This window comes from Paramormyrops kingsleyae, chromosome 17, assembly GCF_048594095.1.
Source record: "Paramormyrops kingsleyae isolate MSU_618 chromosome 17, PKINGS_0.4, whole genome shotgun sequence".
NCBI classification, from domain to species: Eukaryota; Metazoa; Chordata; class Actinopteri; order Osteoglossiformes; family Mormyridae; genus Paramormyrops; species Paramormyrops kingsleyae.
Genome location: NC_132813.1, coordinates 15,510,205 through 15,632,100, shown reverse-complemented (window position 1 = coordinate 15,632,100; position 121,896 = coordinate 15,510,205). Strand labels below are relative to the sequence as shown.

The following is a 121,896-nucleotide window of genomic DNA, read 5'->3' as shown; positions in this document are numbered from 1 at the left end:
CCTTGAGGCTCACTTGTTGCTTCACAGTTGCTAATATAAAGTTTCTCAAAATAAATTGAAACAGACATGCTCATGTGTTTCGAGTTTTCACCTTTGATCATAAGGCCGAGGGAGAGTCTCCATCCTTTCCCCATGGGCAGCCCCATAGGGAGCCTCGAACCTGTCCTGAGACAGTATGGCAGTCCTAAGTAGGCTCAAGGCGGGCCAACACCCCCCTGGAGATGCAGGGCAGCCATGCCACCCGCTGCCGGCCTTGGGGGGGCGCCCCTGAGTCCTGGAGAGGTGCTGAGAGGCCCGTGGGACATGCAGTGCAGCAGAGATCCCTCTACAGCTGCTTGGTTCACGGTTACAGTTTTGCCGGAAGAGGAGTCTTCATAAATATTTGAACATAGCCGTTACGCAAAAACAGCTTTAGTGTTACCGTTGTGGTTTCCACATACGCATCAGTTAAAAGTCTACTCACGACGCTTCTGCAACATTTCTTGGAAAGGGAATATAAAAGGGCATGTATGAGGGAAACCCTAGAAAGTAAGCTTTGACAGAGGTCTAAAATAATTAGGGAACATTAATTTTAGAAGCGGTTCCAATAAACTTGCTTTTCTTCTCCGTTTCAGGGTCAGGAGTTGTGTGAGGACGTTGCCTTTACAGCCGGAGCCCTGCACATTATTGGGTTTCCCCTCATTCAACACACCTGATTCAACTCCTTGTGCTAATTACCACGTCACTCTTGAGCTGAATCATTTGTGGTAGAACAGGAAAAGAGCTAAGCTACACAGGGCTCCGGCCCCCCAGGACTGCAGTTTGACACCCCTGCTTTACAGCGTAAGGTCAGTTTGGTTTCTTAATTGCAGGAGGTGCTCCTCTCTTGATGGGATGAGGGATGCATTTGACTTCTGATGCTCTTCTGAGAATCATGCAGTGAGTCTTTTGGCCAAAAAAAATGTAAAGTCCACAGCAGCCTAGCAACCGCAGCCATTAAAAAATCATTTTCGCCTCCCCTGTTATTGGCTCAAATCCGGGGAAGATCTGGCGTCCTGGGATGACTTGGATGTGATCGTCACGCATGAATTTTGAAGCTAACAAAGGATGGCCTGTGCATCTCGGACCTCTGTGGCCATTCCTGTGTGCCCTCCAGCCACGTCGAAGGCCATAAACAGGAAACAGCTACGGTACACAGTCCGAACCCTGCCGAAGCCAAACCAATGACACCCGGCGATGGGCCGGAATGGAGAGCAGTCATGACTGTGTAGATACCTGCAAGAGCTTCACGGAGAAGCAGACAGAGGCCCTGCAGATGGCTGTAGCGGTTGTACAGATGTGTGAGAGGATCTATCAGAAGTGCTGGAATTTCTGGTGTGTCTGTGGTTTCTCTCTGTGGACTCATCTGAGGACGGAGACGATCAGCTTAATCCGCCCTCCGCCTTTAAACCCTCCCCTCTCGGTGGAAGCGTAACGTGAGTCTCACTCTGTCTCACTCTGTCTCACTCTGCCCCAGGGTCTTCAGTGGAGCTGGACTCACTTTCCCAAGTCAGGCAGCCGTCCTGTTGCTCCCAGGGAGCAGACAGACAGGCTCGGGGCTCACTTGGGAAGGACACGACCAGGACTCCATCAGCTGTGTTCTGGGCTCCACCAGCCATTACATGCCGGATGGGGAGGTATGGGAATGGCGGGGGGGCAATGGGACCCACTTCAAAATTTAACAAGGAGACCCCCCCCCCCCCAGCAGGAAAATTTTACCAAGTGTCCCTTTTGATTTCAGACAATCATGCAGAATTTGCAACAATTTACCAAGAACTGTCAAGTTTTACCGAGCCCTGCCCTCTGCCTGGTGGGGGGGGGGGGGGGTGGTTTCACACTCCTATGCCAGGGTTACGCTGACCCCTCCTGGTGTGTAAGGAAGCGACAGCGACAAGGGTCCCCTGAGCTCGTGAATTCATCCGGAAGCCATGCCGCTTCTTTGGTGCTGTGGGACAGCCAGAGGTGTTTCTGCCTGAGCCTGTCACACCCCTGTCAGTAATGCGGGTCCCTCGGGTATATGGTACCCCCAAAATTGCCCCCCCCCCTCAGCTTCCTACCATCCTACCAGCAGGAAAAGGACAACTGGTTATAAAGTGTTAATCAGCTCAACTGACAGCATTGCTTTCCCATTACCTAAAGAGATAAGCCCCCCTAACATACAGTGCAGCTCCTTACGGGTGGGGAGGCCAGGTTCTCTCCCTCTCTCTCTCTCCTTCTTTCCCTCTCTCTCCTTCTTTCCCTCTACCTCGCTCCCTCTGTCTCTGGCAGCAAACTTTGTTGGCAGGAAAGACTAGAACAAAAACAGCAACAGCAGACATAGGGCAGAAAAAAAGCAAAATCATCCAGTGAGCGGAGACCTCGCTCTCTCCTAATTACGTCGCGTCCAGCATCCATTCGTCCTCTTTTTTTCAGTCCCTGAAGTCCTGGGTAAGTGGTAATTAGCTGGTGGGGGATAAAACCAGCTGGTCGGGGGAGGGCCGCCGCATTTTGGAGCGAGATGGCTAGCAGGAAGGTCGTTCTTCTGCTTCACGGATTCCTCTTCCTCGCTTTGTATCGACCTTCACTCCAAGGAGGTAGGAGATCTTACCGCAGACCGTGCACTCAGCCGCGCCTCCCACCTGGCCTCCCGCTCGGCCGCCCCACACCGCTCCGCACTCCTCTTCCTCCCTCGCCGGTCCGCCGTCCCGCTCGCCTCCCATCCGCGCGACACTTTCAGCCCGGTTTCAGACTCTTTTCTGGCTCTCAGTTACTCACATATTTTTCTGTTCCCTGTGCGTCCCCCCCCTCCCCAAATCAGTTTCTGTTGTGCAATTTTAAAGGAGGTTCTGCAGTTTTATTGCGTTCTGCCTAAGTGACCCCGTCACATGCCTTTTACTCTTCAAGAAATGCACTTTACGCGCATGCACTCGGGAATACAAGCAGGCAGGATTTATTCATAAAAAGGCATATATATCACGCTCTACGTTTCCTGTACCTACCATCTCTGAACACGCGACCATGTATATCCCAAAAGCTGGATGCAATCATCTAGAACATGGACCTTTGCTGCTTTTGGCATGACGTAGGTGCTTATTAATAAAAAGAATCTGTAAGACAGTTTCTCTCTCAATTCTGCCAGTTCTTAAACTCCACTCCCATTTCTTGTGGCTGCTCTCGTCTTTTTTCCCTTTCAGATTCCAGATATCCTCCTCACGGCCCCTTTCGTGGCTTTATAATCGAAACCACACTTCTGATGCGTTCTTAATGCAGTCCTGGCCAATGCTGACCAGGTCCCACCCCCCGTTGAGCCGATCGCTGCGCGCGGGGGGCTCTGGATCTTTCCGAGCCTCTGGGGCACCGCGTCAGTCGCACGCTGGGTACCTGCAGCCCTCTGGCATGCACCTTTGGATCTGCGTCTGGTCAGATGTGCTTATGCGCGTCATGCGCACCATCGCAGAGAAGCGCCGTGTGCATGGTGCATGCAGATCCTCTCCTCGAAGCCCTCAGCTGGCATTTGCCATTTTCCTGCTGAACATTCATTTTTCAGTATTTCCCGTGAGGTGTAAGTCATGCTGTCACATCACACTGGCTGCACTGATTTTGGGTACCTTTGTAATTGCTACTGATTAATTAAGAGGTGAAATCGTCGGTGGGTGTCATTAATACTTAAAATGAGTATGGAGAGGGAATAAAGAGCCTTCCTCCGCAGGGACATGTACGTGGTTTCGGAAATGCAGACCACGGGAGCTCCTAGCTGACTTATACTGGGTATCCATGGCCACAGCTGCCCCATAGTGCTGCCCCCCCTAATACTGTCCCAGGTGGGTGTTGGACATCTGGGGGGGGGGGGGTGGCATTAAAGGACTGGTCTGATGTGAAAGAATGTCGTCTTTAAAAGCAGCCCAGCGAAGGCCAGTTTCAGTTTCTTCTTTATCAGTTTCATGCACTATCCCCCCGCCCCCCTCCCCGATGTTCTCCGGACTTGCGGGGCGCCGCTGTTTAAACCCAACTGGAAAGCATGTACTGTATGGGTTTGGCTGGGACTCTGCAGACAGGCCGGTGGATTTCATGGTGATTTATTTATTTGCTCAAATGATTTCTTCTGAATGCCTGCCCTCATTGTTGTATCTGCTTCCCAGCTGTCTGTGTCCTTGCATTCCTTCTAATTGTGCCAAGCAGACTTATGGTAGCTGTATGGGCTGGGGTGGCCCCGCTCTGCTCGGCTCTGTGACTTGCAGATATTTTCCCTTTTATAGCTGGAGACTCACCTGACCCTCTCCTCCTGCCGCTCGTTCTGCAGAACCTGCCTCATTCTTCCCAGACACATTTCTGTCCTGCCTGTCCATTTTACCGTGGATAGTTTTTGCTTTTTGCTAAATTCTGCTGCAGCTGTTTTGTCAGCAGTGTACAGCTGTGCATGTTCAGAGTGTCCCCTCAGGGCAGTCACGGAGTGTCCCCTCAGGGCAGTCACGGAGTGTCCTCTAAGGGCAGTCACGGATTGTCCCCTAAGGGCAGTCACGGAGTGTCCCCTAAGGGCAGTCACGGATTGTCCCCTAAGGGCAGTCACGGAGTGTCCTCTAAGGGCAGTCACGGATTGTCCCCTAAGGGCAGTCACGGAGTGTCCTCTAAGGGCAGTCACGGATTGTCCCCTAAGGGCAGTCACGGATTGTCCCCTAAGGGCAGTCACGGAGTGTCCCCTAAGGGCAGTCATGGAGTGTCCTCTAAGGGCAGTCACGGAGTGTCCCCTCAGGGCAGTCACGGAGTGTCCTCTAAGGGCAGTCACGGAGTGTCCTCTAAGGGCAGTCAAGGAGTGTCCCCTAAGGGCAGTCAAGGAGTGTCCCCTCAGGGCAGTCCCTTAGTGTCCCCTCAGGGCAGTCATAGTGCGGCTCTGGCTTTCATTGCAGTCCAGCACGCTGGCAGACCTGACCGTCTGGTCCTCACTCCCTGTACCATTCCCTCCCCAGTAACTCACGGCAGGTGCTCCCACCCTGTAAACCTCACTCTTCTGTTAGTCGGTGTAACCTTTGCAGATGAAATCAGACCATTTTCTATTTCCAAACCTACATTATTGTGCATTTTTCATGTTTAGGTTCCCCGCAGCTGTGACAATACACCAAGAATCAGCCTTTGGCCGAGCAAATAGATGGGAGAGGTCTTAGGGGAGACTGCATGTTCATTGTCCAGCTCCATTTAATCTTTTAATTTGTGTTTTAGTTGTATTTATGTCATAATTTACAGTATTATCTAACACAGTTGGACAGTTACCAAAGAATTTCATTCAGACAGCACCTTTAGCATTTGAACCTGAACCAAACCCAGCCGTTTGTCTAATGGTTACTGGACCCTGTTCATAATCCGGCTTTCCCTGCAATTACATCCATTATTTTAAAATGAAAACCTGATCCTTAGTGCTCAGTTTCAGCTCCTTTAAGGTCACGCTCACGTAAAATTGTGGACGTTGCACCTTTTGGCCTATTTTATTAGTGAGATACCGTAGAGAAGAGGCTCTGTGTTTTTCCTGGGCTCATAATAGAATATAATACCTCAGTCTAGTTGTGCAATGTGAGGATGGTACTGTTCCAATTATGCTGGCCCCAGAGTCAGTAAGGCACTTGTTTTCTGACAACAGGCGCCTGTTAAGCGAACTTGACAAGTAAAAGACAGTAACATAAAAGGAGATGTGGCTTCCCGAGTGGGTGGGTGTGCTGGGAGCTGGCACCCCCTTCAGGCATGGCTTGGCTGCCCATGTTACTGGCGTCTGAGCGATTTCAGCCGTTAATCCTGCTCACCGCTGACTTGCATATGGCCAGAGTTGAAGGCAGTTGCAGTAGATTAAGTGGCACACCTCTGCTGTCAAGCAGGATTTTGATTAATTTTTCCCTGCCTTTTATGGGATTGTGGTGCATTTCTTGACCAGTCCATTTTCAACATGGTTAGCTCAACACATGTGCCATTCATGACGACCTAGCTCTGAAGCCCTGGTACTGGAGATGGCTTTGTCGTTTCACCATTAAGGCAGCAACCGTTTCATGGCATGTCTGGTTGCTGGAGTGGGTAGAACCTCATGATCCCCCCCTCCCCCCCCCACTGGGTTTCCAGGCCAACCTGAACACCAATTGCTCAGCAGCAATCTTTCACATATGCACTTATAAAACTCAGAGATTTAGCACCTGTTTCCGTGACATCGGGACAAGCATGTCTCTCTTTAAATCTGTTGAAAGACCATAAAAATCAGCACCTTGATTCCACAGATCACGAGCCGACACTCGTCCCGGTCTGTGCCGTCGGCCTGACGCCCAGTCATAGCTGCAGCGAAGGGTCCTTAAAGGATGGGCTATATCGTGTGGTGTCGTGTTTAAGCCTCCTGGAGCGTGCCAGGGAGTGAGTCTCAATCATGTGTGCAACAACTGTATGAATGGTTTGAGCACCCTACAGATGTGCCGTGTCTCATTTTTAGGGTTGCATATGGTTAGAGTTTCAAAGGATTTCGTTAGATTACTGGCTTTTAGAATGACACTTTCACCGTACATTTTAGAAAGATGGATTTGGAAAAACCTACAATAGGCACTCATTCCAAGTTAATCAATGGCTGCTGGCAAATACATACCTCATTAATTCTTTAAGTGAGACAACCATAATGATCTAACGCTTAAATAAGAAGGAAATTTATAGGTGTGATGAAGGGTCGGTAATAGAACGGCTCGCGCTGTTTTCATTTTGGCAGCCGACTGAGGGGTGGGTGCCCGTCTAAGGCACGGCTTTTTATGCGTGCCTTCGCTAAAATATTAGGCCCTCATCAAGTCTGCCAAATATGAAGCACAGTGGAACATTTAAAGCAGGCAGCTTATTTGGAGCCAAGCGGGCAACCAAGGAGTGAGCAGCCTAGATGGGCCTGATATCCCATCTCTGTCTAAGCACCAGGGGTGGAATCTGACCCCGATGGGACAGCGTGCTGACTCCGGTCCCCTGCCCTGGTGTGTCGGGCCACCCTGATTAGCAAGCCACTTAGGCTGTTTCCTGCATCTTTGGAATGATCAGAGAAGGCAAATCAGGTGGGGAATGTTTGGGAATGTTTGATCTGAGCCAATGTCCACATGTTCAGAATAAAAATGCAGTTATTTCTCTAGCATCAGGTTCTTATTTGTATTTTCTCCCAATGGCAGGATCCATCTAATGGGTTAAACAAGAACCAACCTCCAACCTGCTGGAAGGTTCAGGGTCAGAAGGTTCTGTGGGTGTGGTGCAGTGTGGCCATTGGCTTAAGGCAGTGGGTCATAGACCAAGTGTGGCTTAGCTTTACATATAGACACCTGCCCATAAGTCCAGGTCAGGGCATGGAAGATGGGCCATGTGATGCACAGCTGATGGCAGCTTCCCAGCATGTCCTTCCATGCATTAATTATGTTTGATGTTTGTGCTAATAGAATTTCCTGACGTCCACGTGAAACTGAAGTGAACTGAGGCCATGCAACTCCAGGGAGACCTCAGCCTTACATCCCCGTTCAGAGTTTGTTTTGCTGAGCCGAGAGACCACCCTGTAGCCTTGTTTATGTTTCAAAGTGGGCTCTGTTAATTTTCACTGTTCCAGCCTGCCTTATTTCTTGTATGTATGCAACAGCTAAAAACCACTTGTCTTAGTAATTTCCTATTACTGCCCTTTGCCTTATTATCACAGTGATAGAAATCAAATGAAGGCTGCTTAGATATGAGTTTGATGTACTTAACTCTCTGAGCACCTGCCAGGGTCATGGGAGGGGCGGGGCGGGGGAGGGGGGGGTCGGGTGGGGGTCCATGTCCTGTGGTTTACGTCTCCAGTCCTGCTCTGTTTAATCCTGCCAGTAATTCTTGGCTTAAGTCTCATGACCTAGTGAATCACATCAAGACATTTCTCTGTCTTATGAAGTAGGACGGTCTAAATAACCTAAACCCAAAATGGGGGGGGGGGGGGCAAGTTTAATTCAGCCCAACAAAAATAAGGCCGGAAATGGAGATTATGGCACAATGGCGCTTTCTGTAGGTCCCTCCAGACATCAGCTTTCAGCCCCGCTTGCTTGGACGGGACTGTCTCCTTGACGACAGAATAATCCTGCTTTGTTTGTCTGGTTCTCTCCAGAATCAGAGAAATGCGTTTGTCCATCTCCTCATTCACAGTGACTGTTGTGAAATAGATATCAGGACCCCCATGACAAAACATTCTCATCCCGAAAGCATGCGGCTCCCATGTCACCCCGACAGCGTCCCGCAGATATTATCCAGAAGGATCCAGAGCTTGAGTAAGACTCACCTTCTGAAGCCGTATTAAAATGAATCCCCCCCATTTACAGTTTCTGAGAAGAGCCAGCAGGTTGGACAGTCAGCCTGCACACTGGCGATAGGGGTCTGCTTTGCAGACGGCGCTTGCTTCCTTCGCTAAGCTGTCACTGTGATTGTGTGCAATTCCTCAAGGAGTAAATGTGCTGTGATTTAAAGTGTCGCGCACGAGGGCCCACAGGGTGACCCAAGCAGGCAGCCTTTCTCTCCTGCGTTCCTTTCATCTCAGACGTCTCACTTTGTTTAAACCCAACTGCAGAGTCCGGAAACCTGAGCCGTTCAGCCTCGGGTCAGCAGCCACACTCAGGCACTGGCGCGGTGTGGCGTGACGCCCCCTTTCTGCAGACGGCACACCGCCCTCCCCGCCTCCTCTCTTTGTGGCTGCCGTGTGCTGCATTCACACTTCCCCAGCTGCAGCTGTGCCAGGCTAGCTCTGGGTTCTGCTGCACTTTCCTCCTGATTGCTGTGTGTTGCACCCTCTTGGTGTAAAACGCCCTATCTGGGTACATGGCACTGGGCTCCAGCTGAGACTCTCGCCTTAGGAAAGTCTCCCCAGCTGTGAAGTGTCTGTATATTCAGAGAAGCTTCATGTCCATCAAAAGCATCGTTCACATCGTTTTACCTTCAACAGTCAGTTAATCTCTCCTCCAGATGCTAGCTTTAAGTTACTTTAAACAACTGGTTAATTTCTCCTTCAGATGCTAGTCATATGTTATTTTTAACATCTGGTTAATCTTTCCCCCAGATGCTAGCTTCAGGTTACCTTAAACAGCTGGTTAATCTTTCCCCCAGATGCTAGCTTGAGGTTACCTTAAACAGCTGGTTAATCTTTCCCCCAGATCCTAGCTTCAGGTTACCTTAAACAGCTGGTTAATCTTTCCCCCAGATCCTAGCTTCAGGTTACCTTAAACAGCTGGTTAATCTTTCCCCCAGATGCTAGCTTCAGGTTACCTTAAACAGCTGGTTAATCTTTCCCCCAGATGCTAGCTTGAGGTTACCTTAAACAGCTGGTTAATCTTTCCCCCAGATCCTAGCTTCAGGTTACCTTAAACAGCTGGTTAATCTTTCCCCCAGATGCTAGCTTCAGGTTACCTTAAACAGCTGGTTAATCTTTCCCCCAGATGCTAGCTTCAGGTTACCTTAAACAGCTGGTTAATCCTTCCCCCAGATGCTAGCTTGAGGTTACCTTAAACAGCCAGTTAACCTCTCCTTCAGATGCTGGCTTTGGACTGCTGTTAGCAGCCACTCCAAATTACCAGATTGCATAGCCTCCTTGCTCGACGCTTTGAGTGCGGGGAGCGATCTTGGAAATTACCCTTTGGTGGTGTTCGCTTGGCATGTGGCATTTAATAACGTTCACTTGCCCCTGCCTGTGCAATTACCGCATATTGGGAACAGATCTGACTTTATGACCTGCCAACATGTAGAGAGCCATGACTGCGAGGCCAGCTGGTTAGACTGGAGGCTTGTCCAGTCCGTGTACTGTGCCCTCTCTGTGATTCAGGAGGTAATACCGCTAAATGGGCGATGCTGATGAGTTTGTGATGTTTCATGGTGAGGGAGAGCAACCATGTCAGAATGCCCAGGCCTTTTCCGACTGATTCACCCCGTTGGGCTTTCAAGTGGGCAACAGCACGAGCGTGCATGCCCTTCACTTCAAAACGTGCTTGAATGAAATATGACACCCCCCCCCATTTAAACGGGTTTATGAATAATAAATCTGCTAAATTATTAGCTTGCGGCCAGTAAACGTATCAGTGTTTGTCCACCTTAATGCCAAGGCTTGTAAACAGATCGCTGCGGCATCCATCTCCACATGTGTTTATCAAACTATAAATAAGACGCATGTGCTTGTTTATTCTCACAACAATGGAGGATTGTTATGGGGTAACGGGACAAAAGCCTGGTTTGATGAAGCAGACTGCAGGGCTTCTGTGTGAGAAAGGAGGCACGCAAAGACCACCTCCAGGTAAAGTTCACTCCGGGGCTTAACTGACCCCATGTGACTTTCACTAACACAGCAAAGTAGTTTTTATTTATATTTTATTTTAATTTAGTTTAGTAACTTAGTCATAATAATTGTTGCTACACCCTCATCTACAGACTCATCTTCTGATTAAAGATAATACAGGAATCTTGAAAGGCTAGCAGGCTCTAATTAAATACTGCCCAGGACCTGGCTAACTATGCTCTGTGGAGTACATCAGCCCCCTGAAAGACCCGTGTGGGTGTGTGTGTGGTGGGGGGGTGGGGGGCAAGCAGAGGGTGGGAGTGAACCTGCTCTCTGTGCTGTGACTGACTCAGAGACATGAAATCCACCTTTTCATTCCAAGCTCAGCTGAGATAGACTTGGTTGGAGTGCCCCCCCCCCCCCAGCATAATTGTCATGAAGAGGGCAGCAGAGGCAGCAGGGCAGAGGGAGCGATCCCCAGCAGTAGGGAGGGTACAGTTCCTGACAAAGAGCTTCAGTCTGTTCGAGACCCGGGGATGACTTCCTGACTGGCTGTCCGAACAAGCAAAGAACACTTCCTGTGACTTTCAAAAGCTCCTCTTTAGGCAAGTGAATTCTGTTTACCATGGTAACCAGATGTGCGCAGTGTAAAGACCGCATGTTTGCAGTGTGGTGGTCACTTTCACTGGAGTCCTGTTGAGAGTCTGGTCTTCATGCTCATTCTGTATTAACTGCACCAGAGAAATTAACTTGGATAAACAGGAATACAGCTCATTGTCAGGCAAACACACGTTAATATAAGTAGTTCAATGTTTTTTGGAATTCACAAATATGATGTAGAAATCATCTTCTGCACGATTGTTAAAATAACAGATCTTCTTTTTTTTTTGTTAGAGCTGTGTTGCAGTCCTGTGTGCTGTGCTGTGCTTTTCAGCCTAACCTTATGTGTGGTTTTGATCCGAAAGCCGGGAGTTCATATCTTCAGCCTGTGCGGCATGAAACCAGATAGCACCTCAGTCACAGTCCAAGGCCCACCACTGTTCCAATTAAAACTGGTTCGGGAACATCCTCCTTTAAGGGTTCAGTGGTGAAGTCATTTGCTACCCAGGGATGCGTCCAGAAATGTACTGTAAACTCACCCACTGTCTGAAGCAGTGAAGCCCTTCTGCTCTTAAAAAGGCTCGTTTACATTTTATCAAGTATTTTACACAACAATCCCGAGGACGCTTCTCTTCTGCTGACTGGCTACAGTGCAGGGGATAAAAATAGATTAACCACAGAGGGAAAACAGAAAAGATAGACTAAATATTTGACTCTTTTCTAATCAGATTGGGGTCTATTCATACAGCCCTTTTATGTCCATGTGTCTGTCTGATCTCTGTCATCTCCAAAACGGTGCTCCCCCCACTGGCCAGCGCGCAGGTTGACGCTGTTTAAACCTTGCTCCCATTTCCAAGCGAAAAGCTACTTCTGTCCACTCCAGGCCTGACCACCCCGCATCCGCACCAGAACTTCTGCCGACTGCCTCCAGCTGTTCTTAATCTCAGACGTGCTCCCTGGATGTCGTGTTTCTGTTTAACCTTGTTGTATATAACAAACAAAACATGACCGTAGATACCCTAGATCCCGTGTACCAGCCCACCCAGATGAGGCCCAGATCTTCTCTAATCTGGCAGTCTATGACCCAACACATCTATGGCTCCTGATGAAAAGGTCACTTTCCATATGCAGCAGCGGACAGACCATGGCTCTGGGCCAGTTCCACCGGGGCTGGGGCCCAGCCTTGTGTGTACTCGTGTCCACCAAGCCTGCCGCCCCAGCTATAAATGCTGTGAGCCATAGATTAGGATTCTACTCCTATGGCAACCCTGACACTGACATGTCTCCCTGCACCCAGCACAATGTGCTTCCAGCAAAGCCGATATGGTTTTTATTCATATTCATCTGCAAGTTTTTGACATGTGGCTCAGATGAATCAGTCTTCACATGGACATGGAGAACATATTACAAACAATCTCAATCACCATTTTCTGTTATATAAACTAGGTTTCATCTTAATATTGTCCTGTAATTGATGCCTTAACTCAAACGAAGTAGTTAGACAATAGAACTTGTTTTTGTCCCTGTCTGGCTGCCATTGCAGTTAGCCATGATGTGGTCATGTTGACCATTCTGAGACTGGCCTTACATGGAAGTAAGTGTTTTGGGGATTAGTGTAGAATACTTACAGCCCAGTTATTTTCCTGAAAAGTGGGGTATTAGCTAATCACAGTCTTTAAGATAAGAGTGTGAGAGTTTGTTTTTTTTTCCAACTGACCCTTATTTTCAGCTGCTTAACAAAAACAAAAATACATTATTTTGTTGTTGACCTTTACTGAAGCAGACCAGCATACCATTCAGGGTGTTCCCCTGCCTGCGATCAGCTCCAGGCCCCCTGCCCCCATCACCCTAAAATTCATGATCTTTTAGAAGATGAGTGGGTAGATGGATAGATGGATGGATGGATGGATGGATGGATGGCAGGTAATTGGGAGAGCATCCAGCATCATAACTGCCGCTCCACCTGTTCCAGGAGTGTACGTCCCCCCCGGAGGTGGAGTTGGTCCGGGTGGTGTCGCCGGTGGTGGAGCTGGTGTCGGGCCATTCCCAGGTAACCTGTGACCCCTCGGTGACCCCTCCATCCTCACACCACATCTGAAGATATCTCCATGGAAGGAGTAGCTGACTGCCTACATTTCCACCCACGGGTGCCCGAACCCATGCAGAACACTCAGAGCACGCCCTGCAGTCCTTCTCTGTAATATTTAACTTTCTGTAATAATTTCCTTCCGTAACACAGCCATATTTGATGGGCACTTTTCTACCTATTGGTCCTGTGGGACCACCAGACGCAACTCACACAGTAAGATGGAGGAAACCAGACACTACTTACACAGTAAGATGGAGGAAACCAGACACTACTTACACAGTAAGATGGAGGAAACCAGACACTACATGCACAGTAAGATGGAGGAAACCAGACACTACTCAGACAGTAAGATGGAGGAAACCAGGCACTACACACACAGTAAGATGGAGGAAACCAGACACTACATGCACAGTAAGATGGAGGAAACCACACGCTACTCACACAGTAAGATGGAGGAAACCAGACACTACATGCACAGTAAGATGGAGGAAACCAGACACTACTCACATAGTAAGATGGAGGAAACCAGACACTACACAAAGATGGAGGAAACCAGACACTATACACACAGATGGAGGAAACCAGACACTATACACACAGATGGAGGAAACCAGACACTATACACACAGATGGAGGAAACCAGACACTACACACACAGTAAGATGGAAGAAACCAGACACTATACACACACAGTGAGATGGAGGAAACCGGGTACTACACACACAGTATTATGGAGGAAACCAGACACTACATGCACAGTAAGATGGAGGAAACCAGACACTACTCAGACAGTAAGATGGAGGAAACCAGGCACTACACACAGTAAGATGGAGGAAACCAGACACTACATGCACAGTAAGATGGGGGAAACCAGACGCTACTCACGCAGTAAGATGGAGGAAACCAGACACTACACGCACAGTAAGATGGAGGAAACCAGACACTACTCACATAGTAAGATGGAGGAAACCAGACACTATACACACAGATGGAGGAAACCAGACACTACACACACAGATGGAGGAAACCATACACTACACACACAGTAAGATGGAAGAAACCAGACACTATACACACACAGTGAGATGGAGGAAACCAGATACTACACACACAGTATTATGGAGGAAACCAGACACTACATGCACATTAAGATGGAGGAAACCAGACACTACTCAGACAGTAAGATGGAGGAAACCAGGCACTACACACACAGTAAGATGGAGGAAACCAGACACTACATGCACAGTAAGATGGAGGAAACCAGACGCTACTCACACAGTTAGATGGAGGAAACCAGACACTATACGCACATAGTAAAATGGAGGAAACCAGATACTACACACACAGTTAGATGGAGAAAACCAGACACTATACGCACATAGTAAAATGGAGGAAACCAGATACTACACGCACAGTAAGATGGAGGAAACCAGACTCTGGAGCAAGGAGAATCTCAGGAAGGGTTGACTGAAACATGTTGTCGTCTGTTCAGGGCCACTGTCCCCATCTTCTCCCCCACTTTCTGTTTCGCCAGGTGCTGGAGTGATTCCAGGATACAAACAGGCAAAGGCTGGGGGTGAGTTTGCATCTGTAACATTTTTCACAAGCTCTAGAGCAGTGAGTGTGGTGAAGTTCTCCTGACTCGTGCAGGCTCCACCCAGAGCTGGCTCTGCAGGGTTCCCCACAGCCTTGGCCTCGTATATCACCAGTAGCAGAGGTGCTCAGGGTTACAAGAAGTTCACCAGGCTCTGCTGTACCTGTGTTACACCACACAAAACAACAAAGTTACCATAAATAAATGTGTTTATCAGTAATGGTGATATTTCCTACTCCAGTCTAATACAAGGCTCTCCAGGTCTTATTTGGCTGGCCGCAGGGCTGACTTGAATGCTGTAAGCAAAGAGCAGTCAGGTGAAACCTCACAGTAACAACTAGATATCAGTGTAGTGTGAAATACTACAACTCGTCATCCTCCCTAGAGGGACTGGCTGTTTGGTCAGGCAGTGATGTTACTTCACAAACATGCGATTTACGGAGGAAATGTAGGCGCTGACTTGAAGGGGCGAATGATGCAAGGAAGTGAGCCAAGCTGGCATGTTCCCGTGCAGGTGGCATTGGTGGCCGTGGCCTGGGTGGTTTTGGAGGCGCTGGGATCGGGCCAGGTAAGAGCAAGGTCTCAGAGAGATGGCCTACACAACTTCTCAAAAAGCCCCAACATGACCAGAATATATATATCGGGGCAGGACGCATTGTTTGGATACATTTATTTTGGATACATTTATTTTCTTACTTTAAAAATTACTGTTTTGATAAATGTGCTTAGATGTGTTTAGTACAGTATATGCTCTTCTTGTTTTATCCGGTTCATTTTGTGTTTGAATGCCAAAAAAAACATATTTTGGTGTAATTTTCTGAGGCCTGGAACCAATTAATTGGTTTTCCATTATTTCTTATGGGGAAAATTCGATCAGAACTCGAACTTTTTAGGATTCGATCCGGAGTTCTGTACGGATTAAGTTCAAGTACTGAGGTACCACTGTGTATGTGTGTGTGTGTATATATATATATATATATATATATAGCAAAAACTAATAAAGATAACTGTTATAATCCATTCATCCATTCACCGATCCCATTTCCAAGCACTTGCCCTGGATAGGGTTGACGGGTACGATAATTTGTCTAAATTTATCTATGTCTTGTTTGAAAAGCATCCACTGTCAGTAATTTTTGACACTGGCTCTCTTACAGGTGCTGGTGCAAAGCCTCCTAAACCAGGTGAGCATTCTTGAGGAGGTCCTCCTCCTCACACATAACCAACGACACTATTCTTTTACTGACCAGCTGTTGCAAGGCCATATGTAACGATTTACAGCAATTCTGCCAAGGGTACTTGAAAAAACAACAAAATTGCAATGGGAAAATGCTGAAATGCTTCCCTGACCCCTTTAAAAGGAGATGGGGGAGAAACAGCATTTATAAAACAGCATTTCTAAAAGTACAAATGGCGAACACGGTTATTGATAATGTATGAATGACGTGTATGACAGCGACTGGGCAGGAGTGCCGATGATGTGGGGATTCAGCCGCAGGAGGCGGGGGCCTGAAAACGGATCGACACAAACAGCTGTATCAGAATGCAGGATTTGAGAGAGCGATGACAGATGAGACGGTAATGATCTCAGGAGGGAAATTAGGAGGTTACAGCGGATCAGATGAAGATTACGACAGTCGGAGTTTAAGGCGAGTTGGGCCCTTGGTGCGATCGATTTTTCATGCGGCCTCTTTTTGGGGCAAGTTTTATGCCGATACCCCAAAGTAACCCAAAGAGGAAGTGTCCTCTGAGCACAAGCTGCTTGCCAATGGGGGTCTGCCAAGGCCGCGCCTCCGTGCGGTCAGACATCCTGTCAGCGGCTCCTTTCCGTAACGGCTGCGGCTTTTACATGTTTTATCGCAGCACAGGACATTCTTTTGGGGCATGAGCTCAGCCGCCGACGGCCCGAAAGAGGACCTCGTGGCCTTATCAAGGGATGCCCTGCTGAGCACTGAGGAGGGGTGGTGGGGGGGGGCGTCTTCTCACAACATTAACCACACAATAACTGGAAGCCAGGCTTTCGAAGCTTGCCACAGACCTCGGCTATCACGTCCCCCGGTAAGCACTGTTTTCCTACTGCCCAGTGCTGCACATATCGCAGAACAGGGGCCATTTGGACATTATTAAATTTCCTAAAGCACAGGAGATTTCATCAGGGCTGCCATTGTGTTTGCCGAGAGATTAGGAGCAGAATGAACGCGCCTAATGCCGATAAGACTTGGAGGGGCCTGTTAACCATGTGACCCATGTGACCTCTCTCCTTTCTTTTACATTAGTCACTCAGCTCCATAAACTCCATCTGAAGGGCCCATTGGCAGGTCTCAGCAGGTCGCTAGGAGCAGCTTTCGGCGTTACGTGTGTCCAGCAAATGATTCCCTGGTCTATAAGCCCCAGAATATAGGATAGGCAGACAGAAACCAGCATCATCTCCCAGTGCCACTTGTGACTGTTATGGCTGCCCTGTTTCTAAAAGTGGAGGATGATTCGTCACCTCTAGATGGCCCACCCTGCCTTAGTTATACTCCTAGTAAGATCCTGGGACATAAAACTGCCTCACAGATGAGCTGTTGTTTTGTCGCTGTGCAGGAGAGCATGGGGGGGGTGCGTTACTGCGAGCACTGAGGACGACACCCAGGTAAACAAACCAGCCTCAGTGAAACAAAGAACTCTTAGAATAAACAGTTACAGGACCTAGACACAGGGCCAGTGCCAAAAGCACTGGGAAACTGGGAAACTTTATATATACTAACACGTGACACTTACAGCGTAGCACCATGACGGCGTGTTACAGTGCACAGTAGTCTGACTGAGGCCTGGATAACACTGTTGGCTTCCTGGACCACTAGGCTGCAAGAGTGATATCTGTCTGTGAGTCTGTCTCTCCATCTGCCTCTCTCTGTTTCTATTTTTCTCCCTCTTTTTCCTCCCTTTTTGTCTGTCCATCTACCATGTCTGCCTGCCTCTCTCCATTTCCATTTTTCTCCCTCTTTTTCCTCCCTTTTTGTCTCTCCATCCACCATCTCTGCCTGCCTCTCTGTTTCAGCCTCACTCTGCCTCAAATTGCCTTGCTCACTCACAACTCTGATTTCGCACTCCAATCCAGCTCCATACCAGAGCAGTATTGCAAACCTATGGAACATGCTGGATCGCTCAGAGCATCCAAGGCTGTTTTTCTAGGATTTGAGGTGAAGGACCCTCCAAAATGGGGGCGGGGGGGGTGGGGTGGTTTCGCAATGGGGCCAGAACGAAGGCCAGGGAGACAAGCCGGGGGCGAACGGAGCGTGAGAGGGTGCGTCTCCGGCAGAACATGTGCTTCTCGTTACCAGGCACCGACCCCTCCATTTTGGTGGGTGGGGGTACGAGAAGGGGGCACACGATGGCCCATCCGGATTCTTGGATCCTGTCACTCATCCACAGCCGGTTCCACATGACCCAACCAATGGATAGATGACCTCACTTCTGCCGTCTTGGGCACCCCACCTTCCCACCAGGTCCCATGAACCCTTCTGCTCTGGTGGGAGTCCCCTCAGATGGTGGAGCATCTCACATGGACTGTCTATGACCTGCCCAGCCCCCCCCTGCTGCCCCCTGCAGGGAGTCACAGTCCAGCGCTCTGGGAAATGGCAGAGACGGAAACCCTGTGCTTTGAATGGGATTCATGCGGAGAGCTGCATTGTGTTCATGAATGTGAAGATGAGGCTGACAGCTTGAGGGCACACTCACACCCTAGGTGCTCTGTGGCTGAACAGATGATCCCAGATGATAGTGGAAAGGTGTGGGGAGGTGAAACTAACTCCTTCCTGTCTGGCCCTGAGGAAGAGACAGAAACTTTGTGCACTGGGGGCCGCTTACAAAAGCTATCAATGATTCACGTCAGGAGAAAGCAGAGTGAAGTCAGTCGGCCCAGGGGAGAGCGGGAGAGTGAAAAGCGCCGCGCCGAGCTCCCAGAGCAGACGCGGCCAGCTGGCTGGGCACGGAGAGCGAGGCAGACAGGTCTCCTTCCACGGAGACACACGGCCTTAGATGAGCAGGATAGGAACCAGCTGAGACGGGACAACGAGGCAAGGAGCTTGGCTCTGTGCCCACATCAGCCTCAAGGATGATGCCATGATTGTGGGTGAAAAATCCTTCATCCAGCAGTCTGTGCTCTTCCTGCCATGGCAGGGTCATGAGCACAGCCACAGTGATGGCTTATGGCTGCCCAATGGGACTGTGCTAGCATGCTACAGAATATCTCTGGGTTGTACCCCACCTTTGGATTCTGAAGCTTGTGGTTGGTTTGCCATGGATGCTGTCAGACAGCTGGCAGGCAGCCCTGGAATCCTCCTCTCTCTTAAATTAAATCCGTCACCAGCCCCAGCACATCCAACAGGAAAATGGAGAAAAGTAATGGTCCAAGCCTCATGCTTGGTTCCTCTGTAGCTCTTAAGATTTCAGGTCTGATTGGCTGAACCTTGTCACAGGCTTGGGGGGGGGGGGGGGGGGACAGAAAGTCTGTCTGATTAATGCCTGTAGTAATCCTTCAGGCTGGAGAGCAGCATCTGAGCGTGTGGGTGCCTCATTGAACGTGGCTGTACTCTGGGGCTCAGGGAGATCATGGAGACCAGGCCACGGTTTACTCAGCATGGCGGAGAGCTGCCCACAGAGTGTTTGGCAAGTGAGTGGTGGGCCACCTCTACCCAAGGTCCATTCTGGGTATGACAGCTTCCTTCACACGGCTCGTATTAAATGGCCACACCTGTCTTCCTGATGGAGAAACGTGGGTATTCAGTGTGAGGTTTCAGTGCAATGCAACACACAGACAGCATGGAGTCTACAGAACCTTCTGACTCTGCTGTTCTATTTGTTGCACGTGCCGCATCAGCTTGAGTCGTCCTCGATGACCTATAATGCGCTGTAAGGTTTCTCAAGTCATTAATCAACCATCATCGCTTGTTTAATGCTGGATCCCACTTTTCTGCATCAAGAAATCTGAGAAAAAACTGCCAGAGTGTCACGATCACCCGTTCAGCCCTCGTGTGGACCACGCCTACCTCATTCCGTTTACCTGCTGTTTTCCATTTCCTGCTTGTTATTCTGTGTATTTAGTCCGCGTTTTCGTCCATCACCTTAGATCAGTCATTAACGTTTGTCCCGTGTGCTCCCCATTTGCCTTCCTTCCCGGCTGGATCGCTTGTTTGTCCGCTCGCCTGCTCGCACAGAACGCAACACACAGCAGTTTTAATTTCACCAAAAAAAATTTAAAAGCTGGTATATATTATAGGGAACAGGCTGCTTTCCCAGGCTCAAGTCTGTCTGTCTCTTTGTACTGTACTGTTATGTCTCTTGGCCATGTTATTCTACATCACTCATTGCTTTTGTCTCAAATTTGTCAGGCTTCCAGTGGACTCAGACCAGCCAATCAGGTCGCTTTATTTAAGACGTCATCATCTTCACTACGCCCCGTGTCCATGAATATATTGGTCCGCTGGCTGTAGCAGCAGACCATAGAAGTCCGTGGTTAAAGCTGTCGCAGCCAATCAGATGGTCGACTGGCAAAACCTTGGCATCTCTGACACGGAGAAACTGAAGAGTCTGCATCTTATGTTTCATATTTCACATCGATTCAAATGATAGGCGAGTTATTTTGATATAATGGCCGTTGCAATCACCAACATCTGTTCCAAAAACCAGCAACGGCTCCCATACTCTGGATCATAAGCTGCTCTTGGATTTGGATGGGCTGCAAGGTGTGATAATTCTCCTTCGTTCCACAGGGCTGAACAAGCTACTTGCAATGCCTTGCCTTGCTTGGCCCACCTTCCACTGTGTTTTATGGGGCCCTTGTCTGTTGCTTCCACACACTTGCACTCCATCATGGCACACAGTTCATCAGGGTCTCTGGTTTTTGGTGGACAGATGCTGTCCTGATGGTTTACCACACCTGGTGAACCAGTGCTACACTGGAACATCTCTTATATCAGTCCTTTTAGGTCAAAATCCCTTCAGACATACGTCTTATGCCAATTTATCTGCACAAGCCACTGGGCCAGTATGAGATACGACTGCCAAAAGTGAGACTCATTACATTTAGAAAGAGACGTACATTTGAGAAGTATTTGAGCAGTATGTCAAACTCGTGATTTAGAGCCATATTATAATTACATTTTGCCCCTTGCATTGCTGCCCACAAACCAGTGATCATCCCTGTGAGCTTTTTAATCTTATACCAGGCAGTTTCAGATTCTCAGTTCCAGACTCCATGCACTAATGGGACATCCAGACTAATTCTTCAGAAAAGCAGAGTATGTTCCTTTGCGCATCTCCCTGTGCCATGTGAGGTTCCAGCTCTTGAGAACCAATGCTGCAGCACTGAACAGAAAAAATGCTCGACTAACATCGGCTTGGTACTTTTCCAGGAAGCCGATGAGTCCCAAATTGGTTTAAATTCTCAGCTGCGGTAGAAGGCCCCTTCCAGAAGAATCCTTGGCAGAAACTTGTGAGGATGGGGGTCTGTGGCTACGTATGATGTTACTTCACCTCCCCCATCCCCAGAAAAGTTGTACCTCCTTATCTCCTCGATTAAAGCAGGAGGCCACAACACATTCTTTCCCATTTGGAAGTGTCTGTAAAAGCTTCACCCCATGTCCCCTGAAGGGTTCGAAATCCGCTGGTGGTTCAGTGCCAAGGAGATGCTTGCAGTTGAGATGCAAGCCCCCACAGCATTTCCTGGGGGGTCCATTTTGTGTTTACGCTACAGCAAAACATCTCAAGCTACTGGCATGGTGAAAGTGTGAATCAGAGAACAGGCCAGTGCTCCTTTAGTATTGGAGATGATTATGTATTGTAACTCCCTTCATCATCTTCATCCTCCTCATTCTTCCATGTTCCAGGTTATGGAAGTTTAGGAGCTGCTGGCCTCGGACCTGGGGGCCTGGGCACTGGATATAAGCCAGGAGGTAAACAACTGGGCAGCAACAGAAACCCAGACAAGCCACCTCTCTAAGCTCAGACCCCCGAATCATTTGCCATTTCCTCATCCCCCCTAGGTGGCTACGGTGGATATGGAGGAGGATACTTCCCCGGAGCTGGGGTGGCAGGACTGAAACCTGGGAAAACAGGTATGGCATGGATGGTGAAGGGTGATACTGGTCTTTACAGGGGTGGACACCAGGGTAGGGAGGTACAGCAAGGGGCAGGTGGTACTTCTTTCACATGGAAGTGTATGCTGGGCGGAACCTTTGTGAGTTACACCAATCAGGTCCACAGGATTGAATGTTTGAGTGCATCCCCCAGCTTTGTGTACTTAACTACAAAGGCCCCTGTCATTGAGCTGACAACAGGATCTGTACTGTAACTGTTGCTGTACAACTGGAAAAGGAAGCTTCTTTCAAGTGAGGAAACAGCGTGGATGTTAGTCAGGTCCAAAATGAGTTACCCCCTGTACTAAAGGGCGGTGGTTTATAATCTGCTTGTTCCAGGTCCGGGTGGAAAGGCCGCTAAGCCTCCAAAAGGTAGGACCTGGCTTCCAGGGTCTTGCTGAGAAGCTAATGGGAGAAGCCCTAATGATGCCTAGACTATGGACCCTCCTGTCAAGGGGGCTGCTGACCTGTGCTTCTGCAGGCCTCATCCCTGGCCTTCAAACTTAGCTTTGATTAGCTTTGATTCCCCTTGGTGTTTTTTACCTCTCAGCTTTGTTACCAAGACAGCTGGACTCTTTCAAGCATCTTTCAACCAAGCCAAGTCTTGATGTGACTAATATTTTCTGAATGTGTCTTCCAACCTAGTCGGCATGCATGGCCTATGTTTGAGAAAATCAGGCCAAATTCTTGCTCTTCTCCCCTGAATGATGAAGCCTTGGCTGATTTGTGTGGTTTTGGATCATCCTTTAGGTTTTCCAGTTCCTCACATGTTCTACAGCCCAGCAAACCAGCTAAAGTAAATCCTTTCTGAATATTTAGTGGATGGCATTTCAATAAGACGTAAGAAAAGGCCGGTGCTTGAATGCATATCTTATATATTCACATTATTTGCTGTATTATTATTATCATTAAGACGAAGTCTTCACTGAAAATCATGGCACAACTGGTTTGGGCTGAAAAGCAGGAAGATAAAATTACATTTATGAATAAATGACCTTCTTTTACAATGCCAGCCATCTCATAGCCTTATCACGCTTTGAATTTCACTACAAACTCCAAAAGACATTGTGGCACATCTTATGTTCGGTTAGGGCCCGGAGCAGGGGGAACAGCGATCGGAGGACCAGGATTACCAGGATTGCCAGGGGGACCTGGAGGCCCTGCCCTTCCTGCTGGCGGTAAGGATCACGCAAGACTCAGGGTTATTGATCCAGCATGCTGGGCCCTTGAAGTCTTTATTAAGTCTTGTGCTCAGAGTGGGATGAGTGATGGCTTGCATGTTATTCTCACCCTATGTCCCCTCTCATTGCCTTCCTGCTAGGACCCGTCATACCTCAAACTGGTCTTCCAGGAGTCGGTCCAGGAGGGAAGGCTGCAAAGCCACCAGGAAAAGTGCCAGGTGAGTACTAGCATCACGTAGCTATCAGGCGGCTCCGCGGTGGTGTGTACTTGCTGGGTAATACACACTGTTTGAGCGACAGCTGACTTGCTTTGACTGTATAGGTATAGACATGATGGTAGCTGTAGATGCTTCTGTCTACCTTTTCCTGTTTTTCGCATTTAGGTGTGGGAGTACCTGGGCTTTACCAAGGCGGTATTGTACCTGGACAAGGTGGGTCATTTTTGCTAAATAATAAATGCGTTTCAGAGTATTTCGACACAATTAGCCATACTAACAATGTGACAGTGATCACGGTGCTTCCTGTGTTTTGTAGGATTTGGCGGGCGGGGGGTCCTTCCTGGTGTAGCTACGGGGGATGGACTGAAACCCAAATCACGTAAGGGGACTGAGCTGACCTGCCCCAGGCACACGAAACTGTACACGCTGTTTTGTACTGCAGTTCACTGGCAGATGAAAAAGCCACCACACACAATTGTACATTGTGGAGGATGGATTGACTGGACATTCCTGCTGTGTGTTCTGTTTGGTGTAATTCAATTGAAACCGGCATTATGAACCAGACAAATTTAATCATCGCAGTCATCGCTGAATCTCTTACAAACATGAAAATCAATTTTAAATAAAGGAGAAAATATCAACCAAGCACAGTTGGGCTTTGTGCTGGCCTTTGGTCGATTGCCCCTGTGAGTGAGTTTCAATGCCTTCTGACAAAAGTTAGACAGTTTATCCTCGTGAGGAAAGGAAATGTAGAAAAGAAAACTCATTGTGTTGACTCTGCCTAACTTTTTATGGCTTTACTCCCCTTCAGTTCCTGGGACAGGGCTGCAGGGACCTGCGGGATATGGACTTAATGGTAAATACCTTGATTTGCAGGAAGCATTGTAGGTCATAGACAGGCAGTCTTGAGCACTTATCAGAGACAGTGTGGACGTGTGTTTCTCTGCAGGAGGTCGTGGATATGGAGGCCCACGGCAGCCGGGAGTCTTCTATGGATACCCCATCAAATCACCCAAAGCCCAAGGTGCTGTATCTGGCGGGAAATTCCGTAAATGCGTCAAGTCTGGCGGACAACTGATTGATTGCCTTATCTCATAAAACAGAACATAGAGAGTGGGAAACAGCATCAGTAGGAACAGAGAAATGGAAAATGAGTGTGTTTGTGGGTTTTTGGTGACAGTTTCAAATGTCATTCAGTAGTAGAGTTAACTTTAAAAAGTTTGTGGGTTTCTACTCTGGATGTATTATTACAAATAAAATTGGTCAGGTCTTTATAATCCAGGTTGTGTTTCAGTACTAACCCTGACTAATGCCAACATGTGATCAAAGTCTTTAATCCGGTCAGCTGTAGTTTCCTTCCCCCTTTGCAGACAGTCTGAGGCCTGTTATGGATATTGGAATGAGGGGTATTTTGGGTACCACCCTGAGGATATGTGTGTTGGGTTTATGGTGCTGAAAAGGATGGTGGCTCTCTTTTTTTGAAGTCAGTAAAGTGTTTCCTTTGAAACATATGAAACTGACTGTCAGTCTTACAAGTGATGGTCCTGAACACCAGAATGCTACCTTCCTTTTCTCTCTGAACATTGTTCAGAACAGAGACCGGACACCACACAAATGCTAGTCTGTGGCTGTGTTGGTGTTAATCGCTCTTGCAGTCGTGTCCTTCGTCCCGAGAGACTACCACTGCACCAGTTGATGGACACACACAGGACACTTTTGTAGTGACTTACCCTATTGATAGAGCATAAGTTTCAATAAATTATCGCTGATAAGTGTGAGGTACTAATTCAAAAAGTCTGGCTAGAGTGAGCTCCCTCTTCCAGGATTATCGCTGATTATTCGGTATATAGATTCCTTGCTAGGAAGAGCTCCCTCTTCAGGGATTATCACTGTTTGGTCTGGAATGAATTATCTGTCAAGCATTTATTGAGGCCTTGCAGATGATTTCAGTTGAATGCCCTGGCCAAGCAGACGCATCTCGTTGGGACGAGTTGTTAAAGGGGGTCATTTGAATGGACACCTGACTCCATATGGGCCTCCACTCAAGACTAATGTATCAACAGTGCATATCTGACTGGACTGACAAATCACACTGATTGCTTTTCAGAAGTTTCCAACACTACTCTGTAATGTCTCTGAAATTATTTGCTGAGTGATTAGGTTTAATTATGCAAAATAATCTTCAAAGTATCTGTTACACAGAAAATTAACTTGACTAACTTAAAGTTGTTTAATGTGACACCAACAACTGGTTGCTGTAGACTCTTGAATAATTTGGGGCAAATTCCAGTTTGTGGTGATTTACAGCTGCATAAACCCTAACTATGCAGTAGAATTTCAAGGCTTATCTTAATCACAGGATTTAAGCTTGCTTGGACTCAATGATATCCATGATACTTGGACCCCTGCAGTGATAGTTACCTTGGAGTTTAGTGACTGGATCACTCCAGACTGTGCCATTCTGTGAAACCACAGCTGCTGGTCTGGAAACAGATTAGCCCTTTCTATGTTTTCTGATTTGCCCTAAAAGCCTGCTGAGTGATTTTTCCACACACCTCAAGGGCTGTGTAAAATTATTAACCCTCCAGATCACCATAAATATGCATTGGTTACACGTGTCAAAATAAAGAAGGACTCAAGCACTCAACTATAGTAACACGTCATTGGTGAACAGTGAATCATAGGAAGCAACTTTCTAGCTGCTTGTACGGTAGAGAATTGCTGCTGCTTGTTGTACATTGTGACAAAGGTCACATTAACAGGAAGCTGTACATAGATTTACAGACTGACTACGTTCTGGATTGTTCCTCGCAGGTGGTTTAGGAGCACAGTTTGGCGGGGGCAAGCTCCCCTATGGTATGTAGCCTTCATTGTCTCCAGTGCCTAAAAACTTTTAGATATACAGCATCCACAATGGATGGAGCTAACCACGGTCATTCGGACATTGTGTGTGTACATCATAGGTTATGGGGGCTTTGGAGGTGCGGCAGGAGCCAAGCCTGGGTATCCCACTGGAACTGGTAATGTATCTCTGTGAGAACATTTGCAGTGTTGTGCAGCAAAAGAATTTCCATTAGCACTGATGATCCAGTGACCTGTCTCTCATTAGGAAAACCTAATGTAGTTCTCCTTAGCTATGGGATGTTAAAGGAAGTGGTGTTATCATTCTCTATCTCTCCAGGTATGGGAGCTCAAGGGGTGGCTGCAGCTCTGGCCAAAGCTGCTAAATATGGTAACGATTCATCCAGCAATGAGTGTAATATGACGGGAAAACAGTAACTTGACTTCTGATTGAAAAAGACATTCTGCAGGCTAGTGGATAATTAGATAATTGAATTGAGTCAACCATCTTTCATCAGCTCTAGTAGCTAATTATGAAACGCTGGCTGATTAGTGTATATAATCATCTTTCGTTGTCTTCCCACTTTATTTCACTCTTTGATGTTTTCCCAGGTGCTGGCGCTGGCATAGCCGGGGCAGGAGGGCTGGCCGGAGCAGGAGGGCTGGCCGGGGCAGGAGGGCTGGCTGGGGCAGGAGGGCTGGCCGGGGCAGGAGGGCTGGCTGGGGCAGGATTTCTCCCTGGAGGTGAGCTGTGGGGGCAGATTACCGAGTATAATACTTCCAATTTACAGAGCAATTAAGACCAGAATAACCCAACATACTAATTAATACATGTAGAGTATGTGTAATGCAAGCATACATCGATATTGGTGTCAAGTTAAATATCACGTCTCTTTCCTCCGTCTTCTGTTACAGGGCAGGTGGCTGGCGCCAAGCCTCCAAAATATGGTAATAACTTGTAACTGAAAGCTTTGTCCCTAAACACAGCACTGAACACAGAGTTTTTTCATTTTATTTTTTATGAGTATTTAAAGATGCCATAGAATGCATTGATTCATTTTTTCCCCAAATTGTTCTCTGGTGTCTACATAAAAGATATTTGAACTTGGTTTGGTTGAAAAGTGTCCTGAAGTGGTTTTACAGGCCCATTTACAAACCAGTAATTTGGCCCAAGAATGAAACAGGCTGTTTTACCTTATTTGGTGGGCTCATTAATATTTTCATAAGTTCTGCTGTGATTGGCTGGGTTACAGAGAGGCACTGCAATGGCTCACACTGAACCAACATAGATCACTACAGATGAGGTGAAATATGAAGCGTTTAGGCATCCAACCATATATGTTTGAGCCTGTATCAGAGAAATAATCAGATGTTGAGGAACAGCTAGTTGCTCGCAGATTGCAAATGAATGATCCTGAGTGGTAAGTTTTGTAATTTAATGTTTCCTGGAACAATTTGGTGTCAGTAACTGTAATAGTCCCACTTCAGCCAAGGCACAACCTCAGCATAGTCAGAATTTTGTTTTCAGCATTGTACTGTAACAAGAGCATTGAAATTATTTTTCATCTTACGCAACAGATGCTTTTACAATACTAGCTTCGTCATGCCCGTTTCATCAAGAACTCCATACAGCAACTGAGCAGCTTGTAAATGTGTTTGTAATGAATCTGGAGTTCTGCTTTCATTTCTTTACTGTAATATCAATTAGACATTTGTTTAGTTAACAAGATGTAGGCTACAGGAAGTACAGAAGGCTCACATTACTGTCAGTATCATAGGCTTTGTGATGTTGTTTTACGACTCCCTTGCTAAACTGGGGCACGTTTTCCCAAGAATAGCTGTTAGCAACATAATTAGCATTCAGATTTATGCATCTGAATGGTTCCAGCTATGTAAGCTGCTATGGAGAGCCTTTGGAAAACAGACCCCTGACCTAAAGATTAAAGATGAGCATCAGCCCTGCCTATTGACAGCTGGGTTCCTTGGGAAGGGAATGAAAAGTGCCGACATCCCCATCACAGCCTTGAACGGCACACTATGCATACAGCCTGCCATTTTCACTTTCATCCTCCGCTTCATCCTTCACAGTACCTGTGCAACTGTTGTAGTCTGAATGCGCGTGTCTATTGAGCTTCTAAAGTGGCCTGGCATGTGTTATGTTTGGGGGTATGATTAAGACTGTTACGTAACAATCTAGGAATTTCGAAACGGCCTTCTTCTATAAATTCTGGAATTATATGTGAAAGATGGAACAACAGTGTTTGAGATTCATAGTACATCATTTCCATGTACCGGGCTCTCCTATGCCAAGGTAAAATCAGATTTTCATTCTATGGCACCTTTAACTCTCTTCAGATAAAATCAAATGCATGTTCCACTGTGGCATTTGCCCCCCCATACAGGCGTGCCAGGGGGGATCGGGGGGTTGCCGAGCACTGGAGTTGCGGGCCTGGGGGTTGTCCCAGGGCTATTACCGGGAACTGGAATCGGCACTGCAGGTACAACAAGGAGAGGGGTATTTTGGTCTGGCAGCTTGCTTTTCTTTGGGGTGGTCCACAGTTTCCTGATCTCTACTTTTTCCTGTCATAACACTGTATCTGAAGTACAGATAAGCAGACATCATAGATAACAGAAATTCTTTGCTGCAAAGCATGTTGACCACCAGTGCTATAGAGGTGCTTTTTTTCATTATTCTAATGTCTTCTTGACCAGGGTTTGGAGCTAGAGTTAAGCCTCCTAAATATGGTGAGAACCTGTGACCACCACTTATTTCTCTATTCATGTGTGAATGACCAGTGGTCTTTAAGTTTGACTGAAAGTGCGTGTTATTTCAATATATTTGTGTTAATCTCTATAGGAGTACCAGGAGGAGTACCAGGGGGAGTCCCAGGGGGATTTCCAGGTGGAATCCCAGGAGGAGTACCAGGGGGAATCCCAGGAGGAGTACCAGGAGTAATACCAGGTGAAGTACCAGGGGGATTGCCAGGTGGAATCCCAGGAGGAGTACCAGGGGGAGTATCAGGAGGAGTACCAGGGGGAGTCCCAGGGGGATTGCCAGGTGGAATCCCAGGAGGAGTACCAGGGGGGTTGCCAGGGGAAATCCCCAGAGGAGTACCAGGGGGACTGCCAGGGGGAATCCCAGGAGGAGTACCAGGAGTTAGTACCAGGTGAAGTACCAGGGGGATTGCCAGGGGGAGTACCAGAGGGAGTACCAGGGGGAGTACCAGAGGGAGTACCAGGGGGAGTACCAGACGGAGTACCAGGAGATACTATAAGGAGAATCTGGTGGCAAATAAATCTCTTAAGGACCGGTGGGATCAGTTTAACTGAATTTCTCTGCATTTTATATGCAAAATACAATATATACAAAACTGAACTAAAGCTTGATTAACTAAGCATTTTACACATTACATTTAAAATGTAATTCTCCAGAAGACTACCCTTTGTAAATGTATAGTTCAAATGCTGAACTTTTTCTGTTACAGGGTATCCAGCTGGAGCAAAAGCTTTGAAATATGGTAGGTGCACAACGGCGACAGTTTCATACAATCTGCATCACATGGTGAGGAACCAAACACACAAAGGCTGAAGTGTGTGTGTATTGTGGCTTAAAAAGGTTCTGGGGGTGCCAGAGTAGGTGCCATTGGTGAGGTCATAGCAGGGGCCATCAAAGGTAAAGTATGTGAGTGTGGACTGAGAGAGACTGTAGGGTCAGGCCAGGATCCACGAGAGTTAGGCTTAGGCTGGCCTGGGGTTAGCACACTGTCCTTGGATGCCCTGAGAAAACATACCCCAAAAGTTAAAATCTTCTGTGAACGTGCAAAACTTTCAGGAGTAGGTCCGTTGGGGGAAATGGCTGTTTGCTTCCTCAGCCGCTCCTCTCACAGTTCCCGATGTAATCGCCTGGCCGTGTGCCGTAATTGTTCCTACCCAGAGAGCCAAGCTTGGATAAACGCTGGCCGTGGCTCAGACGATGCTTTTGGCCAAATGTGGTTGGGAATTACTGGGGCTATGGGAAATAGAGAATTAAAGCAGCGTTTCTGCACCCATCTACAAACAGAAATATGGGCTGTGCACTGTACTGATGTCCCCCCAACCCAGCTAACATCACAGCATGAAAACTGGACCCAGTCTACTTTGGCTTGAGCATATCCGAGAGGAGATATCTAGCCATTAAAATCTGCGCATCCTTATGCTTAAAATTTCTGAACTGCATCTATCATGAAAAGAATTACTTAGATTAGAAAATGAATGGTTAATGATTTATGAAACACTCCAGGTTATGTTGCTGGTGCTAAGGCTCCCAAATGTGGTACGACTGCTTTTCTGCTCAGTATCAGGCACCATGTTAATACCAACAACAGCAAAGCAGATACCTGCTCTTCTATACAGGTGTTCCTGGGGGGGTTGGTCGTGTGCCAGGCCTAGGAGGTGTTCCAGGGGCCGCAGCAGCAGGCATCCCTGGAGGTAATGATCAGCTGCAGATCTTCCGACCATGTCTTTGAAGAATAAGCAACATTTTATACAGTGGAAAAAATATTTCATTCACAAAGCACAGCATAAAACAGCCACTGTCACACACTTTGGCAGACCTAGCTGGGTCTTCGCATATGCAGGACTTCCTCTTCAACTTGTCTTTGAAAAGTATTGCATACTATCTCAGAGAAACATACTGTTGGAGCACTGGATTGGCCAAACTGCTGCCAATTATTTCTCCATCATTATCCATGGTGGCCAGTACAACTCGGCCAAATCCAGTAAATCTTTTGATCGGGACAGTTCACTAATGATCCGTCCCATTGTTCTGTTTCTCAGCCTACGGCACTGGAGCGAAGCCCCCGAAATATGGTGAGAATAATTCCCCCTGTGCTTGTGGTCAGTCACAGGCACATTGCGTGGTCTAGCACAGAAACGTCATATGGTCACTTTAATGCACATCTGAGGGTTTTTAACCATGCATCACTCAAAAATGCTGGCTGCTCATTTTGCCTTGCATCTGTTTTTGTGAATCCCTCTTACACACTTTTAAATGATAAAATAGCCTTTGTCTACTATTCTTTCTGTTAGAGCTATGCTTAACTCACTTATTACCTTGACCCTTAAAAACATCCTTACTGTCTGCCCTCTTATGCTACTCTATAGGTGTAGCCGCCGGTCCTGGATGGGTCCCAGCTGGCGGGATACCTATAACTGGACTTGGGGGTGAGTAGGGGCTTGGCAGGTGCCAGTCTGCAGGGGGGAATGGTAAAGAAGATTTGTCAGGGCTGATATGGGGATGGTTTGTGGCACAGCATGCTGAGTGAAATGCACTTCCATTAATTGTTTTTTTCTTTGTTTTACATTTTAGGATTAGCAGGTATCCATACAAAACATGGTATGGATGTTTCTGTTACCTCCTCTGTTTCTCATACCATTTCTGTGTTGGAGTCAAAGTTAGAGCCTTGCAAATCTAATACACATGTTGGGTCCAGGGGCAGTGCCAAGAGGAGTACCAGGGGGAGTACCAGGAGCTGGAGTAGGACTCGGAGGTAACTTGGTGTGTCTAAAAGGGGGCGGGGTATCATCATCACATTAACAGAAATCCAATGTACGCTTTTTTCCCTGTTTCACAGGACTTGGTGCTAAACCTCCAAAATACAGTAATGACTTTTCCTGTATAAACTCTAAACAGCCAAATAATAGGAAAAAACTATACTGCAATTGCTAATATATAGCAGTAACTGCTAAATCACAATTATGATCCTTCTCAAGGTGTACCAGGAGCGGTGCCAGGAGCAATACCAGGAGTAATACCAGGAGCAATACCAGGAGCAATACCAGGAGTAGTACCAGGAGCAATACCAGGAGCAATACCAGGAGGTGCTGGAGATACATTAGGCCTAAAATCAGTTTTTTCCTGATTTGAAAATTCTCTTTGTCTGAATAGCAAGGTGCTGCTTTTTGTCTTGCAGTGTACCCGGCAGGTGTTAAACCGCCAAAACCCGGTAATCACTTTTCCAGTATAAACTCTTTATCATTACAGTCAAATAATAGAAAAGATTATACTATAATTGCTAATATATTATTGCTAATCTATAGCAGTAACTGCTAAATCACAATTATGATCCTTCTCAAGGTGTACCAGGAGCAATACCAGGAGCAATACCAGGAGCAATACCAGGAGTAGTACCAGGAGTAATACCAGGAGCAATACCAGGAGTAGTACCAGGAGCAATACCAGGAGCAATACCAGGAGTAGTACCAGGAGCAATACCAGGAGGTGCTGGAGATACATTAGGCCTAAAATCAGTTTTTTCCTGATTTGAAAATTCTCTTTGTCTGAATAGCAAGGTGCTGCTTTTTGTCTTGCAGTGTACCCGGCAGGTGTTAAACCGCCAAAACCCGGTAATCACTTTTCCAGTATAAACTCTTCATCATTACAGTCAAATAATAGAAAAAACTATACTATAATTGCTAATATATTATTGCTACTCTATAGCAGTAACTGCTAAATCACAATTATGATCCTTCTCAAGGTGTGCCAGGAGCAATACCAGGAGTAATACCAGGAGCAATACCAGGAGCAATACCAGGAGTAATACCAGGAGTAGTACCAGGAGCAATACCAGGAGCAATACCAGGAGGTGCTGGAGATACATTAGGCCTAAAATCAGTTTTTTCCTGATTTGAAAATTCTCTTTGTCTGAATAGCAAGGTGCTGCTTTTTGTCTTGCAGTGTACCCGGCAGGTGTTAAACCGCCAAAACCCGGTAATCACTTTTCCAGTATAAACTCTTTATCATTACAGTCAAATAATAGAAAAGATTATACTATAATTGCTAATATATTATTGCTAATCTATAGCAGTAACTGCTAAATCACAATTATGATCCTTCTCAAGGTGTACCAGGAGCAATACCAGGAGCAATACCAGGAGCAATACCAGGAGTAGTACCAGGAGTAATACCAGGAGCAATACCAGGAGTAGTACCAGGAGCAATACCAGGAGCAATACCAGGAGTAGTACCAGGAGCAATACCAGGAGGTGCTGGAGATACATTAGGCCTAAAATCAGTTTTTTCCTGATTTGAAAATTCTCTTTGTCTGAATAGCAAGGTGCTGCTTTTTGTCTTGCAGTGTACCCGGCAGGTGTTAAACCGCCAAAACCCGGTAATCACTTTTCCAGTATAAACTCTTCATCATTACAGTCAAATAATAGAAAAAACTATACTATAATTGCTAATATATTATTGCTACTCTATAGCAGTAACTGCTAAATCACAATTATGATCCTTCTCAAGGTGTACCAGGAGCAATACCAGGAGCAATACCAGGAGCAATACCTGGAGTAGTACCAGGAGTAATACCAGGAGCAATACCAGGAGTAGTACCAGGAGCAATACCAGGAGTAGTACCAGGAGCAATACCAGGAGGTGCTGGAGATACATTAGGCCTAAAATCAGTTTTTTCCTGATTTGAAAATTCTCTTTGTCTGAATAGCAAGGTGCTGCTTTTTGTCTTGCAGTGTACCCGGCAGGTGTTAAACCGCCAAAACTCGGTAATCACTTTTCCAGTATAAACTCTTTATTGTTACAACCAAATAATAGAAAAAACTATACTACAGTTGCTAATACAGGTCGTCGGCGACTTACGACCTATGCAACTTACAACTGATCGACTTTATGACCATTCTGAGACTGCAAATATGTGGCCACGACTGCGCCGCATCTGGTAGCGTGAGTGTTGCCCAGCCTGAATATATGATATTTCTGCCTCAACTGCCGGCAGCAGTGAAACTAAGAAAAATGTGATAAAAAGGTTAAAAAACTCCAAACAATATGACCTAAAGATGATATAATTTTATTATACAGTATCCTATACATATGATCAGGGGTGCATTTAACTGGTATGCAAGTATGCATTCACCATATTAAGCGATACGTATGCCAGTTTCTGGTAGTAGTAGCACAAATGCGTATTTATGTGCATTCTCACTGTTATGAGAAGAAATCACAGCATTTTTGCCTTTATGCTACAAAAGAAGTACAAATTAGCCACATAAAGGTTAAAATGAATGGTAATTTATCATAACAACGCGATGCACATAAAAATAATACGCATTTGTGCTGCTACAAGAAATTACTGCGTGAATCGCTTTATACGGTGAATGCATGCTTACATACCAGTTATATGCACCCCTGCATATGATCATTTTTGCATATAAAATAAATGGCCGACTTATAACCATATCAACTTGCGACTGGTCAGTCGGAACTGATCGTGGTCAAAGTCGACGATGACCTGTATATTATTGGTAATATATAGCAATAGTTGCAAAATCACAATTATGATCCTTCTCAAGGTGTACCAGGAGCGGTGCCAGGAGCAATACCAGGAGTAATACCAGGAGCAATACCAGGAGTAATACCAGGAGTAATACCAGGAGCAATACCAGGAGTAATACCAGGAGTAGTACCAGGAGGTGCTGGAGATACAATAGGCTTAAGATCTATTTTTTCCTGATTTGAAAATTCTCTTTGTCTGAATAGCAAGGTGCTGCTTTTTGTCTTGCAGTGTACCCGGCAGGTGTTAAACCGCCAAAACCCGGTAATCACTTTTCCAGTATAAACATTTATCATTACAGTCAAATAATAGAAAAAACTATACTACAATTGCTAATATATTATTGCTAATCTATAGCAGTAACTGCTAAATCACAATTATGATCCTTCTCAAGGTGTGCCAGGAGCAATACCAGGAGCAATACCAGGAGTAATACCAGGAGCAATACCAGGAGTAATACCAGGAGTAGGACCAGGAGCAATACCAGGAGCAATACCAGGAGTAGTACCAGGAGTAATACCAGGAGCAGTACCAGGAGGTGCTGGAGATACATTAGGCCTAAAATCAGTTTTTTCCTAATTTGAAAATTCTCTTTGTCTGAATAGCAAGGTGCTGCTTTTTGTCTTGCAGTGTACCCGGCAGGTGTTAAACCGCCAAAACCCGGTAATCACTTTTCCAGTATAAACTCTTCATCATTACAGTCAAATAATAGAAAAAACTATACTATAATTGCTAATATATTATTGCTACTCTATAGCAGTAACTGCTAAATCACAATTATGATCCTTCTCAAGGTGTGCCAGGAGCAATACCAGGAGTAATACCAGGAGCAATACCAGGAGCAATACCAGGAGTAATACCAGGAGTAGTACCAGGAGCAATACCAGGAGCAATACCAGGAGTAGTACCAGGAGCAATACCAGGAGTAGTACCAGGAGCAATACCAGGAGGTGCTGGAGATACATTAGGCCTAAAATCAGTTTTTTCCTGATTTGAAAAATCTCTTTGTCTGAATAGCAAGGTGCTGCTTTTTGTCTTGCAGTGTACCCGGCAGGTGTTAAACCGCCAAAACCCGGTAATCACTTTTCCAGTATAAACTCTTTATCATTACAGTCAAATAATAGAAAAAACTATACTATAATTGCTAATATATTATTGCTAATCTATAGCAGTAACTGCTAAATGACAATTATGATCCTTCTCAAGGTGTACCAGGAGCGATGCCAGGAGCAATACCAGGAGTAATACCAGGAGTAATACCAGGAGCAATACCAGGAGTAATACCAGGAGTAGTACCAGGAGCAATACCAGGTGTGCTTCCGGGAGCAGTGGCAGGAGGTGCTGGAGGTACATTATACCTAGGATCTGTTTTTTCCTGATTTGAAAAATCTCTTAGTCTGAATAGTAAGTATTAGGGTTAGGTTTGATTTGATTTGAAAAATCAGGATTGTCTGAATAGTAAGGTGCTGCTTTTTGTCTTGCAGTGTACCCAGCGGGTCTTAAACCACCAAAATATGGTAATCACTGTTCCAGTATAAACTCTTTATCATTACATTTGTTGTTACAACTAAATAATAGAAAAAAACTATACTGCAATTGCTAATATAATATTGCTAATATAGGAGAAAAATAGCTAAATCACAATTATGATCCTTCTCAAGGTGTACTAGCTGGGGTTGGAGGAGCTGGAGTCCCAGGAGCGGTACCAGGAGCGGTACCAGGAGCCGTACCAGGAGTGATACCCGGACTGGTACCAGGAGGTGCTGGAGGTACAGTAACCCTAAGGTCTGTTTTTTCCTGATTTTAAAAAATCAGGACTGTCTGAAAAGTAAGGTGCTGCTGTTTACCTTGCAGTGTACCCAGCTGGTGTTCAACCGCCAAAACCCGGTAATCACTTTTCCAGTATAAACTTGTTCAGCACAATAATAGAAATTTGTCATTACAGCCAAATAATCTAATATATTGCCATAATTGCTAAATCACAATTATGATCCTTCTCAAGGTGTACTAGCTGGGGTTGGAGGAGCTGGAGTCCCAGGAGCGGTACCAGGAGCCGTACCAGGAGGTGTTGGAGGTACAGTCATGTGAAAAAGAAAGTACACCCTCTTTCAGTTCCATGGTTTTACATATTAGGACACAATAGAAAAAAATCATCTGGTCCTTACCAGGATCTAAAATAATTTAAATCTAACCTCAGGTGTAAAACAACATACAGCAGATTCCACCATGTCATTAATTTAATAAAAATGGAGCCAAAATGAAGACACCATGTGTGAAAAACTATGTACATCCCATGATTCAGTAGCTTGTAGAACCACCTTTAGCAGAAATATTTTGAAGTAATCGTCTTCTGTATGACTTTATCTATCTGTCTGTAATATTGCTGTGGAGGAATTCTGACCCACTTCCTTACAACGTTGCTTCAGGTCATTGAGGTTTGTGGGAATTCTTTTATGCACAGCTCTCTAAAGGTCCCGCCACAGCATTTCTAATCAAGATGAGGTCTGGACTTTGGGCCATTGCAACACCTTGACTCTTTTCTTTTTCAGCCATTCTGCTGGAAATTTGCTGGTGTGCTTGGGATCATTGTCATGTTGCATGACCCAGTTTTGGCCAAGCTTCAGCTGTCAGACAGATGGCCACGCATTTGAGTCAACTATACTTTGGTAAATAGAGGAATTTATGGTCGCCTCAATGACTGCAAGGTGCCCAGGACCCTTGGCTGCAAAACAAAACCAAATCATCCTTCCTCTACCATCGTGCTTGACAGCTGGTATGAGGTGTCTTTGCTGATGTACTGTATTTGGTTTTTGTCAAATGTGGCGCTGTGCATTATGGCCAAACATCTCTCCTTAGTTCTTGTCATTCCAAAGGACGTTGTTTCAGAAGTCTTGTGGTTTGTTTAGATGCGACTTTGCAAACCTAAGCTATGCGGCCATGTTCTTTTCAGAGAGAAGAGGCTTTTTCCTGACGACCCTTTTCTAACTGTACTGTCATGAACTTGCTAAGTGAAGCCTGCAGAGTAGCTCTTGGGTTTTTTGGGGTGAATTTGCTGGGACATCCACTCCTGGGAAGATTGGCAGCTGTGTTGAATGTTTTCCACTTGTGAATAATCTTTCTCGCTGTAGAATGATGGACTTCAAACTGTTTGGAAATGGCCTTACACCCCTTCCCAGATTGAAGAGCAGCAAACTACCAAAACCTCTGCTTTTATAGAAGTCGTCACACTTGCTAAGGATCAATTAATCAAGTGCATTTGATTATCAGCCCCTGGCTGCTACTTACCCTCTTAATTCCTATGGAAGCACTAAGGATGTACTTAATTTGTCACACACTACGTCTGCATTTTGGCTTAGTTTTTGTTAAATGAATAATGACACGGTGTAATATGTATTGTGTTGCTGTTCATCTGAGGTTGTATTTACCTAATATTAAGACCTGCTAAGGGCCAGATGATTTTTTATTATGCCATGATACATAAAACATTAGAATTGAAAGAGGTTGTGCTTTCTTTTTCACATGACCGTACACATTAAGCCCAAGATCTGTTTTTTTCCTGAAAAATCACTTCATCTGAATAGTAAGGTGCTGCTTTTTGTCTTGCAGTGTACCCGGCAGGTGTTAAGCCACCGAAATATGGTAAGACCTCCCATTCTCAACAGATCCTGATGTTTCCTGTGAGATTCCCTTTATGACTCTGATGTGTTCTGTCTTCTGTGTAGGAGTACCTGGGGCAGCAGGGGTGGCTGTTCCTGGTGCCACCCCGGGGGCGATTGGGGGTCCGTCTGTGTCAGGCGGGATTGTCCCGGGGGGCACTGGCCTTCCCCTTGTGCCCGCTATAAAACCAGGTATTTTATACCAGTCAATTTGTCTGGATTTAATACCACACATATACATCAAGCTTGTAGGCTTTCATTATAAAAGATCTTGAAGTGACGCTACGGGGGAGCCGGGAATAGCCTTTCTCAGCATTAAGGATTCCCTTAGGAGAAACGGACTATGAACTCCTGGTATTACTCCCACTGAAACCTGTGAAATTAAGGGTCTCATTGATAGCATTGCTCTTCTCCATGTTTAATCCTTCAGCGATTTGGCTTCCAGAATTTGCTCCCCCAGCCCGATTCAGATCGGCACGCTGCTTCTATGAAGACTATGATGTGATTCCATGTTTATTATGTTACTCTTAGGTGTCTTAGTGCCTTTCGACCTTCTTCTCTGTGATCATCTCATCCTGTTTTGACAGGCAAGGATCTGATTTCAGTACCAGGTGGCACTCAGGTCCCAGGTACCTACCGCGATCGCTGCCCCAAACTGAACACGACACAGATCCTCGCGCGGTTGCAGAGTTACAGGCTTGGTCTCTGTGCTGTTAAAAACTTTTATTAAGGTTAAGCTGTAACAGACAAATGTCTGGATGAAAGGGTTCGAGTTCTCGTTTCTTCAAACAGTCTCAAACATGACATCTGAAAGTTTTAAGGTGTTCCACAAATTAGAAATGTCCATCATTGATTGCTTGCCGCCAGCTTGCTTCCAGGGATTTTAGGGAATATAGCTTGGTGCAACATGTAGGATTAGCATTCACAGATCATATAGCATGGAGAGTTTTCCATCAGTGTCTGGGCTGGTAATTGAGCAGCGTGCCCAGGCTTAGCTTTCTAACGGCTGTTCCACAAGCTGCGCTGTGCTACACATGTAGGAAGCCATAGCCTCAGCTGCCTCCAGACTCCCCTCACTCTACTCAGACCACCTTGTCAGACCCGCCCCCCTCGGTCACTCCATTGGCATGTCGGATTTTCTACTACCATCCAGGTCAATAGGCAGGTACTGGTTGAAGGTGCTGGACCCTGCAGCTGCTAGAAGCTCCTTTTGCTTTCATATCATAGTGGACAGATGCTGCCCTCATATACTCATAGCACCTCCAACGAGGGTTGAAACCTGTTGTCTTTTGGCAGGAGCGGTGGCTAGTGTCACAACTGGCAAGGCACTTGTACCCAGTAAGACCTGTCATGCTGCATGTACCGTGATGACAAACGTTCTGTGGGTGTCACCTCCCCCTGTCCAACCCCATCTCCCGAAACTGTCATGGGTGTCTAGCAGAACCTCACTAACCTCATTGTCTGTCACTCCCACCCACCCACCCCCGCAGCCAAAGACCCCAGTCTCCTGTTTCTGCTTCTCATGCTTCCAGCCGCCGTCTTGGGTGATGATGCTCCCGCACCATAGAATATAGGGGCAAATAGGAGTTATCCCCCGCAGCAGCAGTCCGGCTCAGTTTCCATAGAGTAATGTTTCCCAGTCCGGTCCTTGGGGACCCACAGTCGGTCCATGGGTGTGTTCTTTCCTGGCTCTGCAAGGACCCGATTGAGAAACACTGCCATAGAGTTAGCCAGCCATAGTACAATGTGCAGCTGGTCGTCAGAGACTTTGCTCAGTATTTTTCTGTCTCTTGCAGGTGGTGCTGGAGGCATTGCAGGTATTTGAATATCCTGTCCTTATATGTATATCTCTGACTGCATGTATTGCACAAATCACATAGATCCCTCTCATCATTTTCAGTTGATACTGTAAGGAACTTTTCCAGTGTACGTTTTGCTTGTAACGATTTACAGAAACAGCGTTAATGATATTTTCTCACCATGTCAGTGTGTGGAAATGTATATTTCAGCAGAGTCCCTTTCAAACTAAGACTGATAGCAAAAGCACACCAAAAACGTGTTTGTTCATACACCAAGACACAATTGTGGTATTTTAATTAAGGTATTTTATTCCAAACTTCTTTTTTACAGCTGGAACAGGTGTCGGTGAGTAGACAATCTTCTTTGTGTAAAATTCACTGGATTCAGTGTCCTGATTTAACGCTGAATGCGTGTCAGAAGCAGTCTCCTTTTTTGTTGAACTTAGTCACCACTTCAAAAATCTGGGACACCTTAAAAAAATTCACAATAACAACCTAGGTATTTTGCAGTGCTGTAGTGCAGTAATGCCTTGTTTTCAACTGAAAGTACTAATGTGGTGGTGCCCACTAATGGAGCAATCATGAATCTCCACCTTTTTTATTTTAAATCGCCGGTCCATTCGATTTTGTGCCATGAGGTTATTTCACTAATCTGGGACAGCATCTTACAAGGGAGCATTTCATGGGTCTTTCATTCTCACAGCTCACTAACCATAATCACAGATGAGATGTGTGTTACTTTGTGTGTGGAGTCTATCTTTAGTTGTCAGTTTATTTTATTTCCAGTTGGTACAGCGCAGCAACAACCAGGCGCAGGTGAGTAGCCAGGTTCAGTCATTCCTGTCTTGTAAAATGTGTGTGTGTGTGTGTGTGTGTGTGTGTGTGTGTGTGTATATATATATATATGATACATTGTTATATTTGTACACCTGTTCTAAAGCAGTTTTTTGTTAAGCAGCGTTTAATTTTATGCCAACAGAGCTTATCTGTTACTTAAATGCATAAGATGCAATACAAATGCAATATGGCGTTATCACTAACGGCAGTTTTATAAAATACTGTGCAAAAGTCAAAGAAAATTATGTTGAAATGATCTCCATGCTGATGTACAACTATGATATTATGTCAGCTTAACCATTTGAAAACCTCTCCTAAAGTCATTCCAGTGTTTGTAGCATCCATCCAATACACCCATGTATTTTTTGACATGACGACTAACATACCACATATGTCTAATCAATATCTCATTGATTTTTAAAACTAATCATTAAGTGAGCGGAGGTTAAATTTAATGAATACATGGAATGGCTGAGGCCTGCCATCCAACAAGATATCAGTAACTTTGTGGAGAGTAAAAGAAATCCATGGTAGTTTTTATTGTCTTACTCTTAATTAGTATGTTTTGTAATGTTAAATTGTTTTTTTCTGAGCAAAAATACAGAGATACGTTTTCTTTGACTGCCTAAGACTTCTCCACAGTACTGTACACTTCCAGTAATTAACACAGTCGTACATGACTTAAAGTCACTAACGCCATTTAAACCTAAGTTTGTACCATTGTAAATCAGGGCCGGATTATTTAACTCTACCGCCATCTGCTGGGTCATAGAGTGTACAGTCATTTCTCTTGGGTTTTGTGGCACTGACCAAAGCTGATTCCAAATTCAAGTTGCAGGAAATGTACATATATAATTAATCTGTTCATTATAATAAATGTATCTACAACACGGAAAGTGGATATAATACTATGACTAAAAACAAAAATGGCTTTTAAATACCAAATACACTGAAAATACTTAATTTAATCAGTTTCAGAAAAATGCATGCAAGATTTCATTGGCTGGGGTAATTTAAAACGTTAAAGTCTATACAGAAAAGGCAAGATGTGAAATACTGACGTTTTCGTGGTCAGACAGCATGTCTTACCAAATCTCTGCCACACGAGGGTGCCAGATTCCTTTATATTTAGCTGAATGTGTGAATGTTCAGTTTTCGGATTGTAATTACGATCATAGTTATATTTAATTCTGATCTACAGGTGTTCCTGCTGGTAAACCTCCAAAACCAGGTAATATTTCGATTGGGAGATTAATTCAATCTGATGCAATACTGAATATTTTACACATCCAGTCAGTCCCCTCTGACGAAGATTTGCTTTAATTCCCTGTTTAATTTTGCTATCATGATTGCACAATTTACATCTCGGAGCAGATGGGGCCATTTGTTGTGCTGCTGAAATGTTAATGAAGGCTCTTCACCGCGAATTTTACGGGAAATTACAGAACAAATGATTACTGATATTTTACTTTTTTGGACAGGAAGAAGAGGGCGGGGTTACGGTTAGGTTACCTGTATGATCGTGCGGTTTAACTGAATAAACCCCGACATACTTGGTAGCAGCAAGGTCCAAAGGACATTTTATAGTTGGAAAATACCTAAAGTGACATTGATTTAGAGGTTGTTTTGCCACCTATTTTAACTAAGCGGCTGTAGATCCTATCCACCGGGGTCCACTTCAGGGAGGCCGGAAAGGTAGCGCAGACTACAGATGGACACACTTCCGCTCTAGTTGCCATGACAACAGAGATCCACGTCAAAGTCGTCTGTCCATAACGGGCCAATCTGCCGAACGCGGGTCCTCGGTTCCCCCATGTGATAAGTCCCGTGCTTCAGCTGACTTTCGCTCTCTCTCTGCAGGTTTTGGTACTTATCCCTACGGTCATGGAAGTAAGTGGCTGAAATCACGGCTGTCCAGGACAGCTTACTGGCGTCATTATGCCAGACATTCCACACCAGGCATACTGATAGCAGGGAGGCGGATAAGAGACAGCCGGGAAGGGGGGTTCTGGCTAGGCTTGGGCGGTATTATGTTATTATCGCGGTATTGCCCCTCCCCATTCCGGTGTTCTGTGGAGTTGCGATACTTTGTCGAGTTAGGCTAAAGTAGTGCTAATCGATAGCCCTAACCTCCAAAAAAAACCCTAAAACCCTTACCTTAACCCTAACCCCTAAAACCTAACCCTAATCCCAAAACGGTGGAACTGCACATGCGCAGAAAGGCTCGATAGCACATCTCGATAGGTAGCTCGTCAGAACACTGGTGTTCTGTCATAAAATACTACCTATCGAGACGTGCTATCGAGCCTTTCTGCGCATGTGCAGTTCCACCGTTTTGGGATTAGGGTTAGGGTTAGGGTTAAGGTAAGGGTTTTAGGGGTTTGGGGAGGTAAGGGTTAGGGTTAGGGCTATCGATTAGCACTACGGTAGCATTTTTCGACAAGGCAGCATATATCGACAGAACACCGGCTTTGCAAATTCTATCAGAAAATACCGGAATATCCTTGCTGTTAAAATACTAACAAAATACCATATATAATGTTTGGGCTGTATTAAATCATACATTGTGCGAGCCTGGTGCTGAATGAAGGGGGTGGTAAAACTCCTTGGCTAATTTCACCAGGAACTTCCAGGAGAGGTGGCACGTCTGATACAGGCAGGGCTGCACTTATCTGGTACTCAAGTATGCGTTCATCTTTAAAAGCGATACCTGCAGCAATTGATTGTTGTAACGGCGGAAATGAAAGTTATCATGCATTTTAACCTTTATACGATAATTTGTACTTCGGTATAAAGGTTAAAATGCACGATAATTTCTTGTCGTATCAGCGCAATTACATAAAATACATACGCATTTGCAGTGTTACAACAATCGATTGCCTCACGTATTGCTTTTTAAGGTGAATGCCTACTTGTGCACCAGTTACGTGCATCCCTGGTTATAGCAAGGGTGACCAGATGGTCCATGTCAGAGAGGACACTTTCAGCTATTTCAGCTTTTACAAGCTACTTTAGAACTGAACAGCGGTGCTTGGCTAAATAAATCAGGTCTTGTGCGCTGTCTGGTTTGTTTCCCTGATTGAAAGACCCATCCAGCTGTTTCACTTTAACATTAGTGACACATGGGACTGGAGACTGACCAATGAGCACACAGCAAGACCTCAGTGCTGTAGTGAAATCCAGGTCCTTTTATTTGAAATGACAGCTTACACATCCTGACCTAAGTGTTCTCACCCAAGTTATAGCATTAAAACCTTACCATGTCTTTAATGCCCCCTGTCAAACTAACAGCAGAACGTTAGCTCAGTGTTTCTGGGTGTCTTTTTCTCTCAGTTCCTTACACTGGAGTCGCAGGAGCTGCAGGCACACTCCCTGGTGCCAGACCTCTAACAGCACCAGGTACCCACATTAACTGGCACATCGTTCAATATTTCCCTCTCAAGAAGCTGTAACGTATCTGGCTCACAAATGAACCCACTTTTAATATTCTGTCATGTGTCAGGCAATACTGAAAGCTTGCATTGGTGTGTATGTGTATATTTGTGGGTGTCTTGGGGTGCGTGTTCTGGTCCATGGGAGGGGGGGAGGTGTTCCTGACATGGCGCCACTGGCCCATTAGAGATGCCTGGGACCCCAAGGGATCCATGGTGTCAGTTTGCCCGGAAATGCCACAGATCCCAACTTCCTGCCTGTGGATGAGCTTTTCTCTGTAGCTGACAGAAGCCATTCCAGGATTGTAATTTGTACCTTTATCGGGGCGGAAATGGCGGAGCGGTGAAAATTATAAAAACCGTTGTGACCTCCCTGCGTTCTGGTCATTGGGCTTTCGTTTCCTTCTCATCAGCGTCACGTGACCTTTTGTATCACAGGCCTGACTAACCCAATGTGTGATCTTGTAGGTGTAGGATATCCGTCGGGCGTGGCGATTGGAGCTGGTAAACCGCCAAAACCAGGTAAAAGATGTTGTCTGGAACATGGAAACGCAACACACTGTGTGTCCTCAGGAATTCGGAAAGACGATACGATATGTATCCTTAGGGACACGTAAGCACACAGCACCCCCCATATATAGAGGAACCCATGCAACTCGCATTTCAGTAAACGCAAATGGTTAACAGTGTTGGAAAGACACAAATGAACTGCAGCATAAACAGCGCCACAGATAACATCAGGTTTAGTCACCACGTTTGTTGCGTGGAGCACCGTGACGTCACGTTGGGGGACGGGATCATGCAGGGGTGTGGGATTGGACCTGGGAAGCAGAGCCTCAAAGTAATCTCAGCCTGCCAGCCTCCCCGTCTCTCCCTCTCCCACCGTCTCATCTGCTCCTCTCTCTCATGTCTCCCTTCATCTCACAGGGTACGGCTCTCTGTCCGCTGGATACCAGCCAGGTGAGAAAACAGGACCCAGTCATCCGAGATTTATTTAAATTTGTCCTTTCGGAGCCTCAGCCCTGCGCTGCTGAGGGCCTGCGGATGGTTTTAGGTAGATAAGCGCTTATGGCAAAACTCAAAAGCTCACAAAAAAAAAAAAATATATATATATATATATATATATAAAAGGGTGGGTGGGATGTGTTTCCTGTCAGAAAAGGCATGTAACCTATCTTGTGGGTAACAAAAGTTTAAAAGGCTCAAAAGAGACGGTGGGTAGCATTCAGACCTTGTAAACTGATAGACTTTTAAAACTAACGAATCATTCATCTGCCAATGATGATAACTCAGTAAGCCTTTAAACTACAAACAAAAGACCAAGATTAATTTCTTTCCCCTGTTCCCATGTGTTCACAGTCTCAGCAGGGCTGTTTTTGTCCTTTTGATATTATATTAACATTTAATATTTTAGAATATAGAATGATTTACTGCAATGTAAAGCTTTGAAATAATTCCACATTGTGATATGAGCTGTACACGTGCATAATCAATGAGACAATCGGTGCACGATTTAGCTCCAATTAAATCATCCAGTGAGAAGCCAAGACAGTGTTTAGGTCTTAAATGATTTGTGCTTATCTTGGCATCTTCAGTAAAAATGGAAAAGGTCCCTGTCTGGCTTTTTGCCTAGTTCTCCATGGGGGTCAGCAGAAACCCCAGATGCAGAGTTGTACTGTACTTTGCTGGCTTACCCTGTCACACAAACGCACATACACCCAGATAGGGATTTTCTCCCTGCCGAGACCTCTCATTATTCAGAGGTACTTGCCAAGACGCAGGTAGCAAGAGTTACTGTGATTGGTGGGATAGTGCCTGAGGATATGATGTAGCTGCTTCACAGTCTGGAGGAAATGTGTTTAGATGCAACGCTATCTCTGAACTAGGTTACAATCAGGAGTTATCCTGAACACGCTTGGTTAACCTGCCAGGAGTTACTGGTTTGCTTTTCCGGCTCACTTTTCCGGCTCACTTTTCCGACTCACTTTTGCTGATATCATGCGTTTATCTCTTGTAGGTGCCCTTGGTGCCGGTGGTTTCCAGCAGCCTCTCCCAGGTACGTTGCTCCGTCCTTTAAGAAGCAAACTCAAAACAGAATTAAACTGAAAGAAAAAAACGCTGGTGCAACAGACTGGTGATTTAAAGCACAGGGCAAAGTGATCACAATACATGTCAGCAGAATTGGGAGGGGGGGGCAGTCTCACTCTGAAATACATGAACAGATCTCAGGAATTAGGATATAATATACAAAGCAGCTTGTTGTCTAAAGCACACGAGGAATTAATCTCTTTTGGGAATAGCAGTTGATTATGAACATGTAGTACATGTGTTTCATTCCCCAGGGGGCACTATTTCCCATTGTAAACAGCTGCGGAATGTTCACAGAAGAAGTGAGGGGTGATTTTCTAGCTGTGCCCTCCTATCTTGGGTTTAGGACAGCTGGGTTAGGCAGACTGTGCCGCCAGACCCTTTATTAGGATGAGATGGTCACTGGTTCATTTCCAAAGTGTTTCCATTGTCGAGCCGTGGAGGTGGGGCCCTAAGCCCACGTCGCTCCATGGACAGGCTGACCCTGCTTTCTCATTTGCATGCGCTTTAGATAGAAGCATCGACTAACTCAGAGGTGGCGAACCGGATCCATGGAGAGCCGCTGTGGGGGCGGGTTTCTGGGATGACCGCTCAATCATCCAATGACAGTGGGTCCCCAGGACGGGATTCGAGAACCACTGCTTTATTATTGGGTGATTGTAAGGTCACCCCAAAAACCTGCACCCACTGCTGCTGTGCTCTTTTCTGTACTTTCATGTTTGGGTTCCAAATTTCTGATTCAGTAGCTGGCCTTGACCTCACATGAAGACCAAGAGCCTCACGTCCACAGACCTTTACATACTTTCCACTGAAACCTGTGTCATAACGCAATGCGTGTTCCCAGTGTCCACCAGGTGGCAGAACTGAAATTGTTGCTAAATTCAAGAAGCTCCTTGTTCCTTTTTTTACTGTGTGAATATGATAGTAAACATTAGGTTCTGCTAGCGGGCTGCCTGTACTGCAGGCTGTGAATGTGCGTGTGTGTTTACCACTTCCTAGTAGACGGCCCTTAGCACGTTAGCAGCATTAGCATCATGCTAGCTTTCATCAGGTAACAGAACGTTTCTCCTTCTGTAGGATTTGGAGTTGGTGGGCCTGCACTCGCAGCACAACAAGGTGAGCGCAGTGAACCTGGACCTGCTCCAGAAGTGCATAGAACCATTATTGCTGTAACAGTGTCCACACCTGAGGTTGCGTTAACCGAATATTTTCCATAATTGACTGAATATTTTTAACAATGATGGAAAAATCTGACAACTGTCCGTCATTTTGACAGATTAGAACACTGTGGAAGATCGACTGTCACAAGGTCACATCCCTGTCTAGTTCGTAGAGAGTGTGCATATTAGCTATTGCCTGATCATGTCTGTGATCTCACACAGAGATGGGGACTCGAGTTTGTGACTCGGACTCAAGTCACACTCAAGTTGCTCTTAAACTGACTCACGAACAATAAGAGTCTTTAAGGCTAGTTCGTAACTAGAGGAGCGTCTGTATATACACAGTGACACAGATCAGCATAGATTGCCATAAATCTGATAATTTAGCAAATATCTCCCAAAAACACCTTTTTGTTTCTGACATTCCCTTCCAAGTCAAGCTGTATTTTCTTACAACTTAAAAGGTGCCTGCACCTCATCACTGGCATGTAGTGTTGTCTTAAATCATTCAGAGTTCAGTCACGCTTTCCGATTTAATGGTTTTTAATAAAGTGAAAACATAAAGCCAGCAAATAATTTGATTGAACAGTAATATCACTGACCGCCCTCCTGTGACTAAAACAGCAGCACGACTGCACACATTATTTTAACTTTTTAACTTGGAGTTTGCAATGTTACTTACTTAATCATTTATTTCATTGAACACGCACACGAGCTGAGAGACAAATTAATTTTATCCATTAATTGGAGCTGTTGCTTTAGAACTATATGTAAAAATAAAAATCCAGATTTACTATAAACATGCATTTATTTTTTATGCACGACAAACAGGGTCTGGGTTATACTCATTGATTAACCAATCACATCACTTTGACATAGCTGGGGGCAGAGTCTGGCTTGGTTTGGTCTGGCTCCAGAGCAGTGCCAGTCTGACACACTTTCAGCACAGCAATTTGTGCATATGCATGCAGTCCAATGTACGCCAAAATTCCCTGCAAGGGATGTCTTCATCATAATGTTATTTTTGAGAAAGTATTGGTTTAAAGTCTACATTAGAAAAGTACTTAGGTTCTTACAAATGTTATTGCTTCATTAGCATTTGAAATAGCGATTACTTTGAAAATGTATATAAGCCTAAGGAACTGTGAGACATGCAGTTTTTGAACTGCTCAAGTGCTGAGTATCAGTTACTAATCGCATCAGTTACTAATAGAAAACATATAGGCTGTTAAATTTTTGATAATTAGTGTCATCAAATTGGAACCACTATGGAGAACTGAGACCAGACTCAGACTCTAATTTTGGGATCATCTCTGATCTCACGTGCATGAAAGTTACATGAAAGTGCTGGAAAAGAGATAGAAGTAGTGGGACGAAAATTGAACAATTGGAATTATTTTTGTACCTCAGTTACATGCATTAATGATTTTTGCTTGCTTCTCCATATTTCTGCATAGGAAAGTTTATTGATAACCAATATTTGTTGTTATCATTGAAAAATGAAAATCAAAATGATGGATAATAATTGATTATGACAGAGTTTTTACAACTGTGTCTGTCAAAATGCTGGGCACCAAGATCATCTAACGAGACCTCAGGTCCATGTCTCACTGATTCCACAGTCCTGCTTATCTTCATGTGTGCTGTGGATATTTCTGGGTTTATCGTAGTCTTGCAGTGGGTCTCAGGGGCTGGATTTTGAGTTTTGATGATGAGATTTTGATATGCAGCATGTTTGTTTCTTTCACTTCCCTTCCCAGCCAAAGCAGCCAAGTACCGTAGCCTCCAGGGATTTCTGGGCGGAGGTCTGGGAGGTAGGAGCCCCACGGCCGCCACCGGCGCCCTGCCGGCCGAGGGATCGCTGTCTGTCGTTACTTGCAGAGGGTAGATAAAACGCTCCACAGCAGAGCAGGGTGCAGGAAGCAGCTTCAGGCTGAACTGCTGTCCGTCTCAGGCCCTTGGCCTGGAGTCGCCCTCCTCGCCACTCGAGTGGAAAGTTCAAGTATCGGAATGTGGAGATAGTTACGTGCGGACCAGCTAATGTTCCTCCCATATTAACGGTCAGCCCTTCACCGAAACAGGAAATGCCACCAAAATAAATTGAAAATGCGCATTTATCTGGTGCTTAACTCCATAAAATGTTAAGCCTGAATGCAGGAATAGCAAAGACCAAGGGACTGATCTCTGACACAGCTTCGAATATTTCATTTCGCCATGTTTAGCCATGGTTTGATACAGTATGAATCCTGGGAAGCCGCACCTTATTTCACGAGACTGCAACTCGCACGCATTGTTATTTTCAAGCGGTTTTTATTGTGTGACACAAACCAAGCGTCTGCGTTAAAATCAGCAGCACGCCGTGACGAGATCTGACCGGCCTGCGATGTCACACCTGTCCCGGTGTCCCCCTCTCTCTCTTCCAGGCATTGGCGGATGCCAGGGCAAATACTGTGGGAAAAAAAAGAAGTAAAGAACCTCTGAAGACATGAAGTGACCTCAAGAATCCATGGTGCTACTGCCTGATGTAGAATGTACATGTTTATATATTACCAAAACAGTCCCTCTTCAAGTACAAATCTGTAACTTTGTTTTGTACACATTGTACTATAGGTTTTTGTTTAACAAGTCCAGTAAAAAATAAAAAAGCCAGAAGAAAGCTAGACGTTCAGACAAAAAAATTAGACAAAATGTTTGCGAAGTTATAAACAACAGCGTGCCTTAGACCTGCTTGCCGCCATTCCCCGTACCTGAAATTGCTGCATTTAAGACATACTTTGTTCCGTTTTAAGTTGTTTGTCCACTGTTTTTTTTTTTTATTGGATACGTTCATTGGTGCTCTCAGTACTTCTAGTAATATCCATTGTGTTCAGCAGAATCGGTGCCTTGTTATTAATAACATAATCAGATTTTACTGTTACTGCTGAGATCAGGTGATTTTTTTTTTACACAATATGCAGCTTTCTGTTGTGTTTTAGATAACAAACATTTGCAGTGTATCCTGTGGGAATAAAAAATAGTGTCTCTTTAATTGTAACAATGCACTTAAAATTGAAAGGAATACTTGGTGCATCAAAGGGCTGAGCTGGTGAGCGATGGCATGTGACCTGGGGAGACTCTGCCTTATGAAGCACAGCTCTAGGATTTTTTCCTCTTGAGTGGGTGTTAGGGTTAGTGAAGCATTTGGTGATGCATCTGACTGACCCCCCCCCCCCCCCAAAAAAAAAGAAAAAAAAAGAGATGACTCTCCAACTCAGAGCCACATGGCCAGCAGTCCTCGCGCTTGAAGGGCTACCGTGCAGAGAGCCGCCTGCTGGCCATGCTGTGGTCCTCACTTAAATAAGCTTCAGTAACAAATTCAGCCCAAGTTTTTACAAAATATAATTTTGTTTTATGTAATAGTGGGATTTAAAAAGCGGAATTTAAGGAAAAATAGCATGAGTTGGAATGTACATGATGTATGTATGAATAATTTAGAGTTATTTCCTGCCCTCATAAGTGGGGATTAGGTGCTTTTAATAGTCATCCGTGATTTTTTTTTTGTTCACGTACAATTACTAATGAAAACTGATGAATAGTAAATCAGTAATTACTTGTTTTGCACCGTTCCTAACTTGACTTTTACACCTTTATAAACAAAATATGTTATACATTTTTTCCGCATTGCCTGTGCTTTTTAGTCACTGTGAAAAAAAATGTAATGTATACCTTTGTTCGTTGTTGGTGTAATTTCTCCATCGCTGTTCTGTCCATGTTTGTTGTCGGAGGATGACCGTAAGAGGAGGCGCGTGGCTATAATATCCTCGCTCGGCGCCGTTTCCATAACTTGGAGGTCACCTTTCACGAAGATGGCGAGTAGTAAAGAGCATCTGCTTCGGATATTTTATTCAGTGCTGCATTTGGACTGTCTTTGAGCCCTGCCAGACCTCTTATTATCTACCAGGGGTTTATTCTTATTTAAAGGGGGTAACCTGGGGGGGACGGGCGGAGGGTATTGCACTTTTGCCACGATGCACATTTGAATACGTCCTGGACATCCCGACCTTATAATTGCTTCAGTAAATAAAACAATAAACTTTTAATACTTTAACTGAATGAACCTTGCGTGTTTATTGTTAGGGTGGGTACAGTTGACACGGTCTCCATGCACAATGTCGATCACACTTGCTTTATAAAGACATCACGCTCCTCTCCACCGCGAACATCGCCTTCGGGCGCGTCTCCCTGCTGCGTGAACGCGCTTCCGTTCCCAGGGAACGCTTTCAGTCGGCCGACTCCGCATTCCCGGCTGCTTTATTTAATCTGGGCCGCCCCTTCTAATGACGACAATGTTTTAAATAAATAAATAAATATATCCACGGAGGCCAGTGGTCATACGTGCCGGTGCGGTCTGATACGGTCCTGGCAGACTAGGCTGAAGCTGCAGTCTCTTGGCTACGTCCGTACTGTCGAAGAGCTCCCGGTAGGAAAGTGGATGAGGTTGATGCTGCTTTGCTGCACCTGGAAGGACGAGCGCATGGGAGAGGAGGAAGGTAAGCCCTCGCCCCATGGTCCTGGGCAGGCTGCACGTTGGGGCCACTGGTCGCATTTCCCGGTCGGTGATGCGAGCATCGGGGTTGGGGTCGGTGAAAGACTCCGAAGGGTCTGGATCGCTTGTGAAATGCGATGCTACATTAGAGGGATGCATTGAACGATGCTGCATCATAGGGATACAATGAGCGATGGCGCGCATGAATGGATGTTGGACCACACGGCAGGGTGCGTGTTTTGCTGCGGCAATCCAGGTGGGTGTCATGACGGTGTGTCCGGTGATAAGGGATAGGCGATGCCATTCCTGCAGACATATAAAACAACTTACGGCCATCGCTGCGAAATCAAGGTCGCAGTGGCCAAACTCGGTGAAGATGCGATGGGTCCTAAAATATTTATGCGACACGATTCATGTAATCAGTTCATGATGCGCGTATATGGACGCAACTGCTCTGCTCTATTTTGCACAATGGTTTTGTTACATAGAGAAATGCACGCCAGAACAAATTTCTCTGTTTTTTACCATTTAGTCGGTCCATAAAGGATATATAAGTCCGTGTCAGATATAATAGATTATTTGCCCAGTTAGATGCACTTTATCTGATTGCCAGGTTCGCCTGCAGCTCAGGAAACAGGAGTTGGATTATTTATTGCAAGCGTTTCTCTGCTGGCAGGGATACAACCAAACGAGCACTAACGTGATTAGACAAAAGTTGCTTTTGCAAGTGAGAAAATGTTAAACGCAGGACGTGTAATCTACGCCCATGTGAAGTTCACCTTGAGGACGAATGTCCCGCTTGGCATTAAATATCAGCATTGGAACACGGATGATAAGAAATCGGTATATACGGGCTAGTATGGTGGCACTCAGAACCTGCGTTGCTGCTTTTGGCCCTTTGAACCTTGCGCTGAAGAGCTCTGGTCCTTGGCGTCTCCCTGTCACGCTATTTAAATTACTTGGTTGTCAGTGATACGTTTTTCATTCTCCTTCGTGCACAGTTAACACCAAACCCAAGAGTATAATCCACAATTTCTTACCAGTCTCAAGACCCGACGATGCGGCTGTAATTAACAGGAGAAGCGCCATTTCCCGAAATACAAGTTTCTTACTTGGATATTTATAGATGTTTTCTTTTTGGTGTACCCCTCTTATCACTGTCTCTTTCCTCATTCCAGGGCCTTAACAGACAGGGAAATTGAGCATTTTGATGGGGCTGGTTTCGTAGAAAAACAAAACAGCAGCTGGTCTACAAGCGCAGATAATCCCAAAGCAGAGCTCAGGCAGAATTTGGGGCCACTGGAAAATAAACACCACCTCCCCCCCCCCCCCCACCCACACACACACAAAAGCAGAGATCTACTGTTTGTTTATACACAAGTGCCATCAGAGATACAGGGTTGTTCAGTTGAGGGTTCACCAAAGCCCACACACACACACACACACCGTCACACAAAGACATGTTAATTACAGTACAGGAAACTCATCCTCCTGTGTGTCTGTGTGTGTCTGTGTGTTTGTGCATTTCCTGTCATATCAGAGCAGACACTTCGGAAAGACGTGCATGTTTACTGTTCCCAAAATGGGGTGGCTATTATCGCATGGTTATGTGACTCAGTTGTAAGAGGCACACCTAACATCACTAACAGTCCAGCCCCAGCGCGGCCTGTGGCAGTGGGGTCACGTTGGCGTGTGGCCTGTATAGATCGATACCTGGAAGTTGGTGACGGCCGTGTGTCTCTGGGTTCCACTCGTGGGCGTCCAGCACGACAGAGAGCCGCACTGCCCCCCCCTCTGATCTCACTGCCTCCTTCCCCGTGGTTCTTGGCCCGTGAATCTGCTGCCTTGTCCCTTTGCTTCTGATGACGCAGGATTTATTTATTTACTTATTTATTTCTGTGCCCCTCCCGTGTGTCCGTCTGTCCGCAGCCGGCGAGAGCTTGCCCGTGTGTGCAGGATGTCAGCGCCGCATCTACGATGAGCAGTACCTGCAGGCCCTCGATACAGACTGGCACACGGTGTGTTTCAGGTGAGTCACATGACCACACGATGATGCTGCAACTGTGGACCCCCCCCCCCCCAAATCTGGTTCTGTGTACTTTCTGCGCATGCAGACAGAGGTTGGTTTGACGTGGTGTGATCTATGTAATATAAACGGCGATTAGGATGCGTAAGAGGGCTATCTGGGGGGCCTGAGGTTACCTGCTACCAGCACAGCCTGTTCAGAGCCCAAACGAATGGGATTCCCGGCAATCTTGGGGCTTGACGGTGGACTTCGAGCTGGGTGCTCCCTGCTTCATTGTGCCGAGATTAACATCCCTGGATTATCCCCGCTGATCCCGGACACAATGCGGTCATGTGTCTTACGGCCAGTGCGAGGAAGGGGCCGGCTGGCCAGCGTCCAGCATGCACCCGCAAAGGCCTTTCTGTCCGTCGGCGGAGCCGATCCGATTTCGCAGCTGGGTGCGTGGGAGTGAAAGTTGTGAAGAATCGCTCTTGTCACTGACAACTGTTTACAGATTCCCCTTTTCTGAGGTTCTACTTCAATACATAATTCATCTGCTAATTAGATTAAACTCGCATTAAATATCACATTAATATTCGTATATTTTCAGTTTAATCGATAATTGCTGGGACACTGATTACCTTTGACACCTGTTCTTCACCCCCCCTCCCCCCCTGTAGCTGTTGCTCCCCCCCTCAGACCTGAGTGTCCATCTGTGTCCCCCCTCCCACCGCCATAATGGAGACTGACAACCAGATTAGGGAGATGCTCTTTTCTGTCATGTTTCTAATATATATTTTTTTCTCGACTTTTTGGTGAACGCTGAAGAGTCCTGGGGGTTTCCATGGTGCCTGTCAGGTCACGTGTTCCTAGCAATTTGCAGGCGTGTGCGTTTGTGTTCGTATACATATATGAGCGCTCTCCGTCACTTGGGTTCTTGCATCCGCCCTGGAAGGAGATTCTGATGGACAACACTGAACAGAACCTGCCCCAGTTGAAGGCTCCGGGCTGAGAATTAAACCCGGGTCATCACTCATTCCGTTCCCTGGGTCTTGCTCTGACTGCTGGCAGCATTAGTCATGCTCATTAAGGCCCTGGTGGTGACGGCCTCGTGCAAGCCGTGTTCTGGTAATGACGGGCTGCCTGCCTAACGGCCTCGTGCGGGCCGTGTTCTGGTAGTGACGGGCTGCTGGCCCATGCAGGTCTGCGCCCAATCCAGATTGCCCAGGGCAAAACCTGGCTTTGACTCTCAGGACCTTCACAGAGCCAGAACCCTATTCCTCATCTCTGTACCCCAGTAGAGATCCATGACCTACCAGCCTCCCTGCCGTCGCCCTGCTGATCGCTGCCCCCTATTGGCGTGAATATGTCAGTGCAGGATACTCCGTGCAGAGTTCCCTTTTCATTGTGAGCCTGCCTGCCTGCTCTCCTGCCTCCCTTTGGTTCTTAGTCAGAGGGATATTTAAACACAAACCCAGCTTGCTGTAAGTGTCATTGTATATGTGATGACTCCTTTGTGATGTTAATACATGCACTTCTAATTTATGCTTAAATGATGATGTAATGTATCGTTCAACTAATATACCAAATACACCTGTAACTGTTGGCTCACCAGTGTTTTTAGGTTGTCAGAAAACGTCAAATTCACCAAGAAGTTGCAAGTGACACAGATCTACAAATATTTCCTGCCTGCATATTGACTGGCTTTTCCTTTTTTTTGGGGGGGGGGGCAGCCTTCCTAAATGTGGGAGTGATGATTTCCACCCAGGTGAAATCGTCCCGGTTCATACTTCCTGAGGGCCCTTCGGGTCCTCGAACCCATGATTGCTGTGCTGAGGGGTCTGCTTTTGAATAGCAGAGAGGCTGAAAATTATTCTTTATTCAAAAGCAGATGGGTGTCCTGGGGGTTGGGGGCAACTCGCCCTCAGAGAATCACAACCCAGCTGAGATCTGTGAGAATGCAGCCGTCACACTGTGGCCCCAGTGCAGATCTGGCTGCTGCCCCCAGGCCTCTTGGGGCAGACTTAAGGGGCCTGGAGAGCGAGTCCGTCACTCTTTGGAATGGGGGGGGGGGGCGGTTATTATGAGCACCACTGGCTGAATACAGATCACAGTGCTAGATGTCTACCAAAATATCATGCTCAGAGAAACTGCATCCTTCCAGTGAGCCAGGACCTGGGATCGTGGCCTGTTATCTGTGCCGTTAACTTGGTGTAGAAGAGGATAGACTGGGGGAGCTTTAAGCTCTGTGACTGCAGCACTCCGCTCCTTTTGGGTCAGTCACCCACCTGGAGTCCGTTTTCTGCTCTGTCAGGATTTGGTGCCTCTTGGCGCCTGTATGCCCCCCCACTCTGCCGCTGCAGTTGTCGTGCACAATCCAGCCTTGCCGTGCAAAGGACACGTCCTGCGTCACGTGACCGAGCACTCGGCCTCCGCAAGAGGAAGTCGCTGATGGGACCGTTTCCTCTCTCCCTCTGAGTGTTTCATCACGCAATAAGTGATTGCGAATCAGTAAACGATCCAATAGTTTTCCGGGACACATTAACCTGCCATTTTGTGGATTAATGGTTTTTCCCGCCGTGTTAGACTCTGTCGCGGTCCGTGGGCAGGACCGTTGGTGCGTTCGCCTTGGAGTCGGCCTTCTCTTCTGCGCATTGTTATACGTTTGGTTATATTGCTGACTTTTATGTCCAAATAAAAGCACCGTTTCTCGGCATCTAGATGTTTTTTCCGGAGTGGTTTTGTCCCTGCTGTATGATTCCCGGCGGGTTGTGGGTCTGTGTTCTTAAACATCCCTCCACGGGCACAGTAGAGCTGCCATTTCTGGGATTCTAGACCTCTGGGTGAATTTAAAGCCCCGAATTAAGCAGCTTTTGTGGGGTTGGTTGGACGGTGCCGGAATGATCTAGAACCCTCCCTCCCCAGTGTTTATTTAAAGCTGCGTCTGTCTCCTGGGGCTGGCTGGTCTTGTGATGTCCCTGTGCTCATGGTTTCCAGTTCCCTGGTACAGCAGTGGTTACCCGTCCTCCGGAAAACTCAAGGCCATGGGAGAGGAGAAGCCGGATTCTGAAGTAGACCGTCTCATGGGGAGAGGCGATGTGGCAGGGAAGCCCCGCCTCCCCATCACCAAGGAGACGGCAGGCCCAATGAAACTGCACCGAGAAGAATGGTGCTTTCAGGACCCGAGAGTCGGAGAAGCAGCTACAAGTTGGAGCATTCCGGAACATCGGCGTTTCACTAGGACGGCCGGTGGTTGCCCATGTCCAAACGACTCCACCCACCTGCTCACTTAGCGCTTTGAACCTTGTGATTTTTTTTCCCCAAAAAACATGGGTATTATACAAATCTTCCTGCGAGTTTTTAAGTTATTTTACAATATAATGAGAGCAGAATGATGGACTGTCATGCTGTCCCTGCAGCCTGGACATGGATGGATGGATGGATGGATGGATATGACCTGGGGCAAATTTAGGAGAGTGGAGGTTCCTGGGCTACAGTGATTGTTGGGGCCACCAACAGTATAAAGTCTGGCCTGGAAAGGAGAAATCTATGTTAGCTGTAGCGTCTTGAGACGTACTGGGGGGTTTGCGAACGTTTCACACGGGGGGGGGGGGGCAGTGTCCATATGGATGCTCCTGGGAGCGATGCCACACTTTTTGTGCAGTTTTGGAAATTGTTGCGCTAAGTGAGCTCATCTCCCCCCGCACAGAGGTTGCGTCACAGGGCCCAAAACGGCCGATATGGCCTCATCCTGTTGGGGGGCGAGGGGAGTTCGTGTCATCGGGTCACGGCTGCTCCCAAAGGAGGAAGCGGTGGAGCAGCATGGGCCCCCTCCCCTCGCAGCGGTGCCCGCAGCGTGACGCTTTCGCTCTCTCTCTCCCTCTTCCGGCTGCGCCGCCTGCCCTAAATCGAGCTAAGGTTTCCTGGTTGTGCCGAGAAGCGTCTTCGGCTTGGAGGAAGCATGATTCGGAGGAACCGGCTGCTTAGGGGAAAGTAAGTCGCCGTGTCTCGAAGGACGGAGAAGGAGGGGAGTGGAGCAGATGGCTGGCCGTCCCCGTGTCACGCCGTAATGATCTGATCCAGGTCTGGCTGCTTTCACAGCGGCCCGGTGCTGTGCTGAACCTGTGCTTGCAGATGAGAGGTGCCGTCCGTTTCTGAGAATTTGTCTGTTGTTCGTTTTTCACGGTTGTAGTCTTCCTGTTTTACTGTTCGTGTTACGGCTGCCGTTGGCGTGGGGAGGAAGTTGATTTCAGGATGTGTGTGAGGGAGGGTGTGAGCTCGCGGTTTTGGGAGTGTGCCCCTCTGGGTCCCGACGCATGTCACCGTCCGCTGACACTCTTCAAAAACACTACGAGGTGGCGCTGAGCACGACTTTCTGTTTGGGGACCTGCCGACATCCTGGGCATTTCAGCTTCTCTGCACTGATTCAGCCAAATGCAGCTATGAAGATCAGATAATTAGTCAGTTTGTTGGTCGGATTAATTAGACTGTTTCACTGCACTGATGGAGCAGTTTGAACACTTCTTATTCTGTTCAGTTTCTGAACCAGAAAGCAGCTTGGTGTCTGTGTCCCCGTGTGCAGGTGTGAAATACCACAATCATGGCTGCTGAAATCTCTTCAGTCAGACATAGGGAGCAGAAGTGAGGTGTCAGTACTGCTGAGTACTGCTGAGTACTGCTGAGTACTACTGAGTACTGCCCCTCAGCTGGCTGGTTGATGCAGGTGTTTTGCTACAGGGTGTCGGTTTCATGTTGGCTTGTTGTGCAGCTGCAAGTTTCTTTCATTTTTTTTTTTTTTTTTTTTTTTTAAATGAAACAATGTAAACCAAGCCTGACGGATGGGCAGGCGAAGCGTTTATCCAGATCTTTACCCACAATGCCCGTGGGCTTTTCCGCTGCAGGGCGTCTGTGTTGTTGCTGCAGGTTTTTAATTTATTTTTAATTAAATGCAACTGTTTAAATCAAGATGCACAGCCTGTTGGGTGACTAGGAGAAGGGTTTACGCAGATCTTTACCCACAATGCCTGTAAAGACGCGCTCAGTCTGGCGAGTGGGCGCTATAGACCTTGCGTGGCCAGTCAGGCCTTTTGTGCTGAGATTGGGGCTGGGGAGGGCAGGCCAAACGCTGACAGACTGACCGATGACCACCTCTGAGGAGGCAGAAAGCCAGCCAATGGGTAAACTTATGGATATCAATTAACTGAAATTAAATGGGAGGGAGATTAACTAACTGTGGGTCGATGGAGGGGTCAATAGAGGCCGGAGAGCTGACCGCAGGAGTGGGCCTTGCTGATGGAGACAGCAAGCCGGCGGGGAGCGGGAGCCATTAGCGCGGGCGGCGATGTGCCATTACTCTGGTGATGTGCCATTACTCTGGTGATGTGTGCGGTTGATGTGTTTCGGTTTGAAGGCACACGCCCGGCACCCCTGTGGGACGCGATCTAATGTCCAACCTGTCAAAATCAAAAGGGCATGGAGGGAAAGTCAAGCTGCAAAGAGTTAAAACTGTAAGTGATGCAAGATGGCTGCCCCCCCCCCACACACACACACACACAGATGACCAGCTCTGCCCTTTCTGTTGAAGTTCTAGTACCATGATCTAGGTGACTTGAGTTCCGTTTTGAGCCGAAGGTGTTGTTTCCCCAACGCAGGAAGACCGACTGGAGCTCCTCCACCCCCACCCCAGCACTCCTCTGTTTATTTACAGCCCCACTGTAGTGTAAACTCTCCTGGGGAGTTATTGTGCTCTGCGGGAATTGGCTGTGGTATTTTCGAGTGGCACAGTCGGAGCGTGTAGCAGCACAGATGACAGCGGCAGACCCACTCAGCCATGGGGGGGGGGGGATCTGCTCCCCCCCCCAGCCTCATACCCAGCGGGACCTCAGACAGAGGATGAAAACCTGAGTGCACATTCACTGTTCTGGGGTCAGTTTCTCTTCTGGCACATCATTGTCTTCCTTCCTCTAAATTACAGAGCCACCCTGAAGAAAAACAAACGATCCGCTTAGTTTTTGTTCGTCCTTTTGGCCGCGCTTACGAGTCCTGGGCTACGTGTATCTGCAGCACGGCATGGCAGGGGTTAATGCAGATCAGCTGAGCCTGCAGCTCTTACAACAGCTGCTTCCTGATTGGACGCTGAGCGTCCTGTAGGGAGGGGCCACGCTCAGCTGTGAACTTCCTTTATTCTTTATTGCACAAGGATGCTGCCATCGGTCTTTCCCATTCAGCAGTGCGACTGAGGATGTGCGTGGGGCGGGATGGGGGGGGGGGGGTGTACCGCATGATAGGGATCCTGGCCCATCGTCATCCTTCTACAAAAACCCCCCCTCATCTCGCTGCCCCTCCTCCTCTGTCATGCATATTAGAAAGGCTCCGTTAATCCAGTGAGATTCTAGGAAAACGAAACAAGAGAAAATCTCCCCACAAAAGCAGTGCTGTTCTCCAACCTCCTCGGAGCCAGCTGTCTCCCCGCCACCCTTACGTGATGGTGCGCAGTGAAACTGTATGAAAGCACAGCCAGGCTGTATTCCTGACCTGTCACTCAGAGCACAACGCTAAGCTCACGATTACTATTCAGCCACAAATCTGTATGGAATTAATCACCCTGGCTGGGAGTGTTTGGACGGAGATGTTATACCTGCTGCTGTGTCGTCTTGTCAGTGATGATCGTGATATCAGCTGCAGATCTGATGGACCCTAAAGCGTCTTTAAGGTGACCTGAATGCCGCTGTCTGCGTCACACCGCTGAGCTCAGCAAGCACACTCTGCTTTTTCTTGCCTTCTCTACCCTGGAGGACAGCGGCCAAGGACGCGGCTTAGGGATGTCGGGGTTAAGGTGTCTCCTCGTGGGCCGGACAGGAAGTGCAGGTGGGCTGGAGCAGAGAAATCGCATCACCCTTGCCCACTGCCACGCGTGGCCCAAAATGCGCCGCACTGAGGTGCCGCTCAGACCCAGAGCTAGGTGTTGACACATAGGGGAGGGCTCTAGCCTGGAGGGTCCATGAGTTTAGATACCAGTAAGCATGTGGGAGATCTTCCCTGTCTTGTGTAATTGGGGAAAATCCCTCCTGCTCCCTATACCGTCACAGGGACTGAGCCTTGGGACCAGGTGGGCCTCCCTAGGGTCTGGAAACTCCAGCCCTTTGGCCAACGGCTGGGGTGTGGGGGGGCTGGGGTGCAGGGCAGCAGAAGCAGCGGCATGACTCTGAATGCGTCACCGACACGCTCTCTCTGCCGTGACAGATGAGTCCCCTCTCAGAGCTCATTCTTAGCGCCCCCCAGGATGCGTGCTGGCGGTGATGCCACATGACAGAGAAACTCCCCTTCACGTCACCAAAAATCCTCTCAGAAATGAATCCCCCTCTCAGCATCCCGGCAATTTTTTTTATGCTCCTCAGAGCTTTTTGTCTGTCTTCCAGCAAACATGGTGACCGGCAGCCCTGTCAGTCACTCTGTGTGTGTGTGTGTGTGTGTGTGTGTGTGTGTGTGTGTGTGTGTGTGTGTGTGTGTGTGTGTGTGTGTGTGATGCAAACCCCCTCAGCTTCACTGACCTGATGCGTTTAAAGTTTCAGCAGCTCTGTTGGGGGGGGGGGGGGGGGTTCTAAGCACTATACGCTTCACTGTTCTCTGTCCCCTTGACCCAGTTCTGCTTGCTTCAGCAGATGAGGGTTTATTGTATTGGGGGGGGGGGGGGGTCGATGTGGCCAGCAAACCAGCCCCAGGGGCCTGTGAATGCAAGTGGCAGATGTGAGCTGCTGGCCGGATACTGCTGCGATCAACACCATCGATCCGAACAGCCCTGGGGGGGGATGGGGGGTGTCATTTATCATAGTCTGTCTCTTGGACGTCGGAGCCACAGAGGCACCATGCGGTAGAAGGCCTTGGTCCGCAGTTTGTTTAGCGAATTGGCCACAGAGACGCCAACTTCACAGTGACCTGCACACCCCCACATATCCGCAGGTCACTCATCGACCAGCCAGCCCTCCAGCGGACGGTGAGATCTTCCATTAAAGGATTAGTCTGCCACGTTTCCGGGGCCCTCATTCCCTCGTCTCTCCGGCGCCCTGGTTTCAGGACCTCCTGCAGAGCAGCGCCGGATTGCCCATTGACATGTTTACTGCCTGCTTTCCCGGGTGCTGATGTTGATAATGACCCCAGGCAGCAGCCGTAATCGTGTCCCACACAGTCCCACCTCCACAGTGCTGTTTGGCATGTATGAGTCGTGTCAGTAATGTCATGTGTGGCGTTTTGGGCAGAGTCTGTGCTCTTCTTGAGCGTGTCGGTGCTGCGGGTCGCCGCCCTTCGCGGCTGCGTGTCGGTGCCGCTGGTCGCCTCTCTCCTTAACTCCTTGTCTCTTCTGTCTTCCCAGATGCTGTGAGTGTGGTGTCTCCCTATCTCACTGGTACTATGAGAAGGACGGCCGGCTCTTCTGTAAGAAGGACTACTGGGCCAAGTTCGGGGAGCTGTGTCATGGCTGCTCGGAGCCCATCACCACGGGCCTCATCATGGTAAGTCCCATGGGGGGGGGGACTCCAGACCACAACCTGCGCCAGTCTCCCACCAGGCTGCTCTCACCACCCCCATCAGCTTACTCGAGGCTGGGCTTACAGGTTTAAATGCCCCCCACTTTGTTAGCGGTCCATGACAGAATCTATTATTAAAAAAGGGGAACAGAGTTTGGGTGGTGCTGAGACTGGTCACATGGCACACAGATCGCTCATTTGTTGGAGATTCACTTCACTGGAGTTTACTTTTTTTTTTTATTTTAATAGCTATGCTGATTTTATGCAGCACTGTAGACGTGCTGATGGTCGGTGTCTTTAGTTATACCTGAACAAATGGGCAACTAGCCTTGGCCTGTATTCAGATAATACCGTATACTGCTGTATTTTGGGTGTAATTGTTATTACAATTCTGGATTCCACCGAGTATCAAAAGAAAATAACTGAGATAAAACGATAATTGTACCACGTTTCGTTTCGCGAGGATGCTCCCATTTTTGTCTTATGTCATACACCCAGTGCACCCCTTTCTGGGGGACGGTTAAAGAGAATTTCATAATAATAATTGATACTTTATTGATCACTGTGGGGAAATTCTCTTTCCCTACAGGGATTATTATTATTATATTATTATTATTATTATTATTATTAATAATAATAAATTGTTGTTATTATTATAATAATAATTATAAGTAGTAGTAGTATCATCTCAATATTGACCAATATAATTGTTATTATGGTTTTTGCCATAACCAAACAGCCCTAGTTGGTGACAAAAATTCCCTGGGGGGGAGGGGGTTGTCCCCCATGATAAACTTTGCCCTTCGATATTGTTCCTTTTGAAAATAATGTCAAAATACCATATATCGTGGTTTATTGTCTGAAAAGTATGGGGGGGGGGAATCCATGGTCGACCTCACATTTACTGGAACGGGAGCCTGGGGTGCCTTAGATCTGGGGCTGGAGAGAGATGGATTTGTCGGGCCCTGACATCACACTGGGACAGCCGGGGTCTTCAGGCCCCCCAGCCGCACCTCAGCCTGACAGGAAGTGGCTGGTTACTTTACCCTCTGTGTCTCGCTTCTGGCTCGATCTCACCTCAGAGGACGGTGCCACCTTGATGCTTCCATGTCCGTCCTAATCTGGAGGAGGCCCCCGGCCTGTTTTTTGCCCCACAGTGATTTAACATAATCTAGCCTAATTTAGCAAGCCCTCCTTAGCTGTCCTCTGAGCTGCCTGTGGTAAAGTGACCGTCCGCAGTCTCTCTTTATCTCCCCTTTATTGTTGGGGGGCCGCTTCCCCTCTAACGTGCAGTATGTTCACTGTAGTTAAACGTTGTGAGGAGGGGGCTGCGCGCTGCTCATGGTGGCATAGGTTTCAGTTAGCAAGGTACGCTAACGGCGTCGGGGCGACCTGCAGTCGCCTGAAGTGCTGTATTACAAGACTGTATGCTGGGTACCACTGGTGCTTCACACACTGCCGGCTTTCCCGGTTGCTGATGTTGGTAATGACCCCAGGCAGTGTCCTGGGTGTACCTCACCCCCCCCCCCCCTCCAGCCAGGGTGACCCCAGCCTTGTGCCCCATGCTGCCTGGGATAGACCCCAGGGCCCCCACCACCCTGACCAGAATGAGTGCTTAGAATGTGGCTGGATAGATGGGTAATTTTGCACACAATTCACTGCACCTAATCAGCCAATGACAGAAACACTGTCGGCACTAACCGTGTGTGTGTTTGTGTATTCATGTCGGCAACTGAGAACTGAACATTTTTCATCTGTGGGTCCTTTATATTACTGCTTGTTTGTAACAGAGCTACATCATGCCCAGAGAAGATATGCAGCAGCCCAGCGCTGTGTCTCACTGTGTATTTGATTGCTGCGAGGCCCAGCAGGCAGTGCTGCGGACGCCCCGCCCCACACTATTAATATCGGCTGAGTCAGATGCCGCTGATGGCAGTCTGACCCGTGCAGCCGGAAATCATCGATTAAGGTCTCATGTTACCCGTGAGCCTGCCGCTTCTTAGCCGTACATAAATAGCTCCTGCCAGGTGTTTCTCAGTGATTGTAGCCTTTGAGGAAACGGTCACATTGAGTATTGTGAGGCCTGCTGTCTTATCAGCCCCCCTAACCTTTTAATAAGGTCGGAGGCGGGAGGTGGAGGAGCTGATCCCCAGTGGTCTGTTATCTGAAGCCCGGCGAGACACCGATTGTTTTATTGTGTGGCTCTGTGAGAGTTTGCCTCACCCTGGGAATTCGGCCACGGCCTCCAGGAGAGCCTTGGAAAATAAAATATCCTGACCTTTCTTCACAAGAACCCTAGAAAAAGGGTAGGAATGACACATGAAATGAGGAGGGAATTGCTATTCAGCGAATCTTCGTTAGTTTGTCAAGGCCAGACAGCATGGTGGGGGTTTGGGGGGGGGGGGTGTGTGTGTATGTGGGTGTGTGTGTGTATGTGGGTGTGTGTGTGTGTGTGTGTGTGTGTGTGTGTGTGTGGCAGGGGGGTGGGGGTTATGAAGAGTCCGGGGAAACAGCCAGCAAGCGTCTGTGTGGGCTGGGCCGGAAGAGAGCGAGCGGGCGAGCGAGTGAGAGAGATGGAGAAAGGAGGGGGAGGGGGTGTGGCGCAGCTTCAGAGATGACCTCATCGTCGGCAGCGTGGGCTGCTCCCTTCTGCTACCTCGCTCGGCCGTTTTTGTTTTGACAGTGCGCTGCTGTCTCGGTCTCTCACTCTGGGTGTAGCGGCCAGGACGCCGCGGTCGGGACGCCATGGTGGGGGACCTCTTCCTCTGGGGCTCCTGTTGTCTTAGGCTGTGGAGGAAAGACAAGAAGGTAAGATGGCTTTCCTGGGGTGGGGGCTGCGGCTGTCCTCACCGTCGCCACGGGGACCAGTAGCCTGCGCTCGTGTATGTGTGTGCGGTAGTGAGGAGAAGATGGCCTTGGTCTCGCATGCGTTTTGACGCTTGATGAGCAAGACTCTGCTGGTGATTTGCCAAGTCGTCCTTTGGGGCCCAAAGCTGGCCTGCGGGATGATGATGTCACCGCGTTAAGGTAGAGGACTGGGGTGCTGAACACGTATCCGGTGTGTAATAGACCCTGAAGGCATCAGCCTCTGAGTGTCACACAGTCCTCTGTTCTCCTCAGCTAGCTGAAGGTTTTCTGTGTGGGTTATGAGGGATGAAGGTCCCTTCGGCGAGGGCTGTGCTGGGTCCTGCTCGCTTTAAGGTGGGAGATCTGGGCTGGGGGTGGGGGGGGCACACGGGTAGGGGTCTGAGGCTTTGTTAAACCTCGTCAGCTTATCTGCGCCTTTTTCAATGCACCGTCATGGGTCTGCTCTGTCCGGGGGGGGGGGGGGGAGGTCACCGCCTATCTGTTGTGGCGCATGTGATGTTTTTGCTCATAAGCAGAATTCCAAAACGGTGGCATCAGTGAGCCATGGAAAATGACGGATGGGGCTCAGTCATAATCTGTTTGTTTGCGGGGCATGTTTGATCACGTTCCCCAGGATAACCAGTAAGCTAGAGAGCCAGAGCTTATCACGTCTCTGACTCACTCTAGTTTGGGTGCCGGTGTTTCTTTACGCAATAAACAGACTTGTTTAGGCCAGGCTGTGGTGACCAGGTGATCCTCAAGGAGATCCAGCTGACAGGTTCATCATTTCCACTCTTACCTTGGCTTTCTAACACACTTCACACCACAAACTACAGCTAATTTTAGGATTTAGTTCCTAATTCTAATACATAACTGTCCTGTTCGTACTTTCATTATATCTGAAATGTGCTTTCCTGAATTTTGAGCACATCTCAGTTTTTTAACCTAAACTTCTGTTATAATGTACATTTGTTACATTTTTGTACTAGTTGTTTCTCCTTGTGTTCCGGTTGATACATGTACAAACATTCACGGTGCTCTTATGAGACACCTATCTGTTTCCCGACTCCCAGTCCGCAGTCTTCCGGAAAGCCCCTCTCTCCATCCGAACCCGAGTGTATCCGGTATCCCCGGGTTACATGAAATGTAAGCTCCCCCCAAGGAAAGGGGGACCGGATGTAGCGGTGTTCTCCAAAATAATGTGAAATCGATGGATCGATGATTGGAAACTGAAATGTGACCGAACACAAACTGTCAGGGTTAGTCGCAGTAATAATAGTAACATTATTTGGATAAGTGGCACAAAGGGCTTTACGTCATAATAATAAAAAAAAAGAAACATAAAAAGCGACATAACAGGAAAGGACTATAACGTTGTTAGGGTGAATTATACAGACACTCTTGCTGTCCTTCCCTACTCAGGGGTACCTAGAAATTTGTATGTAAAATTCTGGCCCCCTTGACAAAATGTCAGTATTGGCCCCATCTGCCCAATATTACATACAATTTTACGTGTTCAAAGGCCCCTGTGAAGTGAGGGGCCCCCTGACTCTGCTACGGTATCCGCGTCCCTGCTAATAATCTAAAAGATTTATAAGTTAACACTGCTAGTAGCATCCCACCTAATCTGTTGGGCTGAGACGGTTGACGGTAAATGCCCCTGGGTTTCGGTACCTGCCGTGACAGCGTGGTCGTGTTCATGCAGGTTGTCGGCTTCTCTGGGTTTTTGCTGCCTTATGAGTATCTGGGGGTTGAACGAACTCCTGTAAGTGATGCAGCATAGTCACCACGGTAACACTTCTCCACATTTTTTTCCCCAACAGCAGTATCAGTCGCAGATTCTGTCATCACTCCTCGTGGTAACTCAAAAACTTTTTCATCCCGTTTCCCCCGCCCCCCCAAAATGCTAATTGATAATAATTTAATGTGCCGGTTGTTGTTGAGGATGGTGTGCTTGTGCTTCCATTCCGATAGAATGGAATGTCTACGTCGTCCGTGATGTCGGCAGGGGCGGGGGGGGCTTTGATGTTGGTGGGTTTCCTTTTATATGTTGGTGTGTGAAAACCCCCAGCTGACGTCTTGGCAGCTTAGATGCATCAGTGTCGGTTTTCACAGCCAACCCACTTGCCCCAAATCAGCTCCAAAACAAAACCACACCCATCAGGTTTTGGAATGAAAAGCCACCTGTCTTGCCTTGCTAAGGTCATTTGCATGGTATTTGTGTAAGGGGTCCGCAGTCCTGTCGCTCTGAGACCCGGAGAAAGTCTGCAGTGAGTAAAATATCTCCAGGTCCATTGGAGAGTGCTGGCTATTATAGGTCAGCCATGCGCTTGTGTGTGAAGCTCTCGTCCTTCACGGGCTTGGTCGTGTTTGTGTCTGGCTCTCTGGGCCTGTGCGGGCGTTTTGCACACTAATTGCAGGGCTGTACTCTGCAGAACACGCCGGTGGGGTACGCTTGTGAAATCGCCCTTCACTTAACGGGGTGGAACTGCACCAGCCCTCCCAAATTGGTACCTTTTTTCTTCCCTGGGCACCATTATCTTTGGGGTAGTCTGGCCTCCCCCCACACGCAGCAGAGCTCTTCTGTGCTTTGCCTGGGTCGTGACTCAGGGTATAATGAACTTTAGCCCAGAGCGGCTCAGGAGTTTGACATGCCGACGATGGCCAATGCTGCCGTTTGACATACATCTGCAAATTAAAACGTGCCTCACTAGTGAGGGGCAAGGAAGAGTGACTATTGTCCTCATCTGTTTCCATAGAAATGCATAGATTTTTTTTTTTTAAGCCCCAATACTAATAGTAAATTTAATAAAAACATCCCAGTCTGTTTTTACATTCCTGTAGCACTTCAGTGTCTTCTAAGAGGAGCAAATGTTACGGCGGACGGCAGAGAAATCGGAAAATCGCTGGTCAGGCCGCTGAAGCGTGTTTAGCCATAGAGGTGTATATCTACAGTAGATACATCTTAAAACCACAGTGCAGGTGTTGCTCAGGCTATCCTGTGCTATGCCAAACTGAAATTCAAGTGTTGTGACATGTTTACAAATTAATATCAGGGTTCCAGGAATACTAATGTTTGTAGTGACCAGTGATCTCACTTTCAGATGTGGATATGGCCTTTATACTTCCACATTCTGTTGCCACATACTGAGTTTTTCTGTTTCTTGCCTGGGCTTAAAGTTTTCATGGTTTCAAAACACTTATCATGGGGAAGCCCCTTGTTGTAATTTCAAAGGGTGTTTTTATTTTTTTGCAAGAATATTGACGTGTCGTCGCCCTCTCACATCTCTTTCCCCACCTTGCACTCTTCCCGTCCACAGGTTGCAGGGGAACAGAAATATCACCCAGAATGCTTCACGTGTCTGAACTGCCGGGCCTTCATTGGGGACGGGGACACCTATGCCCTGGTGGAACGCTCCAAACTCTATTGGTGAGCACAGGCAGGACCATGTGCAGGGGACCGGGAGCGGTGCTGAGAGGAACACCCTGCAAACTCCTCCATGAAAGCCAGCCCTGTAGAGCCCGTCTGCCAGTCCCTCCCGAGGATGAGGCTGAACCTGGAGAGGCTGAATAGAAAGCAGGTTCCCTGGAAGTAAAGCCCACATAGGATGGGATGCGAGCTGAAACAGAACCCTTATTGTCTCATTCTCCCAGAGAGGAAGTGCATTAGCGGATAGTCCCGCAGATAACAATCCTGCCGCGTCTGTTCTGTCACACCATGCGCTTGTGGTTGTGGGGGTGGATCTTTTTTTTTTCCCCACAAAATAGTCAATGAGTGAGGATGATGAAGCTCGTCTGCTGCTCGTTTTTAACCATCCTTTTCGCATCTATTTCAGTTTATATCTTGCTGAAATCTTTATGAAGAATCATGAAGAAAAAAACGCTAAATCCATAATCTGTCGTCTTTTCCAGACGTCCATTGTCGGAAGTATTAACATTTTTCAAATTAGGCTAAATCGGTAAAAAAGTAAACCATGTCACCTTATTTTACCTGCATCGGGGGCGTGTAGTACCGCTCTCACCCGAAGATCGTTATTCACATTCTAAATAGCCGCATTAGCGCGTATTCAAATCGCATTCGCATGGTAATTTGATGAACAACGCGGTGGTCAAACGCGATCCAGATACAGTGCCGTAAAGGGGGGGGGGGGGGTGTGGCCAGGTGTGAATGGCTCGCTCATACACATGAGAGCTCCTACATATTCAATGGCAGGAGGCCAGAAATTGTGACATGAGTTAGCTTTCTCTTATCCAACTGAATATTGCAAGTATGCCATTTAGTCATGTTGATGTACCCAAGACTTTGGTGAACAGATATCTGGGATCAAAACAAACTGCCACCATTGCTTACTATGTACTTTTATAATGTTTCTGCAAGTGTTCTATACTTTTGATGTCGAATTACAAACTTAACTAAAGTTAAATCTGACTTATTTACAATATACATTAAAATTAAGATTGTAATGCCAAAACTAATATATAAGAAATAATTTATTTGCCATGAATTAAGTTTATGATATTGAATGAAATGTGTGACCAGTCAGTGAAAGTGTGCTCCCAACCCCTAGACCCCAGAGGGTTAACTGTGGAAATGATCCTCTCCCCCCAGCGGGCACTGCTACTACCAGACCATCGTGACCCCTGTGACCTTGCCAGACTCCCCCTGCTCTAAGATCCCCCACACGGTCACCCTGGTGTCCATTCCGGCCTCCACTGATGGCAAGCGAGGATTCTCCGTCTCCATCGACCAGGGCTGCAGCGCCAACGGCTTCGGCCACAACGGCGTCCCGGCGGAGCACGGCCACACGGTCCGAGTGTCGGAGTGAGTGCACGGGGTCTCCGGGGAGCCGGGAGGAGGGGCCACATCCATTAAAGCTCTCGCTTTACTATCGGACAGAACAGCCGACATCTGCTAAGGGACCCAGTTTCCGACACAGGCTCATTCCATGTAACCATTCATTCAGTAGTTAAATACTCCATGACGGTGACTCTTCATATTGAACTGGTTGGTTCAAAATAAGTCCTGGTCTGGATTTTTACTTTCTGGACCTGAAATGTCTGCCTCTACTAACAGGTACAATCAGCTAAGCGCACTGACCGGAGGAAAGTGTGAGAACCGACCCGATTCAGCTTATCACGTCCTGAAATGTCACGTTTTAAATATTTTTTTTGTCATGAAAATAAAGGACATTTCTTGCTCTGTTTGCCAAACTATGCTTTGCTGTTAGCCTCCCATGCATATTTTTTTAAGGAAAAGACAACAAAGTTAAAATTTTGACGGTTTAACCAAAAATGTAAGTTCACCCTCAGTTTATTCTGAGAAACCCCCCAAACTCAGTACCAAAACAATGTTTGGGATCAATGACTGAAAAAAAAGTGAGGTCCCCTATCATCAGGTGAAGGGGGTATCCCAATAGCCGTTTGATATAAAACTGTGGAAATTATCCTCTTCCTTTGCTGGTTCGAATCCCCAAACAGCAAAGTACCACTGAGGCATCCTGAGCAAGGTACCGTCCCCAAGCACTGCTCCCCGGGTGCTGAATTAGCGGCCCCCTGCTATGTCACAGTGTCACACATGGGTTAAATGCTGAGGACACATTTTGTTGTCGTGCACTGTGTGATGTGGTGTGTCACCAATGACAACTAACCACTTCCACTTCACTTAAAAACATTCCAACTTATTAAATTTAATTCTTAACAATTGTTCCCTGCCAGTACGTTTTAGTAAAGAAAGAAATTGGTGGGTGACCATGAGTTTGCTGTGTTTACTGCACAATGATTATCCACCAAGCTGTCATGGACACATCAGTCTGCTGGGCCCAGGAACCAGGAACAGGCACAACAGCAACCGCTGTCTGCTCTGCCATCTCACGCTGACCCATGTCTCTGCACAGGGTGGACTCCGAGTGCATTAGCCCAGATGTAAAGAACTCCATACACGTAGGGGATCGGATCCTGGAGATCAACGGGACCCCCATCCGGAACGTTCCGCTGGATGAGGTAAGGAGAGCGGCATTTTGAACACGCTCCGCCAATGGGCTGTGGACCGGATAGCATGTGACCCACCCCATCTGTTTCCAACCCAGATCGACCAGCTCATCCAGGAAACCAGCCGTCTGCTGCAGCTGACCATCGAACATGACCCCCACGACCAGGGGGGCTCCAGGGACCTGCTGGACAGCCCCAGCCCCCTTTCGGAAGTGTGCAGCCCTGTGGGGCCGATTACGCACCCCCCCAACTCGGATATCCACAGCCTGCGTACCAGAGTCATTACGTGAGTATGCTGCTGGGGGGGCACGAGATGAACTCGTAAGTGGGTGGGGGTAGAGGAGCAGATGGGTGGGGGGGGGGGGCACTGTAACCTAAGCTACTCCCATTAAGCGTCTGTATTAATGGAGGAAAACTGTTGTTCTGGGAGGACAAGTCGCCGAGTATGTGGCTAGTGCTGAAAGTCTCCCTCCCCCCCGCCCACCCGCCCCCCCGCCCAGGCGTAGTTACAGCATCGACAAGTCACCGTGCTCCAGCAACACGGCCTCGCCGCTGTCGCAGCGGAAGGACATCGGCCGCTCCGAATCGCTGCGCGTCGTGTCCAACCGGACGCACCGCATCTTCCGCCCGTCTGACCTCATCCACGGCGAAGTGCTGGGCAAGGGGTGCTTCGGACAGGCCATCAAGGTACCGCCGCGCCTCCGCCCACCTTTCTCCGGCCTTCCCCTTGCGTTTTCATGCAGCGGCGTAATTACCACACCTGCCAGAACTAATTATTACTGAACGCTAGGGGGCGCTCGTGTTTGGCAATAACAGAGACGGTTATTCTGTGTTCCCGACAGCAGGGTGCAGCACTCAGACATTTCAGATGGTTAAAAAAACTAAAAAAAAAAAAGTGGATAGTGAGAGTAGGATGAGAGCAGCAGTTCTGTATATTAGCATATGATGTTGAATATACAAATAATATACAAACCAAATGTATCTCTCAAAATACATTTATTTTCCAAAATATTTGTATACGGTTCTCCTTGAATACATGGCCAGAGAGAGTTGTCAGCTTGCTAATCTTACAGCAATGGCAGTAACACCAGAAAGCCGTCAGCACACAGACAAACCTGTTTGATTCTTGTTTGCAAATTTCAGTCGTTCTGAATATTAAAAAAAAATTCAAAAAATTCTGGTTTCAACAAACTTCCTCTTTTTTTCGATTTCGAACATGGTGAGACATTCTTGCTGAGACGAGCAGGACAGGGTTAGAGTTCTGTGAGCGTCTGTTTTTGCCATTATAAACGTCGCTGGGCGGATGGAGTTCAGGGGAACAGGAAAGGGTGCAACACATTCCTTTGTCCATGTTAGAAAAGAGCAGGTATAACCAGGCGGCCCTCGATGACATCACTATTATGCGCCCCCACACAGGTGACACACCGGGAGACAGGGGAGGTGATGGTGATGAAGGAGCTCATCCGCTTTGATGATGATACTCAGAGAACCTTCCTCAAGGAGGTAAGCAGGATGCTGGAGGTCACAAGTCGGAGGGTGGAGGGGTCAGAGGTCAGAGGGTGGGTGCACCACACCGTGTGACGTGGGTCATCGAGGCCTGTTTTGAACGACCATGTTGCAGGAAGAGTTTCATCACACAGATAAGGGGCCAAGTTTTGTGGGACATTCGCGTGCAAAATGAAGGCCACATTTAGAAAGTCGAGTGACGAGCGGTACAAGATAAAATAAACCACAGGAAAGAAGAACTGACGTTTTTCTCTATGCTGCCTCCAGTCTTTGCAAACGAGAAATAGGTTCTGGGAAGGCAGAGCCGCCGCCCAGACGTCCGTGTTTTCAATTTGAGGTTTTCGCGAGGCTGCTTTGTCGTGCACCATGCGGATGCCCACAAGGCCTGGCCCAGTCAGCTGTGACATAGCATCACCTCCGGAGCCTGCAGCCAGGAGCTCGCCTGCTGGGGACAGAGCAAAGGCAACAGGGGGTTAATTGGCGCTGTACCCATGGCAACGGCAGGCGTCATACAGGCGTGTGTCACCTCCAGCTAGCGGCGTGAGGGGGCTGCTCAGCCACAGACTGTGTGTGAGTTGTAGTTTAAACCCCCACCACAGTGTCACACTCACAAAATGACCACAAGTAGCAGTGCAGTGAAACAAGTAGTGTTTCTCAGTACCCAGAATGCAAAGATCGTACATGTGATCTCGGCAACTCGCTAACTCGCCTCCCAGGAACGAACTTGGGGTGCAATGAATCATGGGATTGGTCTCGTTTGGTGAGGGATGCAACCGACGCATACTTGATATCTGACTGTGTGAGCTCTCCACCAGGTGAAAGTGATGCGCTGCCTCGACCATCCCAATGTGCTGAAGTTCATTGGAGTCCTGTACAAGGACAAGCGGCTCAACTTCATTGCGGAGTACATCAAAGGCGGCACCCTGAGAGACATCATCAAGAAGATGGTGAGCGCGCACTTCCGTGTCTGCGTGTGCTCGTGCATGCGAGTGAGCGTGCAGTTCAGCAGAAAGTGTAATTCCCAAAGTGAACAGGCTCATGCATTGAGAAATGCCCCCTTTTTGTCTGTAAACAGGACAACCAGTACCCATGGAACCAGCGAGTGGGCTTCGCCAGGGACATCGCAGCAGGCATGGTAAGTTCCCTGCATCTCACTGCCCCCTTGTGGCCGTCAGTAGGTCACACATACCAAGCTGCAGAATACACTATATGGACAAAAGCACTGGGACACACCTCTTAATCACTGAATTCAGGTGTTTCATTCAGACCCATTGCCACAGGTGTATAAAATCAAGCACTCAGTCATTCAGTCAGGGATACAAGCATTTGTGAAAGAATGAGTCATTCTGAAGTCATTCCGTGAATTTGAGCGTGGTGCTGTCATAGGATGCCACCTCTGCAATAAGCCAGTTTGTGAAATCTCTTCCCTACTAGATATTCCACGGTCAACTGTAAGTGGATTTATTGCAAAGTGAAGCATTTAGGAACAGCAGAAACACGCTTTTCTGTCTGGCAGTCTGATGGATGAGTCTGGGTTTGGCGGATGTCAGGAGAACGTTACCTGCCTGACTGCACTGTGCCAACTGTACGATTTGGTTGGGGAGGGATAATGGTATGGGACCTCAGTTCCAGTAAAGGAAACTTTTGATGCTTCAGCATACGAAGTCATTTTGGACAATTCTGTACTTCTTTGTGGGAGCGGTTTGGCGAAGGCCCCTCTGTTCCAGCATGACTGTGCCCCAGTGCACAGATCCAGGTCCATAAAGACATGGTTGGGAGAGTTTGGTGTGGAAGAACTTGACTGGCCCACAGAGCCCTGACCTCAACCCCATCGAACACCTTCGGGATGAATTACAGTGGAGATTGCGAGCCAGGCCTTCACATCCAACATCAGTGCCTGACCTCACAAATGCTCTTCTGGATAAACCAACACACTCCAAAATCCTGTGGACAGCCTCCCCAGAAGAGTGGCAGCTGTTATAGCTGCAAAGGGGGAACCAACTCCATACTGATGCCTATAGATTTTGAATAGGATGTCATAAAAGTTCCTGTAGGTGTAATGGCCAGGTGTCCCAATACGTTTTTCCATGTAGTGTATGAAAGAAGATATCTCGTGTGAAAATGAATGAGATTTGTTAAGAGTTTGTTGTATAGTTATAGTTATTAGTATATGGTAGGTTCACCCAGATTACTCAACACACCAAGGGTTAAATGGCCAGCTGAACCAGAACATCTTCAACATTCTTCTTAAGGGTTTGTCTTGACTGTATCTGTGATTTTGTTTCTGTCTTTCAGACGTACCTGCATTCCATGAATATCATTCACCGGGATCTGAATTCCCACAACTGTCTCGTCAGAGAGGCAAGTGTTTAGATGCAGTGAAATTTTCTTTTGCTTTTTTCTGATGGGGGTTAAGCCGACACGCCCGTCTGACATGCTGACAGACAAACCCCCTTTTTGTTATGATACGCTTCAGCTTTCAGTAGTTCTGATTCCAACCCCTGGTCTCACACATCACCAGTTCTGGTTAACTGGTGATCCCATGTTTTAATGCATGAGACTCCAGGTGTAAGATGGCTTAGCCTTGGTGGGTGTGTTTTAAGGTCTAAACCTTTCTTATTTTTGGGGCTCCTGATATTAGGGTTCGGGTTACACGCTTTGTGAGTGGGTCAGGTGTGGCTGTGACGTTCATGACCCCATGTCTCCTGCCTCTGTCCACAGAACAACAGTGTGGTGGTAGCTGACTTCGGACTTGCCCGACTCATGGTGGAGGACAAAAACCCGGACAGGCTGTCCACGGGCAAAATCCAGGGCCTGAAGAAGCCAGACCGGCGGAAGCGTTACACTGTTGTGGGGAACCCCTACTGGATGGCCCCTGAGATGATCCAGGGTGAGAGCTCCTGCTCTTGATGAATCTCCTGTACCTCCAAAGGGAAATGAGTTTCACAACGATTCCAAACCATCTTGGTCAGCTAGGATTGATGACCAATTAATTCTGAATCAACAACAATAGAACCAATGACTTGGGTAGATTACAGCTAATAGACCAAAAGTGTTCATAATGTTCCTTCTAATTTAACCTTGTCTTTTTGCACCTGCCACCCACAGGAAAGAGCTACGATGAGAAGGTGGACATCTTTTCCTTTGGTATCATGCTCTGTGAGGTAAGAACTCAAGGCTAAAGCTATGGAATTATCTTGGGCTGGGCGTTAAGGTTTTAAAATGGCTCCAGCTGCTGGCTTTAATAGCGAGTACCAAGATGGCGACCGTAAAAGGCAGTTTCCAAGGGTTTGTCTGCATGGCACTGTAAAATCTGAAAATACCACAGTGGTTTTAAGAAGCAGGTCATTACAGACCAATTTTTGAGGGAGGCTCTCCTCATGTGGTTAGTGCTCACCAGGAAGTTGAACGCAGTCTCCCAATAGCCTTGCCGCTTCTTTGCTTGTCTGACGTTGGCCCATGTCTACCCTCTCCCTGGAAGATCATCGGCAGGGTGAATGCAGACCCAGACTACCTGCCCCGGGGCATGGACTTCGGGCTCAATGTCAAGGGCTTCCTGGAGCACTACTACCCTGCAGATTGCCCCTCGTCGTTCTTCCCCCTGGCCGTCATGTGCTGCGACCTTGATGCCGAGAAGCGGTAAGAACCAGCTCGCCAGCGGCTTCAAAGAATATGACCTGGTAACCACAAGGTCATTGGGTCAACCAGAAATGCTTCAAGAAATAGCCTTACAGTAGCTAAATTTGTAAACAGCCATACAAAAATAACTGGTAGAGACCCATGGTCTTCGAACACAAAACACATAGAGAGATCCCAGTCTCTCTGTAAGCAGCTGCTTAATGAATCTTTGCTGTGGGACTCTTGGGCATGCTAAAGAGCTAATGGTATTGATCGGCACGGCTGTGGATAGCTGGGAGAGATGTGCGGGGGGTATAACAGAGCGGCTGTTCATCCTGCAGACCTGCATTTGCCAAGTTGGAGGAATGGCTGGAAAACCTAAAGATGCACCTGGATATCCGACTGCCACTCACCTCTGAGCTGGACCAAGTACACCGCAAATTCTGGCAGGACCACCCCAGCTCGGACAACGGGCTACACACGCACCCAGAGCAGCCCGAGTAGGGCGTCCTCCGGGGGGGACGGGGCTGGAGGTGACGGGTCTCTGCTAGTCCCCAAGGACGTAGATTGAGAGGTTTTAGAGGGGCTTGAGCCCCATCACACATAGCAGTGCTGACTGGTGCCATGGCAGTCACTGAGGGCATATAGATAACTAATGTTGGCATGATGTCCACAAGGGGGTGCTGTGGCAATCACTGTCGGGGCAGTTTTGCTGGGATGCTGCCCAGAATGCTTCAAGTTGTTCTTTCAAATCCCACTCAAGCCATTGTCGTGGTTTTGGGCCAGTCCTAGACCTTGGAACGTCATTCTCGTCCCAGCTTCTGTGTGATGAGCACCGTGATAGTGTATGTTGCGAATCTATCTCACGATCTTGATGGCCAGTTTGTGCTGTTGCACGTCTCGGGTTTGTGTTTTAGCCCACAAATGCTACTTGTTCAGCTTTGGCCTGTTCTGCTGTATTCCCGTGCTGTGTGCTTATGGGTGACGTCTCTTGGTGTCATTTAATACCTTTTGCAATTTTTTTTTTTTCCATTTGGAAAACAGGCAGGAAGTCAGGACTTTAAATGACATGGCCGTTTCTGTGGTAACGCAGGATGCAATTCTTTTTGGATGGCATCTGACAGAAGGGAACAGATGACCTTGGTGTCTCACTTCTGCCCCCTTGTGTTCCTTCAGCAGTGGTGCCACCAAATGTGTCAGACTAGCTGAGGAAGCTAACACACATTTGTCAGACGTTCCATTTGTCTGCAGATCTCCTGACTGTCACCTCAGCTCATCTGTAACAGTGTCCCTATGGAGTTCTGGTCATCTGCTCACACATCATCCGTGTATATAGCTAATGGAATCGAGTAATGTAAATGTTTTAAATATTGTATATGTACAGAAATATTTTGTATATCGATGCTACATTGCCATATTTTTATTAAGAGACATGATGAGAATTTCAAAAGGAAAAAAAAAAACAGGCAAAAGCCAAATTGGAGCAAGTTCTTCGTAAGAGCAGGCCCAGGTAGTACTGATGTCACTTCCTGTTGGTGCTGTCACAGTCTGCGTAGTGACGGAGGATATCTCCCCTCATCCCAGGCTTCCCCACACGCACACCATTGCACTTCGACCCCCATGTTCTTTCCCTTGCAGCCCACAGCGCTGCTTGCGGTGTCTCGTGCCATGATGCCGTTTTGTGGGGAACGATCCAGCGGACCGGCAGACGGGAAGGGTGTGGTGTTAGGTCGCTTACTTCAGCCTGGCCGCTGGCTCTCCCACTGTGAGCTGTGGACTTGTCCGGGGAAGGGAGGCCTTCTGTGCTGCATATGTGGCTAATCAGGTTTCTAGATGTCGTCCATTGTAATCACCGAATTCGTAACGAAGCGTATATCGGTCACTCTGGGGTCGGCACTGAGAGCCTCTCATCAGCCCCACAGACCCACTTTTGCTGAGAAACAGGTGGCCTCCACAATTAAGAGTATTTTAGAAGCAGATCCCAACAGAAGCTGCAGCTTCTGAACACCGTGCATGTGTTAGCGCAGCGCTGTCACTGCTATTCCCTAGGGCATCGCGGAGGGCGCTTTGTGCAGGGGGAGGTCCCTCACAAGCTGCCTCACTGATGTCTGTGTCTCCCCACCTCCCACCAGCCCCACCCCTGTGTGGAGCTTCCTGTTTACACAAGCCCGCTGGCTGTAAATATGTTTGTAAATGTCAACGTACTGTACATAGCAAGCCCTCTCTGCATGGTTTAAAGAAAAAACACACACAAAAATAGGCTAGGTGTTAGTGCTTCTGTTTTCAAATGAGCTATTCCTGCAAGAGGAGAAAAAATAACAAGTAAACAGCGATATAAAAGCAAAAATTAGGACGGAAAAGTGTATCCAGACAGCGGAGATTGGCTGAGGAGGGGACAGGAAAAGCCACAGCAACCGTTTCTTTCAACCGAACCACTCAAAACCTTTTTGTGTATATATATTTTTTTTATCTGATTTTGTTTGCACTATAGTGTCCGCGAGGCTGGGCATCTCCTCCTCCTTTCTGTTTTGTTTATGGAAGATGAGAGTGCACCATTTTCTTTTGTAAATGAATGAAAGTCTGACGGAGCCTTCCCCATTTGGAGGGGGGGGGGGGTTTCCAGAGGTGGGGCAGCATCTCTACTCTGTGTGGCAAACGGAGAGGAACCAAGCTGGAGGTGGCAGGGTGTCCGTTCCACAAGCCAGTTCCCTTCTACAGCTTTGGGAGGCCGTGGTTCCTGGGACGTATCCAATAGTCATCAGATAACCGATGTCAGTCAACCTGACAAGGGACATTGCCTTCATAATGGCACGCAGATCTGTCTAAGTATGTCCTTATCCTAAGACCTCATTTTCTTATGGAATTCTGACATTACTGTAATCCAGATTTGAAGTGGTGTTAATATTGCTCTCATCTACTGTAGTATGCATTGCAACGTGACAGAACGTCAGTTTCCCCGTCACAAGCTTTATTACCAGCTTTGCTCTTCCAGACTAATTATGAACTACGGGACGCCCCCCAGGGAAGGTTTCATGGCGAACATCACATGTTCCCTACTCAGACACCCTAAATGGCCTAGAACATACTCCGATTCCTTAAATGGGTTCCTTTCCACTTTGCCATGGATCTGGAGTGAGCTGCAGTCCCTGTCCCCAAGCAGAAAGATCCTTTGAAGAAGATGCTCTGTGCTGGCGATGGCCGTGTCACTCTGCACCATGACTCCTACACTGTACATTTTACACATCTGGGGCCTGGTCCTCCATTGTGAAAGCACTTAATACAGCACGCAAAACAAACGCTCTTGCACAGGATGGTAAAGCAATTAAGTTACTGATGTTGCAGAACAGAATACTCCAACTGGAAAACAGTATCCCACTGTCCAAAACCTCTGTTTGTGATGCACTTAAGGAACGAACCTCTGGGTGAGTCGAGGTGTGCGAGAGCGTCAGCGTGTTCACGGCTATTTTGGTTCCATTCCATCACACCCAGAAGTGTGAATCTTTTTTTGGCATGTCTGTGAGTGCTGGGCTCCTCTTCACAAAGGATCATTACCTCTGAAAATTGACGTGCCTTTGTTTTAGCTAGCCTTGCCAAGGACTTGTGACACAAGTTTAAAATGATTTTGTATAAGTCAGAAGAGAATTTGTATCATTGCTCAATTTCCATCTGTTGTCTTTGTGTACCACGTTTGTCGGTTCCAAACATAATTCTTTTTTTTTTTTAACATTTGAGGTTTATGATTTTTGTTGTTAATGTTGTCATCCTTATTTATTGCCACTTTGTTTTAATTTTTACACAAGCTGTGAAAACATTTCTGCACTTTAATCAGGAGAGTGATTATTGAAAAATCAAGGAGATGACTGTACATCACGGCTGGAATAAAATCGCCACTCCTTAAATTAATCTCCTGTGTGATTATTATTTATCGCTGAATCCGGAAACTGTCCGCTGCTCAACATGTCGTGGTTTCCTTAATTTCACTTACCAACATACACAAATGTTTATGTACCTGTTTTGGCTGCCAATACGATGTATCCATATTTTGATCTTCAAAGCTCTTCCTCTGTACACGAAGGACAAAAACTTACGAGAGGCCAACACAGCTGTGTAGTAAAACGAAAAAAACGAGGCATTGTTTCAAAGGGCGTGTTGCTTTTCTTAAAAGCGGCTAATCTCTCATTTAGCCATAAGGCCAAACTCTGCAAAGCTCTACGCCGGTATCTTTGAACGCGCATTCCTTGCACTACAGGAAATTAACAGCTCGCAATGTATTAATAGTCAAAGGATAGATATATTTAGTATAAAATTACCGCAACCCTATACTGGATAAGCGGTCGGGGATATACATTGCGGCTACATTACTGAAAATTTCGAGCATATTTTCTCTCTGACGCAGCGCAAACACACCTGATTATCCGAATGACGGTTATATTACTTGTCAAACTGGGTGTGTTGCTGTTACGCATCTACACAAATATGAGGCGATCTCCGCATTCCTGTGTTATTGTTATGGTCCTAACACGTGTGCCCCTGCATACACCCCCGGGAACATACGCTCCGTGCGGCTTTCCGAGCGGACAGACTAATGACATTTTAAAGTATATTCGCTTCATTTCACCCAGTCGACGAGACCTGCGGAGACTTGGCGGCCGCAGTGATCCTATTCCGCAAGGTAAGCGGTTCGAGTCGCCCCAAGCAAACACCCCGCTGCACAAACTGGGAAATATACACCGCCTTGTCCAAAAGCGACAGCCGTGCAACGAAACTCAAATTATCCGCCATGGAATGTGATTCTGCGATCTGCGCTGTTAAGTTCGTCCATAGACAGCCATGGCGGTCACCCATGTGCTGTTGTTTTTGTGCCGTGCGACGTCACGCAGCTGCTGCATTTCAGAGGCTGTCCTGGCTGCGCGCAGCCCGTCTGCGCAGTCGTAGCCCGCAGTCGCAGACCCTTGATTCGCAGTCCGTAGTTGCAAAACATAGTAGGTCGCAGGCGCAGTTTGCAATCGAAGAACCTCGCAGTCCGCAGTCGCAGAGCACCGTAGGTCGCAGGCTCTGGCGTTTAATCCCCGTCTGGCGCGTCCGGCTCCCTGCAAACGCAGAGGAAATACGGCAGGCAAATAAACGGCAGCAAAGCAGCGGCGTTTCACCCCGTAAAGTAACTGGGAGACAGCAGCATGGATAATTTGTCAATCAACAGCAGGTTTCGGAGCTCCGTGGTAAATCACGGTAAGTACGTTGGTTTATTGTAAATTGTCGAAATTTCTGCAGTAGATTGCAACCATGCAGGTAAACGGGTTACAGCCGCGTTATACTGGTACGAAAAGGGAGCCTATAGTCCAGGTGCGTTTCGGTTAGGTGCTGCTTTTAGTACGTGTTCTGCGGTCCCAAAACGCCGCGTCCGTTTCTGTGTACTGATTTATTTCATCATTTTTGTTTGACCAGTCTGTAGTTGAGGGTCAGAGAATATTTATTGAACATCGATGTTATCTGCGCCCGTGTTTATGCGGCGCTGCAGCCCGAGAAAAAGACCCAGAGGTCCAGCTACACTCCTGCGATGTATTGCGCCTGACGGTAACTCCGCTTAAATTACGGTAAAGCCGGTATTCATCTGGGTGCCATTATTTTACCCGCCCCAAGCTGCCGTGCGTTTAAAGGTGCTCGGACCGCTGAGAGTAACCGGCTAGCGCGCAGGATTGATGGAAACTTTTGCGTCTAACCAGAGCTGGTTCATGATGCGCCATGGGTCCCGGCTGATGGGGCTGTGAATCAGATCAGTGATGGGGAGCCGTGCGGGAGACGGCGCTGCGGAGCGGGGCAAAGGCGCGTCCCGGCAGACCGGGTCTCCGGAGGAGCGGCCCGGAGCTCGGGAAGAAAATGTCACGGGGCCCTTGTTTGTTTGGTGCATTTAACTTTTTGTTTGCAGTCCAGTGATGCAGCTTGACCCCTGGTCATGTTCAAGAATGTTAAAAAGTCGTGTTCTTCCCAAGTATTGCAATAATTCCCCAGCAGACCCAGTGAGCAGATCGCCCATTTATCATATTTGCAGATATTGTTTTCTCACACTGGAAATTCTTGTTGAGCCAGTACATTGGAGGAAGTTCGCTAAAATTGTTAAATGTACAGTTGTGCTTTTTCTGAACAAGAATTAACCCTGTAGGGTGTTAAAATCCCTTCTGGAAATGCAAGGTTTGTAATCATCATTGGTTAAAAGGGCTTTTCTTGGATGGAAAAGCCCCCAAATCTGCAACAGTGATTAATCTTTGTCTGTCTCATACTTCAAGCTTACATGCCCAAAACTAAGCTTATTGTCTTTCTCGGAAATTCTTATCTATAAATACTTTAAATACTACAGCTGCATAAGGTTCAAATTGATGCAGACTGATATTCACCTCTAGTGAATCCTTTGCAAGCCGTGGAGATCAGTGCTGATGGTGATGAGTGAGGCAGATTCTGCAGGGACGAGGGACGCTCGGAGGTGATGTCTGCAGTCGGTTGGTGGTATCAGACCTAAAGTGTGAGGCGAGAGTAGACTGGTCAGTGTAATCAATAAAGGTGCCATTTATTAGCCCTTTCAGCTAATCAGTCATTGATCCTTGTGGGGATGGTAATTAGTGACATGGTTTAGACTGGTGACATTCTGCAGGCCCTTCATGCTGTAATGGTGAGTTTCCCTCCAGTGCAGCAGGTAATAAGGCTGTCCTTATTAGACAATCTCTTCCAGAAGGGGTCAGACAGTGTTCCAGTTTAATTTCCTCCCCCATCTTCAGATGGTGGTCCCATCCGGTGGACATCAGCCAAGCCCGGTGTGGGCACCAATGTCAGCGACTCAGTCAGCCCCCTTTCCAGTGGCTAATTAGCGTGGGGGTGTCTCTGTTGACCCAGGGTATCTCTGCCGCGGTGTGTTTGTCTGGTGCTTGTGGGGGGGCCGCAGCTGCAGGAATGTGTCAGCAATAACGCTTGCTGGGTTTTACGCATGATGGCAGTTTCTTTGTCACGGTCTCCCCCCGCGCTCCCCCCTCCCCCCCCCCTCAAAGCCCATGAAAGCGTAAGTAAATAAACAGAGAGTTCTGTTAGCTGCCATCCACAGGCACACAGCGTCTGCCTCTGTGACCTGACAGCAGCAGGGAGCCTGAACCTGCTTATAGTGGGAGGCGGCCGTCGGGGGGGGGGGGTTGACTCAACCCTGTACGAATGAGAGAGACGGTGCCAGTTACCCCACACTGGGGGGGGGGGGGGGGGGGCTTTCAAATCCGAGTGGATTTGACAGCGTCCCTTAATCAGGGCTGTTCTGCAGAGAGCCGAGAGCCACACGGATTCTGTGTCCCTGTCACTCCACTCTGCCAGGGCCCCATGATGTCGGGAGTCTCGCGGTCGACTCTGCCCCATCAGCCAATGGTAGCATGGCACTGGTGATGTAATGGTGTCCGGCTGCAGCACTCCAGAGCCCGGCCAGGACCGCCACAGTTTAAATTGGGCTTCTTGCTGCGGCAATTAGGATTAAATATTATGTTGGTCTGTTTCAGCCCACAGGGGCATAGAACTGTCCACAATTCTCTGTTCTTGTCTTTATTTTTAACGCTTCTCTCTTCCCGCTTCCTTCCCGTCTCCTGGCTACGCCTCCCTCACACCTGAATGGCCTCTCTGCCCTCCCTGTGCATCCTCCAGACGATGAGGTAAGGCCCCGCCGTTCGTGGTTTCTGTGGTTTCGTACCCGCAGCCCCGCTTGGCACGGCTCGCCCTGAGGGCCCTGCCGCTGCTTTGGGTGGAGCCGTTTCTAGTCGTTTCTCCGGTTTGCCGCGACTCCAATCAGACCGTGACCTCCATGGCATTTACGCACGTCATTTATCAGGACGCCTCTTCTGGTTTCCAGCTTTTATTCACAGACTCAGACTCCCCTACATAGAAGCACCAGTGATATTCGGACCACCCCCGCCAACTCTGTCAGAGCCCCTTTCCCCACGTCCCTCCCCCGTAGCTGCCCACAAAGGACAGCCTACAGCTGTGTTTAGACTCGCTGTTTTGCGTCTAAACGGAAAAGCCACCTGGGGAGGCGTGAAGGCCAGAGTGGGGTGGGGAGGGGTGGAACGTTTTTGAGCCCCACCAAAGGTCCCGTGATGGGCAGTGGTGCCCAACTTGCAGCTGTCTCTGGGAGAGCAGGCTGGCAGCCGGCGCGAGTGTCCGGCCTGAGTCCCCTGATGTCACTGCGCGGACGCCAGCCAGGGAAACGCAGTGACCACAGAGGGCCCTGCTGAGGCCGGGCGGGGGGGGGTCACTCCCACATCCAGGCCATGTGAAACATTCCCAGCTGCATTCCGTGGTTTTAACCCAGTACATTTCTGCACCAGTTTTTCGGGAATTCGGCCACCTTAAGCTGCCGCTTGCTCACTCTTTGGAGTGTGCGCCTGCACCGTTTCTGGGTGGACCTTTTTGGCTGGGTGTCGGAATCGCCCCTGGGCCGCCGTCAGCCGCGCTGGTACACCCCTGCCTCTGGCGATGCCTGGTGGAGGCGCGGTTTGTACAATGGCGCGGTGTCTCTATGGTAATCCAGCTTCCAGATGATTTTCCATAAACGTTCTGTGGGACAGAATTCACTTTTTTTGTAAGATATAATCCCCCAGTGGTGAGCAGTTTGGGCTTCGTCCTGCTTGTTGGCCACAACGGGCCCGGCACCCTCAGCTGGTACCGCTTTGAGCTTCGCCGTTCTTACAGAATAATACTGCCATCAACCCAGCCCAGGTTAAAGGGCGGAGGTGTCCCCTTAAATGTGAACCCCGGATCATGGATCTCGGGCCAGTTTTTCTCTGGTTGGGATTTCTCTCTAATCATCACGAGAAAATGGAGTAGGGTTAACAGTCACAACAGGGGATTATGGGTAATGTGTCCATGTGGCTTCTCTCATCTCCCGCGGATGGCACCTTTAAGCCTCTCCTATCTGTCAGAGAGTGTGCATTTTGTCGCAAGGGGACACTGAGGGGGTGGTGGCAGGAGTGAAGGCTGGACCTTGTGTTGCTGCACTTTGGCTGCAGCTGAGTTAGGTTAGCCCCCCCAGTAGGCTTGGTGGAGGTCCCGCTCTCATTCCTGGGGTTTTGCGGGTGGGTGACCTGGAAATACCAGAGTTTCCTCACTCCTTCCATGTGACATGGTCCTGTCCAGTGTCGTCCAGCTGAGCGTGTTCTATTAATATTCCTGTGGTCCGGTTCTCATGGCCCCTGCGATGACCCCTACTGGGCTTCAGGACTGGTGACCGTGAACGATCTGGGCCGTCACAGCGCTGCAGGGGGGCACGTGAGCTTTCACATCTCACACTCTGTGCGCTTTGGACAGGATTAAGTCAGTCCCGCACGCCATGTGGTGTTGACTGCCAGGGGCGTGGCTCTGATGCAGTGCTCAGTGTCGGGTTTGGGGAAAAGACATGGGATGTGTTCTGGCTTCCTTGGTCCCTTTCGCCAGTGATTGAACGGGAACACCCTCATTTCCAGGGAGATTTATGGGCTTGTTTTTATTCGCTGCAGTGTTGCTTTCACTGGGAAGTCATTAATCTGAAAGGTCCAGTGTAAATGGCCGCCGCTCCCCTGGGCTTGTGGGATTCATACTCCGGTCCACAGCCGTGTCTGGGCGTGTGAGGTTTGCCGTGCAAATTCAGCCCAGAAACTTGGGTGATGGCAGAAATCAGGGGATGGATGGGGGGGGGGGGGTTCTGGTAATGGCCAGATGATGCTGATTTTGGGGGTCAACAGGACGGCCCCGTCGGTGGTGTGTGATCACATGGTTCATGGCGTGCTGCTGAGCCGGACTGGGTAACGGATCCTCAGAGCTGTCCTGACATCGTTGCATCCGGTCCCTGGCTCTGCTTATCCCCCCCCCTGCCCCCCAACACAGTTATGTCTGACCGGATTGGACCGCCCCTTCCTGTGCTTTGAAGCTTCCCCCGCCGGCCCCCGAAACACCGCATGCTGTGCAGGCCCCCACTCTGAACCAGCAGGTGCTGGGTGAGATCCAGTTTCGCGCCGTGGTGCTGGTGAACGTGCACCTGGCTTGGCGCCTGGCTAACATTCCCAGTGCCCGTGGCCCTCATGCCGGGCACCCGTGTGCCCGTAGCCTCCAGCTCGGGCTGCCCCATCTGTCGCTCCCTGGGATCTGTGTCCCGCCCGTGGAGGTGAGTGGATGGTATGGGGGTGTAAATAATCCCGGATTGTTCCTATACATCCTGACAGTCTAGACTGGTTCTTCCTGGCCAGCATCACGTGCTGCGTGATCGTTGGGGCTGCTTTTATAACGTGGCTGTGACGGTTAGGGTTTGTCCTTGAATATGTTTGTTTTGTTAGTGCTGGGGGAGGGTAATGGTGGCATGTTCTCACCATTGCGGGGAAACCCCATAATGTCAGAGGAACCTTGAAGCGTGGGGTTGGAACAAAGATGACGTCGCCTAGTGCTTCAGTCCGACCCGCTGAGGTTCCCCTCGCACGTCTGTCACCCGATTTGTCTTTGTGTCACCTTCTTGTGTTAAATGACCGGCTGGCCCTTCCGGTTGTTTACAGTGTGGACTGGCAGTCATGTTTCCGGGGTCGCAGGGGGAGCAGAGTCTGCGTATCGGGGGAAATCGAGAGCCCTCCATTCCCTGAATTCCTTCCTTGCGTGATCCCACACCCTGTATTGGTTTACGTCTCGCCCGCTGGTGGCTGCCCGTGTGATGCGGCTCTGCCAAGCTCCGCCCCTTCCCGGAAGTGCCCGCCCAGCATGTGGCCTGCGGAGCCGGTGCCCGGGCTGCTCACGCCCTCGTTTACTTCAGGCCGCCCATTGAGGCCTGCGTCTCTCCTGCCGTTCTCGTCTTGTGATGACGTGACACGCCAGTTTACCCGTAATCAGGAGCAACACACACAGACTCTGCCTCTGTGGTCTCACAGCCAGGCTGATTTATACTTCTGTGCCAAGGTAGCCTCCCACTCCTTACAGAAATGTAACTAGGGGGGGGGGGGGCGCTTGTTCTGAAACATTACCGGGGAAAACGATTGGCTCGGTCACTAACCAATAAGCTGTAAATGTCTCATGCATAAGAGTCTTGAGGTTTGATTCGGGCAGCTTTTCGGACGGCCTGTCTCTCTGTGTGGGTGTACCCTTGATAAGTAAACCAGAGCCCAGAATAGTTATTTTATTTTTTTTGATTTTATAAATGCTGCAGCCTTGGGTGTAGCCTTGGTTTGTGTTCTAAAAGACTGCTCTGTGTCAATTTTTATTAAACGTTTGAAGTGGTCGTATCAGATGTCGTCGTCTCCTTCCAATAAAACCTGTTTTGGTGGTGGCTCCATGGCTTCTCCGCGGCGTGAGCTCGCTGAGTGTGCCGTGTTTCCGGAGCCGGGCGTTGGGGCTGATTGTGCTCAGTGTTTTGCTCCAGTTTGATGGAACGCAGATGGAGGGCGTTTATGGGACACTGGCTGCCTTGCCTCTCACTTTTACGTGTCCCACTGGTGCGTGAGGGCTGCCCAGCTCCCAGTTTGCTCTTTTGCATGGGGGGGTGCCAGAGGAGCCTGTCACCATACTGCTGAGTGCTAACATTGGCTAGCGTGCAGGCTACACGCCCCCACCCCCCCCCCAGGCAGGTGCAGCTGGCACAGGAATGTGCCCCTGTGGTTTCCTGGGATGGCTCCATTTTGGGGGGGGGGGGGGGTTGGCATAAGACAGAATGGAATGCCTCGGATTCTTACACATGCAAAGCTGCCCCCACCTCCCCATTTCCACACCGGGGTGGGAACTCTGGGGGGGCCCACCTGTTGACCCAGGGCACTGATGACCATGTTGTGAACCCCCCCCCCCCACTCCCACCCGTGGAGACTGTTTTCCTGACCTTGGCAGTGTTTGCAGACACTAGACCAGCAAACCCGCAGCCCAAACGCATCCGTTACGCTGCAGCCGGGTGCCTCTGACTGCATATCCCCAGCTTGTTCCGTGACAAATTTAGCACTAATATAATTGCATCAGTAGCCGTCCGGTCCCCTGGGTGCTGGGCGGGGGGGGGCGATTAGGGGGAGTTTTTGGCTCCAGCCGTGGATCATTTTCAAATGCCTTAATGCTGGATGTGAAGGCGAGAACCTGAACGTTACCAGTCCAGGAATGTTTAGCCGGCTGTCAGCAACCCAGAGTGACCCTGGTCCTGGTCCATTCTCTGAAGCGTCGTGTCGGATTCCAGGCTTCAAAGGATGGCTGCCGATTTCGTAACTGTCACCTAGACAATGGACCTGAGCGCAAGTGCGTTTTGTAGACAAAACAAAGCCTTCGTTCTTTCTGCCAGGAACCCCATCTGATCGCTGGCCTTTAAGACCCTCCCCGGTGAGCGGCCGGGCCCCGTCACGTGGCATGCGGCCGTTCGGCTTCTTTTCAGATGTTTCACATATTTTTGTGGCCTTTTTCCCAGGGTGCCAGAGGTAGGAGTTACAGTAGACCAACACTGACAGTTGTGGTGGAGCCTGGTGCTTTGTAGTGACAACGTCCAGAGACCACCTCAAGTTGCTGTTGCAGTTTAGTGTGCTTCTGAGCTGAGGTTTGCCGGTAGACCGACCGGCGTGAGTGAGTGATGGTGATTCACGCACCCAGCGCAGTAAGAGAGGGACCATAGAGAGCTCGCCTTTCCTTTTCCTTTACTGGGATGTGCCAGCAGTTCTTGGGAGACTTTTCCTAATGGCTGAACTATTAATAGAGCGACAGCCTGAGAATCTGACTGAGGTCAACCCTGAGATTCCAGCTCTGAGACTGGGGGGTGAAAAATGTACAAAATATGATTAAGTTATTACAGTAGCTCTGGGGCAGTTTTACATTCTGTTTTCTTTTTGTCCAGCATTTCACGGTATGTTCTAGAACCTTCCTCTGCCAGCCTGAGGCGTATGACCCAATGGGAGGCTGTGTTCCCCACTCACAGTTATTCTCACTTGGGGGGGTCCCTTAAATTTCAGGTGGAAGGTCTGCAAGGATGATGTGCTTCAGATGTGCAAGGAGTAACCTCATCGCAAAAAGCAAGTAGCTCCAAGTTTATTTGACATTTTATTAGTTTCTGAGCAGCTGGTAGGACCCCCCCCCCCCCCAGAAAAAACCCTGAAGCTGCCTCTAGTGCAAGATGGGCTGGGAGGAACTGGATCATGTCTGGTACACGTCCTTCTGGAGGAATCTAACCGGGACAACGGGGGTTTCCGGCTGCTGCTGGAGGACTGATCCCACCCACTGTTCTCGAGGGACTGGGAGGAACTGGGGATTGTGGCCAGATTGTTGCCGGGGCAATGGGCACCCCATGCTGCTGCTGGGGGTCATGGAGAGCCCTGGTGTACCGGGCAACAAACAAAATGTGCCAACATCTTCCACATCACACCTGACCTAAGCGCTTGACCTAGCCGGGGTCATGGGGCAATATCCACAAAATCCTGTAATCTGTCTTTTAAGGCTGACTGGTAGCTGGCATTGGCTAGACTTGGCTGCTAAGCAGGTTGTTGCATGAGGGCAGCAGAGGGTCCCCGGGACTGGAAATCACCAGCACATTGGCTTTCTTAAGGTGGCAGCCAGAGCCAACTGTGTTCCCTCATCCAAGTGGAAAATGAATCTTCGTTCTGACCCAGCGCTTTGCCGAGACGCCGGGTCCCGCTCGGTCTCGTGGCCCAGGAATTTTCTTCCATGCTCCACCACTTGAGTGAGACGCCTGCGGTACGTTCCGGATGAGCGGCCTTGTGGTCGGAAGGGCCCGGGGCCTGAGCAGCCCACCGGCAGGGTGCCCACAGGAAGGTTTTAACAGCTTCGCTCTTTATTGCCTGTGTTTATCTGAGTCGGAGGTCAAAAATGCACATATAAGTAGGGAAACGTTAAAAAAAATTTGGCTCAGGTTAGATTTAATGTCATGATGGTTTATTCTGATTCTAAATGGCACAAAAAATTCAGGTCATTATCTTTAATGGTTTTTGAGATATGAAAACATTTAATTGTCAAGCTTTATTTTACCGTCATTTAGTTTAGTGGGGTGTTTGTGGGGTTCTATGAAAAAACTGAGGCTGAATTCAACCAATATTTTAGCTGAAGAATGCAGAAAAAATTTTGCATTTCAATGGATAATTTCAGTGTGATTTTTGATTTATTACTTTATTGCGATTTAAATGTGACTCTTTTGGACAGAGAGAAGTTGCATTTTGGGCCGGTTCTTTCCTCCTATCTGCGCTTACCTGCCGGTGTCTAAGCTATGGTGCTGTAGAGCAGGTGGGGAGCCAGCAGGGGGCAGAGTGCTCGGCGGCCTCTCCAATCTGCAGCCCTCGAGCTTTCTGTGGGTTCGTGTGACGCTCAAAGCAGGAAGTTCTGGAAGTGTTGTGTGGGTTTGGGTTGAAGGCGGGTTCGAGGACTGCTCTAGATTCAGATTGAGTTATTTTCAGGCTGTTGGGGGGGAGGTGCAGTGGAAGGTGTGAAGATACCCCTGACGTACGTGTGCGCTTCAACGCGGCCATTCTGCGCGCCCATTCTGCGCGTGTGTTCGGCTCCTGTGGGCTGGAGCTTGTCCACAATGCGCTCGCCGGGTGGCTGGGGGGTGTGACCCACTTTGCTAAACAGGCTGCGTGTTGTGTCGTGACTGCAAAGGGTGTTGCTATGGCAGCAGTGTTTCCAATGGCATGCGAGTGCTTCTTGGGACCTGCGCTTAGTCCTCAGATTCCCTGTGAACCTGCAAGCTGTCCGTGGGTCGTGACCCAATGCCAGCCTGGGCAGCTGGAGGGGCGAGACTGGAGCTTATTCCCGGTGGGTCCATGCTGGTGTAGTTTGTGGGTTTGCTGGTCCAGTACAAGTCACGCCTCCCAAACTCCCACTCATATAGGGTGGCATGTGCTGGTCTGGCCATGCCTGTAGTCATGTGACCATGCAGGTCACGTTTAAGCGCTCAGACTGATCTTCAGAATGTTGTAGGTGCCAATCCCAGAACTGATGCCGAAAGATGCACTTCACTAAAACGATAAATATATACATAGCTGTGTACGGTGGAAGAGTAGCTGGCCAGAGATCTCCAACAGCGAGATATTTTTATGTAATTTATTACATAAGAGTGACTTCCTGCCAATTACTGGTCGATCTCTGCGACACGTCTTTGAAGCGTTTCTGTCCATCTGCTTCTGTCACCATCTCTGCGGGGGGGTCAAACCTCAAAGAATCATCTGCGGGCCCCCTGGGGGGTGGGGTGGTGGGCAGCATGAAGGCTAAAAGACAAACCCCATTCCACCCGACTGCATGTACCCCGATGCAGACTCACCAGAGCACTGTTAACAAAAACGGCCACTTTAAGTCCCCCTGCCGTGACCCAACCTCCTGCTGACAGTACTGAAGGGAGCTGGTCCAGTATTACAGATTGACTCTGTCTGCCCAGAGCTTAGACACCTCGGAGAGAAAGGATGTCCGTTTAGCGTTCAGTGGTGGCTTAACGCGCAGTGTTGCTGAACACGTTGACACTGCAGTGGCGTTGGTCTAGTGTGCAGAAAATGGAACCGAACATCTGACCCAAAGCAGCTGTATCCCACTAAGGCCAGGTGTGTGTGTGTGTGTGTGTGTGTGTGTGTGTGTGTGTGTGTGTGTGTGTGTGTGCGTGTACACGCCTGTGTTCTGCCTCCAGTTTATTCCCAGCTCCTGGCACGCGGTCAGTCCGCCCCCTAGCCAGCTCCTCCCCTCAGCTGGGCTGTTCTATCTTTCTCGTATCTTTTTTGGGGGGGGGGGGGGATGTTCGTTTAGGCTCCACCTCTCTAGCCCGACACGCTGTGTGGAGTAGAGCTGACTCTGCACACCGGCAGTCAGCGTCATGGTGAGTGTAGCCTGACGTCTGTGACAGGGGGGGTTACTGTGCCGCTCACCATCTCACTTCACGGTGTGTGGCACGGGGGGGAGTGGAGGGTTGCAGGTTGAGAGTGTAGGAAATGCAGATCCAGTCGGGCCTCGGAGGTAAATTTTCATTTTCAGATTAAGAAAGCTATGGGAGATGGGAGCTGGGGGGGAGGGGCAGGACAAGCAGTGTGGTGTGGGATTTTCAAAAGTGCCACCGTGCATTGTGGGTAGGGGCCATGGAAATCGGGTGCCGTGGTTGCATGTGTTTAGTGCCAGTCTGGAGCTCTATGCCACACTGAGGCGTGTGTGTGTGTGTGTGTGTGTGTGCGCGCGCGGGCGGGCCTGATGTTTATGTGAGGATGAGGGACAGGCAGGAAGTGTCATTATCTGTTATCCAGTAGCCGCTGCCGGAATGCTGCAGACCCAGGGCTCGGTTCTGTACTGGGAGACCCGCTCATATCCGCCTCTCTGGTCAGGGTGCCGCCTCTGTCTCCAGAACCTCCCAGGGACCCAGAACCATCCGCCTCCTGACAGGCGTCCTGTGTGACTGACAGTGAGTCTGCAGGATCCCCCATCCCCCAAAACATAAATATTTATCAAAAGGTAGGGTTGGGCAGCTTTGGTATTTTAATTGGTATTTTAATGGCTCTGGAGCATCAGGGGTCTTGGGGGGGGGGGGGCATCCTTCCACACACACACCCCCCCCTCCACTCTCATGGAGCATGGTGGGGTTTCTCAGCTTAAATCTTTGTTGTTGGTGCTGGTTGGCAGGGAAGCGCAGTGATGTACCGCGGCGAGGTGGAAACGCAGTGATGTACCGCGGCGAGGTGGAAGCGCAGTGATGTACCGCGGCGAGGTGGAAGCGCAGTGATGTACCGCGGCGAGGTGGAAGCGCAGTGATGTTCCACGCCGAGGTGGAAGCGCAGTGATGTACCGCGGCGAGGTGGAAGCGTGAGCCAGGAGCTGCCCACTTTTAGTGGCCTCATACTCATTAGCTGATGAGTTTTTAATTTTAAATGCGATTCATTTAAATTGAATTGCATGTCACCTGAGACTTATGTATAGTTTTGTATAAATTTGCCAGGAATTAGGCAAAGCTTGATGTATTAGAAATTTTCACCGAGTGGTTTTAATTAAACCTAATTGCAGTGATGGAAATTTCTGGAAGGTCACGTGCTTTTGCTAAGTCCTGCTTTTTCTGTGGGGTACTGCGCCTGCATCAGCGCACCTCGCGTTGTTGGAGGGGGGGGTGAGGGGAATGTCCCGCAGCTTTCTCCCCCAGCACCGAGCTCTCGCAGCCTTGTACGTCACCGTGACGGCTGGTAGGCTGTTCTCCATGCCACGGTAGCTCTGCCCCTGAGGTGGGTCCACCTCGCACTGAGCACAGCACCCCATGCCGTTACCTGCGTGTTTTCACGCTGAGGATGGTGTCTTCGAAGGCTTTGCCTTCGCCTCAGTCACACGGTCTCCGCTGTGGGTGTGTGTGAGTTTCTGGCATCGCTGCTCAGGAACTGCGATAAGAATCAAGCCCGGTCGCTATTGGTAGGGAAGCGGTGTGGCCCATTCGGACCAGATGGATTGCAGACTCGCCGCCCTGACCGATGACATGGCGAGATATCGGTCGGGGGGCTGTGCTGCGCCAGCAGGCCTCCGCCTCTTCTCTGCAGTCACCATCTCTTCGGGTTTAGGGCCCCCCCGTCTGCGGGCTGTCCGTCTGCCGATGACCAGATCATATGGCAGCCAGATGCTCGCTGTAGAGACAGGCTGCTGGCTGAAACCTGCACTTCATCGTTGAGGGGGGGCCACATTTCCAGGGCCCCAGTGGCTGTTTATCATTGGGGCCCCCGAGCGCAGGCTAACTGGGCTGCCGCGCTCTAGGAGGGAGGTGAGCCCAGACGTTTGCGTCGCGGCGTGTGTGTGCACCTGCCTCACGTCAGCGCTGTCCTTGACAGAAGCGCAGGTCCTGGAACACCATTTGAAATTTGACCCCCCCCCCTTTTTTTATAATGCCCTTGAGGAGAGGGTCTGTGGGTGGGGGGCAATGACAGCTCCCAGAATGCCTGACCTTCAGCAGTGTATAATAAGGTTGATGTCTCGCCCCCCCATCACCCGGGCCAGTTAATTAGGCCTTTGCTTAGATCGCATCATTATCGCCTTCAAAGCAGGGGGGGGCCTCGGTGTCCATTTGCTCAGTTTTCTGTGATTATCCCGTCAGCCAGGTAGCTGGTGGTTCCGTGTCGTCTTTGATCCACGGGCCGGTTCCGAGACCAGCTGCAGGTGCCTGCTGCGAGCCGTGGGCTTTGGGCCCCCCCATGGCTTTCTGCAGAAGGGCACAAGGGCTCTTTGTTGCATAGTTGATGACAAACCTGCCAAGAGGATCAAAGCCTGGTTATTCAGTGATGGGGGGGGGGAGGAGGAGGGGAGGGGGCTTTTAGTTGTGTTCTGAAAAGTGCAAAGAGGCGGCTTTGCTGTGTATTTTATTTTAGGTTTTCCTTGTTTAGCTAATGGGCCGTTTCGAATTACCTCAGTCCTCGATGTGCTGCTACATAAATAGGACTGAAAAAAAACAGCTGTTAAAATAACATTTTAAATAACGCTTCATATAGTGCATGACTGTAACCGCAGTATTATATAGCATTTCAGTTTCATGTTTTGTATTGGTCTTTGTTGTGCGGGTTGATTTTCATCAGCAGAGGGAAGTAAAAATGGTGCTGTTTTGTGATTGGCTCCCAACTCGTCCTGTGACTGTTTAAGGCAAATGGTACCAGTCCGGCAGAAGCTCACCTGATGGAACAAAAATGTTTTGCTCATGTCTGTGGATGCTTCCAGATTCTACAGGCTACAGATTGTTCCATGGTGTGCACTGGTCCGAGAGTGATCTTGTACCGCAGTAAATGGTCAGTGAGCCTCACAGTAATCCTTCACTTTGTGTTATGTCTCTCGTTCTGGATGTAATTCATCTCCTGTTGTGAACTCGGGACTCTTTCTGGGAGTGGTCAGCCTGGCTGACAGGATCTGCACTCGGCCAGACCTGGCGAGTCGATTGTTTGCGATACTTTTAGCCCTGGTCCAGACGGCCACCTTTCCCTAGGAAATCGTAACAAGGTCCATTAACGGGCCACAGTCAAGCCTGAGCGGAAAGCAGGAGGGAGGCAGCTCTGTTTGGGGGCGGCAGAAGCAGAGGAGTACTGTGGCAGATTGCCCTGAGGGCTGTAGGGTCCCCCATGTCACACAGGCCTCTGGAATAGTCTCTGTCACTGTGCCGTGAGCTTTGCTAGCGACATAGACATGACATAGAGCCAGTGGGTTCAAGATGAACATCTGTGTCTTGAATGTCACTAACTTGTCATCTGTGGTGTCCCCTGTCACCATAGCCACCCCACGCACATGTTTGGGAGGCTTCCTCAGACTGATGCTGGCTGTTCCCTGTTAGAGCAGCAGAGGGCGCCACCCCCACTCTGCAGTTATTTCGGCTATTGGTTAACGCGGGTCTGCCCCAGCTAGGCTGTATGCAGTGAGCTCCTGGCGGTGCTCAATCAGCAGCCGATTCTCCCGCGTGGTCCATGGAAGTGGCGCAGTAATGGATCCTCTGCTTTGTGTCTGTGTCACCAGAAGACATTTCTGCTGTAAACAAGGAAGGGACTTATTGCTGAAGTGCCTGTTGTGAAAGTAAAATGAGGGAAAGGTGTGTGTGTGTGTGTGTGTGTGTGTGTGTGTGTGTGTGTGTGCACACATGTTGGCTCTGTTCGTCCTGCTAGATCTCCCCCCCCCCCCCCCCCATGCACCCTGCTAAAAACGGCCCTCCTTACTGGGAGCTCTGGTCTCTATGATTTTGGGTCCGATCTTCCGAATTTTCCATTATCAGGGAAACCGATCCAGGCTCACTGCGATTTCCCCCCCCCCCCCCCCCCCCGGCCGCCGGCACTGCAGTGTAAACAGAGATAAGCGAGGCATTTTAACGATGCCTGGGAATGCAACACCGGCAGTCCTGCCCAACGGCTGCGTCACTGGTGTCCGGTGTGCACCTTGGAACCACAGGGGGGCGCTGTTTTCACCCGGAGCGGGAGAACAGCATCCAGATCTCCTGCGCTGGCAGAACATAAATGTTCTTGTATGAGCTTGGCGAGGTAGACTGTAAAACACCGGGTCGAGCTGCCTGCGGGTCATTCCACAGCCCCGTCGTGTGGAGAGAGAATAATATGTAATATTTAATAATGTTTAGGATCACAAGTGATTAATTAATTTATTTATTTTTTTGTTCTTTTTTTTGTGAACGCCTGGCTGATCACATGTGGGTGGGGGGGGGGGGCAGTGATGTAAGCGTGCATCTGCTGTGCCGCCCCCTGGATGTGTGTCCCCTTTGTGAGGCACAGACGCTCTGGGGGGGGTCACTGGCGCTCTGCGGTGTTTGTACCACTCGCACCGTGGCACCGGCCGCCCGCATCTCAACCAGCGTCTCTTCGTGCCCTAAGCTGGCACTTGCTGGTTTTTTTGATGCCTTTTGATTGGGGGGGGCAGGGATGAGTAGGGTTTTATTGCAGAATTGCGGCTTTACAGAGACCTTCATAATTACTGTTTTTGTAGTTCTGTAATTACCACAGTGGACATTATAATTGTAATAAACACAGCAGGCCTCCCCAGTGCTAATAATGCTGCCCCCCCCCCCCCTCTCCTGGTTCGATCTGGAGTGCGATCGCTGCCTGTGGTTCCTGTCCAGTACTGGGGCGTTTTGGAGACAGATGTAGCCCCAGCAGCCTTGGTGGGTGGGGCTTAGGAATCGCTCTGCGCTGCTGCCCCCTACCCAACGTGATGCCTGGTGCTAATTGGGTGGGGGTGCGGCTATGCAAATGTGACCCCACCCACAAGCTGGATCGCTGACGGGGTGAGAGTAGCAGACCGGCCTGTTTGTTTGCTGGTGCCTACTTACTTCCTACCTTATTTACTTACCCGCCGTTTGCTCTGAGTGGAGAGGATGGCAGCGAGCCCCGAGGTGACCAGTGACGCTGAGGTACGTACGCGTGTCTCCCCGCTCCGGCCGGCCGTGTTTCTCAGTGCCAGGGGGTGTCGGGCCTGTGTGTCCCATTCTCCGCTTGCCAGCTCTGTGCCCGCCAGCCTGGGTGATGCCCACATCGCTGCTCCGGTTCTCTGACCCGTTTCTCACAAAGGCCGTCGTGCGGTGGGGGGGCTACCTGCCAGATCTAGTCCCTGGTTACCCCAGTCCTGCGCCTCGTTTGGGTTGGTGGGCGGTGCCTAAAAATTGCTCCCGGAATGTGGGCTTGCGGGTGGGGACCTGGCCATTTGATTTGCCAGTTTTGTCATGTGATCTTGCTCTGCCCCACCCCCTCTGGGCAAAGTGTCTGGCGTCGGCCTGTGGAGCACATGGGGGTCCAGCACTGGGGGGGCTCTTGCCCCTGAGGGCACAGAGCTGTATCAGCCAGTGACCCCCCCCCCTCCCCCCAGTCTCTGTGTAAATCTGATGTATAGACCCATCGATCTGCAAGTGTCTGTTTTTGTACAAAGTGGCAGAAGCACATTTTGGGTCAGTGCAGCGAGGCGTTACGATGAGAGTTCGACTGTCCTGGATTCGTAATCTCAGTCGGGGGGGATGTGCATGTCTGTGTGTTATGTGCATAATATATTGTGGGGACATTTGGTTGTTAGACCTCAGTTTTATAAAAATCTGTGGCTGCAATCAAAAAACCTAAAAATGCCAAAAGACTTGGTTACTTATGATTAAGGTTAGGGCTGGGTAGGGGTTACGATTGTCGTTGGGATTAGAGTTTCTCTTGGAGATGAATGGACAGTCCCCACAAAGGTGTGTGTGTGTGTGTGTGTGTGTGTTGGGAGCGTGCTCAGATCAATGTGACATTGCCGTAGGCTGGCCGATCACCCCCCTTTTCATGCACCCCACCCCCCCACGCGGTTTGTAAGGTCACGGCACGCCCTGGTTGCTCAGTGAAAGCTGCTCTCACACGGCCCTCTGTCCCCCCCCGCCTGCTTTAAACGCGCAGCACGTTAGCAGGGGCTTGTTGCTGTCTCATGGCTGGCTGTCTGCTCCAAGGGGGGGCGACGGGGTTTAGCTTGGCAGCCGCTCATACACAGTCTGGGATGTGAGCCTCCTACCCCAATGGGCCCCCTCACCCCAGGCCGCTGGATCCAAGGCGCTCCGTGTCGGGAATGCCAAGCGACAGCAAGTCCGGCCTGGGTGATGTCACTAACCCCCCCACCCCCCCCGCACCTCTCCCTGAGAGACTGTATTTGTGTCAAATGACCCCCCGCAGTCCTGCTCCTTTACGGGCTGACCTCACCGCTGCTGTGTTGAATGTTGGCCTTCATCTGCATTAACTGGACGGTCCGGACAAGCGGACAGCTTAGCTTAGCATTAGCATTTAGCACTTAGCACAGGCCATTCTGTGTGGCACTTGACCCGCCGATCGGTGCCCTGGGGGCTGTTGGCCGCTCGATGGGGCTGAAGGATTTGATGTGGACGGGGGGGGAGGGAGGGCTGGCTGGTGGTGTATAAAGGTGCAGACTCGCAAGCCCTCTGCAGTCGGGCGAGAAGAGCTGGATCGGCAAGTGAGCCGGGCTGCGTTCCCTTGGAGGTATGAGACCGCTGCGGGGGGGGATCTCAGGCTGCGAGGTCACTAAACGTAAGCGGGTGGGGGAGGGGCATGTGCTTTACCTGGGCACCGGGAGCGCTGTCTGGTGGGATTCCTGCGGGCCCCGTGCAGATGGAGAGCGTGACCTCATTAGCGCCGGCCGCATGGGGGGCATTTCCCAGCGTGTCGGGGCAGCGGGAGGCGCGTCGGCGTGCCGTTGGCGTCGGGCGATGTGCTTTCGGCACGGCAAGCACCCTGCCCCTTGGGGCTCAGCACGGTGATGGTCCGGGACCTTGGATGGTGTTTCTGTGACCGGTCGCGTTTTGGATACCTCAGGTGAAGAGGTCACCCTGTGTGAAAGGCTCTGCCGTGAACCCGGGGTGAGGGGCGCATGGCACCGGACGCCGGGCCTCCCTAGAGCGACACGCAGAGGGTCACCGAGCCAGCATCACACCGGCTGCCTTCTCCCTGGGCATCAGTCAGATCAGTGTTTCTCACCCCGGTCCTCAGGGATCCGCAGACGGTCCACGTTTTGCTCCCTCCCAGCTCTTGATTAGCTTTTGAGAAACACGGAATTAGACCAGATGCCTGCTGTCGCCCTAACCAGGTCACTTGGGATGTAGCATGTTTGGGTCACCTACCTGTTTGCTTTCTTACTGGATCTGACAGGACAGGTTCTGCTGGTCCAAGTGAGTCAAACCGCAGTCTTGTATGGCGGTGGTTCGACTGTGTCCAGAGTTCCTCAACACAAGTAGCTCAGTGTCTCCCTCCTCTGGTCATTATTCTGAAAGACAGCCGCCTTGTACTCGTTTTCCCACCCAGCGTTCAGTCGCTGGTCTTCCATTTAATAATTTCATACTTCTCTCTCCCCCCTTTGTGACCCCCCCGTCTGTGCTCATGTGCACACCCACTACCCCCCCCCCACCCCCTCCTGCATACACGCACCCCCCCCCCCTCGCAAAACACACGCTTCCCTCCTGCCTATTCCCTCCCGCTGGCTCCGCCCATGTGATGCCCCATCCCCCCCCACGCCCCTCCCCTTCTGGAGATGGCGGAGTGCGGTGTAACCCCGGTGGCCATGGAGGACAGTGACCGTGAGGCTGGGTACCATTCCGATGACCAGCGTCTTAGCCCGGAGTCACCCGGAAATGGCCAAGACCCCAGAGCCACACAGGTATCCCCATACCCCCACCCTAGCAAATGGATCCCTGCTAACAGCCAATGGTCAGTGACTGTGGGTGGAGCCTCTTAGGGGGCATCTCTGGAGGACCCAAAACCCACACACATGTATAATATAATGGTGGTTGGCATGGCACTTACATGCAGAGTGTGATTCCAGGGGTACCGTAGACAGGCTTTAAAGATGGAGGAGGGATTGCTCAGCACCCAGGTGAGTGGGAAATCCCGCGTAAAACACTCACCCTTCACACTTTCACTGCTGATGTCAGAGGTGTGCAGTCACGTATGCCCTCGGCGCCCGGGGGACCGAGGTCACTCCACCAGCCAGCTGGCAGACATCCCGAACGGTCACATGGTCTAGCACGTGGCCCCCGGATGCAGCACGGACCGGTTGGGGGTGGGAGGGGTCGATGCACCAGCCTGGAGAAACTCATGACGCTAATGTCAGGAACAGGGAGACTAGCTGCACTTCCTGTTGTGTGCTGGGCGGGGGAGGGGGGTGGCTCCATCACATTAGCACAGGGTTTGATTTTAACACCCCCACCCCCCCTTATGGCTAATAAGCTCACTCTTCGATATTTCCACCCCGACGTCACCCCTGGGCTCAGCTCTCTAATGGCCACTGACTGACTTTCTCTCTCTTCACCCTGAAACACTGACGCACATTCTGTGAGCCATTTTAACCTATTTTGGAGGAACAAAATATTTTCTCTCTGCCTTTCCTCCCTTCTGCCTCTTTCCTTTTCTCCTCCTGTCTACATTAACCCTCTCCATCCTGCTGCCTCCACTCACCCTGCACCATCCTGCCAGCCACCCAGCATGTCCAAGGAAGATTCGGGGGACTCAGAGCTGGAGCGCATCATGGGAGACCTCCAGTCCAGCAGGGGGCACCCTGTTCCCAGCCGTGAACCCCCAGGAGACAGGGAGGCAAAGGCCCTGGACAAGTCAGCCCTTTTGAGGCCCCCCGTGGCAAGCAAAGCACATGGGGAGCCCAACACAGAGCAGGAGAGAAGGTCCAGGTTTCATCCAGCCTCTGCAGACTTTAAGCAACCTTCTCCTGTCAGTCCCTCAAGGCCCAAGAGCCCCTGGGGGCGCCATGACCCCTACGACTCGGCAGAGGTAACACAGAGGGCACTCTGGCACAGGACACCCCCTCAGTCCAGCTGTCTGGGGCTCTACAATCTGTCCACTAGACCCCAGACCCTGTTCCAGCTCACGGTCGGGTGCATAAGTACTGTCATGATCCAGAGCATTGCACACACACTACATCCAAGCATTATGTATGACTGCAGTCTGCTGCTGGAACCTGAAAGGCTAACGGTTAAGGAAATTAACCTATACCCCGAAGGCTGTACCCCTATACCCCGAAGCTGATCTCTGTTTGGGCTCTGCTGTTGTACCCTGAAGTCCAGTACTTCCTGTATTGCAGAGCCGCAAAGACAGTGAGGTGCTTTGGGTCAAAGTGTCCATGAAGCATCTGGATTTTACACTTCCTTCTGGTGGAGAAATTCCTGCGGTGTCTCCGTTCCCATCAGCTTTATCAGCATTGTCTCTGGTGTTGTTGAGACGTGCTACTTTGAGCAGGACCTCCCAGGCACCGTGTGTCCAGTCGTATCTTTAGATGAGCATGGGACCATAAGGTTTTCAGAAGCACGTGAATGGCTGTGTGTGCTGAGGTTAGGGGCCCCGGGCACTTGGAGGTGGCACTAATTAGGTCGCTCTGTCCTTGAGTTCAGGGGCGCCAGCCTCTCTGTGCCTAATTGATGCCCGCTTTAACGGGGGGGGGGGCCTGGAGCGGCTGCCTTTGAACTCTGATGGTGAGCCCAACGACAGGAACGCAGGCTCTGTTTGAGGTCTGCTCTTTGCTTCTAATCATGGATAATTAGAGATGGGGCACATTTGGAGAGCAGTTTCCTGCTGTGAGGGCGCCATCTGTTTGCGATTTTGTGTACTACAATAAGGTTTTGAAATGGCTCAGAATAGCAGCGGAGAAACTGATGGTCAACCCAAAAAAAGATCAAGGCTTTGGTTCGGTTCAGTGATGGTCAAGGAGTTTTAACACGTCGGTGTTTTGAGTGCAGCGCTCCCGATGGCGAGCCGGCGGCGAGCCCCCTTAGTGTATGTGCCCTTTCTTTTACTTGCGAATTATGTTGTCGTATCATATTTTGTCCTCCTTGTCACCTCCGTGTTTGACCAGTGATGTCCAGAGCTCAAGCATGCTGCTCTCTCCCTCCCTGACAGGATCAAGATAAGGAGTATGTTGGCTTCGCCACGCTTCCTAACCAGGTACACAGGAAGTCCGTGAAGAAGGGCTTCGACTTCACCCTCATGGTGGCAGGTGAGTGACTTGGACAGCGGGGCGGATGACGTGACCGGATGGAGCGCCCCCACCTGGCTGAAAGCTCTAAGGGCTCTGAGTGTGCTTCCAGGCGAGTCCGGCTTGGGAAAATCCACCCTCGTCAACAGCCTGTTCCTCACGGACCTCTACAAGGACCGGAAGCTGCTCAGCGCCGAAGGTACCGTGTTCGACATCACGGGAGCTTTGGGAAACACAAGCGCTGGCCAGTAAATCTTGTAGAAAGTGTTTGTTCTTTCCAGTGTTGGGATGAAAATGTGGCTTATATTTAAATTTTGACTGAAAGCAGGGATGTGGATGAACTTGTTAATTAAATATACCAGCGCTAGCCTCTTGAGCCTATGAGAGACACAGACAGGAAAGGCGATGAAAGGGGACTTGGTATTGGCTCTCGCCATGAAAGGATGACGGTGATTGGCTCTGGTGTGAAGGGGGTGGTGATTGGCTGCCTTCACATACAGAGCGCATCACTCAGACGGTGGAGATCACCAAGCATACGGTGGACATCGAGGAGAAGGGGGTCAAATTGAAGCTCACCATCGTGGACACACCTGGATTCGGGGATGCCGTCAACAACACTGAGTGGTACGTACTTAGAGAAAAAAAAACAGAGAGGGGGTGGGGCTTGGGACCAGCCTGAACCAATGCGCGACGGAGCTGGCCTGCCGACCTGAAGCTGGGAGGGGCCTCAGGCGCAGGTACCTCACCTGACTGACCTTCTGTTGTTCCCCACACAGCTGGAAGTCCGTGGCAGACTACATTGACCAGCAGTTCGAACAGTACTTCAGAGACGAGAGCGGCCTGAACCGCAAGAACATCCAGGACAATCGCGTGCACTGCTGCCTGTACTTCATCTCGCCCTTCGGCCATGGGTACAAAGACCGCTGCCTCCCATTTGGGGAACTTCTCATCGGCTTGGGGACGCAAGGGCCTCCCATTCTGAGGCGAAAAAGGTTGCATGTGTGCATAAGCGGCCAGTATGGTCACATGACGTGTCCCTGTTGGGACTGCGAAATGTTTTCTTGTAGTGTGCCGCAGTGGTGAACTTTGTCACCAGTTTGTCAGAGAAAATGCTGATTGCTCACTTCTCACTGCAGACATCAAAGAGATGCTTCATGCATAAAGCTATTGTATTGTATGCTCAGGTTTTATGCCACAGAAAAGCCATATAAGCTGTAGAACAGTGCCACCTGCTGGTCAACTTTTGGAACTAAATATTAAGAACATGTAACTCCAGTGGCAGGATATATTATTAGGTTAGTCTTAGTTGTGGCTCTGCGGTAGCTCTTTGTTTTCGGTCAGTGTATGGGCCCCAGAGGTAGGATTGACCCAGCTGTGTGTCCTGGTCCCCAGCTTGCGCCCCCTGGATGTGGAGTTCATGAAGGCTCTTCATGAGAAGGTCAACATCGTGCCAGTGTTGGCCAAGGCGGACACACTCACCCCATCTGAGGTGGCAAAAAAGAAGCTGAAGGTAAATCTCACGTTTCTCGCCCGGGGGGGGGCACAGTCCCTCAACCTTTACAATTAACAGCCCTCTGCTTCGAAGTCAGAGGTACAGTAGCTTTTCTATTTACTGACACATATTTCTGCTGATGCCTGACCCACCCCGTACCCCATACTCATCTCGGACTTGGATGGGGGGGGGGGTCCTGGCGCCTGACCCACCCTGTACCCCATACTCATCTCGGACTTGGATGGGGGGGGGGGTCCTGGCGCCTGACCCACCCCGTACCCCATACTCATTTTGGACTTGCAGATTCGGGAGGAGATTGACCAGTATGGGATCAAGATATACCAGTTCCCTGACTGTGACTCCGACGAGGACGAGGAATTTAAACAGCAGGATCAGGAGCTAAAGGTGAGGTGTCACATTTTGGTGGAGTTGCAATTGCTGATACCGTATTCAGAGCCCGTTCTCATGCTCTCTACTCTGATCTGATGCTCTGGGACTGTGGGGTGTGGGGGGGCTGGGTGTTGGAGGTGGGACTGGAATCTGTGGACTGGGAGGGTGAGGGTGGGGCCTGCAGTTCCTGAGAGGCCATGTTTGACACTTTCTGCAAACATTTCCCTGGCTGAATTAGTCACATTCCTAATTAATCATGAGCACCTTTGTAATGCAACAGCATTTCCTGAACGATCTGTACTGTGCTTTTAATGTGTAATTTAAAAACACCGTTAAGGGCAAAGCATTAATTAATTAAGGGAGATGAGAGAAGCCAGCAGTGCAGTGGAGTGTAACCCCGCCCCCCCTCACCACCCCCACAGGACAGCATCCCCTTCGCCGTCATCGGCAGCAACACCGTGGTGGAGGCTAAGGGTCGCCGGGTCAGGGGTCGGCTGTACCCTTGGGGCATCGTGGAAGGTACGCTGGCTCACACTCCGGAACATTCTGTGCAGTAAAGCAGCAGGTGACGGTGACTCGTGACCTGGAAGTATGCAGTAGTACAAATGGAGCAAAGGGTTTAATTCTGCTAAGTAAACAAACAGCAGGTGGCGTAGTGGTTGAAGGCATCGGCAGATAATCTGAAAGCTTGGCCTGCAATAGCGGCCTTAGGGCAGAACGCATAAGCCGGTTCAGCCTGGTCAAAAAACAAGGAAATACCAGCTGAATGAATACATTACAACAGGAGGTTTCAAGTAAGTCGGCTGTGGATCTGTACATGAGTAAGTGTGCAGTAACCCCTTCACGCTCACGCGTTTGACAATAGCGGTTTTGGTTATTCGTGAGCCAGCCATAGAAAATTAAATGGAAGTTTTTGGTGCTTGATCGTAGAAACTGGCAGTCTACACGTAAGTCAAAAACTACTGAAAATGATTTAGAGCAGATAAAATCATATAACATAATTTGTTAGTGTAAGTAGGTACTATATCATTAATATTAAAAGTCTTCGCTTGGGGACGCCGTGCATCTTTGCCTCGGCAGCCGCTCTCACTCCGACGTCAGCTGTCTCTGTAATCGTAGGATCTTGCATTTCCCGCAGTAACTTTTAAACTTTTCAGTGCCAGTAATTTTGCATTTTTAATAATGAGTCCAAAACAGAGGTGCTCCCATTCAGAGACAGTTTCTATGGTTTATATAAAAAGTATTTCGACATGCAAAGTGTACAGTTCTATACTGTTCATTCAGAAATTGGTAATAAATAGATTTTATGTTACCGTTCAGGCTAGCAGACTGTTATGTGTTGAGGTTAGGGTGTATTATTCGTGAATTGTCACTTTAGCGGGGATCAGGTTAACCCCGCGCTGCCTGTGGTCCCGGCAGTGGAGAATGCTGCGCACTGCGACTTTGTGAAACTGCGGAACATGCTGGTACGGACGCACATGCAGGACCTGAAGGATGTGACCCGGGAGACCCATTACGAGAACTACCGGGCCCACTGCATCCAGAGCATGACCCGCATGGTGGTGAAGGAGCGCAACCGCAAGTATGGGCCCATCTGTTCACACACACACACACACACACACACACACACACAGGTTCGGGTTCTGCGGTATTTTAAGAAGTGACAGGTTGTTTGTAAGTCACATGACCCCCGTGACCCCACAGCAAACTGACTCGGGAGAGCGGCACGGACTTCCCCATCCCCATGGTGTCCAACATGACAGACAGCGAGACGGAGAAGCTCATCCGCGAGAAAGACGAGGAGGTACGGCCCCCGGGGTCAGAGCAGCCCCGCGACCCACTGCCAGGCTCAGAACTGCACCTCCACTTGGAGCCATGTGCTGAAAAGGGCCCGACACCCAGCCCCGACCCGGGGGGGTCCTGAATGCACCCCTTCCCCAGCTGAGCGTAGTCCCTGTTTAGTAGCACCCTCCTGAAGCCCGGCACACCGGCACATGTCTGTGCCCAATGCTGCGCCCTGCTGGCCACTGAGGGCACTGCAAGTGGCAGGGGAGTCAAGCCAGTGGTGCAGGGTGGATGACCTTGCTTGTGTTGGGAATGTGAGGAAACAGGCTGGTGTGTTGGAGTTACTGTCACATGTTCAACAAAATAGGTGCCATATATTTGTTTATTATTTATTTATTGTTTTATTTATTATACTTATTTATTCTGGAAGCTTCCTTATGAAGTGTGTACCCTTTTCCCTCATTAAAACCAGTTTCACCAGCCGTGTGTGTAACTGACAGACTGTGTGCCAAGACTACACACCTTTAACAGGCCACGCACACGCACAGTGAGGACACGCCTCACTCTTATTGTCACACCCCACCCCTCTGCAGTGTCACGGCCGTGTTATGGTGACACTGTAACTTGTCTGTGTCACAGGGCCGAGATCCCACACATCTGTGGGTATAACACTAACCCTGGTTAATACTCTATACCCACTAACCAAGTTAACCTCTGTCTAAGTACTTTGGGCAGGTTAATGTTCCTAGTTAACCTCAGTCATATAACAAACCTGTGTAATGCTGGAATTTCTGGCTAAGAACAGCAGTTCGGATATTTCGGAAATCGCTGCGCTATCTGGACCATAATTCATTAAATAGCTGCAGTTTTCAGTGCAGTGAGTTTGTGCTTTTTAAAAACTAAAAATCATCTGTTGCTTAGTTTTCCCAGTTTGTTTGGTCGTGGAGATGAGCGGGTCTATCCCCTCGTTACCTGTCAAGATTCATAAAGTCACCCATTTTAAAAATGGTAGGGCTAAGACAAACTGCTGTTCAAAAATCTGCCACTAGAGGGCATTCCTGAGCGAGACACTGGAAGGTCCAAGATTGGTGCAGCCTGTGCGCATTTGTGGTTGCACCACAGCCTATGGTTGTAAATGTGGGCTGAATGCGAGGGGGCGAGTCTGATATCATCTCTATCTTCCAGCTGCGGCGAATGCAGGAGATGCTGCAGAAGATCCAGGAGCAGATGCACACACAGAAAGAGGCCTACTGACCCCCACCCTGGGGGACTGCTCTCAGGATCTGTTATCCTTCACAAAAAGTTGCCCCTGCTTGCCCCTGATGGCCCTATCCAGCCCCCCCTCGTGTCTCCACCTTCCGCTCTCTCCCTTTCTGAAGCCTTCATCTGTAGGGAGGAAGACGGCAGCGACAGCGGCTCCTGGGCCATGGGGCTCCCTCTGCTGGGAGAAGCTGAGGATGGTCCTGAAGGGTGGAGATTCCGCGGCGTCCCCGGCCCGGACACTGACACAGGGATGGGCTTCCCCAAAATGCATTTAAACCTCATACTGAAAAATCACTGTTAGAGGAGCAAATAAAAAGAATATCTGTCATTCCAGTACCTGCATTAATAATTTCACAGAGGACTGCTAAGTGTTATCTGCTTAATTTATACCTGTGACACTCATTTTAGGCTCTTTCAGACTGGGTAGCTTCTCATGATCTATGATTTGTTTTTCTCTTCTCTTCCCCCTGTTCATTCCCTACATATTTCTGCCCCTTTGCACCGCCCCCCCCTCCCTATCCATGCCTGCATGCTTGTATCCATGCACTCTCCATGCCCTGCCCTCATCCATGTTCAACACAGCTCACCTGTTCCCTGCTGATGCAGAACCCCTGTTATGACATAGGTTAAAAAAATTGGTGTGGGAAGTTGTGTGTATATGTTCTGCTATATTGGCATTTGTTTGCTTTGTTCCAGCTGCGTAATAGTGCAGGTAACCGCTTCTCCTGTGTAGTATGTTTGCATTCATCAAGCGTTTAACCCCTCAAGCAATAATTTGATATTCATGGATCTTTTTTTTTATTTTTTTTTTATCAGGTTCTTATCTTTAATTTTTTTATTGTTTTTGTTTGTATTGATTTTAGGGGACATGGGAGCACTTTAACTGAGCCTCGGGAAAGAACAATAAAGGGGCCCTTAAAGTGTGATAGGTGCCTTGTCGAGTGCCTGTCTTTAAAGCTTCTGTAACCCGCAAGACCTTCTAACCTCATTTCAGCCGGGCAGTGTGTCTGGACTGCGGCCATGCCAATGAGGGGGTAAAACAATTTAAGGTGTTTTACCATTGAAAATAGCTTTAAGCTGAATTATTATACTATTATTTTTTAATTCCTGGAATGAAAACTAAAAGCTGTCATGATACTTGTCACCTAGTATGAGAGGAAAGTAATTAAACATGTAATTTAATTAAATAGGGGTAAGGAGAGCCTGGGATTGGGGTTGAATGAATGAACGTTACATTTATATAATGCTTTACAGAAGCAATGAGGAGCCACTTCAGCCAGTGTAGCACCCATCTGGATGATGCAATGGCAGGGGTGGTGGGTGGCCCAGTGGTGTAGTGGTTAGCACTGTTGCCTCACACCTCTGGGACCAGGGTTCAAGTTCCTGCCATGGCTGGACAATGGGCCACCCCCACAAACAACCACCACCCCCCCCAACAAGACAGTTGGAGAAGATGGACATAACAAATGAGTAGGGGCAGCACAAAGGGTAATTTTGGCAATCTGTGAAGCATAATAATTTTGGCCTTAACAAAAGACACCCAGGGACCCATTAGACTGGGCTCCCCAGGATAGGCTGACCTGCTAGCCACACTAACACCAACTCCAGGGGCAACACAGCTTTCTTAGCTGGTCTCCCATCCAAGTAGTAACCAGGCCCAAACCTGCTTAGCTTCAGATGGATCACCCAGCCTGAAGTATAGGAGCTATGGCTGCTCACATACCAAAAGGTGTATCAGGAAGTTAATGGGAGGACTTTACTTTACAGAATACCACATTGCCAGTGTTTGTGGGCCCAGTCTTTTAATACCAGCGTCTGTTTTCCCACCCAGATTCAAAATTTGCCCCATCAGCCCTGCACTGAATTTACCCATCGCCATCATTCAGGAACAATGAGGTGTTTTTGCTTTACCACTGCATTTAAAATGACTATGTAATAACTTTATAAATTCAGAGGTTTAAAAAAAAAAAAAAACGCAATAAAAAGCCGACGTGTCATTGTTATTTTGTATTATGTGCATGCGGTGTGTAAAATTTGAGATATAAGCTGTAGGAGGCCGCGTGTGGCTCAGTGGGCTACGCCTCTGTGTCTGTGATCAAAGGGGTGGTGGTTCAAGCCCAGCCTCACCGTGTCTGTGGCTCCTTGAGCAAGGCCCTTAACCAACCCCCCCTGGTTATAGCTGCAGCTTGCTGACACCTATAGAGAGCAAACTGAGGGAGGTACAAGTCTCCACAAAGGCTTTTAAATCTGCACATTGGCTCCAAAGCATTATGCAGCAGTTTAATTGCACCCTGCTTCAGACAAGAATCCCAGAATCCAGTTTGGAAGAGAATTACCACTCTGATTAAAGCAGGAATGGGTTTTGTTAGTTCACATTGCTGCTCCTGCTCTTGCTCCATATCCAATCAGGGAGAGTTTGTGTTGATAGCTGTTACAGTGTGATGTCATCATGCAGAGTGAGTCACTCCTCACTATAAATGTATTAAGATTTATTAAGAATCTTCAGTATTTTTTTTTTTTTAACATGGACAATTAATTCTAAATATAGCCCAAAATTTACAGGCGATAACTTAAACTTTCTCCATAGGGAAAACACACAATTATATATATAATATCAATGTGGAAAGAGCGCTGTAAAGTTGCCCTCATGCTATGACAGTACTATATATGGTCCCAGAAAAAAATTAAATCTGCAATCTACATGCAAAATACAGGCAACAATCAAATCTTAAAATACACTTATGTGAATGTGCAGATCGGCTTAGTCTGCCCTCACAGCCACAGATCACAAGACTGAGATCACGTCAGAAACATCTCAAAAATGACAGAGCCTCTCCCTCCCCTCGCCGTCTTGCTCTCGCTTGTCGTTGACGCCGTCGGGACGAGCGTTATATACAGCTGCAGATCTTCCGGGGCCAATGAACAACAGGTCACAGTGATACAGGTTGTAGTCGAAGCTCACATAACGAGAGGGTCTCCTTTAGCTGAAGCGACGGCGACGACGCACAGTGGGCCGGAAACCCAGAGTGCTGCCGGCATGTGGACTCGCATGGGGGACGCGACCCAACAGCCTGCAGCGTACTCATGACGGACTCCCGCTTTCAGCGATGCTGGAAAGTGCTACTTAAAAATATGCGCACTGCACAGGGGGTGGGGGGCCGGGGGCTGACAGGCACGGGACATTCTGTGCAGTTTAAATAGCATAATTTATCAACACCTGCCTCAGGGAGAACACGCCCTCTCTCCCGCCTATACACCAGTGTCGTCACACTACGCAGGCCGATGGCAAGAAGGCCGCCACAATCCCTCACACAGATAACCCTGTATCTACCCCCCACCCCCCAGACTGCATTAGCGACCCCAGGCTGTTTGACTGTTGTAGTGGCATTTCCCACGCAGCAGAGGGCGCCTGTGTGCCACACAGCATTTATCAAGGCACAGGCAATAGGTCTGTGTGTGACACCGCTGGCTGCCCGAACTCGTCACATGACAAAAAAAAAAGCAACCAATCAGAGAATCCCCCCCTCCACACCGTATTCGATGCCTTTGTGAGGACTCCCCGCCCCCCCACCGTAAACTGTAAACACAGAGGATCATGTATGACGAGATGCTGGACCAAAGCATATACCCACACAGACTGCCATTACATATATATCATCATTCTTTATATATACCAATAGATAAAATATATATTCTCTGGAATGTACACGGCCACTGCTTACACGCCAAGCGCCTCGAGATGCGGGTCGCCGCGGCGATTCTGGCACGGTCAGCAGTCCAAACGTTACGCTCCATGCCCCCCTCAGGCAAGCTTCAGGGTGCTCACTGGGAAAGAGGGCATGGTCACCATGGTTACGGGGTTCAGTACGGTCTGGCCCACCAGCTGCGGGTGGTGCGTCACCACCTGCGCCCCCATGGCAGCCTGCTTGCCCACCACGGCCCCCTGGGGGGCGCCGCCGTTAACCTGGCCGTGCGACAGCGTGTGAGCCAGGTGGCTGACCACCGCGGGCTGGCTGACGGCCACGGGCTGCGGGTAGAGGCCCGGCAGGGTCTGCCCAAGGTGCGCCACCGTGATGTGGCTGATGGGCTGGGCAGCGCCAGGTGCCAGGGGCAGCGGGTTCGAGGGCGAGGGCACTATGTGGGCCACGTGCTTGGGGCCGGGATGGATGACGTGGTTGACGGCCTGGATGACGGAGGCGTGAGGTGCGGTGGCCGCGGCGGCGTGCGTGATCACCGTGGGCTGCATGCCGGGGATCTGTGCAAGGTGGCCCTGCGGGATGGCCTGGGGGGCCACCATGGCCTGGGCGGGGGCCGGCTGGGCCATCGGCTGCGGGGGCTTGTGCTGGACAGACAGGTGCGGGGTCAGGATCGGCTGAGGGGCCATGGCAGGTTTGCGGGGTTCAGTCTGCGGGGCGGGAGCCGCCCTGGCCATAGGGGGCGACGACAGGCTTCCCTCATCCATGTCCTCGTCGATGTTATCTTCACCCTCTGGGGGGGGGGCAGAGATGCGGTTGGCACAGGATACTCATCATACGACACGTGTGAAGATCTACAAGGCTGACAATCAAACTGCGACTGCTTTAAGGAGCAGAGGACGTGCAAAGTGTGTCACCTTCGTGTCAGGCGGCTGGCGGACAGGCAGACGGCCTGCTGCCGGGACACAGGGACAACCCAGCGCCTCTCACTTAAACGGCACAAAGGCATCACTATCATTATCATCGTTATCAGTATTATTATTATTAGAGCACAAAATGGGGATAAACCAGCTCATTTTCAAGTGTCAAAATGTTCAATAAACGGTTCTCCCCCTGGGGGGACACAGGCAGTTCGTTACATGCACTTGTAAACCTGTGGCGGGGGTTTAAAATGAGGCCCCAGTGGTAGATAGTTCAGATCCGGAGAGTAAAAATCCAGGCCAAGATTTTGCTTGAACCAGCCAGCTGAGTACGCAGTGAATGTGGCTCTTTGTGGTCCAAAACAAAATCTTGGTCTGGATTTTTACTTTCTGGACCGGAATGATGCCCCTCCGGTGCTGACCTGAGGCGGTGGAGGTGGAGGCCTGGTCGTCTTCGGGCTGCACGGTCTGCCGCAGCACGCGATCCACCTCCATCACATCCATCCACTGGCCGAGCTCGTTCTTCAGGTCGGCCAGCCGCTGCTGCGTGGCGATCTTCTCCCGGGCCAGACGCTCCATCTCATGCTCATACTCCTTCTCCTTCCTCTTCAGTGTCTGAGGGGGGGATTATGGGCATTTAGATTATTTAAAAATAAAATCAGGACTCAAGGGTACAACGGCAACACCCCATACTGGTGAGCGTCAGTCCTGAAGCCACAGCCATAGCCGCCTGCTGACCTCTCACTCATTATGAGCTCTAGTCCCCGACCAAAGGCACAGGCTCTCGTTGGAATTACCCCACAAACTCATGCTGATGGAGTAGTCCCCCCATCGTGACTGTAAGGCATGGACAGGGGTGGGTATGGGTGAGGGCAAAGCATGGCTGACATGCTTGCACCCATAGACATGCCGGCAGCGGCTACCTGCGCAGCCGCCGGCTGCGGCTACCTGCGCACCAGTCGGCTGCGGCTACCTGCGCACCCGCCGGCTGCGGCTACCTGCGCACCCGCCGGCTGCGGCTACCTGCGCACCAGCCGGCTGCGGCTACCTGCGCACCAGCCGGCTGCGGCTACCTGCGCACCCGCCGGCTGCGGCTACCTGCGCACCAGCCGGCTGCGGCTACCTGCGCACCAGCCGGCTGCGGCTACCTGCGCACCCGCCGGCTGCGGCTACCTGCGCACCCGCCGGCTGCGGCTACCTGCGCACCCGCCGGCTGCGGCTACCTGCGCACCCGCCGGCTGCGGCTACCTGCGCACCAGCCGGCTGCGGCTACCTGCGCACCAGCCGGCTGCGGCTACCTGCGCACCAGCCGGCTGCGGCTACCTGCGCACCAGCCGGCTGCGGCTACCTGCGCACCAGCCGGCTGCGGCTACCTGCGTACCCGCCAACAAGCATGCAGATGGAGGCGAACTTTAACCAGCCCTTTAAATAACACGCTGGAAAGTACAACAGGCTGAGCGCCGGACCAAACGCGAGCCCCAGATGAAAGGGCCGCTTCCTCTGATCGCGCAGGCTCTCTCAAAACGGCGGTCACAAAGCGGGCCTTCTGAGACTGAGAAACCCGGCAGAAAAGGGTGGAGGGGGTGTGGATGTCCTCTCTCACCACCCTGGGGGATTTAAGTTTCCTCTTGGGTCATGTGGGTTCTGGCTCCACCCCCTCATCCGTTTGTACTCTAGCCCCACCCCCAACCTGACACACTTCAGCATGCGGCAGGGCCCCTCCCACTTCTGGGAAATTAAATTGCAGCACACTTGCCAGAGCCACTCTGGAGAGCCTTCCTCCGGCACTCAGCCAATGGAGAACACATCCAGGGCTCTGGGGCTGCACGGCTCCTCCCCGTCCCCCCTCCCCCTTCAGACACAACCAGCCAGCCTGCCCCCTTCGACGGTCACGCGTGGGGGGGAGAAGGCGGGCTGGGCACGCAAACGCTGCCGTGACCCAGTTTCACCGCCCCTCAGCTGACAGCCTGCAAGGACAGGCCAGACCAAGACCTTTAAGAGGGCTGAGGTGAGATACGATTACAGACTGAACAGCTAGGGGTGGACGGTGGGAAAGCGGGGAGTTAAAGGGAACGGAAGCTGGAGGAAGATACGGTAAAGGAGGTCTGCTTGCAGCCCGCCAAATCAGTGAGGCAGCATTTCAGGGTCCTGTGCGACTGGAGAGCGTCACTCCTCGCCTTTCGCAAAGCTGACTCAGCGACAGCCTCGTGACCAGCCTGGGTCACGGCGGCACGCGACGGCCAGACCTCTACACAGACACTCGCTCCGTCTGTCCGCTTTAGTCCTCTAAGGCACTTTAACAAAAGAACACGTCGACTAACAGGTAACAGCACACATCCCTGCCTCTAAACAGATAGACACACACACACACGCGCACAAACACACACACACACACAAACACAGCTGAACTGGCTAACCCGCACAGATAAACAGCAGTTTGGTAAGACTGTGGGTAACTCCATCCAGATGCAAAACAGAGAAGAATTAAAGCTTATTTCCTGATAATGTTCACTGACCGAGCCTCAGGAACAGAAACACAAACCTTTTATTTTCCTTTTGTAAAATACATCCAAGATGGCCACGTGAGTGCACAGCACAGATTGGCATCTGTCCCGATTTCACGAATTAGTGACTATTTACTAGCAGTCTGAAGTCCTTTTATTCAGCTCAGTCACCCAAAGACTCCACATTAAATATCCATATTAAAATTGGAAATTAGTGGGAGAACATTTTAAAATGAATTTTAGAAAGCACTTCTTTACACAGCGTATAGTTAGAGTATGGAATAGTCTTCCTGTTAGTGTAACGCAAGCTAAAACCCTGGGTTCCTTTAAATCAGAGGATAGATAAGATTTTAACAATTCCGAGCTATTAAGTTCTCCCCAAACGAGCTTGATGGGCCGAATGACCTCCTCTCATTCGTAAATGTCTTATGTTGTTCTATACAGGCAGTACATTTCACTTGTTTTTCAGCTCTTTGGATTCCTGGAGTTTGCCTGCATATCGGCATCTATTGTTGCAGGTACTCTGACGCAGAGACGCTGGCACAGAGTTCGTAAATAACAGCGCGGGAGACGGGCAGGTTTACCCACACGGGCTAGCGGGCATCTTCCTCTCTGATGCACACACTCCGGCAAACAAAATGGACGAGCTAGGACCTCAGATTACATCACAGACAAGGTTTCCGGAAGGCAACGTTATTATTTTTATGGAAACATGGCTTAACAGCAACATAGCTAAAGACAGTGAGCTGCGTGGACTCAGCATCTTCAGAGCTAACAGAGCCACGCTGGACACAAGTAAATCCCTGGGGAAAATTGTTCTTTTCACCTGGACCATCTGATGATCAAGTGTAGGCCATTTTACCCACCGAGGGCTGGGCTAACGCTCCGGATGCTAACGCTTAGCTCTGCACGAGAGATCCACACACGGCCAAACCGCACACAGCCTTCATCGTATTCAACCTGACAGGTGAACTCGCTAAATTCCCTAAACAACATCTCCTGACCCACCAAAGGAGAGCATACTTTAGATCACACCTACTCTAGTATTGCAGAGGCCGACAAAACAATTACCCCCCCCCCCCCCCCCCAACAAGGGACAGACTGACCACCGATCACTGTGTCCGCTGCCCAAGAATTCACTGCCCATTAAATGGGAGAGACCGGCAGTGGAGATTCCTGAAGTCTGGCCAATAGGTGCCGATTCCATTCTGCAGCACTGGTTTGAACACACAGACTGAAGGGCATTCACCATTCAGGACACCTCCCAGCGAGGTGCAGCTTTCGGATCAGGCAGTGAGAAGGCCTAACCTGCAGAAGGCCATCAAAGGAGCAATGCGCAGCTGCAAACAGAAGATCGAAGTACATTTCACTGGTACCCCTGACCCACAAAACACGGCCACAAAATCCATGTCCCCCCCCCTGAGAAGCAGCCCCTTACATTCCCCACTAATGTGCAGGCTGTACAGAGTGGTGTCAACTCAAGGAAATCAGCTGGACCAGACGGGGCCCTCGACTTCTGCAGAACAACTCGCTGGGGTCTTCAATGACATTTTCAACTCTTAGTCAGCCCAAGTAACGACAACTGTGGTTTCAGGGCCAGAGTATCCTGCTGCCACCACCTTAGTCCATGACAGACTGCCATCGTTATGAAATGCCTTGAGAAGTTGGTCCTGACTGACCGAAAGCCAGTCCTCCACCTACCAGTTTGCCTGCTGGTCAATGGAGGACACCGTGTCCAGCCCATCACACTCTGACATGCTTAGACAACAAGGACAGCAGTGTCAGGATACTGTCTGTGGATTTCACGTCAGCATTCAATACTGCCATCCCATTCAAACTGGTCTCCAAACCCACTGACCGTGACATCAGCACCCCACTCTGCAACTAGACTTTAGACTTTTGGACTAACAGACAGACCCCAGCCTGTTAGGTTAGGTGACTGCACCTCCTCCACCCTGTTTACTGGCTACTGGAGGCCCTCGGGGCTGTGTGCCAAGTCCTCTCCCCTACTCCCTGTTCTCCTACGATGTCTGAGTCAAACCATCGAGTTCGCCAACAACATTACAGTAGTGGGCTTGATCGGCAATTCCACAAGGAGGAAGTTCAACGTCCTGATTGGGTGATGCGGCAATAACAGAACCTTCAACACCTTGAAGAGTGAGGAGCCCGTTGTGAACTTCAGGAGAGACAGAGGCTGCAGACCTACCCCTAAGCAAGCCCCCAACTCCCATCCCCAGCTTCAAACACATCTCTGACGACTTCCCCTGGACTATTAACTCCTCCCTGCTGGTCAGAAAGGCCCAGCTTAAACTTTTTTCATTCTCCTAAGAAAGTAAAGTAATGTCACATCCTGACTGACTTCATCCAGTGCACCATCAAGAGAATCTTGACCAAGTTCTTGCAACGGGAGGAGGAAAACCACCCAGTACAACACTCAGCTCACCTCCATCGAGGACCATGCTGGAACATCACGAAGCCTCCTCCAGCCCAAACCATAAACCGTTTACCCTACAGAAGCCTTGCACACTGCATGGAAATCTATGCATCCGTTTTTACCACGATCACAGGTACTGCATATACACATTATTCTTACCACACCATGTGTAGCCCTGTACAGAGGGTATGCACATGACGGCAAAGAGAGCGGAAGTCACTGCGTTCAGCATTCAGCTCAAATGCTGCTAGAACACATCTAAAATGGGAAAGAGCTGCCGTGTGATTGATTGTACGAATCGATTTAATAAGAAATCGGAGCTACGTTTTTACAGGCTGCCGAAAACTAAAGCAAAAAAGCAGCTGGCCAATCGCTGCAATACGTTTGTGCGGAATCCAGGCTCCGAAACGTAAATATTCAGCATCATTCATTTATATTCTGTGTAACTATAAAGCTTTGTTAAAAAACATCCATGATGATGAGCCTTCTGTTCTACAAATGAAGCGAGCGATTATCAGACAGTGTTAGCTAGCAAAGGCAAACCCAGTTTAATGTATAAGAGACGAAGCAGCCAGGAATGTAATATCTGCCAATAACGTAAATGGTTTTTCCGTTGTTAATGTAACAAAAGCCAATAATGCAATAACTTACTAGAAGTAAAATTTCTTAATCAAAAATGTACTACCTTATTGGCCAGCTATTACATTATCGGCTTATCACATTAAGAACGGAAAAATTATTGCGTTACTGGTACTTATTTCATTTACAGTGGTTTTCACGTTAATGGCTGCTACCGGAGCTGCCCCACCAAGCCAGCTTAGACAGTTAGCCAGATAATTTGAAGAGCCTTTCCAAGTTATGTTGTCAGGTAACCTGTGCCAGTGTATTCCATAGAATACACACATCCAGTAACTGTCCATCACAGCATGCATGTATTGTGCAGCCATTTCTGGCACTTTTACACTATTCTGCACTTTTCAGATTAGATGCCAAATTGCGTTTTCTTTTCTGACCACTTTGCACAATGACAACAGAGATGAATCTAATCTTCGGGACACATCCGGGGGGGGGGGTTTACATGGTCCTGGTCACATGGTCCTACGTAAGCAGCAGCTAGAATTGGCTGGAAGCAACGAAAGCTTTCCGTCTTCACTCAGCGGTGTCAGGTGACAACGGCAACCATTGGAGGTTCTGGGTTCACTCTCTAACCTACTCCCCCAGGGGGTGGGGGGTGCTGACAGTTGGCCCCTTTAATTATCTCGCTGCATGAGCGACACTTTCAACCAAGCATTCAGTGACATGGTCACTAGTGAGAGGACTTTCCTCAAAGGGACAGCTACAGGCACAGAGACCAAGACACCATGGGGGGGTTAGGAGCAGCCTCCTGTTCTGTTTGATAAGCGGCACCCCAACACCGAATGTCACCCCACCCCCCACCCCCCCACTCCCCGGTCGGTACCATGTTCTTGGCAAATGAGGAGCCGGAATCCCCGAGCATCGTCAGGGTAACAGCTGAAAACCGATGAGGTTTCCTTGGCAACAGGATGTACGAGGGGTGGGATGCACCAGTGCAACTGGGTGCGCTTGGAGCATGAGAGACAGCTGTGTGCCCGCCGACACATTTCTCTCTCCCCCCCCCCCCACATCGTATCATTCACCCGCATTGCCGTACTCCGCCAGCTCAGGCAGTGGGGCTTGATGTCATCAGGGGGCTTGCATCACACCTCTCACCCAGCAACAAAAAGTGCAGAGGTCCATTTGATGTGGGGGGGGGGGCGCCATTGTTAGGCAGCCCTATCAATCCGGGGCTGCCGTTCCTGCATCTACTGTCACTCCTGCAACGCCAAGCCAGACCTTTCAGCATTGGAGCCCACAACCCGAAGACAGGAGGGGCACCGTGTCGGGCAAACCTGAGCCCCCTCCCCCCACTCACAGGGCAGAGAAACCATGACGACGCCAGCAGCCCAACCCTCGGCCCCCAGTTCCCAGGTCTGAGAGAGCTCGCTCTCACAGACCACGCACTGCTTCCTGCTTAGTCTTTGAAGCTGAACTAAAAGTGCTAGAAAAAAAAAAAAAAAGTCCTGGTGTGGTTGGCTCCTCGGGGGGGGTGGGGGGTGGGCACGTCCGCAGCTGACATGGCTCCCCCGGAAGAGCACGGCCAGGCGAACAGACATGTGAGACAATGACGCAGGGTTTCAGTAAGCTGCAGGCCGTTTTGCAATCGTACAAACAGCCCGGCCCCTCCCCCTCCCCCACGAGGGCCAAGCCCCGCCCCCCCCGCCGTCTAGAGAGCAAGGCGGCCAGAGTGACTAAGCGGGAGGCAGTGAGCGTGCTCAAGGCAGCTCCGGCAAAGACGTGGTAAAACGCGAGTGCAGAGCACATGGCCCGCGTCGCACAGGGGGGGCTGTGACACACCCCCCCCCCAACCACCCACTCGCCCACCAGCCATAAGCAGAACCCCCCCAAGGCCATGAACTCGTGCCAAGAGCCTCGGCTGGGACATGAGCCTGGGGCCCCCGCCTCGGCCCAGCCCCTCCCCCCCCGAGGCCGTGTTCTGCGTACGTGTGCAAGGCAGGCATGCCCAGACCTCACACGAACCACCGGGGGGCACTGCAGAGGATCAAATTCTGCCCCGCTGTCCCTTTACAACGTCGGCCCAGGAACAAATAGAACTGGGTCAGTGTTCGTACCCAGGATTCATGCAGAATGATCCAAAGACTCGCGCCGGGGGTGTCGGCGTGCCGCTGAGGCGAAGAGCGAGGCGTCGCAGTAACGCTGACGCAAGCTCCCAGCGAGCCCCCCACCCCCGCCTCCAGCTGCGTCTCCTTCCTGTTTGGACGCACCATCTCTTTTTTGTTAAATGTCTCCCAGTACCGAGACCCCCCATCCCTTTCCAACATCCAGCCTTTACCACCCCTGCTGCGAAGCCTCCCAGCAAAAATGCTACTAATGTAAAATGCGGAAAGGAACTTAAAGGGCCAGTCCCCACCCCTCCCCTCCCCCACCACCCAAATCATCCATCACAAAGCATTCCCTCCTGCAGAACCGAGCCCGCTGGCCAGCTAACCCACTTTGGCGTGGGACACGGAGCAGTTTACAGGAGTGCCCCCCCCCCCCCCCCAGGAGAGGCGCTGGGGGCCGTTTCGGGGGCAGGCACGCAGCGAGCTGTGAGTCAGTGAATTCCAGGGAAAACGTCCAGGGTTACCCAAACGCAGAGAGCCACTCCACACTCACACATTTAAAGTGTTGTGTTTCACCGGGGGTGGGGTCCGGGCCACGTGGGGGCGAGGGGGGCACGTGAGGCCCTGGAGGGGGAGCAGGGGAGGGGCCAGACCAGACTGCCACACAAAGCCTGAAAAAGGGCTCTTTCTTCCCTGCTCGGAATGGGGAGGGGGCTGAGCTCTAGTCTGTCATCAAACGTCTCAGCGCTGATTGGAGAAAGCACATACAAGCGACATTTCAGCTTTAACCAGCCTAACCGGGTTCAGTGGGTGGGGACAGGCATGGGGGGGGCACTCAATGTTTGCTGGCTGCCCACTATAATTTATCCGACTTAAATTTTCAAAAACGGAAAAATGTAGCTTGTTGCATTTTCTTCTTCAATGGGAGTCGATGTGCAAATATTTACTGGTGCGCGCGGGGCGGCGTGTGCGTGCAAGTGGCCGGCGCACTGTGTCGTCATAGCAGCGCGAGCTGCAGCCACCGGGCTGCGATTCTAAAGCGCTTCCTCAAACAGCCAGTGCTGGCTCCACCCCCCTCCATTCAGGCAGAGCCGAAATGCTCGTCTCCATGGCGCCGCAATGAAGGGGGAGCCCCTCCCCCCCAGGGTGTGACATCATTCAATTGCGGTGGGCCATGTGCTCGGCGCTCACGTTGACGCAGGCCAGACCGAGGCAGACGACCCTAGGCAGGGGGGGGGGGGGAGGTTCTCTACAAGGCTCACCTAAATCCCCCAGAAGCAGGAAGACGACTAATGCAGCACAGCAGCACAGAGACTCCAGCGCTCTGCAGACACAGTGGCATACCGCACATGCGTGTCTCACTCTCTGGCTGACGGCAAGCACGTCTGCAGCACACGGGCCCCACGGCCCCGGGGCCCTTGGCGGACGGCAGGCGAATCAAGGCAGCGGCAGCAGATGGGTGGCGACCAGATCTTTGCACAAGCTGCCTTTCAAAACATTCCTAAGCTGACTCAACCTGAGCCGCAAAGCCTAGGGGGGGGGGGGTGCACAAAACAGAAAGCAAAGGAATGCAACGAGCCGAAGAATAACCCGCTCTGTGTTCAGTGTCCGCGTGGAGAGACCAGCGAATGGAGGAGGAGCTACAGCAGGCCGGTCGGCAGACGCCATGCTTGTACAGGACAAGTTTTAAACAACTGCAGACATGCTGTAGAAGATGGGGCCAATGAAAATCAACACCTTTTTTCTCCAGTAAGAAAGAGGCTGGGGGGCACACAGTATGTCGAGTTGGGAATGGGGGGGGGGGGGGGGTGTTTTAGTCACGTCCACATCACAGGCGGTGGGTGGCAGCCTGTCCCTCGCAATCACGGCGTGACAAAGCGACACGTTTCCCAGCAGCACAGGTGTCACGGAGACGTCGGGGGGGGGGGGGGGAGACTGGGTCAGTCGCACACAAGGAGCAAACACCACTCATGAGCCCTACCTATACACACCTGCCCCACTTTCCACAACAGTCTCAGTCCAATTCAAAGACAATCAACAATGTCAGAGTCCACAGCGCCTGACCTTTTTACCGGGAAGCCAGGCGTCACATTAAGAACAAGCCGCCTGCCTGTTTACAGTCTCAGGAGGTCCAGCCAGGACGCCGATGCCCCCCCCACCTCAAACGCGCCATGTGCTCACTGCTCCACATCCGCCAGCTGACCTCGTTTCAAACGTCAACTCCACAGAGGAGCGGGGGAACCAACTGGCGATTGGCGGGACGCCTCCCGGGGTCTGCTGGCCCACACTTCACTCCACGGCCCTCAAACCACACCCGCTGGCTGCCCTGCTAAAGGCTGCAGGGCTCATCTACGCAGGCCGCACAATGCAGCCAACCCATAATAAGCACTGCACAAAGACACGCACACAGCTCTGTGTAGCAATCACTGCAAACCGATGAAGCTGAGAGTTAAATAAAGGCTTTGACAGCAGAGACATTAGTACAGATCCAGCTACACATTCATCTTTTAACCACTTGTTTTTTCAGGTCAGGATTGCAGAGATATGTGCAGACCTATAAATATTTCCCTTAAAAGCAGAGGTATTTTCTGGAATATTCCGTGTAAA

At 49.3% G+C, this 121,896-nt stretch overlaps 5 protein-coding genes across 12 annotated transcripts in view; 4 read left to right on the top strand and 1 right to left on the bottom strand.

Annotated features, from left to right (window-relative positions):
* Positions 1–2,212: 2,212 nt before the first annotated feature.
* LOC111847167 (uncharacterized) lies at positions 2,213–32,671 on the top strand. The gene is made up of 34 exons (XM_072701625.1): positions 2,213–2,591; positions 12,831–12,908; positions 14,482–14,523; positions 15,056–15,109; positions 15,699–15,725; positions 21,414–21,479; positions 21,570–21,641; positions 22,002–22,034; positions 22,754–22,840; positions 22,984–23,061; positions 23,227–23,274; positions 23,378–23,440; positions 23,873–23,917; positions 24,011–24,085; positions 25,876–25,917; positions 26,025–26,081; positions 26,243–26,293; positions 26,515–26,646; positions 26,818–26,850; positions 28,305–28,400; positions 28,615–28,647; positions 28,760–28,864; positions 29,388–29,420; positions 30,295–30,369; positions 30,718–30,750; positions 31,045–31,104; positions 31,250–31,276; positions 31,374–31,430; positions 31,515–31,541; positions 31,654–31,761; positions 31,854–31,886; positions 32,018–32,161; positions 32,254–32,286; positions 32,667–32,671. Exons 1-34 carry the CDS (start codon positions 2,516–2,518, stop codon positions 32,669–32,671), a joined length of 2,028 nt encoding a protein of 675 aa, XP_072557726.1. The 5' UTR covers positions 2,213–2,515.
* Positions 32,672–32,770: 99 nt separating this feature from the next.
* Positions 32,771–51,281, top strand: LOC140578983 (uncharacterized). The gene is made up of 29 exons (XM_072701270.1): positions 32,771–32,925; positions 33,018–33,050; positions 34,243–34,362; positions 34,455–34,487; positions 34,618–34,761; positions 34,854–34,886; positions 35,018–35,173; positions 35,266–35,298; positions 35,430–35,570; positions 35,708–35,740; positions 35,885–35,992; positions 36,078–36,110; positions 36,226–36,297; positions 37,830–37,862; positions 37,946–38,071; positions 38,467–38,508; positions 39,176–39,217; positions 39,676–39,696; positions 40,010–40,024; positions 40,465–40,494; positions 41,717–41,746; positions 42,376–42,405; positions 43,849–43,914; positions 44,415–44,468; positions 44,874–44,906; positions 45,964–46,002; positions 47,112–47,150; positions 48,955–49,008; positions 49,618–51,281. The coding sequence occupies exons 9-29, from the start codon at positions 35,444–35,446 to the stop codon at positions 49,662–49,664; spliced, it is 1,074 nt and encodes a 357-aa protein (XP_072557371.1). The 5' UTR covers positions 32,771–32,925; positions 33,018–33,050; positions 34,243–34,362; positions 34,455–34,487; positions 34,618–34,761; positions 34,854–34,886; positions 35,018–35,173; positions 35,266–35,298; positions 35,430–35,443; the 3' UTR covers positions 49,665–51,281.
* A 159-nt stretch (positions 51,282–51,440) lies between these two features.
* On the top strand, positions 51,441–80,104 carry limk1a (LIM domain kinase 1a). 3 transcript variants are annotated; one of them, XM_023818024.2, is made up of 16 exons: positions 51,441–51,723; positions 53,649–53,748; positions 62,093–62,231; positions 68,414–68,523; positions 69,703–69,915; positions 70,988–71,093; positions 71,180–71,367; positions 71,582–71,768; positions 72,498–72,584; positions 73,403–73,534; positions 73,663–73,722; positions 74,883–74,948; positions 75,309–75,477; positions 75,696–75,751; positions 76,069–76,226; positions 76,547–80,104. In XM_023818024.2, the coding sequence occupies exons 1-16, from the start codon at positions 51,666–51,668 to the stop codon at positions 76,707–76,709; spliced, it is 1,992 nt and encodes a 663-aa protein (XP_023673792.1). In that variant the 5' UTR covers positions 51,441–51,665; the 3' UTR covers positions 76,710–80,104. The 3 variants fall into 3 exon arrangements, with proteins under 3 accessions (XP_023673792.1, XP_023673793.1, XP_023673794.1); XM_023818025.2 differs by lacking the exons at positions 51,441–51,723; positions 53,649–53,748 and adding an exon at positions 57,601–57,717; XM_023818026.2 differs by lacking the exons at positions 51,441–51,723; positions 53,649–53,748; positions 62,093–62,231 and adding an exon at positions 64,806–65,054.
* An 11,853-nt stretch (positions 80,105–91,957) lies between these two features.
* On the top strand, positions 91,958–107,183 carry septin4b (septin 4b). Of its 5 annotated transcripts, XM_072700984.1 has the most exons (13): positions 96,855–97,038; positions 99,678–99,803; positions 100,619–100,927; positions 102,050–102,146; positions 102,238–102,324; positions 102,626–102,749; positions 102,902–103,036; positions 103,518–103,635; positions 103,921–104,022; positions 104,430–104,526; positions 105,427–105,589; positions 105,712–105,811; positions 106,978–107,183. In XM_072700984.1, the coding sequence occupies exons 1-13, from the start codon at positions 97,003–97,005 to the stop codon at positions 107,044–107,046; spliced, it is 1,563 nt and encodes a 520-aa protein (XP_072557085.1). In that variant the 5' UTR covers positions 96,855–97,002; the 3' UTR covers positions 107,047–107,183. The 5 variants fall into 5 exon arrangements, with proteins under 5 accessions (XP_072557087.1, XP_072557085.1, XP_072557086.1 ...); XM_072700985.1 differs by lacking the exon at positions 100,619–100,927 and having other exon boundaries at positions 96,882–97,038; XM_072700986.1 differs by lacking the exons at positions 96,855–97,038; positions 99,678–99,803; positions 100,619–100,927 and adding an exon at positions 91,958–92,010.
* Positions 107,184–109,523: 2,340 nt separating this feature from the next.
* mnta (MAX network transcriptional repressor a) overlaps positions 109,524–121,896 on the bottom strand; it is a 19,395-nt gene continuing 7,022 nt past the window's right edge. For both annotated transcript variants that reach the window (XM_023818029.2, XM_023818028.2), the window contains 2 exons: positions 112,093–112,285; positions 109,524–111,543 (listed from right to left, as the gene is read on the bottom strand). In XM_023818029.2, coding sequence (XP_023673797.1) covers positions 110,858–111,543; positions 112,093–112,285 — 879 coding nt within the window. In that variant the 3' untranslated portion in view covers positions 109,524–110,857. The remainder of the gene's footprint in view (positions 111,544–112,092; positions 112,286–121,896) is intronic.

What these genes read in the sequence shown, in the direction of transcription:
- LOC111847167 (XM_072701625.1), top strand. Translation starts at nt 2,516, where the DNA reads ATGGCTAGCAGGAAGGTCGTTCTTCTGCTTCACGGATTCCTCTTCCTC. An exon ending in CGGGGGCAAGCTCCCCTATG is followed by an intron (nt 25,918 to 26,024) that starts GTATGTAGCCTT and finishes TGTACATCATAG; the next exon opens with GTTATGGGGGCTTTGGAGGT. An exon ending in GGCCAAAGCTGCTAAATATG is followed by an intron (nt 26,294 to 26,514) that starts GTAACGATTCAT and finishes ATGTTTTCCCAG; the next exon opens with GTGCTGGCGCTGGCATAGCC.
- LOC140578983 (XM_072701270.1), top strand. Translation starts at nt 35,444, where the DNA reads ATGCCAGGAGCAATACCAGGAGTAATACCAGGAGTAATACCAGGAGCA. An exon ending in TGTGCCCGCTATAAAACCAG is followed by an intron (nt 38,072 to 38,466) that starts GTATTTTATACC and finishes CTGTTTTGACAG; the next exon opens with GCAAGGATCTGATTTCAGTA. An exon ending in TTATCCCTACGGTCATGGAA is followed by an intron (nt 42,406 to 43,848) that starts GTAAGTGGCTGA and finishes TTTTTCTCTCAG; the next exon opens with TTCCTTACACTGGAGTCGCA.
- limk1a (XM_023818024.2), top strand. Translation starts at nt 51,666, where the DNA reads ATGAGGTTGATGCTGCTTTGCTGCACCTGGAAGGACGAGCGCATGGGA. An exon ending in GCGCATGGGAGAGGAGGAAG is followed by an intron (nt 51,724 to 53,648) that starts GTAAGCCCTCGC and finishes GTCTGTCCGCAG; the next exon opens with CCGGCGAGAGCTTGCCCGTG. An exon ending in CACACGGTCCGAGTGTCGGA is followed by an intron (nt 69,916 to 70,987) that starts GTGAGTGCACGG and finishes GTCTCTGCACAG; the next exon opens with GGTGGACTCCGAGTGCATTA.
- septin4b (XM_072700984.1), top strand. Translation starts at nt 97,003, where the DNA reads ATGGCAGCGAGCCCCGAGGTGACCAGTGACGCTGAG. An exon ending in ACCCCTACGACTCGGCAGAG is followed by an intron (nt 100,928 to 102,049) that starts GTAACACAGAGG and finishes CCTCCCTGACAG; the next exon opens with GATCAAGATAAGGAGTATGT. An exon ending in CTTCACCCTCATGGTGGCAG is followed by an intron (nt 102,147 to 102,237) that starts GTGAGTGACTTG and finishes GTGTGCTTCCAG; the next exon opens with GCGAGTCCGGCTTGGGAAAA.